This window comes from Dama dama, chromosome 4 (assembly GCF_033118175.1).
Source record: "Dama dama isolate Ldn47 chromosome 4, ASM3311817v1, whole genome shotgun sequence".
Lineage (NCBI taxonomy): Eukaryota > Metazoa > Chordata > Mammalia > Artiodactyla > Cervidae > Dama > Dama dama.
The window spans coordinates 57,209,100-57,341,864 of record NC_083684.1 but is presented as its reverse complement, the minus strand read 5'-3'; the positions used below and the strand labels follow the sequence as shown (position 1 = coordinate 57,341,864).

The 132,765-nt window shown below is 50.3% G+C and overlaps 7 protein-coding genes and 1 non-coding gene across 11 annotated transcripts; 3 read left to right on the top strand and 5 right to left on the bottom strand.

The window, feature by feature from the left end:
- Positions 1-4,087: 4,087 nt before the first annotated feature.
- Positions 4,088-9,308, bottom strand: LOC133051351 (phospholipase A2 inhibitor and Ly6/PLAUR domain-containing protein-like). Its single transcript, XM_061135829.1, has 5 exons — positions 9,239-9,308; positions 7,823-7,939; positions 4,951-5,103; positions 4,422-4,565; positions 4,088-4,233 (listed from the first exon to the last, which is right to left on the bottom strand). The coding sequence occupies exons 1-5, from the start codon at positions 9,306-9,308 to the stop codon at positions 4,088-4,090; spliced, it is 630 nt and encodes a 209-aa protein (XP_060991812.1).
- Positions 9,309-19,791: 10,483 nt separating this feature from the next.
- LOC133051335 (phospholipase A2 inhibitor and Ly6/PLAUR domain-containing protein-like) lies at positions 19,792-25,023 on the bottom strand. The gene is made up of 5 exons (XM_061135828.1): positions 24,954-25,023; positions 23,543-23,659; positions 20,664-20,816; positions 20,135-20,278; positions 19,792-19,937 (listed from the first exon to the last, which is right to left on the bottom strand). Exons 1-5 carry the CDS (start codon positions 25,021-25,023, stop codon positions 19,792-19,794), a joined length of 630 nt encoding a protein of 209 aa, XP_060991811.1.
- A 20,809-nt stretch (positions 25,024-45,832) lies between these two features.
- Positions 45,833-49,951, bottom strand: LOC133054470 (phospholipase A2 inhibitor and Ly6/PLAUR domain-containing protein-like). Its single transcript, XM_061139479.1, has 5 exons — positions 49,733-49,951; positions 48,318-48,434; positions 46,772-46,924; positions 46,243-46,386; positions 45,833-46,045 (listed from the first exon to the last, which is right to left on the bottom strand). The coding sequence occupies exons 1-5, from the start codon at positions 49,800-49,802 to the stop codon at positions 45,900-45,902; spliced, it is 630 nt and encodes a 209-aa protein (XP_060995462.1). The 5' UTR covers positions 49,803-49,951; the 3' UTR covers positions 45,833-45,899.
- A 1,052-nt stretch (positions 49,952-51,003) lies between these two features.
- Positions 51,004-70,556, top strand: XRCC1 (X-ray repair cross complementing 1). 2 transcript variants are annotated; one of them, XM_061139478.1, is made up of 17 exons: positions 51,005-51,192; positions 52,152-52,244; positions 57,826-57,936; positions 64,339-64,497; positions 64,723-64,797; positions 64,893-64,998; positions 65,166-65,275; positions 65,351-65,462; positions 65,637-65,895; positions 66,133-66,249; positions 67,511-67,604; positions 67,747-67,882; positions 68,175-68,229; positions 68,324-68,463; positions 69,630-69,720; positions 70,140-70,215; positions 70,331-70,556. In XM_061139478.1, exons 1-17 carry the CDS (start codon positions 51,142-51,144, stop codon positions 70,442-70,444), a joined length of 1,899 nt encoding a protein of 632 aa, XP_060995461.1. In that variant the 5' UTR covers positions 51,005-51,141; the 3' UTR covers positions 70,445-70,556. The 2 variants fall into 2 exon arrangements, with proteins under 2 accessions (XP_060995460.1, XP_060995461.1); XM_061139477.1 differs by lacking the exon at positions 69,630-69,720 and adding an exon at positions 69,423-69,588 and having other exon boundaries at positions 51,004-51,192; positions 65,166-65,462.
- Positions 70,557-77,187: 6,631 nt separating this feature from the next.
- On the bottom strand, positions 77,188-80,227 carry ZNF575 (zinc finger protein 575). 2 transcript variants are annotated; one of them, XM_061139475.1, is made up of 4 exons: positions 79,284-80,227; positions 78,914-79,002; positions 78,376-78,487; positions 77,188-77,913 (listed from the first exon to the last, which is right to left on the bottom strand). In XM_061139475.1, the coding sequence occupies exons 3-4, from the start codon at positions 78,455-78,457 to the stop codon at positions 77,255-77,257; spliced, it is 741 nt and encodes a 246-aa protein (XP_060995458.1). In that variant the 5' UTR covers positions 78,458-78,487; positions 78,914-79,002; positions 79,284-80,227; the 3' UTR covers positions 77,188-77,254. The 2 variants fall into 2 exon arrangements, with proteins under 2 accessions (XP_060995458.1, XP_060995459.1); XM_061139476.1 differs by lacking the exon at positions 79,284-80,227 and adding an exon at positions 79,103-79,258.
- A 5,724-nt stretch (positions 80,228-85,951) lies between these two features.
- ETHE1 (ETHE1 persulfide dioxygenase) lies at positions 85,952-103,216 on the top strand. The gene is made up of 7 exons (XM_061139474.1): positions 85,952-86,104; positions 86,556-86,700; positions 86,872-87,020; positions 100,899-101,028; positions 102,206-102,295; positions 102,679-102,795; positions 103,008-103,216. Exons 1-7 carry the CDS (start codon positions 86,024-86,026, stop codon positions 103,058-103,060), a joined length of 765 nt encoding a protein of 254 aa, XP_060995457.1. The 5' UTR covers positions 85,952-86,023; the 3' UTR covers positions 103,061-103,216.
- Positions 92,514-92,620, bottom strand: LOC133055389 (U6 spliceosomal RNA). The gene has a single exon (XR_009692664.1). It is a non-coding gene; the product is annotated as a U6 spliceosomal RNA (small nuclear RNA).
- Positions 103,217-104,383: 1,167 nt separating the features above from the next.
- Positions 104,384-129,982, top strand: PHLDB3 (pleckstrin homology like domain family B member 3). 2 transcript variants are annotated; one of them, XM_061139473.1, is made up of 16 exons: positions 104,384-104,483; positions 104,953-105,305; positions 105,954-106,136; positions 106,350-106,487; positions 111,797-111,925; positions 112,161-112,322; positions 113,615-113,725; positions 113,846-113,929; positions 114,280-114,390; positions 122,480-122,579; positions 122,734-122,824; positions 122,908-122,995; positions 123,092-123,148; positions 127,167-127,386; positions 127,989-128,074; positions 129,556-129,982. In XM_061139473.1, the coding sequence occupies exons 2-16, from the start codon at positions 105,072-105,074 to the stop codon at positions 129,688-129,690; spliced, it is 1,929 nt and encodes a 642-aa protein (XP_060995456.1). In that variant the 5' UTR covers positions 104,384-104,483; positions 104,953-105,071; the 3' UTR covers positions 129,691-129,982. The 2 variants fall into 2 exon arrangements, with proteins under 2 accessions (XP_060995456.1, XP_060995455.1); XM_061139472.1 differs by lacking the exon at positions 104,384-104,483 and having other exon boundaries at positions 104,919-105,305.
- Positions 129,983-132,765: the final 2,783 nt, after the last annotated feature.

Genomic DNA, 132,765 nt, shown 5'->3' with positions numbered 1-132,765 from the left:
GGCCCATGCTTTCTTTCCCTTTCCCTCTGCTCCCACCACATTGTCTTTCTGTCGCTAAGTCCTGTCCAACTCTCTGAGACCCCATGGACTGCAGCACGCCAGGCTTCCCTCTTCTTCACTATATCCCAGAGTGTGCTCCGATTCATGTCTATTGAGTCGGTGATGCCTTCCAAACATCTCATCCTCTATTACCCCCTTCTCCTCCTGCCCTCAGCCTTTCCCAGCATCAGGGGCTTTCCCAGTGAGTCAGCTCTTCACATCTGATGGCCAAAGTATTCCCACCACCTACAGCCCTTTGAAAATCAAGCTCTGTGCCACCTGGAATCAGTGACAAGGCAGACACCAACATCAGTGCTACCCATTGTATCAGTCTGGGTCCCACCAGGAGGCTGAAATCACACCAGTTAGTTTACCAGAGAATTAGTATCAGGAATTAGTAAGGAGGTGGCTCAGTCAGTATAGAATCTGCCTTCATTGCAGGGGACACAAGTTGGATTCCTGGTGTGGGAAGATCTCCTGGAGAAAGAAAGGGCAGCCCAGTCCAGTATTCTTTCGGGGAGACTTCCATGGACTGAGGAGCCTGGCGGGTTACATCCCATGGGATCCCAGAGTCCAGCACGACTTCGGGACTAAACCACCACGTTGAACTAAAGAGGACAGAAGACGCAGGTAGAACACAGAAGCGAGTGCCAGGAGCAGCCAGCACCCTTAGGGTTGGAGGAACAAAAGGAAGAGGTTGGGTTCATTCAAATGTGGGTGTTTTGAAGCTTGGAGGTGAACGCTTTGGGCTGAAATTCAGATCCTGAGGAGGGGGTGATCCCCGGCTGGTTCTGGTCTTACCCTGAGAACGTGTGGTGAGGCTAGTCCTGCAGGTACTGGGGCGCTACAAACTGTACTCACCTGGGCGACCCCGCCCCGACCCCCGCTGCCAAAGTGGCCGCAAAGCACACCTGAGGTGCTGCTCCAGTGCCCTGCAAGAGCCCGCCTCCCTCCAACAGCCTTGCGGTCGCTCTCTCTCTCTCTCTTTCCCTCCCCCTGCTGGCGGAGCCTGATGAGAAGCAGCTGGAGATAGAGTCGTGCCCAGCATCCCACAGCATCCAGGGGCGCGGCGCAGGGCGTCCTGCTGCAGGCGCTGGAGGAGATGCGCGCGGATGCCGAGGCAGGGCTAGAGAGGGCGCAGGGTCCAGACTCTAGCATGGGATGTCTGGGCCTGAGAGATCAAGGGGCGAGGGGTCGGCTAGTCAGAATTTTGCGTGCTTGAAGGGAATCAGGGCTCTGACTAGGGGTTGGAGTAGGTGACGTCTGGTCACCAGGATTCCTGGGTCGTGAAGGGAAACAGACTTTGGGGGATGGGATTCCTGATATCTCTGGGAACTATCAGACTATGGAACTCCTCAAGTGAGTTGAGGGTTTGGACTCATCGAAGGGGCCTATCTTGGTCTCTCAAGCGTAGATGTAATAGGTGTCTAGTTCCCTTGCGGAGGAGGAGGTGGATGCCCTGATTGCTGATGAAGGCAGTCTCCTTCCCATTGGGGATTGGACATGAAGGAGGGGAGTCTGGGTTCCCCAGGGAGCTGGAATCCTTCGGTTTTTGAGCCACAATGGGTATAAGCTATAGGTTTCCGGGGTTGGGGGATAGGCCTGCATCCAAAATAGGCTTTGAATCTTCACTGGGGAAAGGCTGGTTCTCTGGAGTCTCAGAACTCCTGGCTCCCCAGAGGGCTGAGGTCCTTGCCTCTTCGTTCATGGCTGGTGGAAGGTCTCCATGTGGAGCAGGGATTTGGGGTCTGTGTGAGAGAACTGGAGACCGTTTCGTCCGTCTTGGAGAATAGGAATTCCATCTTCATTGCCCTCGGGCCAGACAGCCCCTTGACAATCGGGGTGGCCTTTTACAAGTGGCTCAGCAAATGGCATCTACATGCGGAGTTATCGTGAGCATCCCACGTAGGCACGCCTCTACCCACATTCTCTCTCTTGCACAATAATAGCCTTGCAACCCCTCCTGGAAGCCCGGAACACGGGGAGCTCAAACTTCAGTCTCACTCTTTGCCTTTGCTCAGGGTGCCCTCCTCTCTGACACCATCTCTGACTTGACCCTGTCTGACTTCTCCACCTTGCGCTTCCCTGTTTCAAATTCCGTCTACCCTCCTGCCAAGGGGTCTCCTGCCTGGATCAAATCTCAGAAAGCAAGACCGGCTTTGTTTCCATGTGTCAGCGCCCACTGTGCTGATCTCATTCACACAGCTGTGTGTCGGCACCCTTGGTGTCACAACTCTCTTTTGGAACGGTTGCCTTTTAAATCATGAGTTTTCAAAGGGTCGAATTTTAGGCTCCGGGGGCAGCAAGTTGGTAGCAAGGCATCTGTCTCTGGGAGCATCTAAATAGAAAAGACGAAGACTCCATTTTGCAGGGAGCACTGGCTGCCCTCAGGGTGAGTCTACGGGTCACCTGCATGTTGGCAGGCCCTTGAAAGCAGAAATCAGCGGAAACAAGATGAATCTTGGTGTTGCTACTGGCAGAAGCAGAGGAGGTCCAAAAGCCTCCTCAGCTTAGCTGATGTTCCTAGTTGTCTGGATAATGATAAATTTGTTTCCATTGAGGTGAGGAACCATGAATCCCGGAGAATCAAGGTTGGCTTTCCCTGTGGTATTTCTTGGAGGAGCGAATAAAAAAATAGAAATTCTGTTGTGGGTCTGTTCTTTGGGTTTCAGGGCGGTGGAAGATGCTTGGGATTCTGTCAGCTGGAAGCCGAGACTTCTGGGTCAGAGGGAGGAGGGATGGAGGGTGAGGACCTAAGGGTCCCTGGAGAGGAGGGGTGGTGGGGTTGTGTGCAGGATAGAATTCCTGCAGACCCGCAAACCTCCGCAGGGACCTTTGGTGCACTTGGGTTTTGTGCGCCTGTCATCTGCCATGAGAAGGACTTTAACCAGGGAGTCACACATCCAGAAGACTCCGGAACCCCACGGAGGTGAACTAGAGTTCCCCTCCCAGACTGGAACCAAACCGACCAGTGCACAGCCAGAAACAGAGCTACCCCAGATACCTACAAACCCATAGGAAGAAGAGTGTTTCTTTTTACAAGTCTCAAGTGGGGCATGGTTTGTTATACAACATTACTCAGCATGAACAGACTAATACGCCTTTGGTGTTTTAAACCACCGAGTTTGGGGACTGGTTTGTTACTGTAGCACAACCCAGACTATCCTGATGGGTGCCAGAGTCTAGTAGCTGCCACACATGCCACTGAGGAAGTGGCAGCTATTAGGATGGTAACTCTTTGGCCAGACGCATTGTCCCAGAACCCACGCTGCCTTCAAGGCGCTAGTGCAGGGTGCTCAGCCACTCAGTGGGGTCTGACCCTTTGTGACTCCGTGGACTGTAGCCTGTCAGCCTCCTCTGTCTGTGGATTCTCCAGGCAAAGATCATGGAGTGGGTTCTCATGCCGTTCTCCGGGGGATCTTCCTGACCCAGGGATCAAACTGCGTCTCCCACATTGGCAGGCAGATTCTTTCCCGTCAGAGCCACCAGGGAAGCCCCTTAAATGTGCTAGGCACTGCACGGAGTCCTTTTTTTGTGTTCTCTCATTGGACTCTTAAGACAGCCCTTTGAGGTAATAGCTATTATCTCTGCATTTTACAAACATGAACTCTGGGGCAAAAACAGGTTAACTAGGAGAGGTGACCATGGACTCTGGAGTCTGACCCTCCCAGCTGTTTGACCGAAGACAAGTGATACCACAACCCTTGCCTCAGTGTGTTCCTCTGTAAAATGGGGGCAATACTTTCAGCTTCACAGAGTTGTGATTATGACATGAGGTACTGCATGGAAAACAGTTAGCATGGGGACCAAGCAAGAAGTAATCCCTTAAGAAGAGGTAGCATCTTCCATTTCTTTCTTCCATAGATAGTGTTCCCAAGGGTTCAGACCCCTGCTTTTCTCATCCCATCTCCCCGAAATGCATCACATCACAAAGACTCAGGATTGTTCTGTTAACTTGCTTAATTTATAGACACATGGGAACTGTAGAAATTTCTAGAAACACAGCTGACAATGAATGGAGACCAGACACCACGTGGGCCTCAGTTCTTCACTCAGCCTTGCCAGAAGCCTGGGGGCTTGGACGACAGCTGGTCTTCTTGATGGTCAACAAACGAGAGCCTGAGGGCACCAAGGTCCCAGGCTTGATGTGGCAGGCGGTCTCCGTACCACAGCCCCGGGCCGCAAATTTGATACCTGGGGGAGGGGATCAGTCAGGATCTCCAATGCCTCCCTCCTCCTAGTCCAGGGTCACGTGCCCCAGGCACCTTCTCCCCCAGATCTTTGGAGCCACTCTCTCCCTTAGAATCTGGAAGAATGAGGCTGCAGTTCTGGGACTGTCTGGAATCCCTGTGCCCTCCTCCCGAATTCCAGGTGCCCCTTACCAGGCTGTGCGAGGCCAGACACGGCGACACAGTGGGTTTCCTCACCAACGCAGACCGCTTTGAGAGTCGAAGTGCATGTTTCCGAAAAGGCAGCGATGCAGGAAGGACACCGAAGGCCATTCTCTGTGTGGTTTCTCACGATCGCTGAAGAGGAGGGTGGAGGGGAAGGTAATCGGAGACGTTAGTCCCTTTCCCAACATCACAACCACTCAGGGGACACCAGTTGCTAATGCACACTGCATTTTCAGAAAACAGTATTTGACTGCATTGTATCTTAACTGCGGCATGAGGAATCCAGTTCCCTGACCAGGGATCAAACCCCTGCAGAGAGCGCATGGAGACTTAGTCAGTGGACCAGCAGGGAAGTCTCTGGATACTGTAGTTTACAGTAGAAGAAACCAAGGCTCAGCGCAAGGAGGACGCTCGTCCCTGAGTACAGGGCAGGTCAGGAGCAGGTGCTCACAGCCGGCTCTGGCGGGGGAAGGTGGGCAGGGAGGGACTCCAGCTGTGGGGCTCAGCCGGGGCTTACCGGGCATGGGCTCCTTGTTGCACCCATCGTTCTTGCAGCAGCGCCTCCTGGACCCCATGTAGTTCTCAGTGTTCATGGTGATGGCGAAGGATCCTGAGTCACACTCGCTGGATTTCGCACACCCCTTGTAGCTGGTCACCGCCAACGAGCCCTCTGCAGGATGGCCGTGGGCAGAAGGCTCAGTGGCCCCCGGTCTGGACCCTTGCCCTGGGTTGTCTCCCCCACCTGATAGTAGCTCCAGCCCACTGCTGTCTAGAGAGGTCTCTTCCAGCTACCCACATTCAAGCCCCTTTCTGCCTGGGGCATCATCTGAATGGATTATGAGGTATGCACCCCATCCTCCCCCTGTCCCCAGGCTGTGCTGGACTCTGCAGAGTGGCCCCTTCCACCCCAGGGACACCCCACTGCCATCCTGCAGGGGTCACACCTGGAGTGGTCTTTTCCAGACCACCTGTAACTAACCCCAATCCTCTGTAATGGTCTCTTCCAGTCTTCAGCCCTCCCCTGACCCCTGGAGTTCCTTCCACCAAATGCTGGGATGGGGCCGCCATCCCCACCTGCTGTCACACCCATTTCCTTCTCCATCTAAGGTAGACTCTTCCAGATTTCCCAGGGTCACTCCCCAGATTTCCTACCTATGGTCTCATGCTGCCCTCCTTGGCTACTCTCAGGTCTTGCCTGAAGTGGTCTCTTCCAGTCTCCCTGGCCTTCCCCTTCCCCACCACAGCTAGGGTGTCTCCTCCAGGCCTAGGGTTTCTGCTCTGTACACCACGTGTTTGGGTGTGTAGGGCTCAGTTGTGCCCGATTCTTTGCGACCTCATGGACTGTGCCCAGGGATCCTCTGTCCTTATATGTCTCTCTCTCTATGACAAATTTGGGAATCCCAGGGTGCCAGGGTCCAGCCTCGGCAGGATCCAGGTGGTACCCTCAGGATGAACGGCGTCGGCGAGAGAGAGAGAAGACACGTGAGACCAGCCTTGATAGTGCCAAGTCTGTGAGGGAGATAGATAGAGAGAGAGAGAGAGAGAGAGAGAGAGAGAGAGAGAGAGAGACACCAGACGGGGGGTGCAGCAGAGTCTGGCAATGCTGAATTTTTTTACCGTGGGGTTTATACCCTAAATTAGTACATTTCTAAGGGGAAGATAGTTTAACATTACATCAGCTTGTTCTTCACGAAACCAGGGTGTTTTCTGCATACTTCTTTGTTTATGAGGGTCTTGTACATTATCTTCTGGCCTTGGGGCCTATTAATATTTTATGCAGGTCAGGTGAATGTAAACCTATTTTCTGTTTCTATGGTGACCTTAACTTAAAGGTAGCAGTCTCATAGGGCAACAGTACAGAGTAGAAGTATAACCTTGTTAACACAAAAATTAATCCTTCTGCAGAAATTGTCAGTTGCGTTTATCTAAGAAGTTTATCCCAGACTGACTCTGCGACTTTGGTGAGGCAGCTTCTGCCTAGCACTCTTGGCTGACAGTTAACAACCATCTCATTGTTACCACACTAGGGCTAAGTTCTTATTTCTCTAGATCTTTAACTATATTAACAATGGTTTCTATAACACAATCTTATCACATTAAAACAAAAACACAGCAAGCAAAACAGCAAGCAAATGTTAACTCAATAGCTACTTTTAGAATAATTTTTCTTGTGTTTTCTAATAGGACTCCTTCACCCCTCAAAAATGCTCTATGTCTATTAGGGCTTTTATATAATCAGGTTCTTTATGCTATTTTATGATTAGGATATTATAAGCAATCATGCATATTAGTACCAAGGGCATAAATATATTTGGCTAACAAACTACCAGCAAAGGAGTTTAAATTAAAACACTCCGTTCACCCTGGATAATCTCATAAAATACCACCACCAGGGAAACTTATTGATTAAAGTTCTAAATTGATTCTTATTTGGGAAGAGATCGGGGAAGGCCTTCTGGCTGTGTCACAGAAATTAGGGAGTAGTCTGTTGAGGCAGGCATCAGAAAGACAGGTATCATCTTTAAGGTGAGCGCCGGGGGCAGCTTTTCGAAATCCCTGAAAACCTGATTTGCCTTGCTTGTCAGGCTTTCTCCTCGTGACCTTGTCATGGGTGGGATCTCGTGAGCTGGCCTTTTAGAAACCCCTGAAAACCTGATCCGACTTGCCTGTCACGTTTTCTCCCTGATGACCTTATCAAGGGTGGGATCTCGTGTGCCGCCTCCCAGCACCAGGGGGTGCAGTGGTAAAGAACCCCCCTGCCAATGTAGGAGATGCAAGAGACGCAGGTTCCATCCCTGGGTGGGGAATATCCCCTGGAGGAAGAAATGGCAAACCTCTCCAGTACTCTTGCCTGGAAAATCCCATGGACAGAGGAGCCTGGTGGGTTACACTCCATGGGGTCGCAAAGAGTCAGACACAACTGAGCTTGCACCCAACTCAAACCAGCCCCCGTATCTCCCGCTTTCTCTTCAGGAACAATAGCTTAACATCCCACATCTCTGGGAGACCCCTCGCAGCCCAAGAGAATCAACCTGATCACATTCTTTGCAACTCACCCAAGTCTGCTGTACACCCACCCCTCACCTTTTACATATCACATTTCCCCTTCTCTGGATTTCTCTCTTCCCCCATGTCCTTTGCTTTCCTAATTCCCTCTTTGGTAACAAAGTCTGTATCTGCCCCTCCTCCTCCTCTCTTTGGAGTCTCATCTTCAGAAATCCTTGGCCATAGTGGTTTCCGTCATTCCACCAGATTCTCTGTTCAACACCCACCTCGAGATTGCCTTTCCCTCTTTCCTGACATACTCATCACTCAAAGGTTCCTCCCCATGCATGGTGGTATCTGCCGCCCACCTCCCCAGCATCTGATACCAGCCCCTGCCCACTTACTTCTGTTGCTCTCAGTCAAGACAACCATGCAGGAGTCTTCATCCGGGGCACAAGTCTGCAGTTTTCCACTGCAGTTGGGACCGTCACTGGTACACACCTCACAGCTTAGCGGGTACCCTGCAGTTAGAGAGCGGGGCTCTAGTGAAAGGCGCCTTAGTCTGTGGGCCACGACTCCCGAATCCAGACGGGGATGGGGTGAGGGTTCTGAAGGAAAAGTTCTGGTGTCTCCCTGTTTATTCAAGGGCAGGACAGTGGCCGCTGAATAGGGATCTGTTGGAAGCTCGGCAGGGATGCCATGGTCCTGAGAGCAAAGCTGCTTTCTGGGGCAAGGCAGAAAGCAAGTCCGATCAGGGAGCAAGTTTATGTAATTACAAGGCTGGGGACGTGGGATGCTAGACCCGCTGATAAAGCTAAGGGACCTTGAGGGGTCCTGCTGAAGTTTTCCATGGACTTAAAATTTTTTTTTAATATTTTTAATTTTCTTTTTTCTCTTGTTGCCTGTGTTGGGTTCCTGCTTCCTGTTGGTTTTTGTCTAGTTGCGTTGAGTAGGGGCAACTCCCTAGTTGCGGTTCTGGGTTTCTCATTTGTGTTGGTTTCACCGGTTGCAAAGCACAGGCTTAGAGCATGAGCTCAGTAGTTGTGGTGAAGGGTCTTAGTCGCCCCAATGCATGTGGAAGCTTCGTGGACCAGGGATTGCACCCGTGTCCCCCGCTTTGGCAGGCAGATTCTGCACTGAAGCACAGGGGAAGTCCTTCATGGACTTGTGTGAACCTTCCCGTCCACCTGGTTCTCGGGAGTGGGATCACCTTCCGTGTGGGTACCAGGCTGTCTGAGTCTGGTAGGCAGTGGGAGCTCAGGCAGGGGTACCTGAGAGGGGATTTGCATCCCAGGTCAAAAAGAAAGATCGAGGACTAAGAGGATAAGGGCCTGGACTCCTTGGTCTTGAGAGAGCAGGCAGCGGGGGTCCAGACAGAAGGTAACTTGGAAAGGTCCTGGGGAAAGTGGAGCTGCCTGAACTCCTATATCTGAGGGAGGAGGACACTGGGGACCTGAGCTCCTTAGAGTCATGGGAGGAAGGAAATCTCTCACCCTCGCCTCATGTTTTTTCATACCAATGACAAATACTAATCATACTCTCTGATTTTCCAGAATGTAGGTGTCTTATTTGGAGACACTGCCTGGGATACAGGGAGCAGAACCCATCCAAACCCATCCTTTCACAGAGATTTAAACCCACATTTTTTTAGCTCTTCCTCCCTTGGGGACCCAGGCTTTCTGCCCTTTACCCTCTGCCTTCTCCATGAATTTCAGTCCCAGGACACCTTCTCTTCCCCTTCTCCCTTGAGGACATGGCAGAATGTTCTCTCATACTCCTTGTTTTGAGGGTCCCAGGAATCCAGAGCCCTAGTCACTTACCCAGACCCAGGAGGGTGCAGAGCAGGGTGGAGGCCAGCAGGAAGGTCTCAGGTTTCATGGAAGGCTTCATGATGGATGGATGACTGACCCTGCATTCCCAGGTCCCCAGCTGTTCTTATAGGGAGCTGAGAAGGGGCGGGTCTGGACCTACCTTACCCCTAGGCTTAGAAATGATGATGTAAGCCCTGGGGGTAGGTCTCTGCAGCTCTGAGTGGCGGAGACCGAACCAGAATCCAAAAGGAGCAGTGGCATCTTGTGCCCAGGCCCCTCCTCCATGCAGCCCCAGGCATCTCGTCTTCCAATCTTCTCTTGCATCTGGTCCCACCGCCCTGCCCTCACCCTCTTTTATCTTCCCTGAAGCCTAAGATCAGAATCAGGTCATTTTGTTTCCTTTAGGGTAGAGCAGCTGCTAGGACTCAGGTACGCACCCTCACCCCGTTCTCTCCTTTTCCAAGGAGGTGCCCAATGTTGCTGAGGCCCCACCTGTGGGCGCCAAGCAAGTCCAGGCTTGTTCCGCCACGGCATGCTTGGCTCATACTCGCTTTTCCGTGTTTGGTTTGTCTCCATCTCCGACCCCAACCCAGGATGCACTTGGGTCTCTCGGAGACTGAACAGAGGGGTGCTTGTTCAGGGCATGGGGATCGTAGGAGTTCACACTGGAAAACTGAGGCATGGTTGGAAGCAGTCAAGACTGGGTGTGTGTCTGGCTCGGGCACATACTTTGTGTTTTACTGAGGTCCTTTAACACTGTCTACCTCAGGCCTGATCTTCAGGGATCAGAGATTTTTCTCATGTGTGTGTATGTGTGTGTGTTAGTGTTTGTGTGTGTGTGTGTGTGTGTTTGTGTTGGGCGTGGGGAGGTTAGCCAGCCAGCCAGCCATGGAGGGGGATCTTGTTCCGGTAGGCTCCCGGCTTCCTGAAAGAATCCACTCAAGTTTGCTGGCCTCTTGCTTTCGAGGCTTCAGTTGGGGCGCTGAGGATGGCGAATTTCTGCTGGGGACCAATCCTGCAGGCCAAGCCGGTTGCTAGAAATCCTGGTGTGAAATTGACCAGGAGCAGGGGCTAGAGAGACCCCTGGCCCCAGCGAGGCCGGGAAAGCTCTTTGCTAGGGAACTCGGCGCCTTGGGCTGCGGGCAGACACACTAGGCATGCGCAGTGGTGACGTAACCGCAGGCGCGCCGCGGTTTGAGAGGCCGGAGCCTCGTGCGCTTGCGCAGTGAAGGCCGCACGGGGCGCACCCTCTGGGAGCCCCCCCCAGACTCAGCTCTTCATGCATCTTTTGGGTCAGGCGAAGCCCACACGACGTTGACATGCCGGAGATCCGCCTCCGCCATGTGGTGTCCTGCAGTAGCCAGGACTCGGTGAGGGACTGGCGTGGGGGAGGGTGGAAGAAGTAAAGGAATTCGTCAGGGGCTCTAGGAGAACTTCGGGAGTCTGAAAGGTGTGGAAAAATAATCCGTCTGCGGGGTGCCAAGAAAGAGCTTGAGTGGGGTTCTTAAGAATTGCAGTTTGGGAGACAGAGATTCCGATAAACGGAGTATTGGCAAAGGGAATCAGGGGCTTATGAGGACAGAGGTCGGCAGGTTGTTAAAGTCGTGTGGAGAGAATTCTAATTGACTGTGATACACGTAAAGAAATATTTGACTTTAAAGAAGAAGCTGCCCTGAGTTACTGGAGGGTAAGGGTCTGATGAGTACCTTGAGTTTCTGGCGCATATTCTGGATGCTTTTGTGAATACAATAAGTGGTCCAAAGATCAGATTGCCCTGTAGCTGCGACCGGCTTGGTCAGAATTCCAGTGTGGCTCCCGGGGTCAATCTTAGAGAAAACTTGTAGCAATGAGGCCTTCGTTTTGGTTTTTCTTTCACAGAGGGGACTTTGTGGAATTCTAAGGAGTGTCATGGGAGAATTTCTGGGAGGCCATAGGGAATTCTGGAGAGATGTGGCATAGAGGAATTTGCTGAGAGAAAAGCAGGGTGTTTTGTTTCCTGGGAAGGAGCAGAGGTGAATTTCCAGGGGAAAATGTTGGAGGGGACTCCAGGTAGAGTGTGGGGGGATTTATTATTTTCATACTGGAAGGTTTTGTATTGGGGTATAGCCAGATAACAGTGTTGTGAGAGTTTAAGGTGAACAGCAAAGGGACTCAGACAATCATACACATGTGTCCACTCTTCCCCAAAGCCCAGAGTGTGCGGGGATTAATAAGGAAACCACAAGCTGGATGATGTCAGAGGGCTTGAGAGAACTCTCAGAGTCATCTGAGAACTGGGTCATAGCTGTCATCTCTGAACCCTAACACTGCCTTTTCTACTCTTCTCTCCAGACCTACTGTGCAGAAAACCTTCTCAAGGTGGACACTTAGTGCAAATGGCGGGCAGCCAAGGTGCGTGAGAAGACCATCTCTGTGGTGCTCCAGGTGATTGTGCCAGCCCCGCCATCTTTTTTTTTTTTTTTTGCCCTCTCTGCTGGGTGGCATGAGGGATTTTAGGTCTCTGACCGGGAATGGAACTGGAGCCCCCTGCCCTGGAACCTCAGAGGCTTAACCACTGGACCCCCAGAGAAGTCTCCCTCCCTCCATCTCCTTAATAGAAATCTATAGGTCCAGGCTCCAGACCCTACTCTTGGGTTAAATGGCCATGAGCTGCTGTACTTTCTCTTCTGTCCTCACCACCTCACCTGGACAATGAGCCTTGTGGTCCCTGTGCCCTTAGCAGGGGAGATAGGTGATCCAAGGACTAGGCCAGGAATGAATCCGTGTGTGGTCCAGGTCTGTTGCTGCTCTTTTCAGAGCCTTGTCATCCTCAGTTGGAACAGAGTAAACCATTGCCACGCATTCTGCCTTCTAAAGGGCTTTGAACTGGAAAGTGAGTCATATCATCTAAGCCAATCAAGCTCATTTTAAAGATGGGGAAACTGAGGCCTGTGAAGGGCCAAAGTGCAGTGTTCAGTCTCAGCAACCGTTGTGGACGGCTCAGTGCTTTGGTATATGCTTGGTGAAGTTGTAGGGAGCCAAGGGAAAAGGGAAGTTTGACCCAGGATGGTGACAAAATTCCCAGCAGGCGGCTCCCATCAGGCGTAAGGAACCTGTGGGAGACGTGAGTTAGAGTGTTCCCAGGTGCTGCCTGGGTGTTCCCCTGCATGATCTGGCTCTCCAGGGAGTCGGATGACGTTGGAGCTGTTATCACCCCTCACACATGGCGGTGCTGAGACCTGACCCCAGTGTGGGTGCTCTCGCCACCTTTTTCTTGCTTCTTTGTGTCCGTATGTTGACTTCCTTTCTTTTTTATATTTATTCCTATTTGGCTGCGTTGGGTCTTAGTTACAGCATGTGGGATCTGGTTTCCTGGCCAGAATTGGGAACCTGGGCCGCCTTCATTAGTAGCATGAAGTCGTAACTATTGGACCTCCTGGGATGTCTCTGTCTTCAAAAAAAAATTTTTTTTATTTTTAAATTTTGGCTACTCCACATGACATTTTGGGGCCTTAGTTCCTCACCTAGCGATTGAACCTGCCGCCCAGCCCCCTGCTCCGTTGGAGGCGTGGATTCTCACCCACTGGACCACCACAGAAGTCCTCAACTGCTTGATTTTGGCCACATTCATCCCTCCGATGTAAGGATGTTTGGGAAAGGATGGTCGGGACTAGGCCTACCGGATTGTGTTAAATATATTATTGTCTGTCTTACCCAGTGGCTCTGAAAATGTTTTGGTTCATAGACCTTTTTGCAACTTAGAAGCTGAGAATTCTCCTCCCAGGAATTATACAAACCACAGATTTTGTGAGTTATTTTTGGACTTTAACTATTTCATAGTTTCCAAACATAGTACATCATACTAATGAGAGCTAACAGTTTATTCACAGTTACAACTCTTTGGGAATACCCTGGTGGGCCAATGGTTAGGATTCCACTCCATGCCACTAGGCCCAGTTTGCAGGCCCAACTTGGGAAGATGCCCCCCACCCCCTAAAAAAAACAAAACTGCCAGTCACCATTCTAAATGCCTCATAGGGGTTAGTTCACGGAATCCTCATAAAAATCCCATGACCTCAAATCTATTGTTATCCCCGTGTTTGATGAAGAAACTAGGCCCAGAGAGATTATGAAATTTGCCTAGAGCCAGTATTTTAAGCAGAGAGAGATGCAGGTGGCTGACAAGTTAATCTCAGGTGGAATTCAAGTCCCCATCTCTCCCTCTTACTCTCCCTGTGACCTCAGGCAAATGGTTTCATTTCTCAGAAGCTGTTTTCTCATCTGTCCATGGAAGATCATGTGATCCGAGCCCAGGGTTACCGTGAAAATCCGGTGACATAATGTTTGCAAAATGCGCTGTCACCACGCAGGTGTTTGTGTAAAGGGGGGATGCACGTGTGTATTAGTGCCTGATCCTGCTGGGCTCTTTTCTGATCAGGAGCATCCCCTTTCATTCTGCACCTCTGTTGGAGTGGGAGCAAGGAGAGACAGGAAGTGGGGAGTGAGAGAGCCTGAGGAACCAGACGAGGCTCCGGCTTCTCTGCCTGGGAGACCGAGGGGGACGTGGCCTCTGACACCAAAATATAGGCCCTAGAGCAGGGGGGCAGCCTGAGATGTTCATCCGCTGGTTGGGATGTCCAGGTTTGCTGTGACTTTGGTACACACAAGGAACAGTATCCAAGGGAGAGCCGGGATGGGCCTGGAGCCGGGGCAGAGCTATAGGAGTTTCAGCACAGAGACGGGCCCTGAGACTTGAGAGCGGATGGATTCACGTGTTCTTTATTCGTAGCAGCGCCTTCTGTAGGCCCCGCACTGTTGTAGGCACACAGTGCCGCAGACATCAGAAGACAAACATATCAGACCTGTGGAGATTTTATATTGGCAAGGAAAGACTGACAGATCAGTAAGTCAAATGTATGTCAGATGCCGCATGCTGGGGAGGAAATTACACGGTCAGGAGGAATGAGGAACGTCTCCAGTGGGAGAGGAGGCAGTGGCAAGGGGTTTTTTGACTTTTTTTTTTTAGTATTTATTTATTTGGCTGAGTTGGGTCTTAGTGGTGGCATGCAGTATCCTTTAGTTGTTGGACCTGGGATCTAGATCCCTGACCAGGGATGGAACTTGGGTCCCTGCGTTGGGAGTGTGGAGTCTCAGACCCTGAACTGCCAGGGAAGTCCCAAGATGTTGAGGTTTTACCACAAGGATTGAAATTGTGGAATTAGAAAGCAGTGTTGTCTTGTAGTCAGTGCGTTGGGTCTGAATTTCTCTGCCAGTCATTCACTGTGTGTGACCTGTGAGCCATTGATTTTCCTGTCTGCATCTCAGTTTCCCCATCTGTAAAGCTGGGGGAGTTAACTGACCCTGCCTCCCCGTGTGGTCGGGAGGATTCCATGATGCCCGGTCGAGGAAGAGCTTTGCTCAGCGTGGTAGACAAAATAACGGCCCCCTAAAGGTGTCACAGTCTTTGCTGGTGACTCTGTGGTAATGAATCTGCTGATGCAGGAAACGCAGGTTCAATCCCTCAGTTGGGAACATCCCCTGAAGAAGGAAAGGGCAACCCACTACAGTATTCTTGCCTGGGACATCCCATGGACAGTGGAACCCAGTGGGCTACAGTCTGTGGGGTCGCAAAGAGTTGGACATGACTGGCCAACTGAGTACACAGATACACACACAGACACACACACACACAGACGTTATCTGCATCCTAATCCCCAGAACCTGTACATGTGTGCTTTACATGGAGAAAGGGACTCTGTGAGGATTTTTAAAAAATATTTATTTATTTGGCCACATTGAGTCTCAGTTGGGGCATGCGGGATCTTCTGTATTTGTTGCGGTGTGCGGAATCTTTTAGCTGTAGCATGTGAAATCTTAGCTGCAGTTTGTGGGATCTAGTTCCCTGACCAGGGTTCAAACCCAAACACTCTGTATTGGGAGGGCAGAGTTTTAGCCACTGGACCACCAGGAAGTCCCTGTAAGGATCTCGAGGTGGGCAGATGGGCCTGGATGATTTGGGGGGAGGCAGGGTCATCACAAGAGTCCTTATCAGAGGAGGAGGGCGACTGGAGAACCAGTCAGAGGAGCTGTGGGGATGGAAGCAGAGGCTGGAGCGATGCCACTGCTGGCTCTGGAGATGGAGGAAGGGGCCACCGCCGAGGAGGGCAGGGACTCCAGAAGCTGGAAATAAGATGAGGAAACGATTCACCCCCAGAAGGTCCAGAAGGAGCGCAGCCCAGCTGACGCTGGCTGTAGCCCGGCCTCGTGACCTCTGGGAGCTTAGACAGGTGCTTCCCGTCTCAGTGGCTCCCTGTGAAATGGAGATCAAGATAGCTCCTGGCTCCCAGAGGTGTCGACTCGTCTTACTGGGATTACGGGTCTGCCACACCGTTTACACCTAGGTGCCGCCACAGTGGCTGTGCATTGTGATGGTTAGCATCCTGTGTCCCGTCAACTCCTTTCAGAAGTGGGGAGACGCCCTTAACTCATGAGGAAACTGGGGCTCAGAGTGGTTTTATGTCACCTAGGGCTGCACAGCTGGAGAAGGCAATGGCACCCCACCCCAGTACTCTAGCCTGGAAAATCCCATGGACGGAGGAGCCTGGTAGGCTGCAGTCCATGGGGTCGCGAAGAATCAGACACAACGGAGCGGCTTCACTTTCACTTCTCACTTTTATACATTGGAGAAGGAAATGGCAACCCACTCCAGTGTTCTTGCCTGGAGATTCGCAGGGATGGGGGAGCCTGGTGGGCTGCCGTCTATGGGGTCGCACAGAGTCGGACACGACTGAAGTGACTTAGCAGCAGCTCTTCACATCCGATGGCCAAAGTATTCCCACGACCTAGAGCCCTTTGAAAATCAAGCTCCGTGCCACTTGGAATCAGTGACAAGGCAGACACCAACATCAGTGCTACCCATTGTATCAGTCTGGGTCCCAAGAGGAGACTGAAACCACACCAGTTAGTTTACCAAAGAATTAAATAAGGGATTAGTAAGGAGGTGGCTCAGTCGGTTTAGAATCTGCCTTCAATGCAGGGGACACAAGTTGGATTCCTGGTGTGGGAAGATCTCCTGGAGGAGGAAAGGGCAGCCCAGTCCAGTATTCTTGCGGGGAGAATTCCATGGACTGAGGAGCCTGGCGGGTTACATCCCATGGGGTCCCAGAGTCCGACACACCTTCGGAACTAAACCACCACCGTTAAACTGAAAAGGACAGACGACCCAGGTAGAACACAGAAGCGAGTGCCAGGAGCAGCCAGCACCCTTCGGGTTGGAGGAAGAAAAGGAAGGGGTTGGAATTATTGAAATGTGGGTGTTTTGAAGCTTGGAGGTGAACGCATTGGGCTGAAATTCAGATCCTGAGGAGGGGGTGATCCCCAACTGGTTCTGGTCTTACCCTGAGAACGTGTGGTGAGGCTAGTCCTGCAGGTCCTGGGACGCTACAAACTGGACTCACCTGCGCAAACCCACCCCGACCCCCGCTGCCAAAGCGGCTGCAAAGCACACCTGTCGTGCTTCTCACGTGACCTGCAACATCCCGCACCCCTCCACCAGCCTTGAGATCGGTCGCTCTTTCTGGTTCCCCCTGCTGGCGGAGCCTGACGAGGAGCAGCTGGAGATAGAGTTGTGCCCAGCATCCCACAGCATCCAGGGGCGCGGCGCAGGGTGTCCTGCTGCAGGCGCTGGAGGAGATGCGCGCGGTCGCCGAGGCAGGGCTAGAGAGGGCGCAGGGTCCAGACTCTAGCATGGGATGTCTGGACCTGAGAGATCACGGGGCAAGGGGTCCGCCAGTCAGAATCCTAGGTTCTTGAAGGAAATGAGGGCTCTGACTAGGGGTCACTGGAAATCGGCTTTGGGGGACAGGATTCCTGATTCTCTGGGGATCATCAGAGTACAGAACTCCTCAAGGGAGTTGAGGGTTTGGACTCCTTGAAGAGGCCTATCTTGGTCTCTCAAGAGTAGATGTAATAGGTGGCTAGTCCCCCTGCGGAGGAGGTGGTGGATGCGCTGATTGCTGATGAAGGCGGTCTCCTTCACACTGGGGATTCTGACATGAAGAAGGGGAGTCTGAGTTCCCCAGGGAGCTGGAATCCTTGGGCTTCTGAGCTACAAAGGGTGTAAGAGGTAGGTGTCCAGGGTTGGGGGATAGGCCTACATCCAAAATGGGCTTTGAATCTTCATTGGGGGAAGGACTGTTCTCTGGAGTCTCAGAACGCCTGGGCTCCCCAGAGGGCTGTGGTCCTTGCTTCCTCATTCACGGCTGGTGGAAGGTCTCCATGGAGAGGAGGGGATTGGGGTTTCTGTAGGAGAACTGGAGTCCCTTTGGTCCCTCTTCGGGAATAGGAATTCCATCTGCATTGCCCTCGGGCCAGACAGCCCTTTGACAATCAGGGTGGCCTTTTGCAAGTGGCAAATGGCATCTACATGCAGAGTTATCGTGAGCATCCCACGTAGGCACGCCTGTACCCTCATTCTCTCTCTTGCACAATAATAGCCTTGCAACCCCTCCTGGAAGCCCGGAACACGGGGAGCTCAGACTTTAGTCTCACACTTTGCTCAGGGTGCCCTCCTCTCTGACACCATCTCTGACTTGACCCTGTCTGACTTCTCCACCCTGCGCTTCCCTCTTCCAAATTCTGTCTACCCTCCTGCCAAGGGGCCTCCTGCCTGGATCAAATCTCAGAAAGCAAGACCCGCTTTATTTCATGTGTCAGCGTCCCCCTGTGTTGATCCTGTTCACACAGCTGTGTGTCACCACCCTTGGGTGTCACGACTCTCTTTTGGAACGGTTGCCTTTTAAATCATGACTTTTCAAAGGGTTGAATTTTAGGCTCTGGAGGCAGCAAGTTGGTAGCGAGGCATCTGTCTCTGGGAGCATCCAAATAGAAAAGATGGAAGACTCCCTTGTGGAGGAGTCACTGGCTGCCCTCACCGAGAGTCTATGCGGCACCTGCATGCTGGCAGGCCCTTGAAGGGAGGAATTCAAGGAAACATGTTGAATCTTGGTGTTGCCACTGGCAGAAGCAGAGGAGGTCCAAAAGCCTCCTCAGCTTAGCTGAAGTTTGTACTTGTCTGGATAACGATAAATTTGTTTCCATTGAGGTGAGGAACCATGAAGCCCGGAGAATCAAGGTTGGCTTTCCCTGTGGTATTTCTTGGAGGAGCGAATAAAAAAATAGAAATTCTGTTGTGTGTCTGTTCTTTGGGTTTCAGGGGGGTGGAAGATGCTTGGGATTCTGTCAGCTGGAAGCCTAGTCTTCAGGGTCAGAGGGAGGAGGGATGGAGGGTGAGGACCCCAGGGTCCCTGTAGAGGAGGGGTGGTGGGGTTGTGTGAAGGATATAATTCCTGCACACCCCCAAACCTCCGCAGGGACCTTTGGTGCACTTGGGTTTTGTGCCCCTGTCATCTGCCATGAGAAGGACGTTAACCAGAGAGTCACATATCCAGAAGACTCCACGGAGGTGAACTAGAGTCCCCCTCCCAGACTGGAACCAAGCCGACCAGTGCACAGCCAGAAACAGAGCTACCCCAGATACCTACAAACCCATAGGAAGAAGAATGTTTGTTTTTACAAGTCTCAAGTGGGGCATGGTTTGCTACACAACATTGCTCAGCATGAACAGACTAATACACCTTTGGTGTTTTAAACCACCGAGTTTAGGGACCAGTTTGTTACTGTCACACAACCCAGACTATCCTGATGGGTGCCAGAGTCTAGTAGCTGCCACACATGCCACTGAGGAAGTGGCAGCTATTAGGATGGTAACTCTTTGGCCAGACGCATTGTCCCAGAACCCACGCTGCCTTCAAGGCGCTAGTGCAGGGTGCTCAGCCACTCAGTGGGGTCTGACCCTTTGTGACTCCGTGGACTGTAGCCTGTCAGCCTCCTCTGTCTGTGGATTCTCCAGGCAAAGATCATGGAGTGGGTTCTCATGCCGTTCTCCGGGGGATCTTCCTGACCCAGGGATCAAACTGCGTCTCCCACATTGGCAGGCAGATTCTTTCCCGTCAGAGCCACCAGGGAAGCCCCTTAAATGTGCTAGGCACTGCACGGAGTCCTTTTTTCGTGTTCTTTCATTGGACTCTTAAGACAGCCCTTTGAGGTAATAGCTATTATCTCTGCATTTTACAAACATGAACTCTGGGGCAAAAACAGGTTAACTAGGAGAGGTGATCATGGACTCTGGAGTCTGACCCTCCCAGCTGTTTGACCAAAGACAAGTGACACCACAATCCTTGCCTCAGTGTGTTCCTCTGTAAAATGGGGGCAATACTTTCAGCTTCACAGAGTTGTGATTATGACATGAGGTACTGCATGGAAAACAGTTAGCATGGGGACCAAGCAAGAAGTAATCCCTTAAGAAGAGGTAGCATCTTCCATTTCTTTCTTCCATAGATAGTGTTCCCAAGGGTTCAGACCCCTGCTTTTCTCATCCCATCTCCCCGAAATGCATCACATCACAAAGACTCAGGATTGCTCTGTTAACTTGCTTAATTTATAAGACACATGGGAACTGTAGAAATTTCTAGAAACACAGCTGACAATGAATGGAGACCAGACACCACGTGGGCCTCAGTTCTTCACTCAGCCTTGCCAGAAGCCTGGGGGCTTGGACGACAGCTGGTCTTCTTGATGGTCAACAAACGAGAGCCTGAGGGCACCAAGGTCCCAGGCTTGATGTGGCAGGCGGTCTCCGTACCACAGCCCCGGGCCGCAAATTTGATACCTGTGGGAGGGGATTATAGACTACAGTCAGGATCTCCAATGCCTCCCTCCTCCTAGTCCAGGGTCACGTGCCCCAGGCACCTTCTCCCCCAGATCTTTGGAGCCACTCTCTCCCTTAGAATCTGGAAGAATGAGGCTGCAATTCTGGGACTGTCTGGAATCCCTGTGCCCTCCTCCCGAATTCCAGGTGCCCCTTACCAGGCTGTGCGAGGCCAGACACGGCGACACAGTGGGTTTCCTCACCAACGCAGACCGCTTCCTGAGTCGAAGTGCATGTTTCCGTAAAGGCAGCGATGCAGGAAGGACACCGAAGGCCATTCTCTGTGTGGTTTCTCACGATCGCTGAAGAGGAGGGTGGAGGGGAAGGTAATCGGAGACGTTAGTCCCTTTCCCAACATCACAACCACTCAGGGGACACCAGTTGCTAATGCACACTGCATTTTCAGAAAACAATATTTGACTGCATTGGATCTTAACTGCGGCATGAGGAATCCAGTTCCCTGACCAGGGATCAAACCCCTGCAGAGAGCGCGTGGAGACTTAGTCGGTGGACCAGCAGGGAAGTCTCTGGACACTGCAGTTTACAGGAGAAGAAACCAAGGCTCAGCGCAAGGAGGACGCTCGTCCCTGAGTACAGGGCAGGTCAGGAGCAGGTGCTCACAGCCGGCTCTGGCGGGGGAAGGTGGGCAGGGAGGGACTCCAGCTGTGGGGCTCAGCCGGGGCTTACCGGGCATGGGCTCCTTGTTGCACCCATCGTCCTGGCAGCAGCGCCTCCTGGACCCCATGTAGTTCTCAGTGTTCATGGTGATGGCGAAGGATCCTGAGTCACACTCGCTGGATTTCGCACACCCCTTGTAGCTGGTCACCGCCAACGAGCCCTCTGCAGGATGACCGTGGGCAGAAGGCTCAGTGGCCCCCGGTCTGGACCCTTGCCCTGGGCTGTCTCCCCTACCTGATAGTAGCTCCAGCCCACTGCTGTCTAGAGAGGTCTCTTCCAGCTACCCACATTCAAGCCCCCTTTCTGCCTGGGGCATCATCTGAATGGATTATCAGGTATGCACCCCATCCTCCCCCTGTCCCCAGGCTGTGCTGGACTCTGCAGAGTGGCCCCTTCCACCCCAGGGACACCCCACTGCCATCCTGCAGGGGTCACACCTGGAGTGGTCTTTTCCAGACCACCTGTAACTAACCCCAATCCTCTGTAATGGTCTCTTCCAGTCTTCAGCCCTCCCCTGACCCCTGGAGTTCCTTCCACCAAATGCTGGGATGGGGCCGCCATCCCCACCTGCTGTCACACCCATTTCCTTCTCCATCTAAGGTAGACTCTTCCAGATTTCCCAGGGTCACTCCCCAGATTTCCTACCTATGGTCTCATGCTGCCCTCCTTGGCTACTCTCAGGTCTTGCCTGAAGTGGTCTCTTCCAGTCTCCCTGGCCTTCCCCTTCCCCACCACAGCTAGGGTGTCTCCTCCAGGCCTAGGGTTTCTGCTCTGTACACCACGTGTTTGGGTGTGTAGGGCTCAGTTGTGCCCGATTCTTTGCGACCTCATGGACTGTGCCCAGGGATCCTCTGTCCTTATATGTCTCTCTCTCTATGACAAATTTGGGAATCCCAGGGTGCCAGGGTCCAGCCTCGGCAGGATCCAGGTGGTACCCTCAGGATGAACGGCGTTGGCGAGAGAGAGAGAAGACACGTGAGACCAGCCTTGATAGTGCCAAGTCTGTGAGGGAGATAGATAGAGAGAGAGAGAGAGAGAGAGAGAGAGAGAGAGAGAGAAAGAGAGACACCAGACGGGGGGTGCAGCAGAGTCTGGCAATGCTGAATTTTTTTACCGTGGGGTTTATACCCTAAATTAGTACATTTCTAAGGGGAAGATAGTTTAACATTACATCAGCTTGTTCTTCACGAAACCAGGGTGTTTTCTGCATACTTCTTTGTTTATGAGGGTCTTGTACATTATCTTCTGGCCTTGGGGCCTATTAATATTTTATGCAGGTCAGGTGAATGTAAACCTATTTTCTGTTTCTATGGTGACCTTAACTTAAAGGTAGCAGTCTCATAGGGCAACAGTACAGAGTAGAAGTATAACCTTGTTAACACAAAAATTAATCCTTCTGCAGAAATTGTCAGTTGCGTTTATCTAAGAAGTTTATCCCAGACTGACTCTGCGACTTTGATGAGGCAGCTTCTGCCTAGCACTCTTGGCTGACAATTAACAACCATCTCATTGTTACCACACTAGGGCTAAGTTCTTATTTCTCTAGATCTTTAACTATATTAACAATGGTTTCTATAACACAATCTTATCACATTAAAACAAAACACAGCAAGCAAAACACAGCAAGCAAATGTTAACCCAATAGCTACTTTTAGAATAATTTTTTTTGTGTTTTCTAATAGGACTCCTTCACCCCTCAAAAATGCTCTATGTCTATTAGGGCTTTTATATAATCAGGTTCTTTATGCTATTTTATGATTAGGATATTATAAGCAATCATGCATATTAGTACCAAGGGCATAAATACATTTGGCTAACAAACTACCAGCAAAGGAGTTTAAATTAAAACACTCCTTTCACCCTGGATAATCTCATAAAATACCACCACCTGGGAAACTTATTGATTAAAGTTCTAAATTGATCCTTATTTGGGAAGAGATCGGGGAAGGCCTTCTGCCTGTGTCACAGAAATTAGGGAGTAGTCTGTTGAGGCAGGCATCAGAAAGACAGGTATCATCTTTAAGGTGAGTGCCGGGGGCAGCTTTTCAAAATCCCTGAAAACCTGATTTGCCTTGCCTGTCAGGCTTTCTCCTCGTGACCTTGTCATGGGTGGGATCTCGTGAGCTGGCCTTTTAGAAACCCTTGAAAACCTGATCCGACTTGCCTGTCAGGTTTTCTCCCTGATGACCTTATCATGGGTGGGATCTCGTGTGCCGCCTCCCAGCACCAGGGGGTGCAGTGGTAAAGAACCCCCCTGCCAATGTAGGAGATGCAAGAGACGCAGGTTCCATCCCTGGGTGGGGAATATCCCCTGGAGGAAGAAATGGCAAACCTCTCCAGTACTCTTGCCTGGAAAATCCCATGGACAGAGGAGCCTGGTGGGTTACACTCCATGGGGTCGCAAAGAGTCAGACACAACTGAGCTTGCACCCAACTCAAACCAGCCCCCGTATCTCCCGCTTTCTCTTCAGGAATAATAGCTTAACATCCCACATCTCTGGGAGACCCCTCGCAGCCCAAGAGAATCAACCTGATCACATTCTTTGCAACTCACCCAAGTCTGCTGTACACCCACCCCTCACCTTTTACATATTAGATTTCCCCCTTCTCTGGACTTCTCTCTTCCCCCATGTCCTTTGCTTTCCTAATTCCTTCTTTGGTAACAAAGTCTGTATCTGCCCCTCCTCCTCCTCTCTTTGGAGTCTCATCTTCAGAAATTCTTGGCCATAGTGGTTTCCGTCATTCCACCAGATTCTCTGTTCAACACCCACCTCGAGATTGCCTTTCCCTCTTTCCTGACATACTCATCACTCAAAGGTTCCTCCCCATGCATGGTGGTATCTGCCGCCCACCTCCCCAGCATCTGATACCAGCCCCTGCCCACTTACTTCTGTAGCTCTCAGTCAAGACAACCATGCAGGAGTCTTCATCCGGGGCACAAGTCTGCAGTTTTCCACTGCAGTTGGGACCGTCACTGGTACACACCTCACAGCTTAGCGGGTACCCTGCAGTTAGAGAGCGGGGCTCTAGTGAAAGGCGCCTTAGTCTGTGGGCCACGACTCCCGAATCCAGACGGGGATGGCGTTGCGGGGTCTGAAGGAAAAGTTCTGGTGTCTCCCTGGTTATTCATGGGCAGGACAGTGGCCGCTGAATAGGGATCTGTTGGAAGCTCAGCAGGGATGCCATGGTCCTGAGAGCAAAGCTGCTTTCTGGGGCAAGGCAGAAAGCAAGTCCGATCAGGGAGCAAGTTTATGTAATTACAAGGCTGGGGACGTGGGATGCTAGACCCGCTGATAAAGCTAAGGGACCTTGAGGGGTCCTGCTGAAGTTTTCCATGGACTTAAAATTTTTTTTATATTTTTAATTTTCTTTTTTCTCTTGTTGCCTGTGCTGGGTTCCTGCTTCCTGTTGGTTTTTGTCTAGTTGCGTTGAGTAGGGGCGACTCCCTAGTTGCGGTTCTGGGTTTCTCATTTGTGTTGGTTTCACCGGTTGCAAAGCACAGGCTTAGAGCATGAGCTCAGTAGTTGTGGTGAAGGGTCTTAGTCGCCCCAATGCATGTGGAAGCTTCCTGGACCCGGGATTGCACCCGTGTCCCCCGCTTTGGCAGGCAGATTCTGCACTGAAACACTGGGGAAGTCCTTCATGGACTTGTGTGAACCTTCCCGTCCACCTGGTTCTCGGGAGTGGGATCACCTTCCGTGTGGGTACCAGGCTGTCTGAGTCTGGTAGGCAGTGGGAGCTCAGGCAGTGGTACCTGAGAGGGGATTTGCATCCCAGCTCAAAAAGAAAGATCGAGGACTAAGAGGATAAGGGCCTGGACTCCTTGGTCTTGAGAGAGCAGGCAGCAGGGGTCCAGACATAAGGTAACTTGGTCCTGGGGAAAGTGGAGCTGCCTGAACTCCTATATCTGAGGGAGGAGGACACTGGGGACCTGAGCTCCTTAGAGTCATGGGAGGAAGGAAATCTCTCACCCTCGCCTCATGTTTTTTCATACCAATGACAAATACTAATCATACTCTCTGATTTTCCAGAATGTAGGTGTCTTATTTGGAGACACTGCCTGGGATACAGGGAGCAGAACCCATCCAAACCCATCCTTTCACAGAGATTTAAACCCACATTTTTTTAGCCCTTCCTCCCTTGGGGACCCAGGCTTTCTGCCCTTTACCCTCTGCCTTCTCCATGAATTTCAGTTCCTAGGACACATCCTCTTCCCCTTCTCCCTTGAGGACATGGCAGAATGTTCTCTCATACTCCTTGTTTTGAGGGTCCCAGGAATCCAGAGCGCTAGTCACTTACCCAGACCCAGGAGGGTGCAGAGCAGGGCGGAGCCCAGCAGGAAGGTCTCAGGTTTCATGGAAGGCTTCATGATGGATGGATGACTGACCCTGCATTCCCAGGTCCCCAGCTGTTCTTATAGGAAGCTAAGAAGGGGCGGGTCTGGACCTACCTTACCTCTAGGCTAAGAAATGATGATGTAAGCCCTGGGGGTAGGTCTCTGCAGCTCTGAGTGGGGGAGACCGAACCAGAATCCAAAAGGAGCAGTGGCATCTTGTGCCCAGGCCCCTCCTCCATGCAGCCCCAGGCATCTCGTCTTCCAATCTTCTCTTGCATCTGGTCCCACCGCCCTGCCCTCACCCTCTTTTTTCTTCCCTGAAGCCCAAGATTAGAATCAGGTCATTTTGTTTCCTTTAGGGTAGAGCAGCTGCTAGGACTCAGGTACCCAGCCCCACCCCGTTCTCTCCTTTCCCAAGTAGGTGCCCAATGTTGCTGAGGCCCTACCTGTGGGCGCCAAGCAAGTCCAGGCTTGTTCTGCCAGGGCATGCTTGGCTCATACTCGCTTTTCCGTGTTTGGTTTGTCTCCATCTCCGACCCCAACCCAGGATGCACTTGGGTCTCTCGGAGACTGAACAGAGGGGTGCTTGTTCAGGGCATGGGGATCGTAGGAGTTCACACTGGAAAACTGAGGCATGGTTGGAAGCAGTCAAGACTGGGTGTGTGCTTGGCTCGGGCACATACTTTGTGTTTTACTGAGGTCCTTTAAACACTGTCTACCTCAGGCCTGATCTTCAGGGATCAGAGATTTTCTCATGTGTGTGTATGTGTGCATGTGTGTCTGTTTGTGTTGGGCGTGGGGAGGTTAGCCAGCCAGCCAGCCATGGAGGGGATCTTGTTGCAGAAGGCTCCCGGCTTCCTGAAAGAATCCACTCAAGTTTGCTGGCCTCTTGCTTTCGAGGCTTCAGTTGGGGCGCTGAGGATGGCGAATTTCTGCTGGGGACCAATCCTGCAGGCCAAGCCGGTTGCTAGAAATCCTGGTGTGAAATTGACCAGGAGCAGGGGCTAGAGAGACCCCTGGCCCCAGCGAGGCCGGGAAAGCTCTTTGCTAGGGAACTCGGCGCCTTGGGCTGCGGGCAGACACACTAGGCATGCGCAGTGGTGACGTAACCGCAGGCGCGCCGCGGTTTGAGAGGCCGGAGCCTCGTGCGCTTGCGCAGTGAAGGCCGCACGGGGCGCACCCTCTGTGAGCCCCCGAGACTCAGAACTTCGTGCACCTTTTGGGTCAGGCGAAGCCCACACGACGTTGACATGCCGGAGATCCGCCTCCGCCATGTGGTGTCCTGCAGTAGCCAGGACTCGGTGAGGGACTGGCGTGGGGGAGGGTGGAAGAAGTAAAGGAATTCGTCAGGGGCTCTAGGAGAACTTTTGGAGTCTGAAAGGTGTGGAAAAATAATCCGTCTGCGGGGTGCCAAGAAAGAGCTTGAGTGGGGTTCTTAAGAATTGCAGTTTGGGAGACAGAGATTCCGATAAACGGAGTGTTGGCAAAGGGAATCAGGGGCTTATGAGGACAGAGGTCGGCAGGTTGTTAAAGTCGTGTGGAGAGAATTCTAATTGTGATACACGTAAAGAAATATTTGACTTTAAAGAAGAAGCTGCCCTGAGTTACTGGAGGGTAAGGGTCTGATGAGTACCTTGAGTTTCTGGCGCATATTCTGGATGCTTTTGTGAATACAATAAGTGGTCCAAAGATCAGATTGCCCTGTAGCTGCGACCGGCTTGGTCAGAATTCCAGTGTGGCTCCCGGGGTCAATCTTAGAGAAAACTTGTAGCAATGAGGCCTTCGTTTTGGTTTTTCTTTCACAGAGGGGACTTTGTGGAATTCTAAGGAGTGTCATGGGAGAATTTCTGGGAGGCCATAGGGAATTCTGGAGAGATGTGGGATAGAGAAATTTGCTGAAAGAAAAGCAGGGTGTTTTGCGTCCTGGGAAGGAGCAGAGGTGAATTTTCAGGGGAAAATGTTGGAGGGGACTCCAGGTAGAGTGTGAGGGTATTTATTATTTTAACACTGGAAGGTTTTGTATTGGGGTATAGCCAGATAACAGTGTTGTGAGAGTTTAAGGTGAACAGCAAAGGGACTCAGACAATCATACACATGTGTCCACTCTTCCCCAAAGCCCAGAGTGTGCGGGGATTAATAAGGAAACCTCAAGCTGGACGATGTCAGAGGGCTTGAGAGAACTCTCAGAGTCATCTGAGAACTGGGTCATAGCTGTCATCTCTGAACCCTAACATTGCCTTTTCTACGCTTCTCTCCAGACCTACTGTGCAGAAAACCTTCTCAAGGTGGACACTTAGTGCAAATGGCGGGCAGCCAAGGTGCGTGAGAAGACCATCTCTGTGGTGCTCCAGGTGATTGTGCCAGCTCCGCCATCTTTTTTTTTTTTTGCCCTCTCTGCTGGGTGGCATGAGGGATCTTAGGTCTCTGACCGGGAATGGAACTGGAGCCCCCTGCCCTGGAAGCTCAGAGCCTTAACCACTGGACCCCCAGAGAAGTCTCCCTCCCTCCATCTCCTTAATAGAAATCTGTAGGTCCAGGCTGCAGACCCTACTCTGGGGTTAACTCGCCATGAGCTGCGGTACTTTCTCTTCGGTCCTCACCGCCTCACCTGGACAATGAGCCTTGTGGTCCCTGTGCCCTTAGCAGGGGAGATAGGTGATCCAAGGACTAGGCCAGGAATGAATCCGTGTGTGGTCCAGGTCTGTTGCTGCTCTTTTCAGAGCCTTATCATCCTCAGTTGGAACAGAGTAAACCATTGCCACGCATTCTGCCTTCTAAAGGGCTTTGGACTGGACGGTGTGTCATATCATCTAAGCCAATCAAGCTCATTTTAAAGATGGGGAAAAAAAAAATAATAAAGATGGGGAAACAGGCATAGGAAGGGCCAAAGTGCAGTGGTCAGTCTCAGCAACCATTGTAGACGGCTCAGTGCTTTGGTACATGCTTGGTGAGGTTGGAGGGAGCCAAGGGAAACGGGGAGTGTGACCCAGGATGGTGACAGAATTCCCAGCAGGCAGTTCCCGTTAGGCGTAAGAAACCTGTGGGAGAAGCGAGTTAGAGTGTTCCCAGGTGCTGCCTGGGTGTTCCCCTGCGTGATCTGGCTCTCCAGAGAGTTGGATGACGGAGCTGTTATCACCCCTCACACATGGCGGTGCTGAGACCTGACCCTAGTGTGGGTGCTCTCGCCACCTTTTTCTTGCTTCTTTGTGTCCGTATGTTGACTTCCTTTCTTTTTTATATTTATTCCTATTTGGCTGCATTGGGTCTTAGTTACAGCATGTGGGATCTGGTTTTCTGGCCAGAGTTGGGAACCTGGGCCGCCTCCATTAGTAGCATGAAGTCGTAGCTATTGGACCTCCTGGGATGTCTCTGTCTTTAAAAAAAGAAAAAAATTTGTTTTTAAATTTTTGGCCACTCCACATGACATTTTTGGGGCCTTAGTTCCTCAGCCAGCAATTGAACCTGCCGCCCAGCCTTCTGCTCCGTTGGAGGCGTGGATTCTCACTCACTGGACCACCACAGAAGTCCTCAACTTCTTGATTTTGGCCACATTCATCCCTCCAATGTAAGCGTGTTTGGGTAAGGATAGTGGGGACTAGGCCTACCGGATTGTGTTAAATATATTATTGTCTGTCTTACCCAGTGGCTCTGAAAATGTTTTGGTTCATAGACCTTTTTGCAACTTAGAGAGAAGCTGAGAATTCTCCTCCCAGGAATTAAACACAAACCACAGATTTTGTGAGTTATTTTTGGACTTTAAATATCTCATAGTTCCCTAACGTAGTACATCATACTAATGAGAGCTAACAGTTTATTCACAGTTACAACTGTTTGGGAATACCCTGGTGGGCCAGTGGTTAGGATTCCACTCCATGCCATGAGGATCAGGTTGAAGGCCCAACTTGGGAAAATAACCCCCCCACCAAAAAAAAACAAAACTGCCAGTCACCATTCTAAATGCCTCATATGGGTTAGTTCACCGAATCCTCATAAAAATCCCATGACCTCAAATCTGTTATTATCCCCGTGTTTGATGAAGAAACTAGGCCCAGAGAGATTATGAAATTTGCCTAGAGCCAGTACTTTAAACAGAGAGAGAGATGCAGGTGGCTGACAAGTTAATCTCAGGTGGAATTAAGTCCCCATCTCTCCCTCTTACTCTCCCTGTGACCTCAGGCAAATGGTTTCATTTCTCAGAAGCTGTTTTCTCATCTGTCCATGGAAGATCATGTGATCCGAGCCCAGGGTTACCGTGAAAATCCGGTGACATAATGTTTGCAAAATGCGCTGTCACCACGCAGGTGTTTGTGTAAAGGGGGGATGCACGTGTGTATTAGTGCCTGATCCTGCTGGGCTCTTTTCTGATCAGGAGCATCCCCTTTCATTCTGCACCTCTGTTGGAGTGGGAGCAAGGAGAGACAGGAAGTGGGGAGTGAGAGAGCCTGAGGAACCAGACGAGGCTCCGGCTTCTCTGCCTGGGAGACCGAGGGGGACGTGGCCTCTGTCACCGAAATGCAGGCCCTAGAGCAGGGGGGCAGCCTGAGACGGTCATCCGCTGGTTGGGATGTCCAGGTTTGCTGTGACTTTGGTACACACAAGGAACAGTATCCAAGGGAGAGCCGGGATGGGCCTGGAGCCGGGGCAGAGCTGTAGGAGTTTCAGCACAGAGACGGGCCCTGAGACTTGAGAGCGGATGGATTCATGTGTTCTTCATTCATAGCAGCGCCTTCTGTAGGCCCCGCACTGTTGTAGGCACACAGTGCCGCAGACATCAGAAGACAAACATATCAGACCTGTGGAGATTTTATATTGGCAAGGAAAGACTGACAGATCAGTAAGTCAAATGTATGTCAGATGCCGCGTGCTGGGGAGGAAATTACACGGTCAGGAGGAATGAGGAACGTCTCCAGTGGGAGAGGAGGCAGTGGCAAGGGGTTTTTTGACTTTTTTTTTTAGTATTTATTTATTTGGCTGAGTTGGGTCTTAGTGGTGGCATGCAGTATCCTTTAGTTGTTGGACCTGGGATCTAGATCCCTGACCAGGGATGGAACTTGGGTCCCTGCGTTGGGAGTGTGGAGTCTCAGACTCTGAACTGCCAGGGAAGTCCCAAGATGTTGAGGTTTTAGCACCAGAATTGAAATTGTGGAGTTCGAAAGCCCTGTTGTCTTGTAGTCAGTGCGTTGGGTCTGAATTTCTCTGCCAGTCATTCACTGTGTGTGACCTGTGAGCCATTGATTTTCCTGTCTGTGAGCTGTGCCCTGTGGTTGTGGTATTTATGTGCATAAATCGTACGTAGGGTGATCATCCCCAATTTACAGATGAGGAAAGTGAGGCTCCAAACGGTGAGCCGACAAGGTGCTATAGCTAGTGTGCAGCAGAGCTAGGCTCAAGCTCAGGAACCAGCAGTGAACAAAACCAGGCCCCTACCCTTAGGGAGCCTCCTTAGAGTCCTATGTGACTGCAGGCAGGGGTGACAGATAGGCAGTTTGTCATAGTGCCATCAAGGAGAGCTGTGGTGTCAGGTTAGATGCCCGTCTAGCGGAGTCTGGTGGAGCCACGAACACGGGGCCTAACATATCGTGTGTACGTCAGCGGTCTGTTCCACCTTACTGCTGAGAAGTTTCACTGCACGTGTAGATCTCAACTTGTTGACTGGCCTCTGGACTGTTGCCACTTTTTGGTGGCTTTTTTAGTCTGCACCTCCCAGCGCTCAGGATCTTAGTTCTCCAAGCAGGGACTGAACCCAGATCCCAGCAGTGAAAGTGAAAAGCCCTCAACACTAGACTGCCCAGGAACGCCCCACCGCTGTTTGACTATTATGAACACAGCTGCTGTGAACCTTCGTGTACAAACCTCTAGAGAGCTCTCTTTGGGATAACAATCTAAAAGAATGAAATTGCAGGCCTTCAGTTAGATCCAGGACTTGCCTGTTGGCTCAGTGGTAAAGAATCTGCCTGCAATGCAGGAGACACAGGAGAGGTGGCTTCGATCCCTGGGTTCGGAAGATGCCCTGGAGGAGGGCATGGCAACCCACTCCATTATTCTTGCCTAGAGAGCCCCATGGACAGAGGAGCCTGGCGGGCTACAGTCCATAGGGTCACAAAGAGTCGGACATGACTGAAGTGACTTAGCATGCAGGCAGATGTGTGTTTTACCTATTCAAAATGGACTGGATTCCAAAGTGGTTGTTCCATTTTACATTTCCTTCAGCAGTATGTGAGCTTCACATCTTCGCTGATACTTGATATTGCCAGTCTTTATTGGTGTATTTCTCTGGGCCAGCTCTTAGTTGCAGCTGCACATGCAGCAGGATCTAGTTCACCGACCAGGGATCAGACCCGGGCCCCCTATATTGGAAGTGCAGAGTCCTAGCCACTGGACCGCCAGGAAGTCCCACTAGTCTTTTAACTGACGTGCGTTGAATTTTATCAAGAGCTTTTGCCACCTTACAAAATACATTCTAACCAATGAGGTTGTCCTTGAATGCACATTCTTATTCTCAAGGTCCTAGGGAGTTCCCTGGTGGTGAAGTGGTTAGGACGCCACTCTCTCATTGCCAGGGACCCAGACTCAATCAGTCCCTGGTTGAGGAACTCAAATCCCACAAGCTGAGCAGTGTGACCAAAAAGAATGATAACAATAAAATAAAGGTCCTATTAGTTGTAAAAAGATAAACTGAGGCACGTTATAATTTGAAGAGTTCATTTAAGCAGAGAATTCAAATCAGACAGCCAAAACTGAGAAATGATTAGAGGTGCTTTGTGGGTGGACTAGGACAGAGGTTTTTAGAGAGAAACCATGGAAGCAGAGCAATTATTTAATTGGCTTGAGCTTGAACATTTTAAATTAATCAGTTTTATTGGGGTTAGTACCTTTACAATACTGTGTTAGTTTCCACTGGGCAGGAACGTGAACCAGCCGTCCATACACACACCCCGCACTCTGGGGTTTCCTTACCGTTGAGGTCAGCACAGCGCTGAGTCAGCGCCCTGTCTCTGCAGGAGGCTCTCGGCAGCATCTCTGCCATACACGGTGTCAGGAGCATATGTACCTCAGTCCCAGTGTCCCAACCGTACCACCTCCCCGGAGCTTAAAGGATATTCTTACATGGGAAAATCAAGGGACTTGGCTGTTCACAATTAGTTTTTATTTTCTTAGATTTGTGCCGGGCCTGCCGGCAAAAGGAACAAGTCGAGAACGCAATCACCAGAGCACCTGAGAAATAAAAGACTCGGAAAGATGGGGTTGAGAGGGACGGAGTCAGCTTGTGACTGATTCCGACGACTTTATTGAGGGGTAACATACATATATATGCTAACAGGATTCACCAAATTTTAGATCAAAGACTTGCATACGTGCAGAACTGCAGACACTAGTTTTAGCTCAGGAGTTTTATCTTAACTCCAGCAGAGCATGGCACCAGCGTCTTACAATCAGTTAAAGACTACCTAGACATAAACCATTCACAGGAGCCCGATAATCTTATCAGAGTCAGGAAAATGGGCAAATGGTGGCTGCAGCGATTTCCTTGAGGGAGGTGAGAAAGGCCAATTTGCACTTGAATAAATCAGGGGTGGCGGGACAGAGAGGGACCTCTTAGATCTCTCTCAGGGCCGAGAAGGGGCCTGAGCAGTCAGGCCGGCTCCCCGCATCTCCCCCTTTTCTTTTGACTAATGGCCAGTATATCTCCCTCGAAGGAAATGGCTGCATTTACAAACGGGAAAACATCAGCAATCTTTTATTTATCATCTCAGATATGCATTGACAAATGCAAGGGCCAAAACACAGCAATAACAATATGCATATAATGATAAAAATTATAGATTTCCACCAACCACTATGAAACCAGGCAGATATCTGACTCCAAATGCTGGAGTCAGAAAAATCCATAGCGGCTACTTGTTGTTTCATATCTTCTAAAGCATCAGAAACATTTGAGGAATAATCAGGAATATATACACAACACTCCATTTTTATTAAGGCACATGTTCCCCCTTGAGGGGCTGTTAGAATATCCAGAGCCATACGATTTTGTAGAATGGCTTTTCTCATCTGTTTTTGTTCTTCATTAAGAGCCTCTAAAGCTCTTCTAGTATCTGTCAAAGCTTGTTTTGTAAAATTGTTCAAAGCCTCTACCCTGAGCATAATATCAGTGGCTCCTAAAGAGGGCACAAAAATTGAGGCTAAATAATCATACCAATGAAGAACAGCGTGACCACTGGGCTTTAATATAAGGTAAATTAACAGGTTGACTAATTTTTTGCTTATGAATTCTCCCAGGGGCAAACACAAACCCTAGGGTACATCTCCCCACCCATCCTACAGGGAGCCAGGGCCAAAGGTTGTATCCACAAATCCATCAAGTGTTATTTGGGGCTACCCATCTTATACCAGGGCTATTTTCCCAATCTGTCCCCGGCCAAATAACAGAGTTGTTGACAATAAACGTTACATCCATTACAGTCTTACATTTGTGGGTAGGTAATAGTCCCATATGTTTCATGTGATATCCTGGAAATTCTCGACCTCCAAATGTTGGTACGTGAGTCTTTTGCTCCCAGCAAATGTCAGCAGGGGTCAGTAGCTGTCCTTTTTCAGGGGTCATCCAGAAATATTCATCCCAAACTTGGTAGTAGTCACCCTCAAATCGATTAAAATCATTAGGAGAAGAAACAGATCTATTTTCGTAATATAAGTACGCATTAACACTCATGTATCTGCTGATTTGTCGGGAGAAGATTCTTCTGCTGTAAAGTCAGCCGACCTAATTGTTGATTCAGTGATCTCCTCCGTCTGGCGTACCAGCCTTTCCGGGAGCCAGCGCGGTGCTTCGGCATCCTGTGGAAAAACACATACATGACCCGTCCCCCAAATTAACACGGGATCTGGGCTATGCCAGTTATTATCCAGCGGGTCCTTCCACAAGACCATCGGCCTTTTGCTGGAAATCTGAGGGTCCCAAAATCTCTGCGCGGCTGAATGTCCTTCTTTATCTAAAATTAAAAAATTTAAAATATATAAAGCGAGATTAAGGTAATTTCTGGGTAGAAGGGGGTAGAGCTCCCCCCTCTGTATTTTTTGAAGCTGTAGTTTCAAAGTTTGATTAGCACGTTCCACGATGCCTTGACCCTGTGGATTATAAGGAATGCCTGTTTTTAGGGTGATAGAAAAAGAGGAACAAAAATTTTTGAAGGCAGAGGAAACATAGCCGGGGCCATTATCAGTTTTTATAATCTTTGGCGTGTTTAAAACCGAAAAAGCATAAAGACAATGCGAGATAGAATGTTTTGTGGCTTTACCAGTCTGTAAGGATGCCACAATATATCCTAAAAAGGTGTCAATAGATACATGAACGTACTTTAAACGACCAAAGGAAGGGACATGAGTGACATCCATTTGCCAAAGATGATTCGGTAGAAGCCCGTGAGGATTAACGCCAAGATGTGGAACTGGGAGAAACTTAGGGCAAACAGAACAAGATTTAACAATTTGTCGTGCAGTCTCTCGAGGGATTTGAAACTGCAAACGAAGAGTATTACTATTCTGGTGATGTAGCGCATGTGATTGCTGTGCTGCTTCCACCTGTGAAAGAAAAACTCTAGTGTGAGAATCAGCCATCTGATTTCCCATAGATAGAGGTCCAGGAAGCCCACTGTGGGCACGTAAATGTCCAAAGAAACAGGGTAAGGTGCGCTGTTGCAGCAGAGACTGAATTGAACGTAACAAATGTTGAATGTTAGAATTCACAGTAGAAATAAAGGGAACAGTTTCTATATATTGCAAAGCATGAGCAATGTATTTGCTATCAGTAAACAAATTAAAAAACTGTGAGGAATATTGTGAGCATACTTTATGAACGGCTGAAAGTTCTACTTCTTGAGCCGATGTATAGTTCGTCTGCCAGGAGAAAGGGGTATCATTAACCATAAAGGCAGCGGTTCCGTTGGAGGATCCGTCAGTAAAGATCGTAAGAGCATCTTGAATAGGAACATTAGAAACATTTTTTGGAAAAATAAATGAATGCTGGCTGGCAAAATGCAAAAGTTTATCAGAAGGTAAATGATTAATAATTTGACCTGTAAAGGAGGAAAAGGCCAAAGCCCACAAGTCATTAAACTGAAAAAGCCATTCCTGCTGTTCTTTGGTATAGGGCACATAAATGTAAGCAGGATTGGCTCCCAACATTTCTCTGGAAAGACGCCTTCCTTTGGCAACGAGGAGGCTAATGAAATCAAAAAAAGGAGTAAGAACTTTTGAAGGCGATGCAGGTAAATGGATCCACTGTAAGGGAGCATTTTGATATAACACTGCCGTCGGGGTATGTTTAGAGGGAAACACATATAGTCCCCACGGTTGAGAAAAATCACAGTAGGTAGCAAAATGCTGAGAGAGGGCCTTTTCAACTAATGCCAGAGCAGCTCGCCCCTCATCGTTTAGTATTCTCGGGGAGGAAGGGTCAGTTGTTGATTAAGGTCTCTAAATTGTCCTTCCTCCATTAGCATGTCAAAAGTAACCTGCAGCCCATTACGGGGATTACGATCTTCAATGATGTTACAGACCTCGCCGTATTTTGAGCTCCACAAGAGATAATCACCTCCTGAGAGACAGGCTCGCGCAACTGCCTTCCAATCATTAGGAGGCAAGTATTGAGATGAAAGACTTTCAATTATGGCTAGAGTAAATGGCGCAGTAGGCCCGTATTGAGCGCAAGCTTGTTTCAGTTCTTTCAGTTGTTTAAAAGGCAGGGGCTCATGATACCTCCGATGATTAGCATCTTGAAAGACAGGGAAAATCATAGAATATCCCTCAAGATTTTCACCCTGTTCTCGGGCTGTTTTCACAGCCATTTGTAGTGGTGAAAGTACTGGCCTTTTTAGGCTAGATGGAACATATACTGGCGCTGTTGGAATCAAAGGCGCTTCTGCGAGAGGAGGGGGAGGGAGCGGGACGGGCGGCGGCAGCGGGTCAGGGTCTAAACCGGCTATAACAGATGGCGTTTTAGAATGCGACGGCTTAGCTGTATTTATGGGCGATAAGTCTAGTTGTTCCATTCTCTGAGATATGGATGTTAGCATCTCTCTAAGTTCAGAAAAAGGGGAGCCTTGGTCTTTATTCTTTTGTTGAGTTACTATAAAGGCATCCCATCCTTCTTTGTCATGCTCAAAAGCCTGCTCTTTTAAATCGTCTTCCTCATCAGGAGAAAGTTCTGAATCTGAGTCTTGTTCTAGAGCAGTAGTCTCATTATCATTTTTTCTGGAACCTGAAACAATTGGGGAGTCATATATGTGCTCCGCTACCCGTTGGGGGGCACCTGAACACTTGGGTGTTATAAGTTTCAAGGCTGTTTCAAATTTCCTACTCTCGTGTTCTGGGTTTAAACAATCTCTTATTAGAGTCCATAGAGAATAAGCATCAAGAGGAACTTTGTCCGGTCCACGGAGGGTATAAATTGTTTGAATTTGTTCTCTCACCTTTACCCAAGTTTCAAGGCTAACAGTTCCTTCCTCCGGGAACTAGGGACAAGTTTCCTCCACACAGACAAGAAATCTTTCTAGTTTCTGTTTAGGCACAGAAATTCCTCTAGCTTTTAGCATAGTTTTTAACATAGAAACAAAGAACTGCCTACTATTACTTTGCCCCATAATTATTACTCTCAACTATACCCTCTCCACCCGCAGTTTTCCAATGATGCCTGAATAGGTGAGGTTTTCTCCCGGATCACTTTCAATATTTTTGGGTGGCTGTGCGCTGGGGTCCGCCCACATCCCTCGTTCTGGCGCCACTTGCCGGGCCTGCCGGCAAAACGAACAGGTCGAGGACGCAATCACCAGAGCACCTGAGAAATAAAAGACTCGGAAAGATGGGGTTGAGAGGGACGGAGTCAGCTTGTGACTGATTCCGACGACTTTATTGAGGGGTAACATACATATATATGCTAACAGGATTCACCAAATTTTAGATCAAAGACTTGCATACGTGCAGAACTGCAGACACTAGTTTTAGCTCAGGAGTTTTATCTTAACTCCAGCAGAGCATGGCACCAGCGTCTTACAATCAGTTAAAGACTACCTAGACATAAACCATTCACAGGAGCCCGATAATCTTATCAGAGTCAGGAAAATGGGCAAATGGTGGCTGCAGCGATTTCCTTGAGGGAGGTGAGAAAGGCCAATTTGCACTTGAATAAATCAGGGGTGGCGGGACAGAGAGGGACCTCTTAGATCTCTCTCAGGGCCGAGAAGGGGCCTGAGCAGTCAAGCCGGCTCCCCACAGATTTGAGTTCATCGACTCTTGCTTAAATTTGCTTGGTTTCCTGAAGCTACCTAAGGATTTAGAGTCACCCAGTCTAATGGCGTCCTTGTTTAAAATTTTACATAAAATCAACCGTCTTTGGGGCAATTTAAAAAAAAAAAAAACTTCTTGGCAAACAGATTCAGATCAAAATACCACCTTCTTATTACGAGAAGAGTCAATGCATTTTTGGCTAAAACTATATCTAATCTGGTATGTGGATCTTTATTATTCATCTCTGATCTACCTAGAAAAGTGGAATGGTCGGCTCAGGCCTTTATGTTTGCAGAGTCTGGAAACCCTTATGTCAGTAGTCTCCCATTCCCTTGAGGTTTTTTATATTATTATTACCACAGTTTAATTATCAGCTTTGCCTGCATCAGGGCTTCACTCCTGCGTGTGCGCGTTCTCTAGTGTCAGCGAGCGGCGTTCACTCTGGTTACGGTGTGCGGGCTTCTCATCACAGGGGCTTTGCTGACTGCGGAGCAGAGGCTTTTGGAGCCGGCTGTCAGTAGTCGTGGTGCTCGTGCTCAGTTGCCCTGAGGGACGTGGAGTCTTCCGAGACCTGGGATGGAAACTGAGAGCCCGGCAATGGCGGCGAGATTCTTACCCGCTTACTTTCATGTTGTGTGTTCCATAACATCAATTTGCTGTTGTTCAGGACCTCCGTCATGTCTGACTCTTTGCGACCCCATGGACCGCAGCACGCCTCGCTTCCCTGTCCTTCACGGTCTCCTGAAGTTTGCTCACGCTCCTGTTCCTTGAGTCAGTGAGTCCACGATGCCATCTATACCTCTCACCCTCTGCGGCCCTGTTCTCCTTTTGCCTTCAGTCTTTCCCAGCATCAGTTAAAGTGAAAGGCGCTCAGTTGTCTCTGACTTGTGGCAACCCCACTGACTGTGGAATTGTCCAGGCCAGAATACTGGAGTGGGCAGCCATTTCCTTCTCCAGGGGATCTTCCCACCCCAGGGATCGAACCCAGGTCTCCCGCATTGCAGGTGGATTCTTTATCATCTGAGCCACCAAGGAAGCCCTCCTAACATCAGGGTCTTTTCCAATCAGTCAGCTCTTCACATCTGGTGGCCATAGTATTGGAGCTTCAGCATCAGTCCTTCCAGTGAATATTCAGGGTTGATTTACTTCAGGATTGATTGGATTGATCTCCTTGCTGTCCAAGGGACTCTCAAGAGTCTTCTCCAGCACCACAGTTTGAAAGCATCAACTGTTTGGTGCTCAGCCTTTTTTATGGTCCAAAGCTCACGTCTGTACATGACTGCTGGAAAAACCATAGCTTTCACTATATGGACCTTTGTCAGCCAAGTGATGTCTCTGCTTTTGAATACGATGTGTAGGTTTCTCATAGCTTTTCTTCCAAAGAGCAAGTGTCTTTTAATTTCATGGCTGCAGTCACCGTCTGCAGTGATTTTGGATCCCAGGAAAATACAGTCTGTCACTCTTTCCAGTTTTCACTTATCAATATATGCAATCTTTGTGTGTCTGAGTCTGCAGTTTGTGGTTTATACCGACCCTTACTCATGGAAGCGTATTTCCTGATGCTTAATGCTGTGTGTGTGTGTGTGTGTGTGTGTGTGTGTGTGTGTGAGAGAGAGAGAGAGAATTCCACTCCTGGGTAATATATTGGTGGAGATTCTTTGAGGGGCTGGTTTGAAGTACATTCCTCCAAAGAGGATTTGCCCTCTCACCAGGTGATACTACATACATGGGACCACTTAGAGTTTTCAACTTGGGTTTTTCCACACTGATAACTACTTAGGAATTTTGCTCCAAATCGTTAACAGTAGAGATCATAAATGACAATACTGGAGTGGCTTGCCATTCCCTTCTCCAGGGGGTCTTCCCGACCTAGGGATCGAATCCAGGTCTCCTGCATTGCATGCAGATTCTTTACGATCAGAGCCCCAAAGGAAGCCATTGTTGGCTAGGAGTCTGCCGAGAGGTTTCCCTGTTTCCTCTCCTGTCCCCCCAGAGCTCAGGCCTCCCACTGACTTCCCCACCAGGCCCATCTCCCTTCATTTACCCTCAGGAGGAGCGCTCAGCTCTGCACTCCTGCAGCTCAGGGCCGTCTCCTGAGAGGCGTCTCTTCCTGAGCTGGGGCCCATGCTTTCTTTCCCTTTCCCTCTGCTCCCACCACATTGTCCTTCAGTCGCTAAGTCCTGTCCAACTCTCTGAGACCCCATGGACTGCAGCATGCCAGGCTTCCCTTTTCTTCACTATATCCCAGAGTGTGCTCCGATTCATGTCTGTTGAGTCGGTGATGCCTTCGAAACATCTCATCCTCTGTCACCCCCTTCTCCTCCTGCCCTCAGCCTTTCCCAGCATCAGGCGCTTTTCCAGTGAGTCAGCTCTTCACACGGAGAAGGCAATGTCACCCCACTCCAGTATTCTTGCCTGGAAAATCCCATGGACGGAGGAGCCTGGTAGGCTGCAGTCCATGGGGTCGCGAAGGGTCGGACATGACTGAGTGGCTTCACTTTCACTTTTCACTTTTATGCATTGGAGAAGGAAATGGCAACCCACTCCAGTGTTCTTGCCTGGAGAATCACAGGGATGGGGGAGCCTGGTGGGCTGCCGTCTATGGGGTCGCACAGAGTCAGACACGACTGAAGTGACTTAGCAGCAGCTCTTCACATCCGATGGCCAAAGTATTCCCACGACCTAGAGCCCTTTGAAAATCAAGCTCCGTGGTACTGGAATCAGTGACAAGGCAGACACCAACATCAGTGCTACCCATCGTATCAGTCTGGGTCCCACCAGGAGGCTGAAATCACACCAGTTAGTTTACCAAAGAATTAAATAAGGGATTAGTAAGGAGGTGGCTCAGTCGGTTTAGAATCTGCCTTCAATGCAGGGGACACAAGTTGGATTCCTGGTGTGGGAAGATCTCCTGGAGGAGGAAAGGGCAGCCCAGTCCAGTATTCTTTCGGGGAGAATTCCATGGACTGAGGAGCCTGGCGGGTTACATTCCATGGAGTCCCAAAGTCCGACACACCTTCGGGACTAAACCACCACCGTTAAACTAAAGAGGACAGACGACCCAGGTAGAACACAGAAGCGAGTGCCAGGAGCAGCCAGCACCCTTAGGGTTGGAGGAAGAAAAAATAGGGGTTGGAATTATTGAAATGTGGTTGTTTTGATGCTTGGAGGTGAACGCTTTGGGCTGAAATTCAGATCCTGAGGAGGGGGTGATCCCCGGCTGGTTCTGGTCTTACCCTGAGAACGTGCAGTGAGGCTAGTCCTGCAGGTCCTGGGGCGCTACAAACTGGACTCACCTGGGCGACCCTGCCCCGACCCCCGCTGCCAAAGCGGCCTCAAAGCACACCTGGGGTTCTGCTTCAGTGCCCTGCAAGATCCCGCCTCCCTCCACTAGCCTTGAGGTCGCGCTCTCTGTCGCTCCCCCTGCTGGCGGAGCCTGATGAGAAGCAGCTGGAGATAGAGTTGTGCCCAGCATCCCACAGCATCCAGGGGCGCGGTGCAGGGCGTCCTGCTGCAGACGCTGGAGGAGATGCGCGGGGACGCTGAGGCAGGGCTGGAGATGGCGCGCGGTCCAGACTCTAGCATGGGATGTCAGGGCCTGAGAGATCACGAGGCGAGGGGTCCGCCAGTCAGAATCCTGGGTTCTTGAAGGAAATGAGGGCTGTGACTAGGGGTTGGAGTGGGTGATGTCTGGTGACCAGGATTCCTGGGTCCTGAAGGGAAAGAGAATTTGGGGGATGGGATTCCTGATTTCTCTGGGGATCATCAGACTACGGAACTCCTCAAGGGAGTTGAGGGTTTGGACTCCTCAAAGGGGGCTATCTTGGTCTCTCAAGAGTAGATGTAATAGGTGTCTAGTCCCCCTGCGGAGGAGGAGGTGGATGCCCTGATTGCTGATGAAGGCGGTCTCCTTCCCATTGGGGATTGTGACATGAAGGAGGGGAGTCTGGGTTCCCCAGGGAGCTGGAATCCTTGGGCTTCTGAACTACAAAGGGTAAAACCTTAGGTATCTGGGATAGGGGGATAGACCTGCATCCCAAATGGGCTTTGAATCTTCACTGGGGAAAGGCTGGTTCTCTGGAGTCTCAGAACTCCTGGCTCCCCAGAGCGCTGTGGTCCTTGCTTCTAAATTCATGGCTGGTGGAAGGTCTCCATGTGGAGCAGGGATTTGGGGTCTGTGTGAGAGAACTGGAGACGCTTTGGTCCCGCTTGGGGCATCTGCCACCCTGAAGGCACTGCCGCCCACCTCCCGAGTATCTGATACCAGCCCCTGCCCACTTACTTCTGTTGCTCTCATTCACGGCAACCATGCAGGAGTCTTCATCAAGGGAGAAGTCTACAGTTCCTCACTGCATTTGAGACTGTCACACCTCACAGCTTAGTGGGTACCCTGCAGTTAGAGAATGGGGCTCTAGTGAAAGGTGCCGTAGTCTGTGGGCCATGACTCCCGAATCCAGACGGGGATGGGGTTGTGGGGTCTGAAGGAAGAAGGTCTCGTGTCTCCCTGGCTATTCATGGGCAGGACAGTGGTCACTGAACAGGGATCTGTCGGAAGCTCAGCAGGGATTCCATGGTCCTGAGAGCAAAGCTGCTTTCTGGGGCGGGGCAGAAAGCAAGTCCGATCAGGGAGCAAGTTTATGTAATTACAAGGCTGGGGACTTGGGATGCTAGACCCGCTGATAAAGCTAGGGGACCTTGAGGGGTCCTGCTGAAGGGTTCCATGGGCTTTAAAACTTCTAAAAATATTTTTACTGTTCTTTTTTCTCTTGTTGCCTGTGTTGGGTTCCTGCTTCCTGTTGGTTTTTCTCTAGTTGTGGTCAGTAAGGGCGACTCCCGAGTTGCGGTTTTGGGTTTCTCGTTTGTGCTGGTTTCTCCGGTTGCAGAGCACAGGCTTAGAGCATGAGCTCAGTAGTTGTGGTGAAGGGTCTTAGTCGCCCCAATGCATGTGGAAGCTTCGTGGACCTGGGATTGCACCCATGCCCCCGCGTTGGCAGGCAGATTCTGCACTGAAGCACAGGGGAAGTCCTTCATGGACTTGTGTGAACCTTCCCGTCCACCTGGTTCTCGGGAGTGGGATCACCTTCTGTGTGGGTACCAGGCTGTCTGAGTCTGGTAGGCAGTGGGTGCTCAGGCAGGGGTACCTGAGAGGGGATTTGCATCCCAGGTCAAAAAGAAAGATTGAGGACTAAGAGGATAAGGGCCTGGACTCCTTGGTCTTGAGAGAGCAGGCAGATAAGGGCCCAGAGACAAGGCATCTGGGTGCTGGGGAAAGTGGAGCTGCCTGAACTCCTGCATTTGAGGGAGGAGGACACCAGGGACCTGAACTTCTCAGAGTCCTGGGAGAGTCCTCATTTTTTTTCATACTAATGACAAATACTAATCATACTCTCATGTGATTTTGTAGAATTCAGATGTCTCATTTTGAGACACGACCTGGGATACAGCGAGCAGAGCCCATCCAAACCCATCCTTTCTCATAGATTTAAACCCACATGTTTTTTAGCTCGTCCTCCCTTGGGGACCCAGGCTTTCTCCCATTTACCTTCTGCCTTCTCCATGAACTTCAGTTCCCAGGACAGCTCTTCCCTTCTCCCTTGTGGACCTGGCAGAATATTCTCTCATACTTCTTATTTTGATGGTCCCAGGAATCCAGTGCCCTAGTCACTTAACCCAGACCCAGAGGGGTGCAGAGCAGCAAGGAGGCCTGCAGGAAGGTCTCAGCAGGAAGGACTCCAGACCCGGTGAGAGGGCGGGGCGCAAGGTCCAGACTCTAGCAAGGAATGTCTGGGCCTGAGAGATCACGGGGCGAAGGGTCCGCCAGTCAGAATCTGGTGTGCTTGAAGGGAATGAGGGCTCTGACTAGGGGTTGGAGTGGGTGACGACTGGTCACCAGGATTCCTGGGTCCTGAGGAAAACAGACTTTTGGGGGACGGGATTCCTGATTTGTCTGGGGATCATCAGACTATGGAACTCCTAAAGGGTGTTGAGGGTTTGGCCTCCTCGAAGGGGGCTATCTTGGTCTCTCAAGAGTAGAACTAGATCTAATAGGTGTCTAGTCCCCCTGTGGAGGTGGTGGATGCGCTGATTGCTGCTGAAGGCGGTCTCCTTCACACTGGGGATTCTGACATGAAGAAGGGGAGTCTGAGTTCCCCAGGGAGCTGGAATCCTTGGGCTTCTGAGCCACAAAGGGTATAAGAGGTAGGTGTCCAGGGTTGGGGGATAGGCCTACATCCAAAATGGGCTTTGAATCTTCACTGGGGGAAGGACTGCTCTCTGGAGTCTCAGAACTCCTGGGCTCCCCAGAGGGCTGTGGTCCTTGCTTCCTCATTCACGGCTGGTGGAAGGTCTCCATGCAGAGGAGGGGATTGGGGTCTGTGTGAGAGAACTGGAGTCCCTTTGGTCCCTCTTGGGGAATAGGAATTCCATCTGCATTGCCCTCGGGCCAGACAGCCCTTTGACAATCAGGGTGGCCTTTTGCAAGTGGCAAATGGCATCTACATGCAGAGTTATCGTGAGCATCCCACGTAGGCACGCCTGTACCTGCATTCTCTGTCTTGCACAATAATAGACTTGCAACCCCTCCTGGAAGCCCGGAACACGGGGAGCTCAGACTTTAGTCTCACCCTTTGCTCAGGGTGCCCTCCTCTCTGACACCATCTCTGACTTGACCCTGTCTGACTTCTCCACCCTGCGCTACCCTCCTGCCCAGGGGCCTCCTGCCTGGATCAAATCTCAGAAAGCAAGACCTGCTTTATTTCATGTGTCAGCGTCCCCCTGTGTTGTTCCCATTCACACAGCTGTGTGTCGGCACCCTTGGGTGTCACGGCTCTCTTTTGGAACGGTTGCCTTTTAAATCATGACTTTTCAAAGGGTTGTATTTTAGGCTCTGGAGGCAGCAAGTTGGTAGCGAGGCATCTGTCTCTGGGAGCATCCAAATAGAAAAGGTGGAGGAGTCACTGGCTGCCCTCAGCGTGAGTCTGTGCGGCACCTGCATGCTGGCAGGCCCTTGAAGGCAGGAATTCAAGAAAACATGTTGAATCTTGGTGTTGCCACTGGCAGAAGCAGAGGAGGTCCAAAAGCCTCCTCAGCTTAGCTGAAGTTCCTACTTGTCTGGATAATGATAAATTTGTGTCCATTGAGGTGAGGAACCCTGAAACTCGGAGAATCAACAGTGGCTTTGCCTGTGGTGTATTTTGAGGAGCGAATAAAAAAGTAGAAATTCTGTTGTGTGTCTGTTCTTTGGGTTTCAGGGCGGTGGAAGATGCTTGGGATTCTGTCAGCTGGAAGCCGAGACTTCTGGGTCTGAGGGAGGAGGGATGGGGGATGAGGACCCCAGGGTCCCTGGAGAGGAGGGGTGGTGGGATTGTGTGCAGGATAGAATTCCTGCACATCCCCAAAACTCCGCAGGGACCTTTGGTGCACTTGGGTTTTGTGCCCCTGTCATCTGCCATGAGAAGGACGTTAACCAGGGAGTCACAAATCCAGAAGACTCTGGAACCCCACGGAGGAGAACTAGAGTCCCCCTCCCAGACTGGAACCAAACCGACCAGCGCACAGCCAGAAACAGAGCTACCCCAGATACCTACAAACCCATAGGAAGAAGAGTGTTTCTTTTTACAAGTCTCAAGTGGGGCATGGTTTGTTACACAACATTACTCAGCATGAACAGACTAATACACCTTTGGTGTTTTAAACCACCGAGTTTGGGGACTGGTTTGTTACTGTAGCAGAACCCAGACTATCCTGATGGGTGCCAGAGTCTAGTAGCTGCCACACATGCCACTGAGGAAGTGGCAGCTATTAGGATGGTAACTCTTTGGCCAGACGCATTGTCCCAGAACCCACACTGCCTTCAAGGCGCTAGTGCAGGGTGCTCAGCCACTCAGTGGGGTCTGACCCTTGTGACTCCGTGGACTCTAGCCTGTCAGCCTCCTCTGTCCGTGGATTCTCCAGGCAAAGATCATGGAGTGGGTTCTCATGCCCTTCTCCAGGGGATCTTCCTGACCCAGGGATCAAACTGCGTCTCCCACATTGGCAGGCAGATTCTTTCCCGTTGAGCCACCAGGGAAGCCCCTTAAATGTGCTAGGCACTGCACTGAGTCCTTTTTTTGTGTTCTTTCATTGGACTCTTAAGACAGCCCTTTGAGGTTATAGCTATTATCTCTGCATTTTACAAACATGAACTCTGGGGCAAAAACAGGTTAACTAGGAGAGGTGATCATGGACTCTGGAGTCTGACCCTCCCAGCTGTTTGACCGAAGGCAAGTGAGACCACAATCCTTGCCTCAGTGTGTTCCTCTGTAAAATGGGGGCAATACTTTCAGCTTCACAGAGTTGTGATTATGACATGAGGTACTGCATGGAAAACAGTTAGCATGGGGACAAGGCAGGAAGTAATCCCTTAAGAAAAGGTAGCATCTTCCATTTCTTTCTTTCATAGATAGTGTTCCCAAGGGTTCAGACCCCTGCTTTTCTCATCCCATCTCCCCGAAATGCATCACATCACAAAGACTCAGGATTGTTCTGTTAACTTGCTTAATTTATAGACACATGGGAACTGTAGAAATTTCTAGAAACACAGCTGACAATGAATGGAGACCAGACACCACGTGGGCCTCAGTTCTTCACTCAGCCTTGCCAGAAGCCTGGGGGCTTGGACGACAGCTGGTCTTCTTGATGGTCAACAAACGAGAGCCTGAGGGCACCAGGGTCCCAGGCTTGCTGTGGCAGGCGGTCTCTGTACCACAGCCCCGGGCCGCAAATTTGATACCTGCGGGAGGGGATTATAGAGTACAGTCAGGATCTCCAATGCCTCCCTCCTCCTAGTCCAGGGTCACGTGCCCCAGGCACCTTCTCCCCCAGATCTTTGGAGCCACTCTCTCCCTTAGAACCTGGAAGAATGAGGCTGCAGTTCTGGGACTGTCTGGAATCCCTGTGCCCTCCTCCCGAATTCCAGGTGCCCCTTACCAGGCTGTGCGAGGCCAGACACGGTGACACAGTGGGTTTCCTCACCAACGCAGACCGCTTCCTGAGTCGAAGTGCATGTTTCCGTAAAGGCAGCGATGCAGGAAGGACACCGAAGGCCATTCTCTGTGTGGTTTCTCACGATCGCTGAAGAGGAGGGTGGAGGGGAAGGTAATCGGAGACGTTAGTCCCTTTCCCAACATCACAACCACTCAGGGGACACCAGTTGCTAACGCACACTGCATTTTCAGAAAACAATATTTGACTGCATTGGATCTTAACTGCGGCATGAGGAATCCAGTTCCCTGACCAGGGATCAAACCCCTGCAGAGAGCACATGGAGACTTAGTCAGTGGACCAGCAGGGAAGTCTCTGGATACTGCAGTTTACAGTCGAAGAAACCAAGGCTCAGCGCAAGGAGGACGCTCGTCCCTGATTACAGGGCAGGTCAGGAGCAGGTGCTCACAGCTGGCTCTGGTGGGGGAAGGTGGGCAGGGAGGGACTCCAGCTGTGGGGCTCAGCCGGAGCTTACCGGGCAGTGGGTCCTGGTTGCACCCATCATCCTGGCAGCAGCGCCTCCTGGACCCCATGTAGTTCTCAGTGTTCATGGTGATGGCGAAGGATCCTGAGTCACACTCGCTGGATTTCGCACACCCCTTGTAGCTGGTCACCGCCAACGAGCCCTCTGCAGGATGACCGTGGGCAGAAGGCTCAGTGGCCCCTGGTCTGGACCCTTGCCCTGGGTTGTCTCCCTCACCTTATAGTAGCTCCAGCCCATTGCTGTCTAGAGAGGTCTCTTCCAGCTCCCCAAGTTCAAGCCCCCTTTGTGCCTGGGGCATCGTCTGAATGGAATACAGGTATGCACTCCATCCTCCCCCTGTCCCCAGGCTGTGCTGGACTCTCCAGAGTGGCGCCTTCCACCCCAGGGACACCCCACTGCCATCCTGCAGGGGTCGCACCTGGAGTGGTCTTTTCCAGACCACCTGTGACTACCCCCATGCCTGTGTAATGGTCTCTTCCAGTTTTCAGTCCTCCCCTGGCCCCTGGAGTTCCTTCCACCAAATGCTGGGATGGGGCGGCCATCCCCACCTGCTGTCACACCCATTTCCTTCTCCATCTAAGGTAGACTCTTCCAGATTTCCCAGGGTCACTCCCCAGACTTCCTACCTATGGTCTCTTGCTGCCCTCCTTAGGTACTCTCCGGTCTTGCCTGGAGTGGTCTCTTCCAGTCTCCCTGGCCTTCCCCTTCCCCACCACAGATAGGGTGTCTCCTCCAGGACTAGGGTTTCTGCTCTTTACACCACGTGTTTGGGTGTGTGGAGCTCAGTTGTGCCCGATTCTTTGCGACCTCATGGAGTGTGCCCAGGGATCCTCTGTCCTTATATGTCTCTCTCTCTATGACAAATTTGGGAATCTCAGGGGGTGCAGTGGTAAAGAACCCCCCTGCCAATGTAGGAGATGCAAGAGATGTGGGTTCCATCCCTGGGTGGGGAAGATCCCCTGGAGGAGGAAATGGCAAGCCTCTCCAGTACTCTTGCCTGGAAAATCCCATCGACAGAGGAGCCTGGTGGGTTATACTCCATGGGGTGACAAAGAGTCAGACACAACTGAGCTTGCACCCAACTCAACCAGCCGTCCGTATCTCCCTCTTTCTCTTTCAGGAACAGGAGCTTGCAGCTCACATCTCTGGGAGACCCCTCGCAGCCCCACAGAGTCAACCTGATCACATTCTTTGCAACTCACCCAAGTCTGCTGTACACCCACCCCTTCTGCTTTTACATATTAGATTTCCCCCTTCTCTGGATTTCACTCTTCCCCCATGTCCTTTGCTTTCCAAATTCCCTCTTTGGTTAGAAAGTCTGTATCTGCCCCTCCTCCTCCTCTCTTTGGAGTCTCATCTTCAGAAATTCTTGGCCATAGTGGTTTCCGTCATTCCACCAGATTCTCTGTTCAACACCCACCTCGAGATTGCCTTTCCCTCTTTCCTGACATACTCATCACTCAAAGGTTCCTCCCCACGCATGGTGGTATCTGCCGCCCACCTCCCCAGCATCTGATACCAGCCCCTGCCCACTTACTTCTGTTGCTCTCAGTCAAGACAACCATGCAGGAGTCTTCATCCGGGGCACAAGTCTGCAGTTTTCCACTGCAGTTGGGACCGTCACTGGTACACACCTCACAGCTTAGCGGGTACCCTGCAGTTAGAGAGCGGGGCTCTAGTGAAAGGCGCCATAGTCTGTGGGCCACGACTCCCGAATCCAGACGGGGATGGGGTGAGGGTTCTGAAGGAAAAGTTCTGGTGTCTCCCTGTTTATTCAAGGGCAGGACAGTGGCCGCTGAATAGGGATCTGTTGGAAGCTCGGCAGGGATGCCATGGTCCTGAGAGCAAAGCTGCTTTCTGGGGCAAGGCAGAAAGCAAGTCCGATCAGGGAGCAAGTTTATGTAATTACAAGGCTGGGGACGTGGGATGCTAGACCCGCTGATAAAGCTAAGGGACCTTGAGGGGTCCTGCTGAAGTTTTCCATGGACTTAAAATTTTTTTTTAATATTTTTAATTTTCTTTTTTCTCTTGTTGCCTGTGTTGGGTTCCTGTTTCCTGTTGGTTTTTCTCTAGTTGTAGTGTGTTGGGGCGACTCCCTAGTTGCAGTTTGGGGCTTCTCATTTGTGCTGGTTTCTCCGGTTGCAGAGCACAGGCTTAGAGCATGAGCTCAGTAGTTGTGGTGAAGGGTCTTAGTCGCCCCAATGCATGTGGAAGCTTCCTGGACCAGGGATTGCACCCGTGTCCCCCGCTTTGGCAGGCAGATTCTGCACTGAAGCACTGGGGAAGTCCTTCATGGACTTGTGTGAACCTTCCCGTCCACCTGGTTCTCGGGAGTGGGATCACCTTCTGTGTGGGTACCAGGCTGTCTGAGTCTGGTAGGCAGTGGGTGCTCAGGCAGGGGTACCTTAGAGGGGATCTGCATCCCAGGTCAAAAAGAAAGATCGAGGACTAAAAGGCTAAGGGCCTGGACTCCTTGGTCCTGAGACAGCAGCCGCTGGGGGTCCAGACACAAGGTATCTCGGTCCTGGGGAAAGTGGAGCTGCCTGAACTCCTATATCTGAGGGAGGAGGACACTGGGGACCTGAACTTCTCAGAGTCCTGTGAGAAAGGAAAGCTCTCCCCCTAGCCTATCTTTTTTTTCATACTAATGACAAATACTAATCATACTCTCTGATTTTCCAGAATTCAGGTGTCTTATTTTGAGACACTGCCTGGGATACTGGGAGCAGAACCCATCCAAACCCATCTTTTCAGAGAGATTTAAACTCACATGTTTTTTTAGCTCTTCCTCCCTTGGGGACCCAGGCTTTCTACCCTTTACCCTCTGCCTTCTCCATGAATTTCAGTTCCCAGGACACCTCCTCTTCCCCTTCTCCCTTGAGGACATGGCAGAATGTTCTCTCATACTCCTTGTTTTGAGGGTCCCAGGAATCCAGAGCCCTAGTCACTTACCCAGACCCAGGAGGGTGCAGAGAAGGGTGGAGGCCAGCAGGAAGGTCTCAGGTTTCATGGAAGGCTTCATGATGGATGGATGACTGACCCTGCATTCCCAGGTCCCCAGCTGTTCTTATAGGGAGCCGAGAAGGGGCGGGTCTGGACCTACCTTACCCCTAGGCTAAGAAATGATGATATAAGCCCTGGGGGTAGTTCTCTGCAGCTCTGAGTGGGGGAGACGGAACCAGAAACCAAAAGGAGCAGTGGCATCTTGTGCCCAGGCCCCTCCTCTATTCAGCCCCAGGCATCTCATCTTCCAATCCTCTCTTGCATCAGGTCCCACCGCCCAGCCCTCACCCTCTTTTTTCTCCCCTGAAGCCCAAGATCAGAATCAGGTCATTTTGTTTCCTTTAGGGTAGAGCAGCTGCTAGGACTCAGGTACCCACCCCCACCCCGTTCTCTCCTTTCCCAAGGAGGTGCCCAGTGTGGGTGAGGCCCTACCTGTGAGCACCAAGCAAGTCCAGACTTGTTCTGCCAGGGCATGCTTGGCTCATACTCGCTTTTCTGTGTTTGGTTTGTCTCCACCTCTGACCCCAACCCAGGATGCACTTGGGTCTCTCGGAGACTGAACAGAGGGGTGCTTGTTCAGGGCATGAGGATGGTAGGAGACAGATGCCGAGTTCACAGTGGAAAACTGAGCCATGGTTGGAAGCAGTCAAGACTGGGTGTGTGTCTGGCTCGGGCACATACTTTGTGTTTTACTGAGGTCCTTTAACACTCTGTCTACCTCAGGCCTGATCTTCAGGGATCAGAGATTTTCTCGTGTGTGTGTGTGTGTGTGTGTGTGTGTGTGTGTGTGTGTGTAGGCCTGACCTTCAGGGATCGGAGATTTTCTCGTGTGTGTGTGTGTGTGTGTGTGTCTGTGTGTGTGTGTGTCTGTGTGTGTGTGTGTCTGTTTGTGTTGCGCGTGGGGAGGTTAGCCAGCCAGACAGCCATGGAGGGGTATCTTGTTGCAGAAGGCTCCCGGCTTCCTTAAAGAATCCACTCAAGTTTGCTGGCCTCTTGCTTTCCAGGCTTCAGTTGGGCGCTGAGGATGGCGAATTTCTGCTGGGGAACAATCCTGCAGGCCAAGCCGGTTGCTAGAAGTCCTGGTGTGAAATTGACCACGAGGAGGGGCTAGAGAGACGTTTGACCCGAGCTAGGCGGGAAAGGCTCGTTGCTAGGGAACTCGGCGTCTCTGGCCGCTCCCCGGACAGACGCACTAGGCATGCGCAGTGGTGACGTAACCACCGGCGCGCCGCGGTTTGAAAGGCCCGAGCCTCGTGCGCTTGCGCAGTGAAGGCCGCACGGGGCGCACCCCCTGTGAGCCCCCCAGACTCAGCCCTTCGTGCATCTTTTGGGTCAGGCGAAGCCCACACGACGTTGACATGCCGGAGATCCGCCTCCGCCATGTGGTGTCCTGCAGTAGCCAGGACTCGGTGAGGGACTGGCGTGGGGGAGGGTGGAAGAAGTAAAGGAATTCGTCAGGGGCTCTAGGAGAACTTCGGGAGTCTGAAAGGTGTGGAAAAATAATCCGTCTGCGGGGTGCCAAGAAAGAGCTTGATTGAGGTTCTTAAGAATTGCAGTTTGGGAGACAGATTCCGATAAACGGAGTGTTAGCAGAGGGAATCAGGGGCTTATGAGGACAGAGGTCAGCAGGTTGTTAAAGTCGTGTGGAGAGAATTCTAATTGACTGTGATACACGTAAAGAAATATTTGACTTTAAAGAATAAGCTGTCCTGAGTTACTGGAGGGTAAGGGTCTGATGAGTACCTGGATTTTCTGGCGCATATTCTGGATGCCTGTGTTAATACAGTAAGTGGTCAAAAGGCCAGATTCCACTGTAGCTGCGACCGGCTTCGTCAGAATTCCAAAGTGGCCCCCCCGGGTCAATCTTAAAGAAGACTTGTAGCAATGCGGACCTCGTTTTGGTTTTCCTTTCACAGAGGGGACTTTGTGGAATTTAGGAGAGTCATGGGAGAATTTCTGGGAGGCCATAGGGAATTCTGGGGAGATGTGGGATAGAGGAATTTGCTGAAAGAAAAGCAGGGTGTTTTGCTTCCTGGGAAGGAGCAGAGGTGAATTTTCAGGGGAAAATGTTGGAGGGGACTCCAGGTAGTGTGTGGGGGGATTTATTATTTTAACACTGGAAGGTTTTGTATTGGGGTATAGCCAGATAACAGTGTTGTGAGAGTTTCAGGTGAACAGCAAAGGGACTCAGACAGTCATACACATGTATCCACTCTTCCCCAAAGCCCAGAGTGTGCGGGGATTAATAAGGAAACCTAAACCTGAGTGATGTCAGAGGGCTTGAGAGAACTCTCAGAGTCATCTGAGAGCTGGGGTCATAGCTGTCATCTCTGAACCCTAACATTCCCCTTTCTACTCTTCTCTCCAGACCTACTGTGCAGAAAACCTTCTCAAGGCAGACACTTACCGTAAATGGCGGGCAGCCAAGGCGGGTGAGAAGACCATCTCTGTGGTGCTCCAGGTGATTGTGCCAGCCCCCCATCTTTTTTTTTTTTTTTGCCCTCTCTGCTGGGTGGCATGAGGGATCTTAGGTCTCTGACCGGGAATGGAACTGGAGCCCCCTGCCCTGGAACCTCAGAGGCTTAACCACTGGATCCCCAGAGAAGTCTCCCTCCCTCCATCTCCTTAATAGAAATCTGTAGGTCCAGGCTGCAGACCCTACTCTGGGGTTAACTGGCCATGAGCTGAGGCACTTTCTGATCAGTCCTCACCACCTCACCTGGACAATGAGCCTTGTGGTCCCTGTGCCCTTAGCAGGGGAGATAGGTGATCCAAGGACTAGGCCAGGAATGAATCCGTGTGTGATCCAGGTTGGTTGCTGCTCTTTTCAGAGCCTTATCATCCTCATTTGGACAAGAGTAAACCATTGCCACGCTTTCTGCCTTTTAAAGGGCTTTGGACTGGACGGTGTGTCATATCATCTAAGCCAATCAAGCTCATTTTAAAGATGGGGAAACTGAGGCCTGTGAAGGGCCAAAGTGCAGTGGTCAGTCTTAGCGACTGTTGTGGACGGCTCAGTGCTTTGGTACATGCTTGGTGAGGTTGGAGGGAGCCAAGGGAGAGGGGAGTGTGACCCAGGATGGTGACAGAATTCTCAGCAGGCGGTTCCCGTTAGGCGTAAGAAACCTGTGCGAGGAGCGAGTTAGAGTGTTCCCAGGTGCTGCCTGGGTGTTCCCCTGCGTGATCTGGCTCTCCAGGGATTCGGATGACGTTGGAGCTGTTATCACCCCTCACACATGGCGGTGCTGAGACCTGACCCCAGTGTGGGTGCTCTCGCCACCTTTTTCTTGCTTCTTTGTATCCGTATGTTGACTTCCTTTCTTTTTTATATTTATTCCTATTTGGCTGCATTGGGTCTCAGTTACAGCCTGTGGGATCTGGTTTTCTGGCCAGAGTTGGGAACCTGGGCCACCTGCATTAGCAGCATGAAGTCGTAGCTATTGGACCTCCTGGGGTGTCTCAGTCTTTAAAAAAAAAAAAAAAAATTTTTTTTTTTTCTTTATTTTTGCACACACCACATGACATTTTGGGGCCTTAGATCCTGAGCCAGGGATTGAACCTGCCTCCCAGCCCTCTGTTCCATTGGAGGCATGGATTCTTAACCACTGGACCACCACGGAAGTCCTCAACTTCTTGATTTTGGCCACATTCATCCCTCCAATGTAAGGGTGTTTGGGTAAGGATAGTGGGGACTAGGCCTACCGGATTGTGTTAAATATATTATTGTCTGTCTTACCCAGTGGCTCTGAAAATGTTTTGGTTCATAGACCTTTTTGCAACTTAGAAGCTGAGAATTCTCCTCCCGGGAATTCTCCACAAACCACAGATTTTGTGAGTTATTTTTAGACTTTAAATATCTCATAGTTCCCTAACGTAGTACATCATACTAATGAGAGCTAACAGTTTATTCACAGTTACAACTGTTTGGGAATACCCTGGTGGGCCAGTGGTTAGGATTCCACTCCATGCCCTGAGGATCAGGTTGAAGGCCCAACTTGGGAAAATACCCCCCCCACCAAAAAAAAACAAAACTGCCAGTCACCATTCTAAATGCCTCATATGGGTTAGTTCACGGAATCCTCATAAAAATCCCATGACCTCAAATCTGTTATTATCCCCGTGTTTGATGAAGAAACTAGGCCCAGAGAGATTATGAAATTTGCCTAGAGCCAGTACTTTAAACAGAGAGAGAGATGCAGGTGGCTGACAAGTTAATCTCAGGTGGAATTAAGTCCCCATCTCTCCCTCTTACTCTCCCTGTGACCTCAGGCAAATGGTTTCATTTCTCAGAAGCTGTTTTCTCATCTGTCCATGGAAGATCATGTGATCCGAGCCCAGGGTTACCGTGAAAATCCGGTGACATAATGTTTGCAAAATGCGCTGTCACCACGCAGGTGTTTGTGTAAAGGGGGGATGCACGTGTGTATTAGTGCCTGATCCTGCTGGGCTCTTTTCTGATCAGGAGCATCCCCTTTCATTCTGCACCTCTGTTGGAGTGGGAGCAAGGAGAGACAGGAAGTGGGGAGTGAGAGAGCCTGAGGAACCAGACGAGGCTCCGGCTTCTCTGCCTGGGAGACCGAGGGGGACGTGGCCTCTGTCACCGAAATGCAGGCCCTAGAGCAGGGGGGCAGCCTGAGACGGTCATCCGCTGGTTGGGATGTCCAGGTTTGCTGTGACTTTGGTACACACAAGGAACAGTATCCAAGGGAGAGCCGGGATGGGCCTGGAGCCGGGGCAGAGCTGTAGGAGTTTCAGCACAGAGACGGGCCCTGAGACTTGAGAGCGGATGGATTCATGTGTTCTTCATTCATAGCAGCGCCTTCTGTAGGCCCCGCACTGTTGTAGGCACACAGTGCCGCAGACATCAGAAGACAAACATCAGACCTGTGGAGATTTTATATTGGCAAGGAAAGACTGACAGATCAGTAAGTCAAATGTATGTCAGATGCCGCGTGCTGGGGAGGAAATTACAGGGTCAGGAGGTATAAGGAATGCGTCCAGTGGGAGAGGAGGCAGTGGAATGGGGTTTTTGACTTTAAAAAATTTTATTTATTTATTTGGCTGAGTTGGGTCTTAGTGGTGGCATGCAGTATCCTTTAGTTGTTGGACCTGGGATCTAGATCCCTGACCAGGGATGGAACTTGGGTCCCTGCGTTGGGAGTGTGGAGTCTCAGAACCTGGACCTCCGGGGAAGTCCCAAAATGTTGAGGTTTTAGCACCAGGATTGAAATTGTGGAGTTCGAAAGCCCTGTTGTCTTGTAGTCAGTGAGTTGGGTCTGAATTTCTCTGCCAGTCATTCACTGTGTGTGACATGTGAGCCATTGATTTTCCTGTCTGCATCTCAGTTTCCCCATCTGTAAAGCTGGGGGAGTTAACTGACCCTGCCTCCCCGTGTGGTCGGGAGGCCAAAGTGATGCCCGGCCGAGGAAGAGCTCTGCTCAGCGTGGTAGACAAAATAACGGCCCCCTAAAGGTGTCACAGTCTTTGCTGGTGACTCTGTGGTAATGAATCTGCCTGCTGATGCAGGAAATACAGGTTCAATCCCTCGGTTGGGAACATCCCCTGAGAAGGAAAGGGCAACCCATGGACAGTGGAGCCCAGTGGGCTACAGTCCATGGGGTCGCAAAGAGTTGGACATGAGTGGCCAACTGAGTGTACACACACAGACACACACACAGACACACACAGACACACACACACACACATACACACACGTTGTCTGCATCCTAATCCCCAGAACCTGTACATTTGTCCTTTACATGGAGAAAGGGACTTTGTGAGGATTTTTTAAAAATATTTATTTGGCCGCATTGAGGCTCAGCTGGGGCATGCGGGATCTTCTATATTTGTTGCGGTGTGTGGAATCTTTTAGCTGTAGCATGTGAACTCTTAGCTGCAGCTTGTGGGATCTAGTTCCCTGACCAGGGTTCAAACCCAAACACTCTGTATTGGGAGGGCAGAGTTTTAGCCACTGGACCACCAGGAAGTCCCTGTAAGGATCTCGAGGTGGGCAGATGGGCCTGGATGATTTGGGGGGAGGCAGGGTCATCACAAGAGTCCTTATCAGAGGAGGAGGGCGACTGGAGAACCAGTCAGAGGAGCTGTGGGGATGGAAGCAGAGGCTGGAGCGATGCCACTGCTGGCTCTGGAGATGGAGGAAGGGGCCACCGCCGAGGAGGGCAGGGGCTCCAGAAGCTGGAGATAAGATGAGGAAACGATTCACCCCCAGAACGTCCAGAAGGAACGCAGCCCAGCTGACGCTGGCTGTAGCCCGGCCTCATGACCTCTGGGAGCTTACACAGGTGCTTCCCGTCTCAGTGGCTCCCTGTGAAATGGAGATCAAGATAGCTCCTGGCTCCCAGAGGTGTCGACGTGTCTTACTGGGATTACGGGTCTGCCACACCGTTTACACATAGATGCCGCCACAGTAGCTGTGCATTGCGATGGTTAGCATCCTGTGTCCCATCAACTCCTTTCAGAAGTGGGGAGACCCCCTTGACTCATGAGGAAACTGCGGCTCAGAGAGGTTTATGTCACCCGGGGCTGCACAGCTTGGCAGTGCCAGGGCTAGATTTGAGCTCAGGCTGGCCTCCGCACAAGCCCAGGCTCGTCCCTCCGCTGTAGGGACGCTCCTGTCTGTAGCAGTGTGCCGGCTGTGTCTCCAGGCCACCGCCCGGCTGGTGGTGACGTTGCGGATCAATGTTCCTGGCTGTGTAGGGTGGCGGACTAGGAACCTTTGGGGGTCGTGGTCACTTGTCATTGTGTGAGCCAAATAATACAGCCCCAGAAACTTTCCAGGTGGTCCAGTGGTTAAGAATCCTTCCTGCAATGCAGGGGATACAGGTTTGGTCCCTGGTCAGGGAACTAAGATCCCAGGTCCCTTGAAGCAACTAAGCTCTGTCACTCAAACAAAGGCTCCTGCAACGAAGATCCCGAGTGTCGCAACTGAGATCTGAGGTAGCCAAATAAATAATTAATAATAATAAAAGCCCCAGGATGGAAAGTAGGAGATTGCTTCAGCCCCTGTAGCTGCCTTCCACCCCCACATGATTTTCTATGCGTTTAAGTCAAACAGGACTGGCATAAACTTTAGGGGAAGACTTCTACAGTCAGCTCATATTTTTGACTGTGCCAGGTCTTCATCGCTTTTGCATCGCCTTCCTCTAGTTGCATTGAGCAGGAGCTACTCTTTAATTGCAGTGTATGGGCTTCTCACTGCAGTGGCTTCTCTTGTTTTGGAGCACGGGACACAGGCTTCAGTGGTTACGGCACATGGGCTCAGTAGTTGCAGCTCAAGGGCTCTAGAGCACAGGCTCAGGAGTTTTGGCTCATGGGCCTAGTTGCTCCGTGGCATGTGGAATCTTCCCGAACCAGGGGTCAAACCCCTCTCCCCTGCACTGGCAGGGCGGACTCTTATCCTCCGAGCCACCATCTCTTCTTTCAACAAATAATCATCAAGCAGTGACTAATAACACTTCTTGCCTGGTAGCCACAGGGTGCCTGCTGCATGCCATGCCCTGTGAACGTGGCATTTATGTGCATAATCCTACAGAGGGTCATCCCTACTTTACAGATGAGGAAACTGAGGCTCCCAAGAGCTGAGCTGACACGGCCCTATAGCTAGGGTGTGGCGGATATGGGACTCAAACCTGGAGTCCGTGGTGAGCAAAACCAGACCAGGCCCCTACCCTCAGGGAGCATCCATGGGATCCTGTGTGCCCTTTGCCTGCATAGCGCCGCCAAGGAGAACTCCGGGGTGCCGGGTTAGAAGCTGGTCAGGCAGAGTCTGGTGGAGCCGGGAACATGGGTTCTAGGGTGTAGGCAATCCGTCAGTGTCTGTTTTCCAATTCTGACTCCACATCCTGTGCTGTGTGCAGGGGACTCACGGGCAGCCTGCAGCCCTGCCCCCTCTGTCACCGAGTTGACTTGGCAAGGAGACGAGGTGGCCTGGATGGGGGTTGTTCGTCTTCGGAGGTCCTCCAGGGAAGCCGGGTGGGGGGCAGGGCAGAAAGGCACTGACCTGGGCCTTGCCTCCCCTGCAGTTGGAGAAGGAGGAACAGATCCACAGCGTGGACATCGGCAATGACGGCTCGGCCTTCGTGGAGGTGCTGGTGGGCAGCTCGGCCGGAGGCACCGGGGAGCAGGACTATGAGGTAAGCTGGGCCTTGAGGTGGGCCCCCTGCTGACCTGTGCCCCAGATGCTCCCGTTGCCGCCCCAGGGTTTCCTAGCTCCTGGGCCACCTCAGCCCTTCAGAGGAGCCCAGGGCTCAGAGATAAAGAGCTGACCCAGGTGATAAGCTGTGTGCCGAAACGACGTCACAGTTGCAGAAAGAACCAAACGCACCTCTGTGTTTTACGACTCGGGCATCTCCATGACTCAGCTGGTAAAGAATCTGCCTGCAATGTGGGAGGCCCAGGTTCAATCCCTGGGTCGAGAAGATTCCCTGGAGGAGGGCATGGCAACCCACTCCAGTATTCTTGGGCTTCCCAGGGGACTCAGTAGTAAAGAATCTGCCTGCAATGCAGGAGACCCAGGTTCAGTCCCTGGGTCAGGAAGATCCCCTGGAGAAGGGAATGGCAACCCACTCCACTATTCTTGCCTGGAGAATCCCATGGACAGAGGAGCCTGGCGGGTTACGGTCCACGGGGTCGCAGAGAGTCTGACAGGACCGAGCGACTCACACTTTCACTTTGCCTTTCCCTGCTCGAGAGCAAAACTGCTTTTTTTTTTTTTTGAGCAAAACTGCTTTTATCTGATCCCAGAACTTCTCCAAGATGTCCCGGCAAATTGACATTCTGAATCGCTTGGGGCGCCTCTGTGAGCTCCTTGATTCATGACAAATGTGTAGGAGCCTTTTGCTCTATTATGAGTATTTTAAACATCCTTTTTTTAAACCAGTAAAACTAATTTGTGTAAGACTGGGGAGATCATAGTGAGCCCCTGGTGAGCCAGCCAAATGTTTTGGGGAAAAATAAACATATTGTGAAAAAGAGAGTTTATAATTTTAAGTGAACGAATCTGTTTTCTACAAGGAATGTTTTTTTCCTCACAGTGAGAAATTGTTTTTGATTGAGGTATATTTTGCGTATAATAAAATGCGCAGGTCATCATTCTGACAGATGTACATACCTGGTTAACCATCCCCCAGATCAAGACAGAGAACACTGGACTTCCCTGGTGTTCCAGTGGTTCAGACTCTGCCTTCCAATGCAGAAGTCCTGGGTTCGATGCCTGGTCGGGGAACTAAGGCCCCACATACTTTGGAGTGTGCCCCCACCCCCCCAAAAAAAAAAATGACATAAAGCATCGCTGGCCTGCCTGGAAGCTGCCTCGTGGCACTTTGGGCTCACTTCTCCCACCCTCGGCTCAGGCCACCACTACCTCTTTTCTGTCACTACAGACCAGTTTTGCCTTTCCTAGGATTTCATACAAATGGTGTGACAGTATGTAGTTTTCAGGTGTTTGTGTGTGTGTCTTTTACTCTATACTGTTCTTTGAGGTTCTAACATACTGTGTGTACGTCAGCAGTCTGTTCCGCCTTATTGCTGAGAAGTTTCACTGCAAGTGTAGATCTCAACTTGTTCATCTATGCTCTTGTTGACGGGCATCTGGACTGTTGCCACTTTTTGATGGTGGTTTTTGTCCGCACCTCGCGGCTTTCAGGATCTTAGTTCTCCAAGCAGGGATTGAACCCAGACCCCAGGAGTGCAAAGTGCAAAGGAGTGAAAGTGCAAAGTCCTCTCAACACTAGACCGCCAGGGAACTCCCCGCCACTTTTTGACTATTATGAACACAACTGCTGCGGACCTTCTTGTACAAGCCTCTGGATAGAGATCTCTTTGGGGTAAATACCTAAAAGAGTTGCATTGCAGGGTCTTCAGGTAGATCTCTGTTTTAACCTTATTAGAAATGGATCGTTTTCCGGAGTGGTTTATTCCATTTTACATTCCCTTCAGCAGTATATGAGCTCCACACCCTTTATATTTGATATTGCCAGTCTTTATTTATTTCGCTGGGCCAGGTCTTAGTTGTGGTCATATGCGGCATGCAGGATCTAGTTCCTTGACCAGGGATCAAACCCGGGCTGCTCGCATTGGAAGTGCAGAGTCCTAGCCGCTGGACCACCGGTGAGGTCCTGCCAGTCTTTTAAGTGAATATGTGTGCTGAATTTTATCAAGTACTTTCTCCATCATACAGGGTACATTCTAACCAATGAGGTTGTCCTTGAACACACATTCTTATTCTAAAGGTTCTAGGGGATTTCCTGGCGGTCCAGTGGTTAGGGTAGGAGGACTTGGCAACCCACTCCAGTATTCTTGCCTGGAGATTCCCGTGGACAGAGGAGCCTGGAGGGCTACGGTCCACAGGATCGCGAAGAGTCGGACGTGACTGCAGTGACTTAGCCAGCACGCACACATGGCAGTCCAGTGTTACGACGCCGCTGTTGTTGCCAGGGGCCCAGACTCAGTCAGCCTCTGGTCGGGGAACTAAAACCCACAGGCTGTGCAGTGTGACCAAAAATAATAGTCATAAAATAAAGGTTTTATAAGTTGCAAAAAGGCAGATTGATGGCACGTTATGTTTTAAAGAGTTTATTTAAGCAGACAACTTGAATCAGGTAGCCACAACTAAAAAATGATCAGAGGTGCTTTGTGGGGGGGCTGGGACAGACGTTTTTAGAGAGAAGACAGGAGAGCAGGGCAGAGCAGTTGTTTAATGGACTAGAGTTTGAACTTTTTTTTAACTAATTTGTTTTGGAGTATAGTTGCTTTACAGTGTTGTGTTAGTTTCCACTGGGCAGCAATGTGAACCAGCCGTCCGTACACACACCCCGCACTCTGGGGTTTCCTTCCCGTTGAGGTCAGCACCCTGTCTCTGCAGGAGGCTCTCAGCAGCATCTCTGCCATACAGGGTGTCAGGAGTATACGTACGTCAGTCCCAGTGTCCCAACCACCCCACCTCCCCGGAGCTCAAACGATTGCCTTGCTTGGGAAAATCGAGGGACTTGGCTGTTGATTTCATTTTCTTAGATTGGAGTTCATCAACTCTTGCTTAAATTTTGATTGGTTTCCTGAAGCTACCTAAGGCTTCAGAGTCACCCAGTCTAATGGTCTCCTTGTTTAAAATTTTATGTAAAATTAAAAAAAATAAAATAAAATTTTATGTAAAATCAACCATCTTTGGGACAATTAAAAAAAAAAGTTCTCTCTTCTTCTTGGCAAGCAGATTCAGATCAAAATTCCACTTTTTAATTATGAGAAGAGTCAGTGCATTTTTGGCTAAAACTGTATCTAATCTGGCATATGGATCTTTGTTGTAAACCTCTTATCTACCTAGAAAAGTGGAATGGTCAGCTCAGGGCTTTATGTTTGCAGAGTCTGGAAACCCTTATGTCAGTAGTCTCCCATTCCCTTGAGGGTTTTTTTTTTTTTAAACTTTATAATTTATCAGTTTTGGCTGTACCATGTCGTCATCTCTGTGTGCAGGCTTTCTCTAATTGCACTGAATGGGGTTTACTCTACTTGTGGTACATGGCTCAGTAATTGCGCTTCTGGGGCTCAGTTGCCCCGAGATGTGTGAATCTTCCCAGACCTGGGATTGAAACCATGACCCCTGCACTGGCAGGTAGATTCTTAACCAGTGGACCACCACGGAAGTTGCACGCTTACCTTTATGTTGTGTGTTTGATAGTATCAATATTTTGTTGTTCAGTCGCTAAGTCCTGTCTGACTCCTTGTGACCCCATGGACTGCAGCACACCAGGCTTCCCTGTCCTTCACTGTCTCCCAGAGTTTGCTCAAACTCATGCCCATTGAGTAGGTGATGCCCTCCAACCATCTCATCCTCTGTCGCCTCCTTCTCCTCCTGCCCTCAGTCTTTCCCAGCACCAGGGTCTCTTCCAATGAGTCGGCTCTTCCCATCAGGTGGCCAAAGTATTGGAGCTTCAGCTTCAGCCTCAGTCCTTCCAGTGAGTAGTCAGGGTTGGTTTCTTGTAGGATTGACTGGTTTGATTTCCTTGCTGTCCAAGGGACTCTGAAGAGTCTTCTCCAGCACCACAGTTTGAAAGCATCAATTCTTTGGCTGAGCGCCTTCTTTTTGGTCCAGCGCTCACATCCATACATGACTACTGGAAAAACCATAGCTTTGACTATACGGACCTTTGTCAGCAAAGCAATGTCTGTTTTTGAATATGATGTGTAGGTTTGTCACAGCTTTTCTTCCAAGGAGGAAGTGTCTTTTAATTTCATGGCTTCAGTCACCATCCACAGTGATTTTGGAGCCAAAGAAAATAAAGTCTGTCACTCCTTCTAGTTTTTCACCATCAATATATGCAGTCTTTGTGTGTCTGAGTCTGTAGTTTGTGGTTTTTGCTGACCTTAAATCATGGCAGCCTATTTCCTCATGCCTAATGGGGTGTGTGTGTGTGTGTTAATTCCACTCTTGGGTAATATATAGGTGAAAGTTCTATAAGGGCCTCGTTTGAAGTACATTCCTCCAAAGAGGATTTGCCCCAGCCAGCACCAGGTGATACTACATACATGGGACCACTTACATTTTCAACTTGGGTTTTCCCACTCTGATAACTAGTGTGGACTTTTGCTCCAAATCCTTGAGAGTAGAGCTCTCAGGCAAGAATACTGTGGTGGGTTGCCTTTCTGTTCTCCAGGGCATCTTCCCGACCTGGGGATCGAACGCAGGCCTCCTACATTGCAGGCAGATTCTTTACTGTCAGAGCTACCAGGGAAACCCATCTGGGGATAGGAGTCTGCAGAGAGAATTTTTCATCTTTTCTCTGCTGGGAGAGAGCTCTGGCCAGAGCTAAGGGCTCCCACTGACTCTCCCCACAAGATACGTTTCTCCCTGATTTACTCATGGAAGGAAGGTCCAGCTCTCTGCACAGGGGTGTCTCCTGAGATGCCTTTCTTCCTGAGTTGGAGCTCATGCTTTGAACTCCCCGTTCTTCCTGCTCACATCACGTTGTTGTTCAGTCACTAAATCCTGTCTGACTCTTTTCACCCCTGTGGACTGCAGCACGCCAGGCTTCCCTGTTCTTCACTGTCTCCCGGAGATTGCTCAAACTCATGTCCATTGAGTCGGTGATGCCATCCAACCATCTCATCCTCTGTCACCCACTTCTCCACTTGCTCTCAGTCTTTCCCAGCATCAAGGTCTTTTCCACTGAGTTGGCTCTTTCTATCGGGTGGCCAAAGTATTCCTACCACGTAGAACCCTTTGATTCAATCAGGCTCCGTGCCACATGAAGTCGGTAACAAGGCAGATACAAACATCAGTGCCACCCACTGTCAGTCAGGGTCCCACCAGGAGGCTGAAATCACACCAGTTAGTTTAACAGAATTTAAATATAAAGAATTAGTAACGAAGTATTGAACTAAAGAAGCCAGCAGAGGCAGATAGGACACAGAAGCAACTGCTGGGGGCAGCCACCACCCTTAGGGCTGGAGGAACAAAAGGAAGAGGTTGGAATTGTTGAAATGTGGGTGTGTTGAAGCTTGGAGGTGAACCCTTGGGGCTGAAACTCAAATCCTGAGGAGGGGGTGATCCCCAGCTGGTTCTGGACTACCCTGAGAATGTGTGGTGAGGCTAGTCCTGCAGGTCCTGGGATGCGGCAAACTGGATTCACCTGTGCGACTCCCCTCGGCCCCCAACCTCCCAGGAAGAACTGCTGCAAAAGCAGCAGCAAGGCATGCCTGAGATGCCACTCACCTGAGCTGCAAGAATCCACCTCCCTCCTCCAGCCTTGCACTCTCTCTCTCTAGCTCCCCTTGCTGGCGGAGCCTGACAGGGAGCAGCTGGCGATCAGAAATGTCCCCAGCATCCCAGAGCTGAGCCACCAGTGTGGAATTTTTTTTTTTTCCTTAAAAAAAAAAAAAAGCTTTTTAAATTGTTTTCTTTTTTCTTCTTTCCATTATATTCCTTTATTAATTAATTAATTTATTTATTCAGCTGTGCCAGGTCTTAGTCATGACACAGTTAGATCTTCAATCTTCATTACACTGTGTGGGATCCAGTTCCCTGACCAGGGATCGAACCCAGGCCCCCTGCATTGGGAATGCAGTCTTAACTACTGGGCCACAACGGAAGTCCAGAGACAGTCAATTGATAGTGGGTGTATCTCCCCTATCTCTTTGGTTTCTAGGCTGTTCCTTCAGGCCCTAACACTTCCCTTCTGCTCCCTCAGCTGTGTGTTTCTGAAAGGTCATTGTGAATATCCTCTGCTGGGAGCCCACCAATCTGGGAGGGTTTCCGAGACTGTGCAGCCCTCTGCATGTCCAGATATGGAAGACTCTGGAAGAATTTAGAGAAGGGTGGTTCAGATCTGGGAGTAGAAGGATCCCTCTGGGGCCTGTGTCAGGGAAGGACTGACAGGACACCCAGGAAGAAGAGAAGCTTCTAGAAGCCTTGAGGAGCACTGAGGTAGAGCTGGATCTGGAGACCCCCTAGTCTCTGCCCAGGCCCCTGCACTCTTCTAGTCCATAGGAGGTGTCATTGCCGCCAGCCAGGCCTGGTCCTTAGCCACTCTGCCTTTTCCCAGGTCCTCCTGGTCACCTCGTCTTTCATGTCCCCTGCCGAGAGTCGCAGTGGCTCGAACTCCAACCGTGTTCGTATCTTTGGGCCTGACAAGCTGGTCCGGGCAGCAGCAGAGAAGCGCTGGGACCGAGTCAAAATTGTCTGCAGCCAGCCCTACAGCAAGGTACCCAGGGTGGGAGCGGGGTCCGTGGTCCCATGCCATGGGAAAGGCAAGGGGCTGGTATTGAGTCCCCTTGCGATTATTATCCTTGTCATGATCAACCGGGCAGCTCCCCAGATGTGTGTCCGTTGGAGGGAGAGTCAGGAAGGGGTTTCTCTAAACGAAAGGGATGGGGGCCAAGCCTTTGTCCTTGGCCAGACTCCCTGACTCCCACCCCTCCTCTCCCAGGATGCCCCCTATGGCCTGAGTTTTGTACGGTTTCACAGCCCCCCAGACAAAGATGAGGCTGAGGTCTCATCCCAGGTAAGGTCTGCCTGCCCCTGCCCACAGCCTTCTCCCCACCTCTTCACCCGCACCTGCCAACAGCCCTCCCACTGCTCTGACCTTTGGGACCTTAGAAGGTGACCAAGCTCGGCCAGTTCCGCGTGAAGGAGGAGGATGAGAGTGCCAGCTCCCTGAAACCCGGGGCTCTCTTCTTCAGTCGTATCAACAAGACACCCCCAGGTGAGGACGGAAAGCCTGGGTCCTGAGCAAGTAAACGCTGGGTGGGGGCCTGGATCCTGGGTCACTGCTAGGTCTTGGGAACAGCACTTTGGACCCATGGATAGGAAGGAGCCAGAAGGCCTGAGAGTCCAGCCCCCTCAGCTTGGACCCGCTTTCCCCCTCTGCAGTGGCAGCCAGTGACCCGGCAGGACCCAGCTATGCAGCGGCTACGCTGCAGGCCTCCAGTGCCGCCGCCTCAGCCTCCCCGGTCTCCAGGGCAGTAGGCAGCACCTTCAAGGTGAGATCATCAGACCCTGGGGGTGCGGAAAAGGAGGAGAAGAGCTGGAGGCCTCAGCACAACCCACCCCCTCAGCCTCAGGAGTCCCCCAAAGGCAAGAGGAAGCTGGATTTGAACCAAGAAGAAAAGAAGACCCCCAGCAAACCATCAGCTCAGCCCTCACTACCTGCCCTCAAGAGACCCAAATGTGAGCAAACTGGATTCCTTGTTCCCACAGAGGGTCTGGGTCCGAGGGTGGAGGGGCGGGGATCCTGGGTCTGAGGGAGGAGGGGCTGGGAGCCTGGACTCCTGGGTGTGAGAGAGGAGAGGTGGGGGTGTAGCCCTACATTTTCTAACTGAGTCCACTCTCTGGCTTCCCCAGTGCCAGCTCCCACCCGTACCCCAGCCACTCCCCCGACCCCTGCCCCAGCACGAGGGCCGGCACCAGGGAAGCCCCGAGGAGATGGCGCTGAGCCCAGGGCCCCCCGCGCAGGCCCGCAGGAGCTGGGGAAGATCCTCCAGGGTGTGGTGGTGGTGCTGAGTGGCTTCCAGAACCCCTTCCGCTCGGAGCTCCGGGACAAGGCCCTTGAGCTGGGGGCCAAATATCGACCGGACTGGACTCCAGACAGCACGCACCTCATGTAGGCCCGCGTCCCCTCCCCTCACCCCCTGCTGTCCCTTCTCTGTCTTCCTCCATCTCCTCCGTCTTGCTCTCTCTGTCACTTCACCTCTCTGTATCCTCTGCCTCTTGTCCTCTTTCTTTTCTTCCCTGCACCCCTCTATCTCGCTCCCCATGTCCCTTGTCTCTTTGCCTTTGCCGCTCAGACCACCCTCCATTCTGCTCCCCGGCTGACACCCTCCATTCTGCTCCCCACCAGCTGCGCCTTTGCTAACACCCCCAAGTACAGCCAGGTCCTCGGCCTCGGAGGCCGAATCGTGCGCAAAGAGTGGGTGCTGGATTGTCACCGCATGCGGCGGCGGCTGCCCTCACGGAGGTAAGGCTCTCTGCACATGTGTGGTTTACACACACGCACACGCATACCCCGACCCTGCCCCTCATCCCCGTGTCCGGCAGCACCAGGGATCTGGGGAGAAATCGGGCTGTGGCCTGCCAGCCCGGAGTCAGCCGACTTCCCAGAGGAGGAGGGGCAGGGCTGGGAGACAGGGAGGAGAGGGAGGGCATCCCCGGAGGTCCCAGGAGGGCTCTGGGAAGTCTGCTTAGCAAAGGAAAAGGCTGCAGGCTGGAGAAACAGTGTTCACAAAGGCTCAGGGCGGAGAACAAAGTGTTGGGACCTGTGGGCATTCATACATCTGAAACCCCTGCTTGGTGTCAGGTTGGGCTGCCCACCGCCGGACCCCAGACATCGGTCCCTCCTTTCGAGAGCCTCTGATTTTGATGAAGGGCCAGACTTATTGTAAAATACTTTGGAGGAGGGCCCACAGGGAGAACTGCAGTGAGCCAGGGTTCTTCAAGGAGGAGAAGAGGTTTGCCAGGCTGAGCAGAGGCGGAGGAGCTGAGGCTGGGTCAGCCTGGTGTCTGTCGGGAGGAGGGGCTCCTTTAGCAGTCTGAGCCCCTGGACCACCGGGGAAGGCCCCGCCACTTTTAAGTCTTCTGAGTTTTCCCACGAGCCATGGTTCTACAGTGAGGGTGACTTACCCGGAAAGGGCATCACCAGGTTGGAAACAACCATACCATGTGCAGAAGGGGCTTAACGTGGAGACCAGGGCAGCATCGCCAACAGGTTCATTTGCTTCTGCTGCGTAGGCACTCTGCCCTGTGATTTGGGGCCACTTGATTCATCTCTCTGGGCCTCCATTTCCTCATCTGTAAAAGGGGGCTAAAAATAGCACCCGCCTCCGGATTCAGCAACTCTGAACCTGTCAGGTGTTCTGGAACAGTGCCTGGCAGTAGGAAGTTTGCTTTTGAGATTTTTCCCTTAATTGACTTTGATGCTTGAAGGAGAGAATTATTTCTGATTTTTTTTTTTTTTTTTTTTTCATTTCTGAAATGAGACATTTCTTCCCTCAGAGGGAGGGGAAGCCAGGGATTGCTGTGGTCTATGGTGTGGGTCGCTGAAGTTCCACGGGGCCCTTCTGGAGCTGGGAGGAGGGGCAGACCAGGAGGGAGACCATGATTGCACCCTGAGGGTTTATTTATTGATAGTAAATGCCAGCACCTGCTGCTTCTTAAGCCCCCGCCCCACCTCCCCCGGAGGACACGTCTGCTGTTGGTCTGAGGCCCGATCCCTCCCCCAGGTACCTCATGGCTGGGTCAGGCTCAAGCAGCGAGGACGAGGGGGGCTCTCACAGCGGCGGCAGTGGGGATGAAGCCCCCAAGGCTCCCCGAAAGGTCCATGCCCCCTGCCCGGCACGGGGGAGGGTGGAGTCGGGGAGGACATGGTAACCCAAACTCTCTGCTCCTGTCTCCTGTGGGCACACACTCACACCCTCTTTGCCCCTTCCCTCCTCCCTGGCCCACCTTCCCTCCTCAGCGCCCCCAGACCAAAGCCAAGCCCCCTCAGGCAGCTGGACCCAGCTCACCCCAGAGACCCCCAACCCCAGAAGAGACCAAACCAGCCTCACCAGGGGCCCAGGAAGATAATGATGACACTGAGGCGGAGCAGGCAGGTCTGAGTCTGAGGGAGGAGGAGCTGGGGGCCTGGACTCCTGGGTCTGAGGGAGGAGGGGCTGAAGACCCAGACTCTCTCATCTAAAAGGGGAAGGAGTTCTAAGGTTGAGCTCCTGGTCCAGCAAGATGGGGCTGGATCCCAGACAGTGGATCTGGCGGGGTGGGGAGGCTACCCCCTCACCCCCAACTGGATCTGGGGAGCAATTGAGTTGGGGGTTGGGACACCCCATCTGTGCTCAGGTGTGAGACTGGGAGGTAGGGGCCTTGAGTTGACTAAGCGTCTACTCACAGAAGGACAGGACAACGGGGCAGAAGACTCTGGGGACACCGAGGACGAGCTGAGAAGGTAGGGTGGGGCTGGGTGGTCAGGGTGGCCGCGACCTCGGGTAGAGGGGGATCCGGTCTGCACACTCCTTCCCCACCATTCTTGGCCTCCCCAGGGTGGCCGAGCAGAAGGAACAAAGGCAGCCCCCTGGTCAGGAGGAGAATGGCGAGGACCCGTACGCGGGATCCACAGATGAGAACACGGACCACGAGGGCCCCCTGGAGTCTCCCGATCTGCCAATTCCTGAGCTCCCAGGTGGGAACCCTCCCTCCCGATGTGGGGTTTGGCCCTGTCACCACTCTAAGGTGACTTGCCCCAGGCCCCCCCTGGGATGGCCACTGCCCACTGTGACTTGTCTCCCAGGCTCCTCACCCTCCTCCCTGACCTTTGCCACCTCCGTATCCTCTTAGGCCCATTCCCTTCCGGTCAGCATCCTTTCCTGCCTGTCTCATCCTGACTTCCACTGTGACCACCTCCCTCACAGTCCAGCCCCCTGCCAGACCCTCTTTAGCTTCTCACCCCCTCACCACAGGGGCCTCCCACTCTCTCAGCTTCAAGACCAACCTGGGGGCTTTAAAGAATCTGCAGGTACCCTGGCTACACCCCCGGGTTCAGCTTTGTCGGTGGGGGTGGGTCTCAGGGAACACAGATGCACTGATCCCTGTTGGGACCCGCCTCACTATTCATCATCCCAGACATGGGGGCAGGCGTCGGAGCCTCTTCTGGTCAAGAGTGAAAGGAAGAGGGACTCCCCGGGTGGTCCCGTGGTTAAGACTCCAGGCTTCCCCTGCAGGGGTCTCGGGTTTGATCCCTGGTCAAGGAACTGAGATCCCGCGTGTGGTGCAGCGCAGCCAAGAGAGAGAGTGAAAGGAGAGCCGGGCAGTCAGAGGCTCTGAGTGGAGGTCAGGGTCAGTGGCCTCTGGAAAAAGCTGTTTCCACTTGGTTCCTCATGAGTGATGGGCAGGAACATACCCTGATCCTCCTCCAAAGCCCCAAACATGACCTTGGCAACTTAACACAAAATCATGTTAAACTGGAAGGAAGAGCCACCCCGAAGGTCAAGGCCAGAGAAGGCACTGGTTAAAAGGAGTGAGCCACCCAATCGAGGAAGTGGCAGGATGTGAAATTTCCAACCCCCGACCAAGTTAAGGAACTGATTGACCTGGTGTAAGAAACCTGTTGCCACTGATAGTAATTGTATCTTTTGCCATTAGTATTAAACAAAACCCCCTTAGGCCTGCCTGGAACCACTGCTTGTCAGGGATGGCTTCTGAGCCAGGGTGTCGATGGACACCCCTCACCCCGTCCAGCCCCTGCACCGGCCTTCCTGTCCTGTCTGCGAGTGTCCCGTGGCTCCTGGCTGGCACCCCGGGACTCCAGGTATTCATATTGGCTCTCCCCGCCCCATCTCTCCCCTGCAGACTTCTTCCAGGGCAAACGCTTCTTCCTTTACGGGGAGTTCCCAGGGGACGAGCGGCGGAGGCTCAGCCGCTACGTCACAGCCTTCAACGGGTCAGTCTCCGGGGGCGGGGGGTGGGGGAGATGGATGGTCATGGGGAGGATGGAGAAGGGATGTACCCTGAGGGTCAACACAGGCTGTGGAGCTCCGTGCCAGCCCTGCTCGCTGTGCTGGGACCCTGGATGCATAGCTTCCCACACCACACCCGCAAACTCCCCATCCCCGACCCCTTCACCCCCACTTCCTCTTCTCTAAAGTGAGGCTCCTCACCGCCCTTCTGAAAGGATTGGTGCTGGCCGGAGCTGGTGCTTTCATGGATACGGCGAGCCTGGCACGTGGAGAGTGGGGGACCCACGGGTGGCCCACGGGGACGTGGGTGGGGATGGAGAGAGGACGGCCCCTGAGGATGGTTGGGGAGGAGGGCGTCAAGAGAGGGGACACCGATTCTCCGCCTCTTCGCTTCCCCCGCCAGGGAGCTTGAGGACTACATGAGTGAGCGGGTCCAGTTTGTGATCACCGCACAGGAGTGGGACCCCAGCTTTGAGGAGGTGAGTCCTGGAGGGGCAGGGAGAGGGAGCCCAGCCTGCCCTAGCACATCGTCCCAGCCCCTCCCGGCTCACGTGTTCCTGCCTGTACCCTTCCCACTGCCCCCGCCCCTTGCAGGCCCTGACGGACAACCCTTCCCTGGTGTTCGTCCGCCCCCGCTGGATCTACAGCTGCAGCGAGAAGCAGAAGCTACTTCCCCACCAGCTCTACGGGGTGGTGCCCCGGGCGTGACATGTGTGCGCACACGGACGCACACGCACTCACATGCGCACACATGGGCACGCATACAGGCACGCATACACACACACCCACACGAGTTTAATAAAGGAGACTTGGCTTGGAGTAGCTGCCCCTCCCACTCGCATCTCTGAGAACCCCCAGCAGGCGCCCTACTTTCTGTCTCCCGTTTGGTTCCACTCGCCTCTGAAGGCCGGGTCTTTGGGCCACCTGATGACTCCTGCCTTGGGGTCTCCGGAAGAACGACAGGCTCTCTGTCCGGGGCCTGGTTGGGAAGGAGCTCCTTGTTACTTCTCCCTGGTGCCTCCCTGCTTTGGCAGCGGGTGGCAGGGGATTGGGGATCTGACACTCAGCGCCACCCCTCAGCCGGTTCGGATCCCCGGAGCCCATTCCCGTGTCTCAGTTGTCCCTCTGGGGGTCCTGGGCTGCAGGCTGGGATGCTCATGAGGTGGCCTCCCTCGAAGTCTCAGCTCCCCTGGGCCAAGGACATTTACCTTTATCCAGGGCTCTCAGAAGTAGCTGTGAAACCATCCCCAGCCTGGTTTGACGTCACCTCATTTGGGAGGGAGACCTAGGGAAGGGGCATTTAAATCACCCTCCACAAATCCCAGACCCCCTTTAAGGCTTCACCATATTTAAGGTGGGAACTGACCTGGCTGTTAAGAGAATCAGGGTAGAAGGTGGAGGTGGGATGGGGGACTTCTCCGGTGGTCCAGTGTTTAAGACTCCATGCTCCCAATGCAGGGGCATGGGTTCAATCCCTGGTTGGGGGAGATCCGCGTGCCATGTAGCACAGCCAAAAAAATACTAAACACAACCACCTTTAGGACTCACCTGGTGATCCAGTGGTTCAGTTCAGTTCAGTCGCTCAGTCGTGTCCGACTCTTTGCGACCCCATGAATCGCAGCATGCCAGGCCTCCCTGTCCATCACAAACTCCCGGAATTTACTCAAACTCATGCCCATCGAGTCGGTGATGGCCATCCAGCCATCTCATCCTCTGTCATCCCCTTCTCCTGCCCCCAATCCCTCCCAGCATCAGGGTCTTTTCCAGTAAATCAACTCTTCGCATGAGGTGGCCAAAGTATTGGAGTTTCAGCTTCCAGTGGTTAGGACTATGCAGTTCCACTGCAGGGAAGATGGGTTCGATCTCTGGTCAGGGAACTGAGGTCCTGCGTGCCATTCTGCCATTTGGTGTGGCAAAAAACAAAAACTTCGCAATAGTGAAGTGGAAGGAACAATTCTCTTCCTCAGTCACACTGGCCACAGTTCCAGTGCCCACTGGCTGCTGGTCTGGACAGTGCTGACGGAGAGCCTTCCCTCACTGTAAAAGGCAGGACAGGGCAGCCCTGCAGTGCAGTGGACGCGAGCCCAGAAGCTTGGACTTCATCCTGGGGAGGTTGGGAAAGGGTCGAAGGGCAAAGGGCAGGATCAGGGCTGGGGAGCAAATGACCACAAACTTCATATCTTAAAGGAAACGTTATAACCTCCTAGATTTGGGGTCTGAAATGGGTCTCACCGGGCTAACCATCAAGGTGCAGGCAGGGCTCCTGGGGCTCTGGGAGAGAATCTGTGTCCTTATCTTTCCCAACTTTCATCCCACAACCCATGCCCCTTCCATCTCCAAAGCCAGCAACGGCCGGTGGAGTCTTTCTCACGCTGCATCACTCTGACGCTGACTTCTTGGGATTACGCTGAGCCCACCTGGATAACCTGGGATAATCTACTGGTTTTAAAGTCGGCCCGTTAGCAACCTTCATTCCTTATGTTGTCTTTAAAATTATTTATTTATTTATTTCTGACTGTGCTAGGTCTTCGTTGCTGTGTGGGCTTTTCTCGTTGCACCAAGCGGGGACTACTCTGGTTGAGTTGCCCGGGCTTCTCATTGCGGTGGCTTCTCTCATTGCTGAGCACAGGCTCTAGAGTGGGCGGGCTTCAATAGTTGGGGCACATGGCCTCAATAGTTGTGGTGCCCAGGCTTAGTTGCTCTGAGGCCTGTGGGGTCTTCCCAGGTTAGGGGTCAAACCTGTGTCTCCTGCGTTGGCAGGTGGATTCTTTACCACTGAACCACCAGGGAAGCCCCCTTCTGCTCTCTTAATTCACCTCCACCTATCCATAGGTTCCAGGGATCAGGCTGTGGGCGTCTTTGGGGGGGTCATTACTCTGCCAACCACACCCACCATGTGTAAGACACTGGGGCTCTGGTGTGCCAAACGAGACATGAATCCCTGCTCTCATGGGGCTGACATTCTGCTGGGGGTCAGAGACGGCGAGTGTCTTGCAGCGTGGCGATAAACCTTGTGTGAGCAGAAAAGGCTGGGTGGTGTTATCCAGCGATGAGAGTGACAAGAGTCACGGGGAAGGCATCTCAGAGCACTCACCCATTGGCAGGGACTCAGGAGAAGTAAGGGAGGGTCTGGGGGAACCATTCCAGGCAGAGGAAAAGCAAGGCAGGACACATGCAAGGAGCAGCAGGGCATCGGGATGTCAGGAAAACGGGACCCACCCAGACTCAACACTGTCCCCTTGTTTGTATGCGTGCTCAGTCCTGTCTGACTGAGAGTTAGGAGAGGCCTTGAGGAGCTATTGTTTGAGCTCAGATCTGAAAGGTGGGGAGGATGGAATGCGAGGTGGTCTGTGGAATCTCCAGCATCAGGTGCATGATGCGTGTGCATGCTGAATCCTGTCCGACTCTGCGATCCCATGGACTATAGCCCGCCAGGCTCCTCTGTCTATAGGATTTCACAGGCAAGAATACTGGAGTGGGTTGCCATTTCCTTCTCCAGGGGATCTTCCCGACCCAGGGATCACACCCGCTTATTGTGCGTCTCCTGAATTGGCAGGCTGGGTTCTTCACCAATAGTGCCACCTGGGAAGCCCTGTCCCCTTGTTTGGGTATGGCCAAATCCCATCTCTAGGAGTCAGCTTTCTGGTCTAGACAAGCTAAGGTTGGACCAGATGAACACCTTCCAAATGAGTTTGTGTCCTTGAGACTTGGATGGCAGTATGGTTGCTTCTTAGAAGATCTGCCAGGACAAGCTCCGTGGTGAACACGGACACAGGCCGTGCTGCCGGCTTCAGAGGAGAGACCCTGCCCCTCAGCTGTCCCGCCCCAGGGCCTTGCTGAGCAGCCTGCCATCCTGCCGCCCCTGGTTTTCATTTGTCTGGAGCCTGATGCTGGAGATTCCACAAACCACCTTGCATTCCATCCTCCCCACCTTTCAGATCCAAGCTCAAACAATAGCTCCTCAAGAAGACCTTTCCTAACTCTCTGTATTTAACAGTATATGCCAGGTATACACTCATAATGGGCTTCCCTGGTAGCTCAGCTGGTAAGGAATCCACATGCAATGTGGGAAACCTGGGTTTGATCCCTGGGTTGGGAAGATCCCTGGAGAAGGGAAAGGCTACCTGCTCCAGTATTCTGTCAGAGAATTCCATGGACTGTATAGTCCATGGGTTGCAAAGAGTGAGACACGACTAAGCGACTTTCACTTCACTTTCGTACACTCAATAGGGCTTCCCAGGTGGCGCTAGTGGTAAAGAACCAGCCTGCAATGCAGGAGACATGAGACACCGGTTGGATCCCTGGGTTGCGAAGATCCCCTGGAGGAGGACATGGCAACCCACTCCAGTATTCTTGCCTGGAGAATCCTACGGACAGTGGAGCCAGGCAGGCAGCAGTCCACAGGGCTGCAAAGAGTCAGACACGACTGAAGCGACTTGGCATGCATACTCATAATACTGTATCTTTGGACTTCCCTCTTGGTCCAGTGGTTATGACTGCACTCCCAAAGCAGGGCGCACGGGTTTGATCCCTGGACGGGGAACTAAAATCCCACATGCCGTGTGGTGGGGCCAAAAAGAAAAAAAAACAAACCCAACCGTTATGTATCTCTATCATAGTTGTAACTTGGTTTGCTCATGATCAGATTCACCAGTCTTTTCCTCTACAATTTATACTTTTTGTGTCTTAAAGTTTCTCTGTCTCTGAGGTTGCTAAGATATTCTTTTTTATTCCCATCTAAATGCTCCAGAGTCTTGTGTCTCAAACTTAGATCTTAAATCACTAGCAACTTAATTTTTGTGTATGCTGTAAGGTAGAGAGCTGTATTCATTTCTACACTGCTGTAACAAATTACCAAGATCACAGGATTTAAACAATACAACTTTATTTTCTTACAGTTCTGGAGGTCAGTAAACCAAAATCAGTCTGAGTTGGGGTAAAAACATGGTGATGTCTGGGCTGTATTCCTCCTGTCTTTTAAATTTTATTTTTAATTTTATTTATGTATTTAAAATTTTATTTTGCTGTGTTTCTTCTGGAAGTTCTAGGGGAGAACCCATTTCCTCACCTTTTCTAGCCTCGAGAAGCTGCCTGCATTCCTTGACTCGTGGCCCCCCATCACTCCAGTGTTTGCTTCCATTGTCACATCTCTGGCTCCTCTGCCTCCCTCTTTCCCATGTAAGGACCCTTGTGATTACATTGGGCCCACTGGAATAATCAGGATAATCTCCCATCTCAAGATGAGCTCCTTCGTCATGTATGCAAAGTCCCCTTTGCTGTGTGGAAGCCAACACAAACTCGGGTTCCGGGGATTAGGACATGGACATCTTTGGGGGACTATTATTCTGCTGACCACAGGGTCTCATTTAATTTTCTTCTCTTATCTCTCAGCTTATTTGCCCATTAGCTATCCTTCCCCGGCTCGTCTGTGGTAGGGACTGGCAAACTACAGTCCACGGGCAGAATCCCGCCCACCGGCTCTTTGTAAATAAAGTTTGGTCGGAACACGGGTACGCTCATCCTTATATCCTAATGTGTTTGTCCGCCTTGGCAGCACAGCAGTAGAGCTGGGTAGTGGTGGCAGACCCTGTATGGCCTGCAAAACCTAATAAGATATACTGCCCGGCCCTTTACAGAGGAAATTTCCCAACCTCTGAGTATACAGGTGGGGAGCATCTGACGGGGCCTTGTAAGCACAGGTGTGTTTCCGAGCGCTCAGTGCCCTCCGTCCAGCCTGTTCCCAAGCCGTCACCAGCCTCGTTATGACGGCTGTGTAATCATTCTTCCAATGTGGACTTGGCTTCTTTACCTTTTTTTTTTTTTTTAACCTATATGTTGTACAGTACTATTTCTAGACAATATTTATTTGGCTACACAAGGAGATAGTGAAGGACAGGGAAGCCTAGTGTGCTGCAGTCCTTGGGGTCACAAAGAGTAGGATACGACTTAGCGACTGAATGACAACCAGGTCTTAGCACATGGGATCTTTGATCTTCATTGCAGCTTGTGGGATCTAGTTCTCTGACCAGGGATCGAACCTGGGCACTCTGCATTGGACACATGGAGTTCTCAGCCACTGGACCACCAGAGAAGTTCCTTGGCTTCTTTCTCTTGTTTTTGCAACTCTTTGGCTGGTGTCCACCCCCCTCACTAGACCAGGTCTGTCTCGTTCACTGCCCCGTTCGTAACACCCTGTGCAGGGCTCAGCTCACAGTACCTGCCTAACGCATGTCTGCAGAATGAAGAGCAGCCCACTGTTAGCCCAGTCATCCTTGTTTTACAGCAGGAGAAACAGGTTCCAAACGGGGAACCATCTTTGCCCCAAAAGGTGCTTGTAAAGGCCTTATAATACTCCCATTTGGGAATCCCCTGGCAGCCCAGTGGTGAGGACTCAGCACTTTTACTCCAGCAGCCAGGGTTCAGTCCCTGGTTGGGTAACTAAGATTGTGAAAGTTGTGCAGTGTGGCCAAAATTAAAAAAAAAAAAACTTCCCATTTTATAGATAAGGCATCTGAGTCCAGAGAAATCACAAAACTTGTCTGAGGCCCCGAGGCTCTTAAGCAGTGGGTCAAAGATGGCTCCAAAGCTTGGGCTTTTTAAAAATGTTTATACTACTGGTAGTACACCCTTTGTGCTTGCTTTTATGATTTAGTATATCTTGGGAATTCTTCCATGTCAGTACATGTAGAGCTGACTTTCCCCCCTGCAGCTACCTCTTCCATTCTGTGGCTGTACTATAATTCCTTAGCTGGTCCCCTATCAATGGGCACTCAGGTTATTTCTCATCTTTGGCGCTGCCATTGTACTGCAGTGAACAGCCTTAATCTTATCCTCCCCCACCCCCCCCCCCCCAAGTGCTAGGATAAATTCTTAGAAGTGCACTAGCTGACATGAACATAGACGCATTCAAAGTTTTTTACACCTATATTTGGGGGTTCCCTGGTGGCTCAGATGGTAAAGAATCTGCCCACAGTGCAGGAGATCCGGGTTCAATCTGTGAGTCAGGAAGATCCCCTAGAGAAAGGAATGGTTACCCACTCCAGTATTGCCTGGAGAATTACATAGACAGAGGAGCTTGGTGGGCTACAGGGATCCATGGGGTCGAAAAGAGTCGACACGACTGAGCGACTAACACACACACACACAGTCAATGGCCAAAGTGGAGGCACTAATTTAAACTCACAACAATAAGGAGAGCTTGTCTCCACACACTCCTCAGCGGCACACAATGCTAGCAGAACTTTAACCTTTGCCATATGAATCGGTGGGGGGGAAACCAGAGCCAAGAGCTTTCTAACCACACCTCCAGGTCCATGGTTGGGGACTCTGCAAACTCTTATGGATGACACTTTCCTTTCCCCCAAACAGGGGATTCCTCTGCCTCTAAGTTCGAGTCCAATGCGGGGGCAACTTCCCTTCTACCTGGAAGAGGCAAGTCCATACAGCCTGGCTTAGAGATGCCACCTCTTTATTGACTGGGGCTGGCAGCAGAGGGAGCCAGTGAGCCAAGAGGAGCGCTCACTCCCGCTCCCCGGGGCTCTCAGCCTGGTGGTGGCTGCGCTGGTGAACGAGTAGGAGGCGTCTCTGGCCAAAAGCCTGGCCGCAGCTGGAGCAGCGGTGCCGCGCGGTGGCCTGGCTGCCCGGCGCAGTCGGGGGGTCATGGCACAGGCGATGGGCCGCCAGTTTGGAGGGGAATGAAAAAGCCTTGGGGCAGTGAGGGCAAGGATAGGGGCGGGCGTCGGTAGCATGGTGCGTGTGGCGGTGGGCCGCCAGCTTGGAGGGGTAGCAGAAGGACTTGGGGCAGTCGGGGCACGGGTAGGGGCGGGCGGGAGCGTGGGTCCAGAGGTGGGCTGCCAGCTTGGAGCGGTGGCCAAAGGCCTTTGGGCAGTGCGGGCACGGGTGCGGGCGGGCGCCACTGTGCGTGAGGCGGTGGGCGGCCAGCTTGGAGGGGTAGGAGAAAGCTTTGGGGCAGTCGGGGCACGGGTGGGGGCGGGCGCCGCCGTGTGCCAACCGGTGCGTGGCCAGCTTGGACGGGTACGAGAAGGCCTTGTCACAGTCGGGGCAGCGGTGCGGGCGCTGGGGCGGGGGTCTCCGGCGGGGTCGGGAAGGCGCCCCCGTGGAGGCAGCGGGCCCTGGAACAGACTGGCTGGGCTTCTGCGGCGGGCCCTGGTCGGGAGCTAGGGGACAGGAGGATTGGTGGGCTCCAGAAAGCAGCCAACACCCTGAATCTAGACCAGACTCCCCCTCGACCTTGACATTCTAGTGTATCTGGACAACTCCAGGGTCATATTGAGGTTCCCCAAATGGCTTGATCCTGCTCCTCACCCACTGCCATGCATCCTCCTAAGGCAGGCTCCAAAAAGTTACGTCGCTGGAACCTCAGACCTAAGCTTTCCCAAAGCCAGTAAAGTGTCCGTTTCCAGTATCCTCCCAAGTGATAACCCTGAAATCCTTACAGAGGATCACTGAGGTCCCCCAAAGACAACCTGGATGATTCCCCCAGAACGTTGAGTTTTGGGGATCCGAAATGGCTATCACCCTGGGCCCTCAAACTGTCACCCTAAGGTTCCCACAATATGTGACTCTCTTGGCTCCAATTCCTGGAGAACGACCCCCACCCCAGGTGGAGACGCCCTCACCTTCTCCTTTGGTCACAGGCTCCTTGTCAGCGGGACTAGGCTCGGCGCCCCCGGCCGCAGACTCCTCCTCTCGCTCCAGCATCCTGCTGGCCCAGAAACCTAGAGGGAGGGCCTAGGGCGGGAGAGGGGGCGACGCCGGGGGTTATCAGGCTGTTGGGGATAGGACTGAGAGCCCACTTTCAGGGGTTAGTTTGTTCAGGAGCAGGGGCTATCACGTCGGGTCCTAGAAGGCGAGGGTGGGTGGAGCCTAAAGGCACAGTGGGCGGGGTTACGCAAACCCGACCCAGAAGCAGTCTTGTTTGGAACCTAGTCCCTGCGACTGAGCCTTCCAGCGGAGTGGGCGGGGCCTCCACAATTTTAACTCCCAGCCGCCCCGGGCGCGGAGCAGGCGGGGTCTAAGCCCAGGGTGGGCGGGACCGGCCACGGATGGGTGGAGCTATACAATTAAGACTCGAAGTCGGTTGCTCAGCAACTCTGTCCCAGGGGAGGGGCCTACGCGCTCAGTGTGCGGGAATTCACACCCAATAGGTAGCTTTACCCGGCTCTTGGCTCAGTCTCAGTTCATTGACGCCGCGTGCACTGCCTTTTCAACCCCGGAGCTGGAGACGTGGAGAGGAGAGGGGAGACCTGGAGGAAGACACAGAAAGGGCGTGAATCGTGTGTTGCGATCCAGAGACTCATAATGGACTTCTCCCTCCAGGTCGCAAGTGTCCGAGCCTTCACGCACCCCTTGGGATCATGGCATTCGGGCATCAATGCACCCTCCCAAGGCTCAGGCGCCAGTGCAGCCCCCTCCGGAACCTATGCATCAGGACCCCAATGGGTCCTTCTCCGGGAACTGTGGCGTTCAGGCCCCACTCCACTTCCCAAAGACCCAGGTGTCTGGGTCCGAACCCCTGCCCCCTCACCTGCGGACGGCCCCTCCCTGGGGGCGGGGCTCCGGGCCCCTCCCTTGGCGGCCGTGGCCACTGCAGCCCTGCCTTCGGATGCTGGGGAGCTGCACCACCCGGCGCGCGCCCAGCGACGGGAGGGAAAAGGAGGGAGCGCGCGCGAGCTGCTGGGCCCAGCCTCATTTCCATCCCCTCCTCCCACGCCGGGCCGGTGGGGGCGTCAGTTCGCATGCGCAGTCGCGGCCCGCGGGGGCGGCTGCGGAGGAGTTGGAGTGGGTGGGTGCGCCAGGCCCGCGAGTTGGCGAGCAGGCGCAGAGCTAACAGGCCAAAGGACCGGAGCAGAGTGTCCTGCGGCTTGCGGGGCCTACGGTGGCTGACTGGAGTCAAGCACATGCAGGAGTTAACGCGGGGAAACCTAACTCGGAGATCACTGAGACAGCGTCCTCTTTTTACGTTCCCCTTCTTTTCGAGAATTCCGCTGGGAGCTTGAGTTCCGTCTCTCGAATCAGTTTCAAGAACCCGCTTCCTATTCTCTCCTTTAAGGCATTGGCAAGGAAAGGGTAGCCATTTCCTCGAGAGAGGACGGAAGCGATACTCCGAGCTCAGAAGGAGCTGATGCCCAGTGAAAGTCACAGCGCCTGGCACTTTTCGCCGTTGGGTGATAAAGGATTCTCAGCCCCTCGCCCCCCAATGCTAAGACCCTGGGGCAGGGAGGGCGGTAGTGTCCACGTTTCTCGGGCCCCCGCGTTCCTGTCTGGAGCTCCTGATGCTAGGCCCTGGGTGGCTTGCTTGGCACCATTACGTGACGGTGCAGCTTCCCGCCCCGCACAAGAATGATCGTGAAGTGCCCATAAACTACGCCCGCATGGGTGGGTCTTCAGTTTGATAATCCACAAGATCTGGCAAACCCTGGCAGTCATGGGAGTTATAAGGAAGGATTATTTGGGCTCATTTCCCCACCCACTCCTCCCAGGTCATTTTTGAAGCTATATACCAGGCCTCCTATTCCATAAAAATCTTTTTATTATGCTTGGTTTGTTTGAATCAGTAGTTAAACAAGATCCACACGTTGGATTTGTTTGCTGTGAGTTTTCAGTCTCTTCTTTAACAGGTTAAAGAAGAGGTTCATTTTGAGGTTCATTAAAAGGTTCATTTAAAAGGTTTAAAAGGTTACTGCATGGAAATGGATCATCGGGAGGCAGAGTGGAAGACAAGTCAGTGAGGCGGCTGTTATATATTAATTATATTATTAACTGTTAAAAATAATATAATTTTGTAATAATTATCATTACAGCATCTGATCTTTTATATCAGAAATTGTCCTGAGTGCTTTATGGATGGTCATTCATTTAATCCTGACAGCAGTTTTCTCAAGAGGAGGTGCTACTATTATAAAAATGATGCACAGTGGGACTTCTCTGGTCTAGTGATCTAGTGGTTAAAAAGCTGCCTGCTAATCCAGAGGACATGGTTTCCATCCCTGGTCCAAGAAGAGCTCACATCTTTCATAGTTGCTGTGAGACAGCTAAGGCCATGTGCCACAACTAGTGAGCTGGTCCTCTAGAGCCTGTGCACTGGCAACTAGAGAGTAGCCTCCACTGGCTGCAACTACAGAAAGCCCATGCATAGGAACGAGGACCTCATGTGCCCCAAGGAAGATCCAGCACAGCCAAAAATAAGACTAAATAAATTCCTTTAAAAACACGAGGCACTGGGACTTCCCTGGTGATCCTGTGGCTTCAACACCATGCTCCCAATGCAGAAGGCTCAGGTTCAAACCGTGGTCAGGGAACTAGATCCCATGTGCTGCAACTAAGAGTCTGCATGCCAAAACTAAAGATCCTGTATACTGCAACTAAGATCCAGAACAACTAAAAAACAAACAAAAAAAAAGAGGCACTAAGACTTATTCAAGCAGAAAGAAGCAGGGCCAAGATTTGAACCCTTGCAGCCTAACCCTGGAATCCATGTAATTTACGTTCTTGCTTTGCTGCCTCTGTGACTGGGGCAGAGGGCATGATGATGGAAAAGTGATCTGATTGGAGAGATTAATTCAACAGGGCTTAGTAACGAATGGAGAGGAAGTAGTAAAAGGAGGAAGGAGTCAAGGATGATGATGAAATAAGGAGAGCCACCTCCCTGGGAGCACAACACCTAGAAATTGTTCCATGCTGCGTGATCTGCCAAACTTTTTGCAAGCGTGCACTCATTTGATTTTTTTCTAAATTGAAATATAGTTGCTGACAACAGTACATAAATTACAAGTGTATAGTCTGGTGATTCAGCTTATTGAATATAAAGGTTGTATTCCATTGATAGTTATTATGAAATATTGGCTATATTCCCCATCTGCACAATATATCCCTGTGGCTTATTTTACACCTGATAGTTTATACCTCTTAATCCTCTACCCATGTAATGCCCCTCCCCACTTCTTGCTCCCCACTGGTAACCACTAGTTTGTACTTATCTGTGAGTCTGCTGCTGCTTCTTTTTGTTGTTGTTACATTCAGTAGCTTGTATTTTTTAGATTCCACATATAAGTGATATCATGCAGTACTTGCCTTTTTCTGTCTGATTTATTTCACTTAGCAGAATGCCCTTCAAGTCCATCCATGTTGCTGCAAACAGCAAAATTTCGTTCTTTTTTATGGCTGAGTAGTATTCCATTGTATATATACACCACATCTTCCTTACCCATGCCTCTGTGGCTGTACACTTAGGCGGCTTCCACATGCTGGCAATTGTAAATAATGCTGCTGTGAACATTGGGATGCTTGTTATCTTTTCTTAGACCTTTACAGTGAGGAAGGAACTATTTTCAGCCACAATTTACAGATGAGAAAACAGAAGCGCAGAAGAGGTTAAGTTTTGAGCCTGAGGTCAGCAGCTGGGGAGAGTGATGCTAGTTTCTAACTCTTAGGACACCTCACAGCTAACTTTATAAAACCGCCAGAGAGCGTGCATTCCTTCAAGGGACAAGTAACAGTCTAGAGATCCTGCAAGAACAGTTAGGAATGGGCCCCAGGGCTGAGGAGGTTTTATTTGGGGGATCCTCACAGTAAAGTGCCTGAGGGTCCCTGCTTTCCTGACCTCTCTCTCCCCTGAGCACCTGGCCATCCCTGTACCTCTTGTTGTTTTAAGCCTGATGTCTGCTCCTCTTTCCCCACCAACCAGACTGAGGACTCACCTCTGCATCTCCAACTTCACCCAGCTTGAGCCAAACCTTCAGGACACCTCAATGTGAGGATAACTGAACCAAGTTCTCTCTTTGAGTCTGAGCCTGTCTTTCTGCCTGTTTCTCCCTTCTCTGGGTGTTTCCCTGTTCTGACAGGCTCTCCTTCCTGTACATTTCTCCCTGCTCTAATGTTCCCTGCTCCCCACATCTCTTCCCATCTCCACAATCTTCTAGAATCTCCAAGTATGTCTTTTTTTGTTTTGTTTTGGCTGTGCCATGCATGATCTTATTCCCTGAGAGAAAGCGAAAGTGAAAGTCACTCAGTCGTGTCTGACTCTTTGCAACCTCAGGGACTATACAGTCCATGGAATTCTCCAGGCCAGAATACTGGAGTGGGTTGCCTTTTCCTTCTCCAGGGAATCTTCCCAACTCAGGAATCAAACCCAGGTCTCCTGCATGGCAGGTGGATTCTTTACCAACTGAGCCTGACCAGGGATCAAACCTGTGCCCCCTGCAGTAGAAGCACAGAGTCCTAACCCCGGACAGCCAGTAAAGTCCCTCCATGTATATCTTTGTGACCATATTCCTTTTGACCCACAGCCCATTTCAACTCTATGCCTCTCCGTGTATCTCTGAAACTCTCCAGATCTCTCTCTTTCTCTATATATATATCACTGAGTCTCGGCATCTTCCTTGTCTCTGAGTCTCTCCCCTCATAAAGTCCATCAGAAACACACTAGGAGTCTGGCAAAGTTGGCTAAGGGGAGAGGACCAAAAAGGGAGCACTGGCTGTCTCCCCAAACACAGGGAGAATTACAGTCATCCCTCAGCATCCACAGGATTCCCCAGTGGCTCAGCAGTAAAGAACCCGCCTGCAATGCTGGAGACACAGAAGATGCTGGTTCGATCCCTGGGTTGGAAAGTTCCCCTGGAGGAGGGCTTGGCCACCACTCCAGTATTCTTGCCTGGAGAATCCCATTGATAGAGGAACCTGGTGGGCTACAGTCCATGGGGTCATGAAGAGTCGGACAGGACTGAAACAACTGAGCATGAACGTGAATTCAGTATCCACGGGATGGGATGGGAGTGGTTAGTTCCAGGACCCCTCTTGGCTACCAGAATGGGGAATGCTAATGTACTTCATATGAAATGATGTGATGCAGTTGACCTCTGAATCTGTGACCAAATGATTTAGACCCTCTAGGTGAGGGTGCGGTGCCCTATTCTCGCTATTGATATGATAAGCTTTCAGACTGCCCAAAGAGCAAACTTTCAGACTGCCCATGACTAGACATGTTTCAACTCTAGGTCCTTGGTGTAAATGAACAAAAGCCATTTTTAGAGGTTCACATTCCAAAAGAAGCCAAATGATTCCCAACCCAGTTTTGCAAAGCATCATGGAAAATTATTTATTTATTTGGGGCTTTCTAGGTGGCACTAGTGGTAAAGAACCTGCCTGCCAATGCAGGAGACTAAGAGATGAGGATTTGATACCTGGGTAGGGAAGATCCCCTGGAGAAGGAAATGGCAACCCACTCCAGTATTCTTGCCTGGAGAATCCCATGGACATAGGAGCCAGTCCATAGGGTTGCAAAGAGTCAGACATGACTGAAGAAACTTAGCAAGCATTTATTTATTTATTTAGCTGCACCTAATGGCTTGTGGGAGAAGGCAATGGCACCCCACTCCAGTACTCTTGCCTGGAAAATCCCATGGACGGAGGAGCCTGGTAGGCTGCAGTCCATGGGGTCGTTAAGAGTCGGACACAACTGAGCGACTTCACTTTCACTTTTCACTTTCATGCATTGGAGAAGGAAAGGGCAACCCACTCCAATATTCTTTCCTGGAGAATCCCAGGGATGGGGGAGCCTGGTGGGCTGCCATCTGTGGAGTCGCACAGAGTCGGACACGACTGAAGCGACTTAGCAACAGCAATGGCTTGTGGGATCTTAGACCTGTCAGTAGTGAAAGTGCCAAATCTTAACCACTGAACGGCCAGGGAATTCTGGAAAATTATTTTTAAAATGATTTTTTCCTGGGAAGAGATAAACATTCCTGATAAAATACTTAAGCAAATTTTAAATAAAGTTTAATTGGATAATAGGTTGTTCTGGAACCAGGCACCCATCCAACAGCCCCTCAGGACACTAATGACATTGAACCAAACTTTTTTGTTTCTAAAAATGAGTGTCCAACCGCCTGGTTTTCCTATAAAATGGCCCCAGAGCTATGAGTGTATTGGGGTCTCTTATTGGATTTCTACTTCTCCAGAAAAGGAAGTCTGTACTTCTCCCAGTGTACGTCCCTTGACTTTTGAGTGTCTCCCGGTGTTTTGTTTTTCTGATTTTTTAAAAATTTAATTTTTACTTTATATTGGAGTATAGTTGATTTACAATGTTGTGTAAGTTTCAGGTGCACAGAAAAGTGACTCATTCACACGGATACACACATCCATTCTTTTCAGATTCTTCTTTTACATAGGTTATCACAGAATATTGAGTAGAATTCCCTGTGCTATACAGTAAGATCTTGTTTATCTATTTTATATGTAGTAGTATGTGTATGTTAATCCCTAATTTATCCCTCCCCTCAACCTTTCCCCTTTGGTAAGCAAACATTTGTTTTCAAAGTCTGTGACTCTGTTTCTGTTTTGTAAATAAGTTCATTTGTATCGTTTTCTAAGATTCCACATATAAGTGATAGCACATGATATTTCTCTTTCTCTCTGACTTACTTCACATAGTAGGATAATCTCTAGGTCTATTCATGTTGCTGCAAATTGCATCGTTTCATTTTTTATGGTTAAGTAATAGTCCCTTTTATTTATGTACCACATTTTCTTTATCCATTCCCCCAGCAGATGGACATTACTTCCTGTTTGGCTGCTGTAAATGGTGCTGCAGTGTATATTGGAGCCCATGTATCTTTTCAAATTGTGGTTTTCTCTGAATATATGCCCCTGGAGGGGGAATGCTGGATCATATGGTAGTTCATTTTTATTTATTTATTTTTTTGAAGTGAAGAAGTGAAGTGAGGTGAAGTCGTTCAGTCGTGTCCCACTCTTTGTGACCCCATGGACTGCACCCTACCAGGCTCCTCCGTCCACGGGATTTTGCATGCAAGAGTACTGGAGTGGGTTGCCATTTCCTTCTCCAGGGGATCTTCCCAACCCAGGGATCGAATCCAGGTCTCCCGCATTGTAGGCAGATGCTTTTTTTTTTTTTTGAGGACCCTTTATACTGTTCTCCACATACTGGTTGTAACTATTCCAACAGTGGAGGGTTCCCTTTTCTCCCCACCTTCTCTATCATTTATTGTTCACAGACTTTTTGATGATGGCCATTCAGGCCAGTGTGAGGTGACTGTTCTTTGTTTCTCTGGGTCTTACTGTCTCCCTCTTGAGTCTTTCCAAACTCGCCAGCCTCCCTCTGCTCAGCCCCGGCCTCGGTCCGTGCAGTCGCGGCTCCTTTAAGGCGGGCCCCGCCCCGCCCCGCCCCGCCCCTCCGGAGGTCAGCCAGCGGAGCACCCGGCTTCCGCGGGCATTCGTCCTCCGCTCCGTACCCACTCTGCCTCGGGCACGATGGCGGGGTCTGCATTGAGGGTCGCCGGGCGGCGGCTCAGTCAACACACAGGGTCTGGAGCCCCCGTTCTCCTACGGCAGGTTCGCTGTGGCTGGACCCGGGAGCGAGATTACTGGGTCCTGAGCGGGTGCAAGGGCGGAACTCCTGGGTCCTTTAAATCCGGAGAGATACCCTGGCCCCAATCCTGGATCTTTGAGGAGAGGGTGTGGGGCTAGACTCTTGCGTCCTTTAAAGGGCGGGGGCGGCGGGGGGCGGTTCTGGAATCCCCCGGGCTTGGGGCCGGAATCCTGCTTCTATTTCAGAATGGGTGACGGGGGGACCCAGATTTGGGGACGGATGGATGTTGGGATTCATTGGTTTAGACAGAGTAAGGTGCAGGGGTCCCAGACTCCTGACTCCTGGAGTAAAACGGGTCTGGAGTTTCTGGGCCGGGATCTTAGGAAGACAATAGAGTTGAGGCCTGAACTCCTGGGTCCTCAATGAGTGGAAGTCCAATTCTAAGCTCTCAGCTGTACCCACCTCCCTTCCCAGATGTTTGAGCCCAAGAGCTGCACCTATACTTATCTTCTGGGGGACCGAGAGTCCCGAGAGGCGGTTCTGATCGACCCGGTTCTGGAGACAGCGCAACGAGATGCCCAGTTGGTCAAGGAGCTGGGGCTGCGGCTGCTTTATGCGGGTCAGTGTGGAGCTCCTGGGGCCTAAGGGCGCGGGGCCGTAGCTTGGAGCTGGAAGCCGGAGACCCGGACTCCTGGGTCTCAGGGCGGGCGGGGCGGGCTGGAGGGCTGGGGGCCGGGAATCCCGGGTCCTCTCTGTGCCCTCCCGGACCTGGCCCTCCTCTCTCCCCCAGTGAATACCCACTGCCACGCGGACCACATTACCGGCTCCGGGCTCCTCCGGTCCCTACTTCCGGGCTGCCAGTCTGTCATCTCCCGCCTTAGCGGGGCCCGGGCTGACTGGCACATTGAGGATGGAGACTCCATCCAGTTCGGGCGCTTCGTGAGTTGGATGCTGGGTCTAAGAGGGTGGTGGCCTGAACATCTTGGGCTAAAGGGAAGGGGTGGTGGTGGAGACCTGGGCTTCTGAGATCTGGGGTAGGAGGGGCCGCCAGGCCTGAGTTCCTGATCCCTGAGTTTCTGTCTCTGGGAGGAGGGCGCCATAAACCCAGGTGGAAAAGTGGGCCAAGAGTCTCTGGCAGGTGTGTCTGACTGAGCCCCTTAAGTCAACAACACTTAATGAGTTTTCTGTAACCTTGGAGCAACTCCTTTGGCCTTCAGTTCAGTTCAGTCACTCAGTAGTGTCCGACTCTTGGACTGCGACTCCATGGACTGCAGCATGCCAGGCCTGCCTATCCATCGCCAACTCCCGGAGTTTGGCCTTGGAGTCTCATAATATTTGACTGGGAGCTGGAATTCCAAGGTTACCGTTGAGGGAGAGACCCAGCCCTGTCTTCCTAGAATCACAGATGGAAGAAGATGCATCCAGTAGCCCAGAGCAAGGACTAACGAGGGTGAGGCAAGAGAGGTGCCTAGGGTGCAACATTTAAGGAGGCGCTCATTCTCATGGTTGTGCAATGGCAGGACTGGCACCTTCGAGTGGGCGCCTCCTTAAATGTTGCGCCCCTTTAGGAGCCTGCTTGCCTCACCCTAACCCCAGACCGGTATTGCCTCACACAACAATGGTCTGGAGGTTCCTACCTCCTTTCTTTGCTAAGAGCAAAATCAACAGGGTTCCAGCCAGAATTTCAACCCAGGGCAATATGATGGGTGAGGAGGGTGTTAGGGGGAGTTGCCCCCAGGGGGAAGGGGAAACAGCTGGCAGAACAGTTTTCTGATCAGAGTTGCTAAAGACTGAGGAGAGTTTGGCTGGCTTTGTAGACAGAATGTTAGGTGACAGGGTGAGGACTTTGCCTCCAGGTTTTGCTGAACAAGGTCAGTTTATCTGAGTCAGAGGATTTTGTGGAAACGCGGTCTGTGTGTGGGATCAGAAGGTTTATTGTTCCTTTTTAAATTTAATTTTTATTTTATATCGGCGTTTAGTTGATTTACAGTGTTGTGTACACTGTAATCAGTACACCTGATTTTCAGGTGTACGCCAAGTGATTCAGTTACCCATTCTTTTTCAGATTCTTTTCCTGTATCGAGTTATGACAAAATATTGAGTAGGGCTCCCGGTGCTATACAGTAGGTCTTTATTGGTTATCTATTTTCTAGGTAGTAGTGTGTATATGTTAATCCCAGACTCCTAATTTGGGATCAGAGGCTCCACTGGTTATAGCCTCTTTATTTCAAGTCTTTTCCTGGAAGGAAGTAAAAGTATCAGACATTTATGTACACTGTATTTAATAGGCAGGTGCTAACAAGCATTAGAGGGGTTAGAAACAGTTGGAGTTATGTGTCAAGGTGAGTCCTTTGTTATATTGGATGAGTGATTAATTTTCAGTTAATCAGTGTGGAAGGGTTTAGCTATGGAAGATAGTTTTAGTGCTTTTCTTTTTTTGGTTGTGTGGAGCAGCTTGCAGGATCTGAGTTCCCTGATCGGGGATTAAACTGGGGCCACAGCAGTGGGCTTTCTTTGTGGCTCAGCTGGTAAAGAATCCACCTGCAATATGGGAGACCTGGGTTCCATCCCTGGGTTGGGAAGATCCCCTGGAGAAGGGAAAGGCTACCCACTCCAGGATCCTGACCTGGAGAATTCCATGGACTGTATTGTCCCATGGGGTCACAAAGAATCAGACAGGACTGAGTCACTTTCAGTTTCACTTTTCACAACAGTGGAAGCATGGAGTCCAAACCACTGGGCCACCAGGGATCTCACAGTGCTTGGTTTTTTTAAACAGCTTTATTGATAGAGTTCACATACCATCCAGTTCACCCATTTAAGATACGTGTTCAGTGACTTAGTATATTTGGAGTTGCACATCCTTCACCAGAATTCATTTTAGAATATTTTCATCACTCCAGAAAGAAGATTCTGCACCCCTTAACTGTCACCCCAGTATGTTCTTCTTTCACTAATCTGCTTTCAGTCTCTATAGACTTGCTTATTCTGGATATTTCATAGAAATGGTATCATATAACATATGGTCTTTGTGACTGTAACACCATAATTTTTCAAGGTTCATCCATGTTGTAACATGTATCCAATGTTTCATTTCTTTTTGTTACTGAATAATATTCCATTGTATGGATATATCGCATTTTATTTGCTCAGCATTTGATGGAGAGTTTAACTGTTTCCACGTTGAGGGTATTGTGAATGATGCTGCTGTGAATATTCATGTACAAGGTTTGTGTGGGTGTATGCTTTCATCTCTCTTGGGTGTATACATGGAATGGAATTGCTGGATCACATGCTAACTCTGTTTAATAGTTTGAGAAACTGTTATCAGAAACTATTACTCAGGGCTTCCCTGGTGGTCCACTGGCTAAGACTCTGCATTCCCAATGCAGAGGGCACAGTCTCAATCCCTAGTCAGGGACCTACATCCCACATGCTGTAACTAAGAGTTCACATGCCTCAACCAAGATCCAGTGCAGCCAAATAAATAAATTAAAAAAAAAAACAAAAAACTATTACCCGAAGTGTCTACACAATTTTATTTTTTTCAAATTGATCTTTTAAAAAAATGTGTGTGTGTGTTAGTCGCTCAGTCATGCCCAACTCTTTGCAACCCCATGGACAGAGGGCTCCTCTGTCCATGGAATTCTTCAGGCAAGAATAGTGGAGTGGGTTGCCGTTCACTTCTCCAGGGGCTCTTCCCAACCTAGGGACTGAACCTGGGGCTCCTGCATTGCAGGCAGATTCTTTGCCATCTGGGCCACCAGGGAAGCCCTTAAATAAATATTTTAAAAAATATTTGTGGCCCACAGGCTTCTCTCTAGGTGTGGCATGTGTACTGGAGCTCACAGGCTCAGTAGTGGTGGCCCATGAGCGTAGCTCCCCTGAGGCACATGGTAGCTTAGTTCCCCAACCAGGGATCAAGCCCACATGCTCTGCATTGGCAGGCAGATTCTTAACCACTGGACCACCGGGGAAGTCCTGACTGCACCATCTTATGCTCCCATCACCTGTGTGAAGGTTGCAGTTCCTCCACATCCTCGCCAACACTTTTTATTATCTGTCTTTATGATTATTCAGCATTTTTGTTTGGTTTTCATCTGAGTTCTTTATAAACCTTTGGAGATGGACACTTTTCTTCCCCTCTCACTTCCCGCCCCTTCACTTTAAAAATTTTAATTGTAACATGTATATTATAGTAACAAGGGCTCATATTATACATGTGAAGCCTAGTAATTTTTTACCTATGTCTAAACTGGAGTATCCACTGCCCAGATCCAAATCATGCCCACCGACCCAAAAGTCTTCCATGTCCCCCTTCCTGGCCATTGACAGTCACATGAAGGGACCATTCTGATTTATTTAATCATAGACTAGTTCTGTCTGTTCTGGAATTGATAGATAGGGATACATGTGTACTTTTTGTATCTGCTTCCTTCACTCTACATATGGTTCTATATAATTGTAGTTCTTTCCTTTTGTGTTGTATAGCAGTAGCTGGCACACTTTTTCTGCCCAAGACCAGATAGTAAATCTTTTTGGTTTCGCAGGCCACATGATCCCTGTTGTAACTAATTCTCCTGCTGCTGTGAAAGCAGTCATAGACAGTGCAGGCATGAATAAGCACAGCCGGGCTCCACTGAAACCTTATTTATGGCCCCTGAAAATTTGATTTCAATAATTTCCAAGTGTCATGAAATGCCATTCTTATTTTGATTTCTTTTTTTTTTCAACCATGAAAAAGAAAAACCATTCTTAGTTCCCAGGGCTTATAAAAGGAGGTGGCAGTCCAAATGTGGTGCATAGTTTGCCAGCCCCTGCTGTAGAGCATTTTACCATGTGAATTGATGGCAGTTTATACCTATTATCCTTTTGATGGTTGATTTCAGTTTTGGCCTATTATGTATCACACTGCTTTGAAGATTCTTGAACATCACCCTCAATGGTAATGGTGGGCATTACCCTCAATTCCAGGGAGTGGTCTTTCTGGGTCTTAGAACTGGCACATATTTAATTTTAGTAGAAACCACCAGTTTTTTTTAACTGGCTGTAGATTTTATATTCACAGTGGGCCACATTTGGATGGTTTCATTGTAGAATGGACTTTCTGTTTTATTAAGTAATGATTGAGACTTAAACCTTCCAGCAGCTCCCATGAGGGGTGGCAGATTCTGAAAGTTAGTCTTTCCTGTTACATATATTGATGTAGCTTCCCTGATAGCTCAGTTGGTAAAGAATCCACCTGCAATGCAGGAGACCCTGCTCCGATTCCTGGGTTAGGAAGATCTGCTGGAGAAGGGGTAGGCTACCCATTCCAGTATTCTTGGGCTTCCCTGGTGGTTCAGCTGGTAAAGAATCCGCCTGCAATGTGGGAGACCTGGGTTCAATCCTTGAGTTGGGAAGATTCCCTGGAGAAGGGAAAGGCTACCCACTCCAGTATTCTGGCCTGGAGAAGTCCATGGGGTCGCAAAGAGTCAGACATGACTAAGCGACTTTCACATATTGATGCAGAGAGGGTGCTGCTCAAGATACTAATCCCCAGGTCCCACTTAAGAGATTCTGATTTAATTGTTTGAGGCAGACACCAGAAATGAGTATATTTTAAAACCTCACAGGTGATTCTCATTTGGCCCACCTGAGGATTTCAGTGGTTCTTCCTATTTGGAATGAAATATTGTAGAATAAGTCTGTGTGCTGTGCTAAAGTCACTCAGTCATGTCCGACTCTTTGCGATCTCATGGACTGTAGCCCACCAGGCTCCTCTGTCCATGGGATTCTCCAGGTAAGAATACTTCAGTGGGTTACCATGCCCTCCTCCGGGGGAGCTTCCCAACCCAGGGATCAAACCCAGGTCTCCCACATTGCAAGCAGATTCTTTACTGTCTGAGCCATCCGGGAAGCCCAAGAATACTGGAGTGGGTATTCTCCAGGGTATCTTCCCAACCCAGGAATCGAACTGGGGTCTCCTGCATTACAGGTGGATTCTTTACCAGATGAGCTACCAGGAAGCCCCAGAACAAGTCTAACCCCCCCCCACCAACATTTTTATGAAAAACTTGGAGCATACATAAAGGTTGGAAAAACATTGACAGCCTACACCTCTATCTATCCATCACTTCATCTTATTTTTTAAAATTGAAGTACAGTTGGTTTACAGTGTCTTGTTAGTTTCATGTGTACAACACAGCGTCCATCTTATTTTTTGATGCATTTTTAAGTACCTGGTCCCCTAAGCAGAACAAATAAATCTAATTTTTTTCGCAAAAGAAAGGAAGAAAGTTTATCTGATGAAACTTCAGAGTATTTAGCTACAATGGAAAATGACACTTTAGATCTTTAAGTTTAGCGGGTATAGAAACAGCAGTTGGTTATACCATGACCAAGTGCTTTTTATTTATTTATTTATTTTTTCCAAGTTCACAGTCCCAGCTTAAAAATATGGAACGCTTCACGAATTTGCGTGTCATCCTTGCGCAGGGGCCATGCTAATCTTCTCTGTATCGTTCCAATTCTAGTATATGTGCTGCCGAAGCGAGCACACCAAGTGCTTTTTAAATAACGGAGCAGAGAAATGAACTTGGGAACCAAATGAGAAAAGGCTAGCGCTTACTTGCCACCAGGGGGCAGTGCGGGGTCATGGGAACTGCTGGCGAAGGAGCCTCATGCTTGCCTGCATCTCTTGTGTTGAGTTTCGCTGACGGGAGCAGGTTTTGTAAGGCACCACATCTGGAGGAAGGGCTTCCCAGGTGTAATCCTGCCTGACTTCAGAGGCTAGGTCATAATAGGCAGTTGGTGGCGCAATGGTAAAGAACCTGCCTGCCAGTGCAGGAGGCATAAGAGATGTGGGTTCGATCCCTTGGTGGAGAAGAACCCCTGGAGAAGGGCATGGCAACCCACTCCAGTTTTCTTGCCTGGAGAATCCCATGGATAGAGGAGCCTGGCAGCTGCAGTTCATAGGGTCGCAAGGAGTCAGACATGACGGAAGCCGACTTAGCATGCACATGTCTGCAGGAAATAGGCGAAAGGGCAGCTGTGGAGCTGTATTACGCCCTTGATGCATCATGAACGGGAAGGATAAATTTTTGAAAAGAATGTGGGGTTAGGCAGGTCCCACAGAATCCCTGCAGAGGATTACTCAGGTTTCAGGAACAGGTAAGGCTGGGCTAGGTCACCATGCTAGCTGCCCCCACCCACAACTTTTTAGTTTTAGTATTTTCAAAACTGTAGTAAATCAAAAGAATAGTACAGTTAATAGTCTCATACCTTTTCCCTGATGTTTACTGGTTGCTTACATTTTTACTAAGTTTGTTTTATTTCTCTCTCTTGTGTATATATTAATACACAGTGGCTACCCACTCCAGTATTCTTGCCTGGGAAATTCCATGGACAGAGGAGACCTGTGGCTACAGTCCTTGGGTTTATGGAGGGCCCTAAAAAGCTCTTGTTTACCTGGATTCTGTCTGTTAATATTTACTGTATTGGTTATGTGTCAATCATACCTCAGTTTTAAAAAGAAAACATAAGTATTCCGATGTGCAAAAAACATTTAGTTTATCAGAAGTTGAAACTGAGACTTTTTTAAAAAACACAAGAATACACAATCACCCAGCTGTCAGAGTGATGACATCATCACAAGTCACGTAGCTTCTGGAAAACTCCACTGAACTCTCATGGGAGTGAAAAAGGACAGAAGACCTCTTCACACCATTGTGAAAATAGTTTAATAGTTTTGATCTTGCAAACCTTGAGGATTCTCTCTATGACACCACCTTGAGAACCATTCTTTCAAAAAAATCTGTCATGTCTAACAACATAGACAATGTTTCTTAAATAGTTCTGAAATCTAGCCCATGTTCAAATTTCCCCAGTTTCTCAGGAATCATTTTTATAGCTATTCTTTCATTAAATAGGACCTAATCAAAGTTCATACATGGCATTTGGCTGGTATGTGTATTTAGTCTCTTTTAGTCTAGAACTCAATGTACATGAGTTTGAGCAAACTCTACGAGATAGTGAAGGACAGGGAAGCCTGGTGTGCTGCAGTCCATGGGGTCTCAGAGAGTCGGACACGACTAAGCAACTGAACAAGTCTAGAACAGTTTAATAGCCTTTCTGCCCCATGACATTGACTTTTTAAAAAAATCAATTAATTAGTTTTCGCTGCAATGGGTCTTCCTTGATGGGCGTGGACTTTCTCTAGTTGCAGTGAGCAGGGGCTACTGTCTAGTTGTGAAACTTGGGCTCTAGACTGTGGGCTCAGTAATTGTGGTTCACAGGCTTAATTGGCCCTCGGTATGTGGAATCTCCCCAGAGCAGGGATCGAACCTGCATTCCCTGCATTGACAGGTGAATTCTTAACCACTGGACCACCAGGGAAGCCCTGACATTGACTTTTGAAGCTCCCAGCCTGTTGTCTTGCAGAATGTCCCACTTTCTGGGTGTGTCTGGCTGTTTCTTCCTGGTGTCATTTAACTTGTTCTTCAACAACTTCCCTTTGCTATTAACTGAAGTAAAATGCAGATTATTTCTGTATTGGATGACGTGAAGTGAAGTGAAAGTCGCTCAGTCGTGTTGGACTCTTTGTGACCCCATGGACTCTACAACCCATGGAATTCTCCAGGCCAGAACGCTGGAGTGGGTAGCCTTTCCCTTCTCCAGGGGGTCTTCCCAACCCAGGGATCGAACCCAGGTTTCCCACATTGCAGGCGGATTCTTTACCAGCTGAGTCACCAGGGAAGTCCTATTGGATGATAATAATAATGAATAACTTAATAATAGTTAATAAAGATTGAGTGTTTGTTTCTCACTTAGCATTGTGCTAAGCTCTGGAAGTACATTTTCTCAGCGTGTAGCTCACAAGACTTTGAGAATCGTATATTACTTCCTGGAAGCAGAGAGATGGGGCCCATGGCCATTGTTGAGGTGTGTGCTCTGTTTATGGAAATACCTACTACATAATCAAGTTGAGTATTCATGCTTCAGGCAGACAGTCTGTCTGCTGTCAAGCCTTCTTCTTTTTTAGAAAGTTGATTTATTTTTGGCTGTGCTGGGTCTTCGTCACTGCATGGGCCGCCCTCTAGTTTCAGTGCTCTGGCTTCCCATCGCAGTGGCTTCTCTTGTTTGCAGAGCACAGGCTCTAGACGCGAGGGTGTCAGTAGTCGCTGCACATGGATGGGCTCCATAGTCTCGACTCCCAGGCTCTGAGCGACTCACAGGCTCAGTAGTTGTGGCACATGGGCTCCATGGCATGTGGGATCTTCCTGGATGAGGAATCAAACTCATGTCTCCTGTGCTAGCAGGAGGATTCTTCACCACTGAGCCACCAGGGAAGCCCTTCTCTGAGTCTTTTTTTAAAATTAGAAGCTACAAATATACATTTTTGAGAAATCTTCCAAACGATAAGGGTCAACAGCAAATTCAGACTTTTAATAACTACTGAGCAGTCCAGGCAAAGCATTACTATGGCTGAACCTGGTTCTTGACCCTCCACTGTGTCTTTTCTGACAGATAAATCTCATTAAACCTTCGGGGATTCCCTGATAGCTCAGGGGTAAAGAAGCCGCCTGCAACGCAGGAGAAGCAAGTTAGATCCCTGGGTCGGGAAGATCCCCTTGGAGAAGGAAATGGCCACCCATTTCAGTATTCTTGCCTGGGAAATCCCATGGACAGAGGAGCCTGGTGGGCTACAGTCCATGGGGGTAACAAAGAGATGGACACGACTTTGTGACTAAACAACAATATCCATGTAGTGAGGTCAGAAGTATTTTCCCACTTTACAGAGAAGGGAGTGCAGAGAGGAAAAGTGACTTGCCCAAAAGTTATACTGAGAAAGTTGGCTGAGCCAGGATTTGAACCCAGGAGGCTTGGTGGTTCCACTAGATCAGTATTTTAGAATTTTAAAACATTATTATTATTATTTATAAAATAGAAATTATTGTATGTCAGGCATTTTTAGTTTTTGATTGTGCCACTTGGCTTGTAGGATCTTAGTTCCCTGACCAGGGATCAAACCCCGGCCCTCGGCAGTGAGGGTGTGGAGTCCTAACCACGGGACTGTCGGGGAATTTCCTGAGCATTTTAAAAAATGCTTTACGTACATGAAATAATTTAATCTGTATAATAGCCCTATGAAGTGGGGACAATTATTACCCCTATTTTATAAATGAGCAGAGAAGCCCAGAGAGGTGAAATAGCTTGCCCAAGGTCACACAGCTAGTAGTAGCAGAGCCAAATTTAGAGCCCATGTCATCTGGCTCCAGGGACTGCTCTTAACCACTAATCCATGCGCTTTCACTGAGAGAAATATTTTTCACCTGGGGTCAGCACTGAAACCTCAGCTTCATGAAATACCACTTACCTTCCCGTGTACCAGGCACTCCGAGATTCCCCCCTTTATCCTACCCCTCTCCACTTCACTCTTTACGTCTGCCCTGCTTTTTTGTTTTTGCTCATGGTTCTGTCTGTGAGATTCATTCATATCGTCATGTGTAGTTTCCTCATTCTCATCCCGTGCCTCAGTTTCCTCATCTGTAGAGTGGGGACAGGAATGATACTTACCTCGTAAGGATGTGTGAGGTCTGAGAGAATTCAGTCACGTCAAGTCCTTAGAAGAGAGCCTTAGAAGGAAAAGGAGTCAGTCAGGCTGGTAAAGAGTAGGTAGACCAGACTGATAGGAGAAGAGGGAATGGCAGGGGCAAAAGAGTGTGGAGAAGCCTGGTGTTTTCTGGAAATGACTCTGGGATTCAAAGCAGCTGGGGAAAGGAGGATGTCATAGGACATGGGGCTGGAAACGTGAGCAGGCACCAGAGCAGGGGCTGAAGAGCTGGAACTCTGTCCTGGGGCCACTGGGAGCCTGGGAAGGCTTTTTTAATTGTTGGATTGAAAAACAATTATTTATTTTTAATTGGAGGATAGTTGCTTTAAAATATGGTATTTGTTTCTGCCATATATCAACATGAATCAGCCATAGGAATATATGTGTCCCCTCCCTCTTGAACCCCCCCCTCTCCCAGGAAGGGTTTTGAGCAGAGAGGGACAAAATTGGATCTGGGTGGTAGAAAAGCTCCCTCTGGTCATGTAGGAGGTAGATTGGAGGCTGGTAGGCCAGGGAGGAGGCTGGTGGTTGGCCCAAGCAGGCGAGGCCTGGGATGGACAGGATTATGGGGGTTGATAGAGATGGTAAGTTCTAGATATTCCAGAGAAGGAAAAGATAAATAGGGAGGCTGACCGTTAGCAAAGCCACCTGTGACACAGACTTGGTCATTAAGGGCCTAGGAGATTTTGATCCTTGTGGCAAGCAAGATTGTGTTCAATTTATATTAAAATTTTGTTTAATTTATACACATCACATAATTAATATGCCATATACTGTTGACTCTTGAACAACTCAGGGAGTTAGGGGCATTGACCCTCCCCACATTCAAAAATCAGGGTATATCTTAATACAGTCGGTCCTTCTATCTGTGTTTTCTCCACATGCATGGATTCACTAAGCCAGATTGGGTAGTACTGTAGTATTTACTACTGAAAAAAAAATCCTCCTATATATGGACTTGCACAGTTCAAATGTGAGTTATTCAAGGGTCAACCGTCTATGCTCTAACTGTTGTTTAGTCACGCCGATTCTTTTGCACCCCTGTGGACCCAGCCAGGCTCCTCTGTCCATGGGGTTTCCCAGGCAAGAATACTGGAATGGATTGCCATTTCCTTCTCCAGGGAATCTTCCCAACCCAGGGACTGAGCCCAGGTCTCCTGCATTGCAGGCAGATTCTTTACGGCTGAGCCACCAGTATATAGGGAAGCCCCTATATACTCTAATTACTGGTTGTTTACAACTCACGCCCTTCTGATTGGCCAATACCCATGTTATTTGTTGTTGTTGTTCAGTTGCCAAGTCATGTCCCACTCTTTGTGGCCCCAAGGATTGCAGCACGCCAGGCTTCCCTGTCCCTCACCATCTCCCAGAGTTTACCCAAGTCCATGTCCATTGAATTGGTTATACCATCCAGCTATCTCATTCTCTGTCACCCTCATCTCCTTCAGTCTTCAATCTTTCCCAGCATCAGGGTCTTTTCTAATGAGTCAGCTGTTTGCATCAGGTGGACAAAGTATTGAAGCTTCAGCTTCAGCATCAGACCTTCCGAAGAGTATTCAGGGTTGATTTCCTTTAAGATTGACTGGTTGGATCTCCTTGCAGTCCAAGGGACGCTCAAGAGCCTCCTCCGACATCACAGTTCTGAAGCATCAATTCCTCCGTGCTCTTCCTTCTTTATCGCTCAGCTCTCACATCTGTACATGACTAATGGAAACACCATAGCCTTGACCATATGGACCTTTTTCAGCAAAGCAATGTCTTTGCTTTTTAACACACTGTCTAGGTTTGTCATAGCTTTGTTAGAACCAAAGTTAAATATTTTAAACATTTCTCCTGAATATCCATCCCCTTTTTTAGTTCAAAAGATTTCCATGCTTTTTGTTTAAAAAATTCAGAGTATGGAAACATACAAAATAAAAAGTGAAAGATTATCCCTCCACTAACAAAAGGCAATATTAATTTGAGGGGCCAGGGGATGTGATTTTTCCCACAAGATTTTGCAAGATTTGTAATTTCCCTTTGCACTTGTTTTGCATTGCCCATATACCCTAGTGCAGATGAGCTAAGAAGGTGTTTGGCAGCTAGAAAATGAAAAAACCATACAGTGGCTTGAACAGTTTCACTTTTTCCTATAACAGGAAATTTGGAAGAAGGTAGTTATTCTCTGATTTGGCAGCACCATCATTTGTGGGATTGATTAGCTTGGCTTTTTTCCTTTGTGGTTGCAAGATAGCTGCTGCAACTCCAGCCATCACATCTTGTGTTCAGAGCCAGATGAAGTGGAATGGGCAAGTGCCGGTCCCTTTTTATCAGGAAGGGAAAAGCTTTCCCAGAATTGCTCAGGATACTTGCTGAGATCTTATTGGCCAGAGAACTGTGCCAGAGGCCACCCAAGCTGTCAGGGAGACTGGGAAGGTGCTTCTGCTGGGCACACTGATGCCCCAAACCAAACTGGAGATCTGTGAGTGGGGAAGGTTAAAACAGATATCAGGTGTGGATATAGAGTCTGCACATAGTGTCCTTTGATAATTAGCCGATGAGTGTCCTGGACAAGGATGCTCACTGGTGGCAGGAGCCTCTATTAAGAAAGGAGGAGTGACATGTGAGTGGAAACTAATCTTATAAGTGATTGTTAGATCATTGGGGTAATGATTTTTTTTTCTGACAGTTGCTTCATTGAACTGAGTGTGGGAATTTAGATAATCAGGGTTCCCTGGCTGATGTTTTTGTGCTCATGTGTCGGTTGTTCTTAACAGTAGAGCCTTAGTAGTGGCCTTGAGAGGTCAGAAAATATGTGCTTTTGAGATGTTGCTAGACGCTGCTTAGCTGCCTTCTAAAATGGCTATTCCGAGTTGTCCTCACATCCCAGAGGATAAAAGGGTTTGTCTCAAACACCCTGAGCAACTCTGACACTTGCCAATCTGATAAATGAAAAATAAAGGTTTTACAATTTAGATTTCTCTCTCCCTGTCCTTTTTTAAAGGGAGATCAAACATCTTTTCAGATGTTTTTTGACTGTTTATTTCCTCTTCCCTGAACTGCCTGTTCTTCTCTTTAGCCATTTTTCTTTGGGGGTTCTTATTGACGTTTAGGAGCTGTTCAGATCTTCTGGTTTTATAACACTTTCTTATACATGCTGCTAATATTGTCTTTGAGTTTTTTTGTTTTGTCACTCTGATTTTGTCCTTTGCTATAATGAAGTTAAACTATGTGGTCCCTGTTTTTCCTTGCGGCCTCAGGATTTCCTACTGTGCTTAGAAAAACCTTTTCTACCTCAAGATTTTATATATATACATATATAATATATATATAAAATGCATAATGTCATATAAACATTAATATAATATGTATCTATAACTATAGATCTATTCTTTTATATTTCCTTCTAGAATTTTTGTTTTTTTTAGTGTTTATTTAGTTTATCCTGAATTTTGTGTTTTATTTTTGATTACAAAATGACATGTTCACTGTAAAACAGAAAGATAGGAAGAGTCTAAAGAAAAAAATATTTTGAGTTAATTAATAAATTTTTAAAAATAGACATTGTATAAGTTGCTTTGTAACCTGTTTTTTTGCACTTACTGGCTAGTGAACATCTTTTCATGCCATTAAATATTTGTGTATAGCATCATTAAATTTTATTTCAGTGACATAATTTTAAATGACTGTTTAGTATTTCATATTTATTAGTGTGCTTATCTTTTTCTTACTGATATGCAAGATCCGTTTGCACATAAAGTATCCTGACTACTCTCTGGTTTGTATGTGCTACAAAAATATTTTGCCAGCATGTTGATTTCCTTTAAATTTTGTTTATGGTGTTGTTGCCATTCTGAAACCTCAAATTTATTAAAATTCAAACCACTGATCTTTCCCTTAATGATTTATGCTTTTTAAGATGAATATTCTCTAACCAGAGATCATATATTGGGTTGGCTAAAAACTTCATGAATGAACTTCTTGGCCAACCTACTATTTCTTTGTATGTTTTTTGTTGTCCTAGTTTTATAATTTTATTTCCTTGTTTTAAGTTTGTAATTCATTGCGGGTTTACTCTGGAGTGACGTTTGAGTCTAGGACCTAACTTACATTTTTTTTTTTTAATCAGAAAAGGTTATCTAAATGTGACCCTGGGATGAGATGGGAGCATCTGAGGCCAGTTTTACCATGAGAGTAAAACCATAGGCTTATTGGTAACTCTTTGTACTTTCCTTCTCTGCCAGGCCTTGGAGACCCGGGCCAGCCCTGGCCACACCCCTGGCTGTGTCACCTTTGTCTTGAATGACCACAGTATGGCCTTCACTGGAGACGCCCTGCTTATCCGAGGGTGTGGGCGGACAGACTTCCAGCAAGGTCACAGGCCCTTTTCCCTGACCCAAGATTTTAGTATGGTTTTATGAACGCCGGGATTTTAAGTGTCCATTGTAAGAATGAATGAACGAATGTTAGACTTTCAGGGAATCAGGATTAGACTCAAGGAGTTTAGCTGCTAGGAGGTGGTTAGATTCAGTGGTTTAATTGCTAGGGGGTGATGTTACATTGGGCTTCCCTGGTAGCTCAGCAGTAAAGAATCTTCCTGTCAATTCAGGAGACTCAAGAGGTGCAGGTTTGATCCCTGGGTCGGGAAGATCCCCTGGAGGAGGAAACTGCAATACACTCCAATATTCTTGCCTGAAAAATCCCACAGGCGGAGGAACTTGACAGGTTACAGTCCATGGGGTTGCAAAGAGTTGGACACCATTGAGTGTCGCATGCATGATGTTACACTTGGGGTTTAGCTGCTGGGGGCAATTACATTAAGGAGTCTCCCTGTGGGAAGGGTGTTTAGTTTTATAGTGTCAGGATTCAGCTGCCCTTTGAGTATGTGTGTGAATGGGATGGACACTAGATTGGGAGGATTCAGCCACCTTGCAGGGAGAGGCTGGAAGAGAGAAAAGAGACAGCATTAGCGAGCTGGCTGTGGGTAGCCACGTCCCCAGGCTGCTTCTTGCTTCCTCTTTCCTTATCTTTCCATCTCTGTCTCTGTCTCTTTCTCTTTGAAGCTCCTAATCTTCCATTCATTCATCCCCAACACAGTCATGAGATCAAAGGCTGAAAGAAAAGATGGCAGAACATTATGAGAGGTTTGCCCTTGTCCCATCTTAAGACTCAGAGCTTCTTGTCAAAAGCATGGCTCTATTCTCCTCCTTGACCTCATGTCTTCAATTTCTTACCTTCTAGTCCACTTTCCTTGCCCAGAATCCTTTCTTAGCATCCTCAGAGTGAGGGGACTTGGTGCTTCAGGGTCCTATCCCAACCTTCCTTACCATCATGCTGAATTCTTGCCATTCCCCAAGTCTTTGCATGTGCTGTTCCACTTGCCTAGAATTCCCTTCCCTCTCCTTCTCTACCCAAACGGCTACTGGCAGAAAATGAGGGAGAAGGTTTAGCTACAGTGATTTTTATCCTCCTGCCTTTTTCCTGAAGGGAAGGGGTTTGGAAGCTTCTCTCCATCTGTTGCTCCACTGACCTCTGACTTTTCCTTCTCCAGGCTGCGCTAAGACCTTGTACCACTCAGTTCATGAAAAGATCTTCACTCTTCCAGGAAACTGTCTGATCTACCCTGCTCATGATTACCACGGTGAGGGCTTCCTGGAGGAGGTGTGGGATTTACATATCTTAGCATTTGAGAGGGAGCACTGAAATGCTGTAATCCTCTTGTGGCTTGCAGACTACAATTCCCAGGAATTTCTCTGGCCAAAAAGATCAAGTGCTGAGGTGTACTGAGGGTAGACGTGGAAAATATAACGCTTAGAATTCCGAAGGCCTAGGCTTTCCTGGGACTTCCTTATAGAACTTAAGGAACTGGGAAACTACATTTCCCATAGTGCCCATTGGTTAGGGGGAAAGCAATCTGTTAGTCCTGGGCCAGAAAGGTACCCTGAGGCCTCCTGGGAAATGTAGTTCTGGGAGGCCAGAGGCACTGGACAGTTTGACATTCCTCCCCACTCCCTTGGCCATTAGGGCTCACAGTGTCCACTGTGGAGGAGGAGCGGACTCTGAACCCTCGGCTCACCCTCAGCTGTGAGGAGTTTGTCAAGGTCATGAACAAACTGAACCTGCCTAAACCTCAGCAGATAGGTGAGTGGCTGGGGACCTGGACTCCTGGACCTGAGGGAGGAGGGAGCTGGGGGTCTGGACACCTGGGTCTGAGGGAGGAGGTGCTGAGGGTCTGGACTCTTAGTTTCTCAAAGAAGAAGAGCTATTAGGATGCCTGGGTCCCCAGTGGGGCAGAGGGGAAGCGGATGGTCTGCTCGGGCCCCTATGTTTCACTCTTGGCTTCTTCGTTTCAGACTTTGCTGTTCCAGCTAACATGCGCTGTGGGATCCAGACGCCCCCTTCCTGACCTACCCTGACTCTCAGGGGCTCACAGCTCACATCCATTAAAAATGACTAGGTGGGGTGAGGGGAGCCTTGCCATCACTGGGGCCTCTCTCCTCTTCCCCTCCCTTACTAGCCCCCTCAAGCTTCTTAAATAAAAATCTTTTTTTTCTCCTCTGAATCTGACTTCTGTTTTCTGGGGGAACCAGTGGGTTTCTGGGCTGAGGTATCTGTAGTTAGTTCTGGTCCCTGGAGAGGTCAGGGAGCAAGACAGGATAAAAGTCCCGGGAGCCTGGAAGGAGGAGATTTTTGTAACTTGTAAGAGAGAAGCAAACAGATATGTGGGGTAGGGTTTCTCAGCTCCATGGATTCGAACAGTTTTCAGTTTAAACCACTTGCCCCGTGAGACCCAGATTAAAGTACTTCAATTCTCCCAGCCTCAGTTTCCTGTCTGTAAAATGGGAATAATAGAAATAATAATAGGGTGTTGTGATGATCCAATGAGTTCATATACATGAAGTGCTTGGCACACTGCCTACACAGCAGATTTCCTATCAGTGTTAACTATTATTGTTACTATCTTTCGGAATGATCTCTCAGGGACTTCCTGGCCTGAGTGACAGTAAGCCTAATGGTCAAGACTATGGATTTTTCCAGAGAACTGATACGGTGCTCACATTAACAACATGTGTAGACTCTGGGTACACTTGCCCCCCTCAGCCTCAGTTTCCTGACTATAAAATGCAGATAGTAATTTCTCTGTAAGCTGCTGTAAAGATGAAATAAATTGATGTGTATAAAATGTTTATACTTTATATAGGCAGCTCCTGACATCCAAAAATCCTTTCTCACATAGCAGTTATTTTCCTGTTTTTGCCCAGAGAGGAAAGGGTCTGGCTGAGACCTTTAACCTCTGCCCTCCACCCAAAGCAAGGTGGGGGGGCCACACTTCCCGCTGTCTCTGGGCGGGCCTCTGACTCAGCTCAGGGCACCCCCTCCTCTTGTCCAGCTCCCCAAACCGGTTGGGGCCCTTCTAAAGTGCTCATTAGAGGGGAGAGGCCCCTACCTCCATTCCCCTCTTCCTCTCAGGATTCTCAGGGTCTGGGCATTAGGGAGGCGCTTTTACACAGGTGACCAAGGCGCCTGGCCCCCCGGGGGCAGGACTGGGGGCGCTGGAGGCAGAGCTGGGGGGTCGTCATGCTGGGTTTTCCTAGGGTGGGGCCGGTGGGGCCCGGATGGCCCGATCCCGCGGCTGCGGGCGGGGCAAGCTGGTCGCTACCTCCTCCCTCGAGAGCTGTTGGACCTGTTGTCCCCCCGTCCTCCACTTCCGGGCTGCTGGGGAGGGGGACCGAGCAGCCTGTCTCTCCTCCCTCTTCCCCAGCCACCTGTCCAGTGGGCAGAAACTGCTGCGCCGGAGCGCAGAACGGAGCGCGCCGAAGCCTGAGCTGGTGAGGGGGCCGGGGCTGTGGGGGTCGCGGGGGCTGGAGCTCTGGAATCTCGGTCCCGAGGCGCCGACGACTCAAGGCTCCTGGTTTGTCCAGAGAGAGGGAGACCAGGAGGCCCGACTCTCCGATCCTTGGGTGAGGCGGCAGGGGCACGGCTCCCTTACACTGCGGGGTCAGAACTGAGACTACGGGGCTCCAGAGAGGACAGGGCGGAACCCAACTCCTGAGTCCGCGAAGCAGATGGTGATGGGGTCGCTCTAAAGTGGTCCAAGGGGATAGTCCGGGGCGGGTGGGAAAGTACAAGGCTCGACACCTGGATAGCAGGGAGAGGCCGGTAGGGGGCGTACTAGGACCCGGACTCAAATTCCGGTCCCGCCTCGTGGGGCGTGACGCCCTCGGAGCCACGAACCCCGCCCCTAGAAGCTCCAGGCCCCGCCTCTGGAATGTTCAGTCCCATCCTTTGAACTCTCAGGCCCCGCCTCTGGAGCGCTTTCCGGAGCTTTCGGGCGGGACGCGCCGGCCCCCTGGGCCACGCCCCCAACGCCTCCGGAACCCCAGGCCCCGCCCACCCGACGCGAGTTCTCAGCGGCCATGGGGACGCGGAGCAGCCCGGACCTGGGGGCCCCGCCGGCGGCGGCCCCGGAGTGCGACACAGAGGTCCGATCTCAGGGGGTTCCCAAACCCCGGGGGCACCCCAAAGACTCCCGCGAGCGGGAGGCGCCCGAGGCCCCGGCAGAGCTTCCAAGTGGCCAAGGAGCTGAGCCCCAGGCGAAAGAAGAGGAAGAAGTGGGAGAAGGCAGCAGCACCGAGAGCAGCCACGATGCGGTGAGGGACCTGGGGGGCGAGAGTCACGGGGCGGGGGGAACCCCGAGGAGCAGACCCGAGAGCAGGGGACCCAGAGACACAGAGAGCCAGGTATAGGGAGACCAGATAGAGACTCAGAGACAGGGAAACGGGGAGACAAAGATCCAAAGGAGTCAAGGGACCCTCGAGACCAGAGACAAGAGACTCAGAGAGCTGAGAATAGACACAGACAGAAACCCAGAAACAAAGATGCTCAGAGAAACAGAGACAGAGAAACCTTGAAACGGGGGATATTCCGAGGGAGAAAGAAAAATAGCGATTCGCAGACAGAAGACATACTGAATCAGGAAGATGAAGCCCAGAGAAAAGGGGAAAAGACTCAGAGATCCCGGGAGAGAGAAAGAGATGCAGGACCTTCGAAGACGTGAGGCCAAGAGAATGGGAAACAGCGTCCTTGAGTCGGCTCTGTGCCCCCTCCCCGGACTACGGGCCCCTGGGCCGCCTCCTGGGGCCGAGCGGTCATCGGACCTGCACCCTACCCGCCTCGGATAAAAGAGCTTGGTGGCTGAGGGTCGCTAACTCAGATCCCCCACCGCCCCCACTCCAGGGACCTATTTAGTGATGCAGGGGGCGAGTCTTCCCCAGCTGACTAGCTCTCTCCAACCTCAGGCGGAGGCTCCGTCTCCAGTTCAGACCCCGGCCACGCCCCCCGCACCCGCTCGGTCTGGAGAAGCGGTGCGAGGGGCGGCGCGGCGGCTTCGCGCGCAGCAGCTGGAGGCACTGACTCGCGTGGCTTTGATGGAGCAGCGAGTGAAGGAGTTACAGCGTCAGAGGAAGGAACTGAGGATCGAGGTGAGGCTGCAGGCCCCAACCCCGTCAGGCCAGGCTTCCAGTCCTTTACAACCAAGGGAACCGAATCTCAGGCCTCCAGCTCCATACTCTCTCCGAATCCAGGAGTTCGGATTCCCAGGTCCTTCGCTCAGACCCAGGCGTCCGCGCGCCATCGCCCCTTCCTTATTCTCAGACCCAGGCCTCTGGGTCCCAGCTCTTGCCTTCTCTCTGCAGATGGAGGTGGAGGTGGCCCTGCTGCGGGGTGAGCTGGCTGGGGAGCGAGTGGCCGCTCGGCGGGAGGAGGAGCAGCTTCGCGAGCTGCTAGGGCAGCAGGTGGACTCAGAGAAGGGCGGCCAGGAGCAGCGGGAACAGGTGTGTTTGCCCGGCTGGATCTTCATCGTCGGTTCTCTTCCTTGTTGGACAGACACTCCTGTGGTGCTCCTGGGACCTGGGGCCGGGGTTACACCCGTGTTCTCCAAGCCATGATACTGGGGCTGGGGGTGGGCAGTGGCAGGGACCTATGCCTCTCTCTGTTTCCCTCCTCCCTCCCTCCTCTATGACTTTGGGGCCTGATTCACTGGGGCGTGTTCTTTGCCCCATCTCTCTTTGCTCTTTAAATGTCATTTTGTGAAAAATGTCAAACCAACAAAAAATAGCTGGTTGCCATGTGGTGCGCTCCCCAGTTCAGCCGGGATTAATCCTCTTTTCCTGTTTCATGTCCTCCCGTTGGCTTCCCTGTCCCTAGATTTGAAATCCAGTACCAGACATCATGTTGACAGTAAATACTTTAGTTCTTTAAGAACTCCTTTAAGAAAACATTACCCCTATGTCATTATCACATCTGAAGAATTACTACCTCATCTCCAGTCAGTTTCCATGGGTCCCAGACTGTCTCAAAAACAATGGTTAACAGTTGGCTGTTTGAATCAGGTTCCCCAAAGGCCAGTATATTGTAATTGGTTGAAACGCCTTGTGTATGCTGTTTCTCCTCTAATGGTCCTTGCCTACTGTTTTTTTTCCCCATACTCCTTGTTGAAGAAACCGAGTCCTCTGTCCCATGGTCAGTATGTGACCAGTTGCACGCCGGGGGTGTCCTTTATCTTGTTTCGCTTCCTGGAAGCAGGTGGTTGATTAAATGTAGAAGATGGATCAGATTCAGATGTGCTATGGTGCTTCTTGGGCACTGGGCCAGGGGGATGTTGTCTCTGATTCTCCAGATCCCAGTGAGGTCACTCTGATTCCTTCCTAATAGTTATTTACCTAAAGGCTTTAACATCCATTGGTGATCATTGCTTGACCAGAGAGTGTTGTAGGTTGGAAAATGGTAACTTTGTAATTCTATCAGTCTCTCTCTTTGCCCTTATCTTACATGTTGGAATTTCCTGGGGTTGGATCCTGAGTCTTCAGTTACCTCAAAGAGCCTGTATTTCTCCCAGCCCCGATTTCTCTCTCAAAATCTAGACCTATGTGTCCTGATTTCTAGGATATTGGTTCCTAGATGCTCCTTCTTCCCCTAGGACCTGGGTTTCCAAACCCCAGCCCCTCCTCCCTCAGACCCAGGGCTCCAGGTCCCCACCCCTCCTGCCTTAGATCCAGGAGTCTGGCCCCTTCTCATTCACCATATCCAGTGCTGACCTCAGCACCTCCCTTTTCCACACCGTCCCATCTCACCGTCCCTTTGGTCCCCAGCCCAGAGTCCTGGGCCTCGCTCTACACGCCTGCTTATCTCTCACCCCAAGCCTGTCAGTCACCACATCCTGTTCTTTGTGCTCCCTGAATCTCTCTTGCTAGTCTGTCTCCTTTATATCTGCCCTGCTTAGACCTCGGGCGAGGTCACATTCTTTTTTTTTAAAATTTTTATTATTTATTAATTTTTGGCTGGACTCGGTCTTCGTTGCTGCGTGCAGGCTTTCTCTAATTGCGATGAGCGGAGGCTACTCTCTGGTTGTAGTGCTGGGGCTTCTTGTTGTGGCTTCTCTTGTTGCGGCACTTGGGCTCTAGAGTTCAGGCTTCAGTAGTTGGCCTGCAGCATGTGGGATCTTCCCAGACCAGGGATTGAACCCGTGTCCCCTGCATTGGCAGGCAGATTCTTAACCACTGGACCACCAGGGAAGTCTAAGGTCTCATTCTTATTGCCCAGAGGACTCAGGAAGGAGCTGGTCTCAACCCCTCAAACCTATCTCCCAGAGGGATGATTCCATACCCAGATCCTACTCCAGCCTTTCAATCTTTCCATGACTCCTCACTGACCCCAGATAAGGGTTCCTCAGCCTGGTGGTCCAAACCACACCTGAGCTCCATCTTGTCTGCTTTTCCACTGTCATCTCTCACCTGTATTCCCCATCTCTTCCCTCCATCCCACCTTCTTTCTTCTTGACCACAGTCTGCCCCCTACACTTCCTTTACTTTTCTTTTCTCTTTTGTTAAGTATTTATTGTTATTTATTTATTTGGTTCTGCTGAGTTTTAGTTGGGGCACATGGGATTTTTGATCTTCATTGTGGCATGCAGAACCTTTTAGTTGTGATATGCAAACTCTTGGGTTTCCCTGGTGGCTCAAGTGGCAGAGAATCCGCCTGCAATGCAGGAGCCCCAGGAGACACTGGTTTGATCCCTGGGTCGGGAAGATCTCCTGGAGGAGGAAATGGCAACCTACTCCAGTATTCTTGCCTGGGAAATTCCATGGACAGAGGAGCCTGGTGGGCTACAGTCCATGGGGCTGCAAAGAGTCGGACCCAACTGAAGCAATTTAGCACGCAGCACACCTGCAAATTCTTCCTTGTGGCATGTGGGATCTAGTTCCCTGAGCAGGGATTGAACCCAGGTCCCCTACATTGGGAGCTCAGAGTTTAAGCCAGTAGACCACCAGGGAAGTCCTTCCCGTACTGTTCAACTTCCATTCATTTGCACCATGCTGTTCCCTCAGCACAGAAAGCCCTACCAGCCCTCTCTAGCTTCCCAGGTCTCAATGCTCCCTGGTTTTTGTGGCTTGCCGGGGTCCAGCCCCAGCAGGATCCAGGGGAACCCTCAGGATGAACGGCGTTGGCGAATGAGAGAGAGAGAGAGAAAGAGAGAGAGAGAGAGACCAGACCAGGAAGGTGCGGCAGAGTCTGGCAGTTGCTTTATTTTTTCACTGTAGCCTTTATACCCTAAGTTGGTACATTTCTAAGGGGCAGATAAGCATACAGACTTAGTTTAACATTACATCAGCTTGTCCTTCACGAAACCAGGTGTGCCTGTATATTTTTTGTTTATGAGAGTCTTTTCCCATAGATTTTTTTGTACATTATCTTCTGGCCTTGAGGTTAGCAGAAAACAGAAAATTGGCAGTCTCATGGTACAGCAAGTTGTAACATAATAGAAATACAATCCTGTTAACATAAAAGTCAGTCTTTTTGCAGAAATTTTCAGCTAAATTTATCTCAAAAGTTTAACACACAAAGACTCTGTGGCTCTGGTGAGGCAGCCCCTGTTTAGCACTCTTGGTTAAAATTAACAATTATCTTATTGTTTTTACACTAGGGCTAAGCTCATTTTACTATATCTTTAACTATATTAACAATAGTTTCCACTGCACAACCTCAGCACATTAACATCAATCAAACGTTGATCTAATAACCACTTTTAAAACAATATTTTTTGTATTCTCTAATAGGGCTTCCTCACCCCCCCAAAGGGCTCTGTGCCTATTAGGGCCCTTTTTATGGTTAATCTCTATGTATAATATCTTTTGGCTTTCAGGCCTGTTGACAATTTATGGCTTGCACCTGGTGCAACTTTAAGCAACTTTAGTAGCCGACCCTGTCTTTTTTGTGGTTAATCTATTTTCTTTCTATTAGGTGTCATCTCCAAGGGAGCTAGATAGGATTACAGTTTTTACAGAACAGAAATGCAAAGGATTGCAAAAGCAGCAGATATGGCACAAAACAGGCTCTTAGTCCAAAAGTTAATTACCTGCAAGAAGTCACCAGCTAATCTCTATCTAAACAATTTTCCATTAGGCACATATGTGGCTATAATATTTGTGGGGCTTTTCTCACCCCGCAGAGGGACCTATGCTTAATAGTTTCTTTTGTTAGCGTACTGTGCTTAGGATGTTTAGAACAATCATGAGCATTTTTTGCAATGAGAGCACACATTTATCAAACAAGCCAGAATGCCAGCAAAAGGGTTTAAATTGAAGCATTTCCTTCTTCCCTGGCCCCTTCATAGGGTACCAGCGTCCAGGAGATTTATTAATTAGGGTTTTAAGTTGGTCCTCATTCAGTGAAAGAGGAGCAGGAGAGCTCTCGGCAGGCAACACAAGAATCTGCAACAGGGCAAACAAGAACAGCAGCAGAAAAGGGGGGAGGATACAGGGTGGGGTAGAGGCGAGGCCACCCTGGAGGGTCCCTTATCCTAGACGGCCTTGCCTGTCAGGTTTTTTCCTCGTGACCTCATCATGGATGGGGTCCCGGACGGCCTTGCCTGCCCGGTATTTTCTTCATGACCTCGTCACGGGCGGGACCCCCCATAACGGCTCCCGGGCAGTGGCTCATCTTAAAATCTTCACATCCAGGAAGACTAGGTTTACCCTAGTAGAAACTGTTCTCCCCATCCTGGGTTCCCACAGAATCTGTGTTTCACTGCTCTGATTGTCCCAGACTATAGCTGGCTGTGTCCTCTGCTGGAGTGTAGGGCCCAAGTCCGACCCCCTTCTGGGTCCCCAGTATCAATCACCAAGTCTGGATATGTTTAGCATTCATTCCCTCATTCATTTCTTTTTTAAAAATTTATTGAAGAATAGTTGATTTACAATGTTGTGTTAACTTCTACTGTACAGCAAAGTGATTCAGATATATTCTTTTTTTTTTGCCATGTTGCTCAGCATGTGGGATCTTAGTTCCCTGACCAGGGATCTATCCCATGCCCCCTGCAGTGGAAGTATACTGTCATAACTACTGGACCGAGGGGAAGACCCCTCATATCCTTTTCCATTACATTTTATCACAGGATATTGAATACAGTTCCCTGTGCTATACAGTAGGACCTTGTTTGTTTATTTGTTCTCTGAATAATAGTTTGCATCTGCTAATCTCAAACTCCGAATCTATCCCTCCCCCAGCCTACCCCAGGCAACCACAAGTCTGTTCTCTATGACTGTGAGTTTCTTTGTTATGTAGATTAGTTAATTTGTGTCAAATTTTAGGTGCTACATACGATTATTATTCTATGGTATTTATCTTTCTCCTTCTGACTTATATCACTTGGTATGCTCATCTCTAATTCCATCCATGTTGCTGCAAATGGCATTATTTCCTTCTTTTTCATGTCCGAGTAATATTCCATTGTATATGTGTACCACATCTTTATCCATTCAGTAATATTCCATTGTATATGTGTACCACATCTTTATCCATTCAGTAATATTCCATTGTATATGTGTACCACATCTTTATCCATTCATCTGTCCCCTCCTTCATTCCTTAAAAACCTGTTTCCTTGGTCTGCTCTGGGCGGGCCTGTACAGCATGAACCAGAGAGACAGGGTCCCTGCCCTCATGGAGCCAACACCCCAGACTTGGAGCGGGGGACACCCCAGGCCAGGAGGAGCTTGAGATCTGGCTGGCCTGGCCCCGGATGGCCTCTGTTTCCCTCCCTGTGTTCAGGCCGAGGCTAAAAGCCTGGTTGCTGTTGATGCAGGAACAGAGGCGGCTGAGCCAGGAGCGGGATCGTGTGGAGGGTCTTCGCCAAAGACTCCAGGAGGCCCAGGAGCAGCTCCACTCGCAGCCCGAAGACCAGCATGAGCGGCTTCTGCAGGGAATGCAGGAGGTAAGGGTTCCCTGGGCCTGCTCAGGGACCTGGTATCCAGGCCACTCAAGACCCAGCCATCAGGGCCCTCAGTCCCCTCCTCTCCCACCCACCTAGGAGCTCAGGCCCTATCCCCCTCACCCGCAGGACTCCGGAGTCTGGATCCTCAGTCCCTCCTCCCTCCTTGCCCAGGAGTCATGGCTCCAGGCCAGGACTAAGGGTCCAGGCCTCCAGTCCTTTTGTGTTCCCTCCACAGATGAGGGAACAGCTGGACGTGGCCCAGCGTGCCTACGAGGACCTGGAGTTCCAGCAGCTGGAGCGGGAGAGCCGGCGGGAAGAAGAAGATCGGGACAGCCCCGGGGCCGGCGCGCTAGACCCCAAGGTCCAGGAGCTCCAGGCCAGCGTGGCGCAGCACAGAGTGAGTCGGGCTGGGCTTGCCCTGCTCCCCTTGCCATCGCCCTCTGGCTCCTCCATGCGCTCGTCTCATCCCTTCTCTGTCCTCATGTCCCCACTGTGTCATGTTCTTCAAAACAGCCATGGTGGTCGCTGATGTTTATCGAGCATTGACCATGTGCCAGGCACGATCCTAAACATTTCATGAATATTAAGTCATCGAATCCTTACAACAGTCCTGGGAGACAGGTCTTCATATCTTTCCCTCCATTTTCTAAATGAAGAAACTCAGGGTCAAGGTGCTCAAGTCATCTTTTCCAAGGTCACTTAGTTCCCAAAGGATCGAACTGGGATCTGAACCTGCTAGGTCTTCACCACTACACTCCCCGTGTCTCAGCCCTCATCTCAAATGATGCTCCCACCAGTCCTTTCTGGGACCTTCACTTCCAAGGGTCTGACAAGTCCTGCTGGAAAAAGCCACAAGTTTGACTGTATTTTGGAGAAGGAAATGGCAACCCACTTCAGTACTCCAGCCTGGAGAATTCCATGGACAGAGGGCCTGGCAGGCTACAGTCCATGGGATCGCAAAGAGTCGGACACGACTGTGAGACTAACTTTCAACTGTTGACTGTATTTAATACAAAGGTTCCCAGAGTTTTGGATTAGATAGTTCCGATGTGGGTCTCCTTTCCCCACCTCTGTTTCTGGACGTTTTTCCTGTCACTCTTTCCCCATTCCTGTCTCACGGGCTCTGTCTGTTTCTGTCTCTGTCTCTCTTCTATTCTGTATCTTTTCCAGTTTGTTTGTCTTTCCCTTTCTCTCTCTCTTTTTTAGTATTTACTTTAGTTGGCTGTGCTGGGTCTTAGTGGGGGCATGCAGGATCTTCAGTCTTCATTGCAACATGTAAGATCTTTTTAGCTCTGGCATGTGGGATCTAGTTCCCTGACCAGGGATCAAACCCAGGCCCCCTGCATTGCAAACCAAGCATCTTAACCATTCTACCACCAGGAAAGTCCCTTTCTCTCTCTGTTTTTGGCAATGTCGACTTTCTCCGGGTCTCTGTCTTCCTCAGCCTCTGGATATGGGAACCTCCACCCGTCCAGCTCACCCCAGGTCTCTTCTGGGCCCTCAAAGGGGAGAAGGGCACTAGCGAAGGTTAACTCTGAGTCCCCCATGCCCTCCCAGGCATCCAGATGCCAGGGTCTCTGTTATGGGATGGAGCAAACCCCAGGCTCTCAAGGAGGGCCTGGTTCTGTGGGTACCAGCCCGGGACCCGGGGGCAGCTGAGTAACCTGGGCCCTGGCGGGTGTCCTGCAGCACCGGATCCAGGTCTTGGAGGAGCAGCTCAAGTCTCTGGGGGAGCAGATGGCCGCTGAGAGCCGGGGGCTGAGCCGGAAGAAGGAGGAGGCCCTTCAGGCCCTGACGCAGGTCAGTTCACTGCAGATACCTGTCTTACATCTTCACTTCCTGCTGGGGCACACCCTTGCCTCGCCTGCACCCCATATGTCCCCTGAGGTGTAGGAATTGCTCATGTCTTGCCCTCCCCAGGAACGGAGCCGACTGCTCGAGCTTAACTGTCTTCAGGGAACCCCTGGGGGGGACTTCTCTGAGCCCAACCAGGCCCTCACCAAGGTATGGAGATTTCATGTGCCTTTCAGCCCTCTCCTCCCTCAGATCCAGGAATCTAGGCCCCCCACCTTCATTCTCCCTTGGGATCCACCATTCTCAACCCCTAATCCCTTTTACCCCTAGGCCTCAGGAGTACAGACCTCCTCCTCAGAGAACTAGCAGTCTCTGCCCACAAGTCCTCCCTCCCTGAGACCACATTCCCCACTCTCTTGGGACCTTGAGCCTTTCCTTTTCCATCCAAGAAATGGGCTGGCTCTGGAGGCCTGGGCCAAAGCATCCTTGCAGCGGGCATCCATGCTCTGGAGGCCAGAGCATCCTTGCAGTGGCCCTCCACCCCACCCCTTCTCCTGCAGCTCCTCTTCACCCAGAAGACAGACCGCCAGTTGCTGGTTCTCCAGGATCCCACTGCCAACACGGCCGCCGCCACCTCTTCCTGCCTCTTCTCCGTTCACAGCTCCCTCCAGGTGCCCCCCACCCCCATAAATATCTCATCACCCGAGGGGTCTCGCTGGTCACTGTGGCTTTCTCTGCTGTGGGCATGGGGGAGAGAGGGAGGGAGAGGGGAGGCTGATCAAGCCGTATTTTTAACTTTCACCAAGCTCCAGCTTTATTATTCTTTTTCTTTCTTCTGCCTAACATCCTACCTCTCCTTCCCTGGAGAAACAGAACTGGGCCCACCCAGGTGTAAATTTTATTTATTTAGTTTTTAAAAGATTTATTTGTTTATTAATTTTTGGCTGTGCTGAGCCTTCATGGCAGCGCTCAGGCTTTTCTCTAGTTGCGGTGAGCAGGGGCTACCCTTCATTGTAGTGCCTGGGCTGCTTATCGCGGTGGCTTCTCTTGTTGCGGACCACGGGCTCTAGGGTGCATGGGCTTCAGTAGTTGTGGCACATGGGCTTAGCTGCTCCTCGGCATGTGGGATCTTTCCGGACCAGGAAACGAACCTGTGTCTCCTGCACTGGCGGGTGGATTCTTAAGCACTAGATCACCAGGGAGGCCCCCAGATGTAAATTTTTAAAGCCACCCGACAGAGCATATTGATAAGCAGTCCTCCTCTCCCCAGCCCAATGAGCCCTGGCCCTCCTCCTCAGAACCAGGCAGCTATTTGTTTCTTTTTCTTTTTTAGTATTTCTATTTATTTATTTGGCTAAACCTGGTCTTAGTTGCAGCATGTGGGATCTAGTTCCCTGACCAGGGATCAAACCCAGGGCCCCCATGCATCGGGAGTGCAGAGTCTTAGCCAGTGGGCTACCAGGGAGGTCCTGGTAGCTATTTCTTTCTTTCTTCCAGATTTTCTGAAAAATGGGGATTCCAACTTATGAATGGGTTAAAACATTTATTGAATATGTTGCTACCAACTTTAAATGAAATAGAGTAGACAGTGGCAGTGCTGTGCCTGGACATAGGGCTGAATATTTGATGAAAACTGTTTTGTTTCAATTGTATGGATGTGGGGTCAGCGCTTAGAAAGGGTGAGCGCTTGCTCTATCATGTAAATGTTTTTTTCAAAAACGTGTGTATTAGCTACTAGTTGGCTTTTTTTTTTTCTAACTCAAGATTGTGGTGGACCTTTTTTCTTTTGATATATTTAGAGGTGCCTCTTCCTTTTCAATGGCCCTGTAATAATGATATAAACAGTAACAATCATAAAGATGGCCAAAATTTGTGAAGCCTTTTTTTTTTTTGTAGAGTCTTTATAGTGTGCCAGGCACTGTTTTATTTTATTTTATGAATTAAAAAAAATTTTTTTTTTCTTTTGGCTGTGCTGGATCTTCCCTGTGGCCCACAGGCTCAGTAGTTGCTGGGTGCGGGCTTAATTGCACCTAAGAGGGTGCAACTCACTAAGAGGGTGAAAGTTGCTCAGTTGTGTCTGACTCTTTGCAACCCCATGGATGAAAAGCCAGTTCCTTCTGACCAAAAAATAAAATTTTATATTAGGTGCATATACAATTTCATACATATATAACATATATTATTGAATTATGTATTCATGAAACATATAATTTCTGGCTCCTTTGTCCATGGAATTCTCCAGGCAAGAATACTGGAGTGGGTTACCATTCCCCTCTTCAGGGGATCGTCCTGATCCAGGGATCAAACCCCAGTCTCCCATACTTCAGGCTTCTTTACCAGGGAAGCCCATTTGAAGGTGAGAAACAGTCAAATACTGACCGTTTGACATGCTTCAACTTAATATATTTTATATTAAAAGTATATGTTTCATGAATATATAATTCAATAATATATGTTATATATGTATGAAATTGCTCATGCACCTAATATAAAATTTTAGTTTTTGGTCAGAAGGAACTGTAGCAGTGGCTCCTATTATTGTCCCACTAAGGTAAAGGGTTAGCAGAGCTTTTGTAACTTTCTAGCTGGAAGCCTGATAAAGGAGGATTGTCAGTTCTGTTGCCAGGCAACGTGCCTTAGGGTAAATATGACCCTTATAATTAAATTGCATATCTATAAAGACTTGGTGGGAAGCCCAGTCCCTTCCTATGGAGTCCTTACCTGAGTTAGTGGTTTCCGTGGACACGGAGCCTCTAAGGCCAGGTGGACCCTGTATCCACCGGCGTGGCTCCCACACCCACCTTGCACGTGGGTGTCACCAAGTGTCTGGCCCTTGGACACTGGTGGCCGTGCCAGGCACTCTTCTGTGTGTTTTGCGTGAGGTCGGTGTAAGAATCTTTGCATCAGCTGCGGCAGGGCGGCGGGACCTCGCTCACTTTACAGAGGGGGAGTTGCCCTGAGAAGAGACGTGACTTGCCAAAGTCACACACCCAACTAAGCGGCAGAGCTCAGTGTGAACCGAAGCTGCCTGATTGCTCAGCCTGTGCCTTTCAGAGACGAGGGTTTCTCAAGGAAACTTCAGAACCCAGGTGGGCACCTGGTTAACACGAGCTCATAGGCAGTGACGAGGGACCCCAGGGATGACGAAGAGCTTGTATGTGCGTGCTTGCTAAGGTCGCTTCAGTTGTGTCCGACTTTGTTCAGTCCTATGTACTGTAGCCCGCCAGGCTCCTCAGTCCATGGGATTCTTCAGGCAGAAATACCGGAGTGGGTTCCTATGGCCTCCTCCAGGGGATCGAACCTGCATTTTCTGAGTCTCCTGCATTGCAAGCGGATTCTTTAACCCCTGAGCCACAGGGGGAAGCCCCACAAAGAGCACAGGGAGTGTTTGTTTACACAGCCAGAGAAACAATAGGCAAGCAGATAAACTTCAGGGATTAACAAATCACTCCTCCTTGCCCCTGCCCCTCTCTCCCTCCGAGTCCTATTAAATCCTTCTCAAATTCCACCCCTTCTTTCCAGGATCATGTGATGCCTAAGAGTACTGACTCTGCTCGGATTCCAGTACCTATTGTGCCACTTCCTAGCTGGTTGACCTGAGATATGGCTCTGTGCCTCAGTTTACTTAGCTGCGAAATGGGAATAATAACAGCATTCATTGGTTAATGCATTAAAGTACTTAGTGTGATGCCTGGCACATAGCAGGTGCTTAGTAAATGTGAGCACCTGTTACTCTGGTTATATAATGATTGATATTATATTTTTTAATGAGGGAAGACCAGCCTTTTTTAAAAAAATTCATTTTCGGGCTAGTTAGTTGCAGTACTCGGTCTTCTCTCTAGTTGCAGCTTAAGGGCTTCGTTGCCCCGCAGCATGTGGGATCTTAGCTCTCTGACCAGGGATAGAATCCATGTCCCCTGTATTGGAAGGTGGCTTCTTAACCACTGGACCACCAGGGTGGTCCTCGGTTGATATTGTTATAATTATTATAATTCTTATTCCACCCACTGCCACCCTCATTTCTGGTTTTTGTGACCTTCTACCATCCTCCTCACTGATTTTCTCCATCTTAGTTTTTGGCTCCCAAACAACAGCCAGAGTGATCTTCATTCCTCCTACTTCAGCCCTTCCCCCCAAAAGCCTTCCGTGGTTCCTCCAGGCTCCTTGGTGTGGCCCACAAGTCCTTGTGTGGTCTGACCCCTTCCCACCTCTCACCATCCCCCTCCCTGTACTGACTGTCCAGCTGCAGGGGCACTGACCCCCCAGCACGCCAAACTTGTTCCTGCCTCAGGGCCTTTGCACTTGCCGATCCTGCCACCTGGAATACCCTTCACCTCAGTCAACCCTGGCCAACTCTTATCCTTTGGGCCTCGGGGTCAGTGTCCAGAAGGCTGTTCCTGGTCTTCCAGTTGCAGGTGATCCTTTTTTATATTACCCTTTTATAACCCTCTTTTGTAATACTCTTCACTCACAGCAACGTCAGATGATACGCATCTTGTATGATGACTCATTCAGTTCCTTGGGGCTTCCCAAGGTGGTGCAGTGGTGAAGAATCTGCCTGCCAATGCAGGAGATGCAAGAGACTTGGGTTCAACCCCTGGGTTGGGAAGATCCCCTGGAGTAGGAAATGGCAACCCACTCCAGTATTCTTGCCTGGAAAATTCCACAGACAGAGGAGTGTGACAGGCCACAGTCCATGGAGTTGCAAGGAGTCTGACACGACTGAACACACACACATATATACACATCACTCAGTTCCATGCAGACAAGACTTGGATCTCTTTTGCCAGTGTGTGTTAGTAGCCTGCCAGGCTCCTCTGTCCCTGGAATTCTCCCAGGCAAGAATATTGGCGTGGTTGCCATTCCCTTCCCCAGGGAACCTTCCCAACCCAGGGATGGAACTCTGGTCTCCTGCGTTGGCAGGTAGATTCTTTATAGTCTGAGCCACCAGGGAAGACCGAGTCTCTCTTCCCTACGTGCTTCCTCAGTGCCAACAATCTGAGTTCTCTCAGCCGGGAAGTGCTGGGAACATCAGTTGAGGGAAGGGAAGAGTGAAGAACCACAGGAACTTGGGGCTCCCTTTCATCTTTTTGAAGTGGTTTGAACCTTTCCTGACTCCCAGGGCTTCTAGAAGCTTAAATGGGCCTGTGGTGTGCCACAGACACTCTTAGGCAAAGACTGAGCACTTGACAAATACTGGTTATTATTTTTATTTTTCATTTTTTATCTTTCGAACAAAGCTGCGTGGCATGTAGAATCTTATTCTCAAACCAGGGATTAACCCTGCACCCGCTGTAGTGCAAGTGCCGAGTCTTAACTACTAGACCGCCAGGGCAGTCCCATGGTTTTGTGTTTGTGTGTGTGTGTCTGTGTGCTTAACTGTGCCCGACTCTTTGCGACGTCATGGACTGTATGTAGCCCGCCATACTCCTCTGTTCATAGAAGTTTCCAGGTAAGAATACTGGAGTAGGTTGCCATTTCCTACTGCAGGCGGTCTTCCGGACTCAGGGATCAAACCCACGTCTCCTGCATTGACAGGCAGATTCTTAGCCACTGAGCCATCTGGGAAGCCCAGTAGTCCCATGGTTACTATTTTTAAAAACGTTTTAAAATAATACAGACATAGAGAATCACATCGAGCACACGCACAGCTTAATGATTATTGATGGGAACACTCGGGGTGACGGTCCCAAGTGTCATCAGGTCACGACATACCCCGGCTCAATGGTGACCCCTATCGGTCTCCCGGAGAATAGCCACTAGCCTGACGTTTATCCTCGTCTTACAAAGTTCCACCAGTTCAGTGTCTATCGCTAAACGCTATATTTCAGCTTTAACTTTTTATGTGTGTGACTGTGGGCTTCCCTGGTTGTTCAGACGGTTAAGAATCCGCCTGCAATACGGGAGACCTGGGTCCGATCCCTGGGTTGGGAAAATCCCCTGGAGGAGGGCATGGCAACCCACTCCGGTATTCTTGCCTGGAGAATCCCCATGGACAGAGGAGCCTGGCGGGCTACAGTCCATGGGGGTCTCAAAGAGTCGAAAAGACTGAGCGACTAAGCACAGCGCATCTCTTTTAAATCTCCTAGAATCCACAGACTCCCATTTCTTTTATTGTCCCTCTTGAACTTTGTCTGCTGAATAAACCAGGCATTTGCTCTGTAGAGTTTCGCAGGCAGGGTTTGCTGATTCCATCTGTGGGGACCAACACCACCTTGCTCTGCCTCTTTACTTCCTGTAAAGTTGGATGTGGGGGGCTGAGCAGTTGCATGATTGGCATTTTGGCAAGTCATCCTGGGAGCATGTGTCTCTTTTTTTTGTGGCATCCATTGATTGATTCCCTGGAGGTCATGGAAAATCTCGTCTGTCATTACTTCTTCATTTATTTTTATTTTATTTTTTAAAAAATTTAGTTAAAAAAAATCTTAAAAAAAAAAAAAAAAAAAACAGTTATTATTTTTTGGCTGCCCGCTCAGCATGTGGGATCTTAGTTCCCTGACCAGAGATGGAACCTGCACCCCCTGCATTGGAAGTGCAGAGTTTTAACCACTGGATTGCCAGGGAAGTCCTCCTTCTTTGTTTATTAATTGAAAATTTTTTTCTAAAGAGGGACTTGCCTTTATTGATTATTTGGTTACCCAGGGATATGATTTTTGTAGGAAAAGAAAGTGCTTGACGATTTCACTTCATTCACTTACCTTCAAAATAAAGAGTTGGTTCTTTTGGTGACCAATTCGATTTTTCTTTTAGTATTAACTCATGAGTTACATATATTTAATGAGTTAAGATCTTTAGCAGTGAGCATACATATTGGTGGGCTTCCCTGGTTGCTCCTTGGTAAACAATCTGCTGGAAATGCTAGAGATGCAGGAGACTTGGGTTTGATCCCTGGGCCAGGAGGAGGGCCTGGCAACTCACTCTAGTATTCTTGCCTGGAGAATCCCATGGGCAGAGGAGCTGGCAGCCACAGACCATGAGGTTGCAAAAGAGTCGTATTCAATTGAAGCAACTTGGCATGCAAGATGTGTGTTGGTGCTCAAATTATACAACTTATTTATTCTTATTGTTTTTTGTTATCCAAGCAGAGTTTTTGCTGTTTTTTTAAAGAAATGATTTCAGTTTGCTTTCTTTGTTACTCTCAAATAAGTGTATTTTCATTTGGGGGGTACTTTTCTTTTTATTATTTTATTTTGAAATGATTTAAGACTTACAGGAAAATTGCAGGAGGAGTAGAAAGAATTCCTGTGTACCTGTCACCCAGATTCTGTGACTAACAGGTTACCACATTTGGCATTTGCTTTATCATTCTCTGTCTGTACACACACACCCACACACACAGTTTATTCTTTTCTGAAGCATGATTCTTTATCCCTAAATGCTTCTACTTTTTATCATCTGAGGTCAAGGCCATTCCCATATGCAACCACAGTACACCGATCACATTCAGGAAGCTAACATTGAGACAGTACTATTCAAGTCCACAAATGTTATTCATATATATATATATATATATATTATTATTTAATTTTGGCTGTGCTGGGTCTTCATTGCTGCTCTAGGTTTTCTCCAGTTGTGGTGAGGGGGTTGCTCTGGAGTTGCAGTCTTCTCATTGCAGTGTCTTCTATTGTGGCAGAGCATGGGCTCCAGGGCGCATGGGCTTCAGTAGTTGTGGCAGGAGGGCTCAGTAGTTGCAGCTCCCGGGCTCTAGATCTCAATAATTGTGGCACACAGGCTTAGTTGCTCCCTGGCATGTGGGGTCTTCCTGGATCAGGGCTGGAACACATGTCTCCTGCATTATTAGCAGGCGGATTCTTTACCACTGAGCCACCAGGGAAGTCATTTTGATTTTATTTCCTTTCTTTTTTTAAATTCATTTTATTCTTCTTTTTTCCCATTTTTATTTTTTAAAAAGAGCCAAACGGACCTCCATAAAGTTTTTTCCAATAAAACAGCCCTCAGCCTTGTGGGAGAACATCTGGGTTTCCCACATCTCCACCAATACAGTGGGCTTTAAAAAAGAAAAAAGAAAAACAGTTTTATGTAGATCTATAATTCACCTACCCTACAATTCACCCATTAACAGTGGTTTTCAGTGGTTTTCAGTGTAGTCATAGAGTTGTGCAAACATTACCATCAGCAATTTTAGAGAATATTCAGGAGAGAATGACCACCCACTCCAGTGTTCTCGCCTGGAGAATCCCCATGGACAGAGGAGCCTGGTGGGCTACAGTCCATGGGGTTGCACAGAGTTGGACATGACTGAAGTGACTTAGCACGCACGCACAAAGAAGCCCTGTACCCTTTAGCCATCACCCCTCAATTCCCCTCTCCTCCCAGCCCCCGGCAACCACTGTCTCTGTGGGTTTGCCCATTCTGATCAGTGCACTGTGTGGTCCTTTGTGACTACTGCATTCACTCAGAATTGTGTTTACATTGGCTTTCTGATCCGTGCCAATGAGATGGTGGTTTCTTTTTTTACAAAAAATATTTATTTGGCGGCGCCGGGTCGCTCGGGGATCTTCGATCTTCACTGGGGCATGCAGGATCTTTAGTTGCCACCTTCAAACTCTTAGTTGCGGCATGTGGAATCTAGTTCCCTGACCAGGGATTGAACCTGGGCCCCTTGCATGGGGAGCTCGAAGTCTTCGCCCTTGGATCACCTGGGATGTCTCAAGATGGTGGTTTTCCTTGGTGGTTCTCCGATCTAATGGTGGAGACTGAGCATCTTTTCCTGTGTGCCTGGGCTTTGTGTGTCTTCAGGGCTCCATTGGCCTCCAGAGGACTGGAAGCCTGTCCCGGAAGAGGGGAGAGAGAGCCAGTCAGAGAGGCTGCCCCCGGCCTCTGTCCCTCCATTGTACTGGTGAGTACCAACTTCACCCCACGTACCCTCTTCTCCCATCACCACCCTCCTTGCGCACAGGATGGAGAAACCTGGATGCCCCTGTTGGGGGAGAGAGGGAGAGGCTTAGACCAGGAAGTATCCCAGCCCCTAGCCCTGGCCCTTCTCCCCCCAGGACCCCTGGAGGCCTCGGCCCTCCCGCCTGAAGCCGGAGACTCCGGGAGACACCCTCTCTATCAGCTGCTGAACTGCGGCCCCAGGAACAGGTGAGACGTCAGGGAGAAGGTGGGGAGATGGGGGGAGGAGACTGGGCTCCTCTCACCGGCCCGTCTCTGCTCCCTGCTCCCAGCTGCAGGGCCCTCTACCCAGACATCGCCCGAATGGAGCAGCTCCTGCAGCAGGCCGTGGCGGAGAGGGAGCGGCTGCTCCAGGCCAGGGTGAGACCCAGCCCCTCCTCCCTCCCACCAGGAACGCAGTACATTCCCCCACTTCTTTCTGGTTTGCAGTCTCGGTGACTCTTTCTGCACCCACAGGAAGGGACCAGAAGAAGCAAGGAAGGTTCCTTGGGCCCCCCTGTACCTGCCATCATGGTGAGTCTCACCCCTGCCCCCACTTCCCCGGCCTCTGCCCTTTAACATCTCACCCTCTCCTGTCCTCCAAAAAGTGTCCTGGGCTTGGCAAGGGAAGGGGAACTCTAAAGACCTAGTTTCTCTTCCCATCAGGGTCATCTGAATCCATGGTATGTGGCATGCTCAATTTTCTGTGCCTCGGTTTCCTCTTCTGTAAGTGGGTGGTGGTATGAGGGCAACCACAAACTGGGACTTTTAAATAGTATTTAAAATTTTGTTTTATTTGTTTGATTCTTTAAAAAAAACCTTTTTACTTAAGAAATATTCAAGCATATTGTTCAAAGGTTGACTAGATTAATAACCTCCAATGTGCCCACCATGCAGCTCATGACTGTTGTTTAGTCGGTCAGTTGCGTCCGGCTCTTTCGTGACCCCATGGACTATAGCTTGCCAGGCTCCTCTGTCCATGAGATTCTCCAGGCATGAATACTGGAGAGGGTTGCCATTTCCTACTCCAGGGGATCTTCCTGACACAGGGGTTGAACCTGCGACTCCTGCATTCGCAGGCAGATTCTTTACCACTGAGCCACCCGGGAAGCCCTCCATGTCGCTCCAGTGATTATCAATATTGAATCTTATTTTACTTACTGACTTTGCTGTACTGGACCTGCACCTACTTCCCATGCTGCAGTAGAATATTTTAAAGCCAATTCCACATATTTTATCATTCCCTCCATACATCATTATGTACCTACAATATATATATGTGTGTGTGTGTGTGTGTGTATATATATATTTAATGTAAGTTCCACTGTCATAGCTTATGAAATTATTACTAATTCTGTAACATTCTAATACATGGTCCATATTAACATTTGGTGAGCACTTCCTCTCTAGAAGCCTCAGTTTCCTCCTCTGTGAAATGGGGACAATAATGGGTTGTTTTGGAGAGGCAGTGAGGTGATCATGATCACTTGGCACAGTGCTGGCCACAGAGCAGAACTTCAGTACATGGTGATCACTTAGTGTTACTGTGTGGAGTTGGCAGGATGACCCAGTGGGTGCCCTTTTAACCACCCCTTCCCCTCCTGTGTGTTCCCCAACCCCTCCCCCCACCCCCTCCTCACTCTCCTTTGTCTCCATGCAATTTGTCTCACCTCTGTTTCTCATCCTTTTTTGCTTTGGCCTTACTTCAGTGTTTTCAGCCCTCAATACTCATAGAGTGGTCCATGGACCAGCAGCATCGACATCCCTGAACTTCATTCCTCTCCAGACCCCCACCCTGGAATAACTGAATCCCAGTCTGCACTTTAACAAAATCCCTAATTGTCTCCAAATTGTCTCCAAAATATATTTTGATAGCTGGTTATTCAAATCTGGGTCCAAACAAAGCACACACAGTGCCTTTGGTAAAAATGTCTTAAATCTCTGAGATTGAGTCCTCCCTCCCTGCTTTAAAGAAAAAAAAGTGCCATTTATTGGGGGGAAAAGTCATTTATCTTGTGGAATTTCTCACACTCTGAATTTAGCTGACAGCTCCTCATTAAGCTTTTATTTCTACCTATACTAAGAATATGAATACTTTTTTGTTACAACATGCACTTTATTTATTTATTTTTTTGGCCTCCCCGGGTGGCATGTGGGATTTTAGTTCCCCATCCAGGGACTGAACCCGTGCCCCCTGCAGAGGGAGTGCAGAATGCCAGCCACTGGACCACCAGCGAAGCCCCTACAGCAAACACTTCAGAATTTGGGGAAGTGAAGTTCTCACCTGGAGGCCCAAGTGTTTTCTGTCATGGAGGAGACTTCGAATCTGTGTTTATACTTTCCCACATACACTGATCAAACTGCATTTGGTGGATTTATGTTCCTCACAAACAAGTACATTATTCCCAACCTGTTTCTGGTTCTCTCAAACATTAGGCCTTTCCTTATTCATTTCAATCCAATATTTATGGAGTGCCTATTTATGGTGGCCTTCCCAAGTGGCTCAGTGGTAAAGAATCCGCCTGTCAATGCAGAAGATGCAGGAGATTCAGGTTCCATCACTGGGTGGGGAGGATCCCCTGGAGGAGGGCATGGCGACCCACTGCAGCATTCTTGCCTGGAGAATCCACGGACAGAGGAGGCTGGTGGGCTACAGTCCATGGGGTCTCAGAGTCGGACGTGACTGAGTGACCGAGCACGCACTGTGTGGTAGACCCTGGTGACAGCAGAGTGACAATCCCTGCCTTTTGGAAGCGGCATTTAGCAGGGGAGAGAGACAGAAAGCAGCATCAATAAGTAAAATTAAGTAAAATAAGTAGCATGTCAGGTGCTGATAAGAGCCGGGAATAAAATAAAGCAGGAAGGCTGGTGGAGCCTTCCGGGTTGTCAGGCATATAAGCTCTGCCTCATTAAAAATGAAACACTCCTGCTGTGTAGCACCATCATTTATTAATCAGTCCCCTGCTGACTGCATTGTCCCCCATCCCCACCCCCTCACACCTCGAGCTGCCTTCCTCAGCTGTCCCTGGGGTTTGCGCCTAGGGGTGGAATCACCAGGTGACAACAGCCAGTTCATTCAAGAAACAGCCCCATGAGGAGGGTGCTGGGATGAGGAAAGTCAAGACTTGGAGAGGGGCAGGCGTTCCCTGGAGGTGACATGGGTGGACAAAGGTGGAGTTGCCAGTCCCAAGCCCATCCCTGCTCTCCTCGCCTGGGGCCTGGCTCCACCCATGTCCTACCTGGGTGACCTCGGTGAGTCACTTCCTCTTGAAGAGCCTCAGTTTCCTCCTCTGTGAAATGGGGACAATAATGGGTTGTTTTGGAGAAGCAGTGAGGTGATCATTTGACACAGTGCTGGCCACAGAGCAGACCTTCAGTACATGGTGATCACTTAGTGTTACTGCGTGGAATTGGCAGGATGACCCAGGGGGTTCCCTTTTAACCACTCCTTCCCCTCCTGTGTGTTCCCCAGCTCCCGCCTTCCCCCTTCTCTCCCTTGTCTCCATGCAGTTCGTCTCCCCTCTATTTCTCATCCTTTCTTGCTTTAGCCTTACTTCAGTGTTTTCAACCCTCAATACTCATAGAGTGGTCCATGGACGAGCAGCATCAGCATCCCTGAACTGAATCCCAGTCTGCATTTTAACAAAATCCCTTAGGGGTCTGCTTGCATGCTGGAGTCTGAGGCCTCAGTGTGACCATGGGGATCATATACCATTCTTGGCAGGAAGTATTTGAGAAGGATAGGTTTAATCAGGCTAGACCTTGTAACAGTAGACACTTTGATTTCCTTCATTCTGCTCCACATTGTGGCCACCTGAGATGAGCGCTCTGCCTGGGGAATCCTGGCTTGTCAGCTCTGGCTGTGTGACTTGGGCCTAGTGACTTAACCTCTCTGAATCTTGGTTTCCACATCTATAAAATGGGGACAATGATGTACCTACCTCCTGAGGAGAAGGGGGGCAAAGAGATTATAAAGTTGTTTTTTTTTTTAGCACAGATAATAATCACCAATTTCATCACAGCAAGAATGCTCTCTAACATACAACAATAATAATGGAATCAGCACTCTCATTATTAATCACTCACTGTTTTACAGATACAATAGATGAGGGCTTACTGGGGTTTATCACTTCCCTAACACATCTCTGGTGTTTCAAGGTGAGCGCTAAGGTCAGGAAGACCTGGCTTCGCATCCCTGCTCTGCCACTTAGAAGCTCTATGTGACCTCAGGTGGATTATTTCTCTCTGTACTTCAGTGTGCTAATCTGCAGAATGGGATTCATAGTAGCCTTGACCCAAGAGTGGCCATGGGGAGTTGAGGAATGGATGCTGGTAAAGCCCTGGGCAGTGCGTCAGTCAACCGGAGTAGCTGTCAGAAATACCATCTTAATCGTCATTGCCAAAGTTAAAGGCTATGCTGGTCCTTACACTTGAGCTGGTCCTTACACTTGAGCTAATCCAACGGGCTCCCCTCCCCGGGTCCAGTCTGCAGACTTCCCCCTCCCAGCCCTTGACCCTATGACATCACAGCCCCCTTCTCTTCCCTCCCCAGGCCCCGCCCACACCCCCATCCATCCCTGCTAGCCCTCCGGTTTTGGATCTCCGGCAGCACCTGGAGCGCTGGGGCCACAATCCGGAAAACTGCCCACACTTACGGGTTTCCGGGGGCTGCTGCCGCGGACCCCTGGTGAAGATGGGTGGCCGAATCAAGACCTGGAGGAAGCGATGGTTCTGCTTTGACCGCCAGGCCCGCCGCCTGGCCTACTACGCGGGTAAGCCCAGCCCCGCTGCCTTAGGTGCCTGGGCCCCCACGCCTGTGCAAGAGACCACTGCAGACCTTCACCCCAGACACCTAGCCGCCCCACCCCCAGGTCTCTTCTCTCTTAGGTCCATGTATGTGTCTGGACCCCCCAATCACTTCCTCCTTTAGCCACCCAGTCCTCACTGGGTATCACCTGTGTACCATTCTAGCTCTCCAGCCCCCGGTTTCCCCACACCCAGGAGAAGCATTATCAGTGTCCAGCCCCCAGATCTATTCCAAGCCTCTCCTTCTTCTCTTGGGTAATCAATGATTCTGAACCTCTCCTTGGGTCTCCACCCTTCTCAGGGGCCAAGGGACTTGGGGACCTAGGATTCCAGCTCCCCAGGCCCCACCTCCCAGCCTTATCCAGTCACCACACCAGTTTCCCATTGACATTCACTCACCTGCTAACCACAGCGCTTTAGAGACCTTCAGACTCTATCACCATGCTCCTCACCCCAACCCCAGTCTCTGGACTTGGGCTCAGAGACTCCTCTCCCCCTTAGTACCCTCCTCCCCACCCCACAACCCATCTCTCACTGGCTCTGTTTCTCTCTCACCCTGCTCCATCAGACAAGGAAGAGACCAAGCTCAAAGGTGTCATCTACTTTCAGGCCATCGAGGAAGTCTACTACGACCACTTACGCTGTGCCTTCAAGGTGAAGCCCCTCTTTGGTGCTGCCCTGCCCTCATGGTTGGAGCCCCACCAGTCAAATCTTAGCTTATCCCCTGGGGAAGGGCCACCCACAGCCCCTGTTGTCAGGGTCCTCCATCCAGCACAGGAAACCAAGCAGGTCATTTCACTGCAGGGCCCCAAAATTAAGAGCTCAGTCTCTGGCTTTCAGCCACAGTTATTTTTCTTGGAACAAAAGTTTGAGAGCAGAATTTGGCAAACTCAGAAGCCAAGTCAAGAATGAATGACTGAACTGGGCAAAGTGAGGACTGAGGCTGCCTGGGAGCATTGAAAGGAGAGGATCATTTCTTAGCATCTTCTCACAATTGCCAAATGGGAATGGGTCCCATGGTGTCATATCAGATTTATTTTTCCCTAGAGAATTCTGGAATTGGAATGTTTATAAAAGCACAGTGCCAGAAACTGATACAATGTTTAGAAAGCTCTGGAGAGTAACTGTGGCTTTTTAGAGCTTAGGTTGGAATCCCAGCTGTGGGACATCAGATATGTGACTTCCATTCTCCAGCCTCAATGTTTTCACCTGCAGAATGGGCACTCTTCAACCTATGTCGCCAAAGTTGAGGTTAAAGACAGATAATGGACATAAAGGGTTTACTTAATTCAGGGTTGACAAGTAGGTACTCAGTAAATAGGTTGTAGACTAAATTTTTCCCAGTTACAAACCAGGGAGACCTAGATTTGGAAGAGAGGAAATTTGAATGCTTGTATTTCTAATATATGGACTTCCTAGGGGTCTCAGTAGGGCTTCCCTGGTGGCTCAGATGGTAAAGAATCTGCCTGCAATGCAGGAGACCTGAGTTTGATCTGTGGGTTGGGAAGATCCCCTGGAAGAGGGCATGGCCACCCGCTCCAGCATTCTTGCCTGGAGAATCCCCAAGAACAGAGGAGCCTGACAGGCCCAGTCCACGGGTCACAAAGAGTTGGACATGACTCAGAGACTAAGCGCAGCACAGGGGCCTCAGTGGTAAAGGATCTGCCTGCAGTGCTGGAGACCCAGGGTCTCCTGCAGATTCCTGGGTCGGGAAGACCCCCCGAAGGAGGAAATGGCAACCCACTCCAATATTCTTGCCTGGGAAATCCCTGGACAGAGGAGCCGAGCCTGACAGGCTACAGTCCTTGGGATCACAAAAGAGTCGGACACGACTTAGCGACTGAACAACAACAATTTCTAATACAGGAGAAGGTAGAGCTGGGGGGGTTGGGACATGGGTCCTTTAAATTCCTCTTGCTCCCATAATTCTCAGCGCCTTCCTGTGTTAATTCATTTAACCCTCATAACCCAACGAAGTAGGTAGCATCATTTAGGGGGACAGATCCGCATACATTCAGGGAATTTAAATTACTTGCCCAACCCTACACAGCCTGTAAATAGCAAGGCTGGAATTTGAACTAGGGTGGAGTCACATCTGTTCTGTTAAACCACCTCCAATCCGCTACTTATTCCAGAGCCCGAACCCTCGCCTAACGTTCTGTGTCAAAACCTACGAACGCCTTTTCTACATGGTGGCTCCCAGCCCAGAGGCCGTGCGGATTTGGATGGACGTCATCGTTACAGCGGCTGATGAGAACCACGCCCCCTGATTGACCACACCCTCTGGGGGGAGTCTCAGCGAAGCCCCGCCCCCGCGCACTGCTTCGAGGCCACGCCCACTGCCGGGAAGCCTGGGCCCGCCCATTCGTAACTCTCCAGGGAGTTTTGTGGGTTTGATGGCTTGGCTGGTCTGAGCCGCGACTTTCCCCGGGCTGCAGGTGCCTTCTCCGGACGGGAAGCCAGCCCCTCGGGCTGTGCCCCGGGCTCGAGGAAGATTGCGGGGGTGGGAAGGAACTATTTATTGTTGCTTCTGTGATACCGAATTAAACATGAAAGAAAACAGTTTTTCTGAGGTTCCCAGCACAGACGTACGGAACCCCTCGACCGCTAGGCAAGGCTTCTGAGTTACGGGTACCCAAGACAACCAACCATCCCTCAGCTGGTTCTACACTTAAGGAATGGAGGTCTTCTTCAACCCCGTAGTCTTGGGTGGTAACAGGGGGTGGGTGTAGAGAGGCGTGTGGCAATTTTGTTTTTTCAGTTTGTGGGTCCGCCTGCTTCCACCCTTTTGGCCCTGACTGGGCTATTGGCAATTTCTAGGAATTCCTAGGCTCCTGCCTTCCAGACCTTGGCACATGTTATTCCCTCTGCCCTTCCCTTAACCAGCTATCTCCTTAGTGTCTTGGTTGGATTGTCACCTCCTACAGGAAACCCTTCCTGACTCCCCCACCTGAATCAAACACACCCTCTTCTTTGAGCTCCCCTGGGCTACAGTCTATTGGGTCACAGAGTCGGACACGACTGAAGCAACTTAGCAGGCACGCACGCACGGGGTCCATTCCTGAACATCCTGGGTCATCACTGGTGATGGATCTATGTCCCGACACACTGGGAGCTCCAAGAAGGCAGAGCCAGGGCTGTCCTGGTCATAGCTGTATTCCCAGCACCATAGGGCACATTTCATTCCATGAAAGGGAAAAAAAAAGTTATCCTTTCATCTCTCAATCTTGGTAAATAATATACCCAATACTCCCTTTGCTAAGTCACCTTTCCCCACTCCACCCTACTCATCATTTAGGTCATAACTCAGATGGTTCCTTCTCCAGGAAGCCTTCCTTGATTCTTCTGACTGAGTCAGATGTTTCCTCAGGGCTTCCTGTCCCAGCCCTGATCATTCTGCCTGCACCTTCCCCCTGGAGCCTTGACTACTCTGGGTCATCCATGCTGATGAGTGTGTTTCATGTGCTGGGCGGGGACTCCAGGAGGCAGGGGTTGGACTGTTTGCATCACTACTGAGTCCTTGACACACAAAGGGCCCATATGCAAAGTAGGTGTTGAGGGAATGTCTGATGGTTGAATAAATTGATGAGAGAGATGCTGAGGATGGGGTGGTGGTCAACAGGACAGACAGAACTTTTTGCCCTTTAGGTCTCACCCAAGGTGTCCCCTTGGAAAAGACCCTGATGCTGGGAAAGATTGAAGGCGGGAGGAGGAGGGAGCGACAGGATGAAATGGTTAGATGGCATCACAGAGTCAATAGACATGAGTCTGAGCAAACTCCAGGAGGTGGTGAAGGACAGGGAAGCCTGGTGTGCTGCAGTCCATGGTACGCAGAGTCGGACACGACTGAGTGACTAAACAACTACAACAACAGCAACAAGGTGTCCCCTCCTTCAGGAAGCTCTCCTTGATCCCTGATGGGTTTCCACAGTCCCTTGGGCTCCCCAGGTATAACTTTGATCCCTTTAGGCTGTCCCTGTGTGGAATAGGCCTTTTCTTCCCTTAAACGTCTCTGGAACTAGGCATTCAATTCCTCTGGTTCCCATCGCCTCCGGTCCTGGGTGTCCTGTCCCAGGATTCCTTAAGGATCCAGTTGTCCTCCTGAAGCCCCAGAATACAAACAACCCAAACCCCAGGCCTTTGGGGACCCCAGCTGTTCCTTGGCCTCTACCTCCAGGTATGAGATATCTGGATCTTTGGATTATTTCATCCCTCAGCCTGTCTGCAAACTGGGTCTTCTTACAGGGGCTAGCTTCCCAGGCATGTGACTCATGGGGTTGACAGTTCCCTGCGTTCAGAAGAGCTCTCTTGGATTTAATCATCTGCGATTGCCATCTGGAAATTCTTAATTTTGCATTTGAATTTGCATTTTGGAAGTGAAGTCTGAAGGGACGTGAAGCTTGATCTGGGGGGGCTGGGGCCTAGGCTCAAAGTCCCACACCTGTCATCTCCCGCCTCCCTGGGATAGGTTCTGTCTGCCTTCCCCTCCTCGCTCCTGCACTGTGACCTCTGCCATCCAGCAGCCCCGGCAGGGGCCTGGGACCCCACAGGAGAGTCAGACACTTGTGCCTCCTGGCATCTCAGGTGGGGCACAGCAGCGGGCAACTGGTGGAAGGGAAACCCAGCAACCAGAATGCTTTAGTTGTGGGACAGGGTCTCTAGACACCTGTGAGGGTCTGTGCTTGTCCCATGAGTATTCCGTGCACAAGGGAACATGACATTAGACATTAGACCAAGGGAACATGACATATGGGGTTGGGAGAGACGGAGAAAGAAAGGAAAGTAGCATTTATTTCAATTTTTTTTCTTTGGCCATGCGGTGTGACATGTGGGATCTTAGTTCCCAGATCAAGGATGGAACCCATGACACCTCCTGCAGTAGAAGCTCAGGGTCTGGACTGGACTGCCAGGGAAATCCCCAGCATTTCTACTTTAATACCTTTCATTACACTCTTTCCTGCCCTTTGAACCAGGTCCCCATATTTTCATTTTGCACTGAGCCCCGCAAATTATGTAGGCAGCCCTGGCTCTGACCCCACCCCTACTCTGATGCATCCCAGAGGGAGTGGGTCTGAGGGAGGCTGAGAACATCACCGGGCCCAGAGCCCACCCTTCCCCAGGGGACAGGAAACCCAGAGTGCAGATGTCCCCAGGCTTGTCTGAGGCCCTGGCATGACCTCCAGAGCTGGGAACCTAGTGCCTCCATACTCACCCCTCTGTTCATCTCTCAGGAACAGATTCTAAACCTGTTTGCATTGACCCCTGTGGAGGAGAGCTGGGGAGAGTCATAGAGTAGTTATAAGTATAGACCCTGCATTTAAACCTCCCCCTGTTCTCTGGTCACA

Coding starts and splice junctions, on each gene's coding strand:
- LOC133051351 (XM_061135829.1), bottom strand. CDS start 9,308: ATGAAGCCTTCCATGAAACCTGAGACCTTCCTGCTGGCCTCCACCCTG. Junction 5,104..7,822: donor CTTGACTGAGAGCAACAGAA/GTAAGTGGGCAG, acceptor GCCATCCTGCAG/AGGGCTCGTTGGCGGTGACC. Junction 4,566..4,950: donor CAACAAGGAGCCCATGCCCG/GTAAGCCCCGGC, acceptor CCTCCTCTTCAG/CGATCGTGAGAAACCACACA.
- LOC133051335 (XM_061135828.1), bottom strand. CDS start 25,023: ATGAAGCCTTCCATGAAACCTGAGACCTTCCTGCTGGGCTCCGCCCTG. Junction 20,279..20,663: donor CAACAAGGAGCCCATGCCCG/GTAAGCCCCGGC, acceptor CCTCCTCTTCAG/CGATCGTGAGAAACCACACA. Junction 19,938..20,134: donor GTCTGGCCTCGCACAGCCTG/GTAAGGGGCACC, acceptor CCCCTCCCACAG/GTATCAAATTTGCGGCCCGG.
- LOC133054470 (XM_061139479.1), bottom strand. CDS start 49,802: ATGAAGCCTTCCATGAAACCTGAGACCTTCCTGCTGGCCTCCACCCTT. Junction 48,435..49,732: donor CTGCACCCTCCTGGGTCTGG/GTAAGTGACTAG, acceptor CTCTAACTGCAG/GGTACCCGCTAAGCTGTGAG. Junction 46,387..46,771: donor CAACCAGGACCCACTGCCCG/GTAAGCTCCGGC, acceptor CCTCCTCTTCAG/CGATCGTGAGAAACCACACA.
- XRCC1 (XM_061139477.1), top strand. CDS start 51,142: ATGCCGGAGATCCGCCTCCGCCATGTGGTGTCCTGCAGTAGCCAGGAC. Junction 64,999..65,165: donor TATCAACAAGACACCCCCAG/GTGAGGACGGAA, acceptor CCCCCTCTGCAG/TGGCAGCCAGTGACCCGGCA. Junction 70,216..70,330: donor GGGACCCCAGCTTTGAGGAG/GTGAGTCCTGGA, acceptor CGCCCCTTGCAG/GCCCTGACGGACAACCCTTC.
- ZNF575 (XM_061139475.1), bottom strand. CDS start 78,457: ATGCTGGAGCGAGAGGAGGAGTCTGCGGCCGGGGGCGCCGAGCCTAGT. Junction 77,914..78,375: donor GCCTGTGACCAAAGGAGAAG/GTGAGGGCGTCT, acceptor CCTGTCCCCTAG/CTCCCGACCAGGGCCCGCCG.
- ETHE1 (XM_061139474.1), top strand. CDS start 86,024: ATGGCGGGGTCTGCATTGAGGGTCGCCGGGCGGCGGCTCAGTCAACAC. Junction 101,029..102,205: donor GCGGACAGACTTCCAGCAAG/GTCACAGGCCCT, acceptor TTCCTTCTCCAG/GCTGCGCTAAGACCTTGTAC. Junction 102,796..103,007: donor GCCTAAACCTCAGCAGATAG/GTGAGTGGCTGG, acceptor TCTTCGTTTCAG/ACTTTGCTGTTCCAGCTAAC.
- PHLDB3 (XM_061139473.1), top strand. CDS start 105,072: ATGGGGACGCGGAGCAGCCCGGACCTGGGGGCCCCGCCGGCGGCGGCC. Junction 111,926..112,160: donor TTCTGCAGGGAATGCAGGAG/GTAAGGGTTCCC, acceptor TTCCCTCCACAG/ATGAGGGAACAGCTGGACGT. Junction 122,996..123,091: donor AGCGGCTGCTCCAGGCCAGG/GTGAGACCCAGC, acceptor CTGCACCCACAG/GAAGGGACCAGAAGAAGCAA.